Source organism: Equus asinus, chromosome 26 (genome assembly GCF_041296235.1).
Source record: "Equus asinus isolate D_3611 breed Donkey chromosome 26, EquAss-T2T_v2, whole genome shotgun sequence".
NCBI lineage: Eukaryota > Metazoa > Chordata > Mammalia > Perissodactyla > Equidae > Equus > Equus asinus.
In genome coordinates this window covers 21,794,560-21,938,738 of record NC_091815.1, presented here as the reverse complement: position 1 = coordinate 21,938,738, position 144,179 = coordinate 21,794,560, and the positions used below count along the sequence as shown (strand labels likewise).

The 144,179-nt window shown below is 37.7% G+C and overlaps 3 protein-coding genes across 18 annotated transcripts in view; 1 reads left to right on the top strand and 2 right to left on the bottom strand.

The window, feature by feature from the left end:
- ZNF260 (zinc finger protein 260) overlaps nucleotides 1-17,502 on the bottom strand; it is a 20,205-nt gene extending 2,703 nt beyond the window's left edge. Inside the window, exons 1-5 of one of the 5 annotated variants that reach the window (XM_044759446.2) lie at nucleotides 17,005-17,054; nucleotides 15,110-15,212; nucleotides 14,325-14,528; nucleotides 11,307-11,539; nucleotides 1-3,962 (exon numbers count right to left, since the gene is read on the bottom strand). The exon at nucleotides 1-3,962 is cut by the window's left edge and continues 2,697 nt beyond it. In XM_044759446.2, the coding sequence (XP_044615381.2) occupies nucleotides 2,260-3,498 (1,239 nt within the window). In that variant the 5' untranslated portion in view covers nucleotides 3,499-3,962; nucleotides 11,307-11,539; nucleotides 14,325-14,528; nucleotides 15,110-15,212; nucleotides 17,005-17,054 and the 3' untranslated portion in view covers nucleotides 1-2,259. Of the gene's footprint in view, nucleotides 3,963-11,306; nucleotides 11,540-14,324; nucleotides 14,529-15,109; nucleotides 15,213-15,705; nucleotides 15,724-17,004 lie in introns of those variants that run through there. The other 4 variants (XM_070499046.1, XM_070499047.1, XM_070499048.1 and 1 more) reach the window with 4 other exon arrangements.
- Nucleotides 17,503-49,567: 32,065 nt separating this feature from the next.
- On the bottom strand, nucleotides 49,568-108,238 carry ZNF529 (zinc finger protein 529). Of its 12 annotated transcripts, none has more exons than XM_070499016.1 (6): nucleotides 69,598-69,639; nucleotides 68,486-68,549; nucleotides 59,687-59,780; nucleotides 58,317-58,443; nucleotides 55,570-55,669; nucleotides 49,568-52,927 (listed from the first exon to the last, which is right to left on the bottom strand). In XM_070499016.1, exons 5-6 carry the CDS (start codon nucleotides 55,574-55,576, stop codon nucleotides 51,507-51,509), a joined length of 1,428 nt encoding a protein of 475 aa, XP_070355117.1. In that variant the 5' UTR covers nucleotides 55,577-55,669; nucleotides 58,317-58,443; nucleotides 59,687-59,780; nucleotides 68,486-68,549; nucleotides 69,598-69,639; the 3' UTR covers nucleotides 49,568-51,506. The 12 variants fall into 12 exon arrangements, with proteins under 12 accessions (XP_070355117.1, XP_070355121.1, XP_070355116.1 ...); XM_070499020.1 differs by lacking the exon at nucleotides 55,570-55,669 and adding an exon at nucleotides 57,115-57,269 and having other exon boundaries at nucleotides 69,406-69,618; XM_070499015.1 differs by having other exon boundaries at nucleotides 69,408-69,604.
- Nucleotides 108,239-108,307: 69 nt separating this feature from the next.
- ZNF382 (zinc finger protein 382) lies at nucleotides 108,308-130,164 on the top strand. The gene is given in 7 exon segments (XM_070499031.1): nucleotides 108,308-108,636; nucleotides 110,727-110,800; nucleotides 113,077-113,203; nucleotides 113,285-113,365; nucleotides 113,476-113,571; nucleotides 128,573-129,971; nucleotides 129,973-130,164. Coding segments are annotated over 6 exon segments (1,764 nt in total). The 5' UTR covers nucleotides 108,308-108,636; nucleotides 110,727-110,791; the 3' UTR covers nucleotides 130,025-130,164.
- Nucleotides 130,165-144,179: the final 14,015 nt, after the last annotated feature.

Sequence of the window (144,179 nt, the reverse complement as noted above, 5' to 3'; positions counted from 1 at the left end):
GATTAATGAGGAATGGAAGAAAATAGAGGATAATTTAGATTTACATAGATACAGATGTTATTTAGGTACATTACCTCAGAAAATTAACCCCTGGCATTTATAATCTTATCTCAAGACCTACCTTTAAAAAAGCTAGTAACAAGCAGTACAGTGCTAACAGTTCTATTAGCATTTCATTATTTTGTGCTTAAAAGAAATCAATATAGTTGAAATCAGCCTAAGGTTTAAATGTTGCATATTCGTTTTTATCACTATTCAAAAAAGTACTATTAACTTTCTATGTCAAATTATTGTGGAAAGGGATCAAGTAAACAAAAATCCTCAAAAAGATTTGTTTTAATTAAAAGAATATTGTTTAGGTCTGATATGTCCCTTTTCAGTACCATTTTCCCAAGGAAACAAACAAGAAGGGGACTAATTGTGTCTGGGAGAATAGAGAAAAAAATTAGTCTGCTGTTAAAATTGAAGCTGAAATGCAAGAGTTGATGTTTTACTTAGACACATATAAAAAAATTTAAGAGTAAGATGGTTTCCTCATTTTAAAAAACTGTCTAATTTCTAATGCCAATACTGGTTATGTGGAGTATCAAAATTTCTGATGTTTCAGTAAAAACTAATTTCTTTCTGCCAAGTCTGTGCATGTATTATTAAGTTGATTTGATCCTTAAATGTACATGGGATCCAACTAACCTGTTGCAAAATCATCCTATAACTTCTGAGTAGACCACACACAAATTAGTGATGTGATATGAGAGTAAATTTAAATAATTCAATTTGTTAAGCTACCATCTCAATTAAAAAATTATTTCAAAATTTATAGTAAAGCTATGATTTTAGAGATATTTTCCATAAAATATTAGCATCTGACTGGGAATGTCAGTCCAATATAACAAGTGCTTCATATATAGCTTCCCTACTCCTATCTCTTTTTTTAATTTTCAGAAGTTTAGAAGAAAACAGCAGAAACAATAGAATAAACATACATATTACCACAACCTGGAATTAACTAACATTTTCTTATATTTACTTGTAATCTTTATTTCTTTTTAATGAGAGATAGGTATTTAGATACAAAACTGAAGTACTCTTTAACTGCCACGCTTGGTCCCATTTCCCTTCTACTGCCTTTCTTTCTAGAGGCAACCACTTTTGAGAATAGAGTATATATCCTTAAAATCCATTCTTCATGCTTTTACATAAAAATGTTCATCCATAACCAATGCTTAATACTAGTGTTGGTTAGTGTTGATTTAATTCAAATTCACACAGGTACCATAATATATTCATCACTTCATTTTTCTTCAATCTACACGATTTTCCAGATCTTTCTGTTAATATATATCAATTTGTTATACTTAAGCGCTAGAGAATATTCTACTGTGTGATTCTATCACGTTTTACCCATCCATTTCACAAGGAACAGAGATTTGTTTCCAATTTTCTGATAATATAATTCATGCTGCAGTGAACATAAAGGTATATGACTCCCCGGGTACATGTATCAGTCTCTCAGGTATACGTATATATACTCAAGAGTGGGTATTCTGGAATATATTTTAGAAATTTTTTCCTACCCCAAGGTTTGAAAACATTCTATAAAATGTTTATATTGCTAAGTTTTGCTTTTTGCATTCCAGTCTTCAATACTTTCGGATTTCATAATAAATAAATATTTTAATATATGACAAAAGCAAAGATCCAATATTTGAAGTGTCAATTACCCTGAGACCATTTTCTTAATCATCCATGATTTCCCTACCAATTTGTGATACCAGCTCTCGCAATTACCAATTGCCCATAAAGACATGCATGTTTCTGGATACAACATTCTGTCACAATCTGTTTTCTATCACTGCATCAAGAGGAAATAATTTTGATGATTATATATGTAGCAAAACATATAACAAATAATGAACGATTTTGTCTCTTAATTTCAAATCTTTATACCTCTCATATCTTTGTCTTAATGCACCAGGTGGGCCTTCCAGAACTGTTGATTATTTTCTATGACTGGATGCTTACTTCAATGACAATGCTCCTAAAAGTACAGCATTAACAATGTTTGTTGTGGGAGTTCTGGGGGTATAGGTTTTCATGATACTATGATACTTATTAAAATTCTCAGTATTTGAAGTTTTGAGTTCTTGCTGAAGGATTTTTCCACATTCACATCAATTTACTGCAAAATGAATTTTCTGATATACTGTTAAGTATGAATTCTGTTCAAAGTTTTCCTAAATTCAAGGCATTCATAGAGCTTTAATGAGTATGAATTCTCTGGTGTCTGATGTGATGTGACTTCTGGCTAAAAGCCTTCCCACATTCACTACATTGATAAGGTTTTTCTCCGGTATGGATTCGCATATGTAGAGCAAGAGTTGAGAACTGAGAGAAAGCTTTCCCACATTCATTACAACCATAGGGCTTCTCCCCTGTATGGCTTCTCATATGCACAGTAAGAGATGAGCTTTGACAGAAGGCTTTCCCACATATTTTACATTCATAAGGCTTATCACCTGTATGAATTCTCACATGTACAATAAGTGATGTAATTCGAGAGAATGCTTTTCCACATTTATTACACTCATAGGGTTTTTCTCCTGTATGAATGTTGTGATGTTTAATGAGGTATTGCTTCTGCCTAAAGATTGTTCCACATTCATTACATTTATAGGGTTTCTCTCCAATATGAATTTTCTCATGCTCAGTGAGATTTGATTTGCCACTGAAGGCTTTTCCACATTCTTTACATATATAGGGTTTCTCTCCTGTATGACTTCTCTGGTGTCTAATGAGGCTTGACTTCTGAATGAAAGCTTTCCCACATCCTTTACATTCATAAGGTTTCTCTCCAGTATGTATTCTTTGATGGATAATGAGGTTTTCCTTCTGGCTAAAGGCTTTTCCACACTCATTACATTTAAAGGGTTTCTTTCCACTATGGATATTCTGATGTTTAATAAGGTATTGCTTCTGGCTGAAGGCTCTTCCACACTGATTACATTCAAATGGTTTCTCTCCTGTATGAATTTTTTCATGCTCACTGAGATATGATTTGCCATTGAAGGCTTTCCCACATTCCTTACATGCATATGGTTTGTTTCCAGTATGATTTCTCTGGTGTTTAATGAGGCTTGGAATCTGAATAGAAGCTTTCCCACATTCATAAGGTTTCTCTCCAATATGATGTTTCTGATGAGAAAGGAAGTTTCCCTTCTGGTTGAAGGCTTTTCCACATTTATTACATTTATATGGTTTCTTTTCTGTATGACTTCTCAAATGTAGAGTAAGGGAGGAGACTCGAGAAAATACTTTACCACATTCAGTACATTCATGTGATTTCTCTCCAGTATGCATTTTCTTATGCTCTATGAGGTTTTGCTTCAGGCTAAACATTTTTCCACATTCCTTACATTCAAAAGGTTTCTCTCTAGTATGAATTTGATCATGCTGAAGGAGATCTGATTCAGGCTGAAGGCTTTCCAACATTCTTATCATGCAGATATTTTCTCCAACACAAATTCCTTAGTATCTCTTGACATGTAACATGGATGAAAGCTTTTCCATATTACTAAATTCATATGGTTTCTCTCCAAAATTAATTCACTCCAAAATTAATGAAGCTGAATTTATGATGAAAGACTTTCACCTTGGTTATCCTGAGATTAGGTGATTACAAAATGGGGTGAAATATAGCATCCTCATTATATTCCTAATGGTTCTTTCTTAAACAGCTTCTACCATATTTAAGTATAAATTATGTTCCAAACTCTTTTAAACTCAGTCCCATACATAGAGGTGTAGTCTTAAAGAACTAATATCTGTGTTCAAAGGAAATACTTTTCTATTTCATAGGTTTTCTGAGTTTTTCCTTGGCTGTATTTTCACAGAGAAAGACAAGACTTAAATCACAAGTCTTTCATGTTGTGTCTTTATCTATTTATAAATTTCCCAGGTCTTTTCTGAAAGGGAATACAAAAAAAAATCATCATTAAAAAGAGTTAATAACTGTAAAATATTTAGTGCCTGGCATGTAGTAAACATCCAATAAAGTAGCTGTTGTCATCATCAACATCAACAACACTTGTGAATTTCTCCACTATTAATAAAATTTCACAAATATGCTATTGTAAAATAGACTCTTTATTTCAAACCCAGTCTACCAGTATAAAAGAAAGCTCAAATACAACTAACATTCATGGGTGCATCTAGCTTAAATGGCATTTAAATGTAACTTTGTAGACTTCATAAATAAGAGAAAACATAAAGAACAAGTGACAAACAGGATGCAAAGACAAATACATAAAATTGGAAGAACCTAGGATGAAGGGATAAAAAATAAAATGAATAGAAGGGTCATTAAAAAGGAGGTGTGACTAAAGAGATATTTATTTCTACATCTTCCTGAAACTCCATTAAAATGGCCGTAAGGGGGCATATATTCATAAAAACTAAAAAGTTGAGGAGACATCAGTAGATGAAAAGTATTAGGAAATTTTGAAAGGAAATGTCAATAAACAGCAGAACTGAGTGGCTTAAATAAAAAGCCAGCAGTTGAGGATTGCAACTAGAAGCAAAGTACTTTGTGACATAGCTGTCAACAGAAAGACTCTATAACTGGAGAAATTGTGTTAGAGTGGAAGGTGGGGCTTAAAAAATGATTATAAAAGGAGTAGCTGATGCCCCCAACTTTCCCAGATGGAAGGAAATAGGAATTTATTATCCAGATAAAGTGTAACCAAGGGGCTCCAAATTTACTGATGACATGCAAAGTAGATGAGAGTGCCATAGTGCAAAGGGGATGAGAAAAAGTTCCAGGTGTCAGATGATGGAAGGGTTCTTTTCTGAAAAAAATGAAAAGACCATGAGAACACTTGTAGTACTGACATTTGGAATCATATAAAAGAAGAACCTAGATATCTGACTGAATGCTGCACAGTGAAGCCCACCATTTTACAAGCCCTGTCGATGCACACACAGATTACAATAATCTCTCCCATACCTCAATATTAAGTATTAATGTGTAGCTCAAGGTCGCAGAAATCTGATGAAAACCCTACCATGAAAGATCAAAACAAAAGGAAAAAACAAGGCAAGGAACAGAAGAACACATATACACATTACTATAATTAGTATCACAGAAAGCTAAGAGATTATATAGCAATGAAATATTAACAGGTTTGTATAAAGAAGTGCTTTTGGAAATAAACAGTATGATGTTGACCTTAAAAATTCAATAGGTTTAGGGGCTGGCCTGGTTGCATAGTGGTTAACTTTGCATGCTCCACTTTGGCAGCCCAGGGTTTGCAGGTTCAGATCCTGGGCATGGACCTACACACCACACATTAAGCCAGGCTGAGATGGCATCTCACATATAAAATAGAGGAAGATTGGTGTAGATGTTAGCTCAGCAACAGTCTTCCTCAAGCAAAAAGAGGAAGACTGGCAACAGATGTTAGCTCAGGGCCAATCTTCCTCACCATAAAAAAACCCCAAAATTCAATAGGTTGGGGAAAAAAATTCCAGGAAATACCTCAATAAAAAAGGAAGAATGGAAGGAAAGGAGAAAGGGATAGAGAGTAATAATTGGAAAATGAATAGAGGAATCCAGGAATTTCAACATCTACTGAAGGTGGAGACAGGAGGCCCTCCTCTGGCACTCAAAGAACACTCAGGTCTTTAGTTGGTGCTGGGGTCCATCATGCATGAGAACATGGGAAGAGGCCTCCAGTTGTAAAGGAGCATAGGAGGGCATCCCCTGGGACATGCAGGGGACAGGATCTGTGAATGATATGGTGTGTGACTATCTGAGTCTCAGGCTCCTAGTGGGGTCCAGGGGCTGTGTCTGCTTCATTCACTGAGTTGTGTCAAGTGTCTCTAAAGCTCCTGCATGTCACAGGTGCTTAATATACAGTGTTCTTTTTTTTTTTTTTTTTTTAAAGATTTTATTTTTTCCTTTTTCTCCCCAAAGCCCCCCGGTACATAGTTGTGTATTCTTCGTTGTGGGTTCCTCTAGTTGTGTCATGTGGGACGCTGCCTCAGCGTGGTCTGACGAGCAGTGCCATGTCCACGCCCAGGATTCGAACCGACGAAACACTGGTCCGCCTGCAGCAGAGCGCACGAACTTAACCACTCGGCCACGGGGCCAGCCCCCTAATATACAGTGTTCTTGAATGAACTCCAACCAGAGGCATCCCTGCTAGCATATTTTCCAGAGAAAATATGAAGAAAAATGAATGCAGGAACTTTTCCTAAACTCCATCTTTCATATTAGCATGTTGATAATGGTTAAAATTGATTACATAAAAAATAGGCAAAATGGCTGTATAAAATGTGGAAATAAACACCAGTAGACACAGTTAAATGAGTTGAAAATAGTTGCCTATGTGAAGTAGGAACTGCAGGTAAGAAAAGATGGAGCAAGCATGGCTATAACCCTATTTGACTTTTAAAAGCTCCTATTCATTGCACCTACAGAGACGTCCCTGCAGATTTGGGTCCTTTAACTTGAACCAATCTATAATTGTAGAATAACCATGACCGTGCTCTTTTGTCTAGTTGCAATTGAGTTTCACATGGGCTAAACAGCAAAATATACACATATTTAACGAAACAAAATAGGCCAGAAAATAGCCATCTTTGCTTCCAAATCTGATTTACTGCAGTGTTTTGATTACTGATACTATTATTTCTGGATACAGAAACTGTCCTTGCCATCAATTTCAGTTTTCATTTATTTCTCTTCTTTCATCATGCCTGATATACTGGCACCCAAGCTCTTCTCTTGTGAAGAGCCCCTTTCCCAGCTGCTCTCTAAATCCTTTCTTTTTTAATTGTTTTCCATCCTCTACGTGGTAAACCTTCAACATTATTCTGATCTTTCACTCTCAAAATTTTATCATTTTCTTATAAATCATTGTTAAGAACTGGCTCTGGTAATATGCTACAACTCATATCAAAGCTATAATTTGCATAATTAGAAAAAAAATACCTCAACCCTTACCACATGCCATAAGCAAAAATTCACTCAAAATGAATCATAGACCTCAACATAGTGTTAAAACTATTATAAAAGAAAAAATGGTAAAGTAGACTTCATCAAAATTAAAAACTAAGCCCTTCAAAAAACAGTTAAGAAAACAAAAAGAAAAGCCACAACCTAGGAGAAACAGAGGGCTTGTATTCAAAATATATAGGACTCTTGAAACTCAGTAATAAAAAGATAAATGATCTAGTGTTGTTTTCTTCCCCTCCCCAAAGCCCCCCAGTTCACTGTTGTATATCACAGTTGTAGGTCCTTCTAGTTCTCCTATGTGGGATGCCACCTCAGCATGGCCTGATGAGTGGTGCTAGGTCCGTGCCCAGGATCCGAACCGGCAAACCCCGGGCCACCGAAGCAGAGTGTACAAACTTAACCTCTTGGCCACGGAGCTGGTCCAATGATCTAGTTTTCAAAAAGGGCAAAAGACTAGAATAGACACTCACAAAATAAGACATATGAATGGCCAATAAGCACATGAGAAGTTCATCTTAACTAGTAATCAGGGAAATGCATATTAAAACCCCAATGAGATATACTACCCACCCATTAAAATGGCTAAAGTTAAAAAGACTGCCAATCCAAGTATGAGAGTGGGAACTGACATCTCCCACATTGTTGGTGTGAATGAAAAATGGCACAGCCACTCTGGAAAACAATTTGAGATTATTTTATAAAGCTAAATATACACTTACTATTCTATTCAGCTATCCCACTCCTAGGCATTTATTCAAGAAAAAATGAACATATACGTTCACACAAGGACCAGTCTATGAAAGTTCATAATAGTATTATTCATAATAGCCAGAAAACGGAAATAATCCAAATGTCTATCAACTGGTGAACAAATTATGTCCATACTATGTAACAATAATCAGCAATAAAAAGGAATGAAATATTAATATATGCAACATGAATTAGTCTCAAAATGCAAAACTAAGTTAAAGAGATTAAGTGTAAAAGATTATGCACTGTATGACTACATTTATATGAAATTTTAGAAGAGGTAAAGCTATAGTGACATAAAGCATATTAGTGGTCACCAGAGATGGGAGAGGGATGTGGGCAAAAAGGCACAAGTAACTGTTCTGTATCTTGATTCTGGTGTTGGTTATATGTATAAACAATTACCAAAATTTATCAAATAATATCCTGAAAGGAGGTGACTTTTACTTTATATAAATTATACCTCAATAAAACTGAAAAGGGAAATCTTTCCACACTGAAGCTCTAAAACAACCATGAATTATTTAATAATCACCTTATTTGTGCTAAGACTGCAGACAAGAAGGATAAAATACTGGCCTTTTTCTCAATGAGTTTCAATGTATGTCTTACACATCAAAGTGAAAAAATACAAATATAGGAGAGTATATACTTAGGATTCAAGTTACTCTGGAAGCTACAATATGGGATGGGACTACAGAGATCGAAGAGACTGGGCTAGAAGTCATAGACACATTTTTAATGAAAATGAAGCTTAACATCTTTTCAAATACCATGTCTAGTCAGGCATGGGAAACAAAAGAAAAAATAAACATATGGGACTACATTACACTAAAGAGCTTCTGCAAGACAGAGGAAACCATGAACAAAATGAAAAGACAACCCACCAACTGGGAGAAAATATTTACAAGTCATATATCCGAGAAGAGGTTAATTTCCAAAATATATAAAGAACTCATACAACTTAACAACAAAAAACCAAACAACCTGATCAAAAAATGGGCAGAAGATATGAAGAGACATTTTTCCAAAGAAATATACAGATGGCCAACAGGCACATGAAAAGATGTTCAATATCACTAATTATTAGGGAAACGCGAATCAAAACTACAGTGAGATATCACCTTACACCTGTCAGAATGGCTATAATCACCAAGACAAAAAACAACAAATGTTGGAGAAAATGTGGCGAAAAGGGAACACTCATCCACTCCTGGTGAGAAGGCAAACTGGTGCTGCCACTATGGAAAACAGTATGGAGATTTTTCAAAAAATTAAAAATAGAAATGCCATATAATGCAGCTATCCCACTACTGGGTATTTATCCAAAGAACTTGAAATCAACAATTCAAAGAGATTTATGCACCCCTATGTTCACTTCAGTATTATTTACAATAGCCAAGATGTGGAAGCAATCCAAGTGCCCACTGACTGATGAATGGATAAAGAAGATGTAGTATATATATATATATACAATGTAATATTACGCAGCCATAAAAAAGACAAAATTGTCCTATTTGCAACAACACAGATGGACCCTAAAGGCATTATGTTAAGTGAAATAAGCCAGAATGAGAAAGACAAACACCACATGATTTCACTCATTTATGGAAGATAAACAAACACATGGATAAAGAGAACTGATTAGTGGTTACCAGAGGGGAAGAGGGATGGGGGGTAGGTAAAAGCTGTAAAGGGGCACATATATATGGTGGCGGATAAAAATTAGACTATTGGTAGTGAGCACAAAGCAGTCTATACAGAAAGTGATAAATAATAATGTATACCTGAAATTACACAATGTTATAAACCATTATGACCTCAATAAAATAACTGAAAAAAATGAAGCTCAAGGTTAAACGATGGATAGAACTTTGATAGATGGATCACTGCACAATCAAAGGCAAAGAAGAAAATTTCATATATATGAAGGGGGAGGTAAAAAGAGTGCAACCAATATTATTTCAAGCTGGAAGAATAATCACAATCACCAACTGTGTGGTGAAGAGAAGAGGGAGACTGAAAATACACTAATGTATAAGATATACATCATCCCCAGTGGGGAGGAAATAAATACTGTCTAAAGAAATCAAGGATGAAGACTAAGAAAGTTATGAGTATACAGGCAACCAAGAGAAAGAAAAATATATAAATTTTACAAGTTTTCAGAAGGAAAGACATATATACTCAAAACAAAGAAATAAAAAACCCTACAGTAAAAGATAAAAAAGATGAGGCAGAATTTAAAACAGAAAGCGTAATATTAAATAAGAGAACCAACACCAACAATGCTGTTCCTATCAATGAATGCAACTAGAACAAACACAACTATTAAAAGAAAAGGACTATGACAGGCTCATACAGAAAATTCTCAGGCTGCAACCCCGACCTCCTGAATCAGAAAACCTGGAGGTAGGGCCTACCAATCTTTTAACCAGCCCTCCAGGTGATTTTGAGGCATGCTAAAGTTTAACAACTGATAGAGCAAAACTCACATAAAATCTATATATACAAGAAATGCATCTAAAACAATATGCATCAGAAATGCTGAAAATAAGGAATAAAGATAAAATAAGGAAGATAATCATACATATATAAACCATAGAAATCCAAGGTATAAAAACATATTAGTAACTGAGAAGACTTTCTCTCAACCTAGGAGATCAAATCCATAAAATGACAATATATAAAAAATAAGAACATAAAATAAAAATATATACTAATTTATAATGTAGAGCTAATCAGTTTATTCTGTATCTTGAAAATAGATAGTAAAGCACTTTTTTAAATGCTCAAAGAACTTTCTCAAAATCACCCTGTGTAGCAGGCCTATAAAACCTCAAATATTCCACAAAGTAGAAAAGAACAGACAAAATACTCCGAATAAAAAAAAAATGACATAAATTAGAAAAACAAAAGGTTTTCGCTTATAAATTTTAAAATCTATCGGCTTGAACAAACTCTTTGGTCAAAGAGAAAATTAAATTGCAGAATATTCAGAAAACAATGTATATCAGAATGTATAAAACTCACTTGAAAAAATGCTTTTAGCACAAATGTTTACATTATTTAAAAAAGAAATAATAAGGGGCCAGCCCAGTGGCATAACAGTTAAGTTCATGGGCTCCACTTCGGCAGCTGGGGGTTCACTGGTTTGGATCCCGGGCACGGACCTACACACCACTTATCAAGCCATGCTGTGGCAGGCGTCCCACATATAAAGTAGAGGAAGATGGGTATGGATCTTAGCTCAGGACCAATTTTTCTCAAAAAAAAAAAAAAGAAATAATAATGATAAACTAAGCCTTCAAACTAAGGAATTATGAAAAGGAAAAGTGAATATAAGGAAAACAAAAATTTAGTAAACAGAAAAGAAATTAATGTATTAAAAACCATACAAATAGAAATAATAAATATATGAATTGATTCTTAGAGAAATAAAAAGGAATAAAAGCAAAATTATAAAAATAAAAAACGGTTATTTGGAACTAACTGTAGATAGAAAATAAGGACTGTAGAGAGTACAGCAGCTCTCCCTTACCTGCCGTTTGGCCGTCCGTGGCTTCAGTTACCTGTGGTCAATCGCAGTCCGAACTGAAACCACAGATAAGGGGGGACTACTGGAACAGTACCATTCTCGGTTTCAGGTATACGCTGGGGGTCTTGAAAACTATTACCCGTGGATTGGGGTAGGGCCCTGTATTTTGCTCAATCCTATGCAAACAAATTTGAAAACCTGGCAAATATAACCTATGAAAAATGAGACTAGAAAACCTAAAAAGAAAAAGAAAAAAATAGACAGTTATTAAGGTATTTCATCACCCCAACGCATAGGTGGCTTAGCATGTGCATTTTACTAAACTGTTAACAAATACAGTAATACTATTTACTTTAAATTTTCCAATTAATTCTTAAATTCATTAAATTTGCAAAAGTATGATGTACAATAAATGGGGATGTAAGCTACTATATTCCTAATAAGCCAAAAGAATACACAAAAATTACATCTCCTTGGTAATTAAAACCCTTCATATTTTGATAGAGATTACATCAACAGCCTTCACACAGACTTATCAGAACTGAATTTTTCACATTGTAAAATGACAGTCCTGAACTGAAATAGGCAACATCATCTGAATACCAGGCAAAATTGTCCTCTTAACAGCATTTATCTTGTGGTTTAAAAAACATTTTTCAGAATATAAATCAAAATGCTCTAATGTCAAGCAAACTCCTTTTGTGCTACAATGTCTGGCTTGAGTAGCTGCAACAGAGATCCTATGGCCTACAAAGCCTAAAATATGTACTGTCTGGCCCTTTACAGAAAAAGTTAACTGCCCTCCTGCACCAGAGTGGGGATTTCCCCCTCCTCCACCTGTCTAGAACCAGGATGCATTGTTGATCCAGCTCTGACCACAACTAAATGAGAAAGAGACAACCTCAAAGAAATCTCGATCCTTAAAGGACCACAAAGACCAAAGCTACCATGCGAATCTTGACTGCTCACCACACAACTGTTATATGACCAAGAAACCAATTCCTACATTCATTAAACCAGTACATTTTGGGGTTTATTGTAGTCACTTAGTTTTACCATGATTGACAAAATTTTTAGTCCTGTCTCATTGCTTGACATATCATGTCTCTGCAGATGCCTACTCAACTAAGGCACTGTAGCATGAAAGTGATCATGGACAATAAGAAAATGAATGGACACGGAGATAAGGAACGTGGCCATGTCTCAGTAAAATGCTATAAAAACACAAAGTAGGGTGTAGTTTGCCAACCCCCTTTACACCGTTTACACAGAATACGTTAGGAGTTTGCTTGACATTTGAGCATTTTGGTTTCTATTTTGAAAATATTAATCACTTGCCTGGACCTCTCTCCCCAACAAGTGATTCACATATCCAAGTGGCTATTTAAAATCTCCACTTGGGGGCCGGCCCCGTGGCCGAGTGGTTAAGTTCGCACACTCTGCTGCAGGCGGCCCAGTGTTTCGTTGGTTCGAATCCTGGGCGCGGACATGGCACTGCTCATCTAAACCACGCTGAGGCAGCGTCCCACGTGTCACAACTGGAAGGACCCACAATGAAGAATATACAACTATGTACTGGGGGGCTTTGGGGAGAAAAAGGAAAAAAATAAAATCTTTAAAATCTCCACTTGGGTGTCTAATGGGGATCCAATTTATCCTGCCCCAAAACAAACTCTTCTTCTCCCAAACCAGCTCCTCCCAAATTCTTCCTCTCTCTTTAAATAGCAACCTCCTTCTCCCAGTTGTTCAAGCTTGCCACTTTCTCTCAGGTCACTCACTGTATCTTCACATCTTGTTGGCTTTATCTTTAAAATATGCCCAGAATCTGGCCATTTCTCACAATCCTCATTGGGACCACCAAAGTCTAAGCCACATCACGCCTTGCCTGGGTTATTTAATAGCCTCTTCACTGGTCTTCCTACTCTTGCCTTTGCCTCTTGACAACTCTTCCCAACTCAGCAGCGACAGTAATCTTGTCATAGTCAAATCATGTCATTGCTTTGCCTGAAAGTCTCCTTGTGTACACTTAAAAACATTTAGAAGCGTACATTGTTAACAGTGGCTGCTTGTGGGAAGAGAAATGGAGAACTGAGGGCCAGGAATGAGGGGACATACCCATTATTTTAATTGTCTATCAAGTATATGTATTAAACTTTTAAAATACTAGTATTATTTCTTTTTAAAAGTAATAAGGAGGTGAGGGGCCGGCCTGGTGGCACAGCAGTTGAGTTTGCACATTCCACTTTGGTGGCCTGGGGTTCGCCGGTTCGGATCCTGGGTGCGTACCTGGCACCGCTTGGCAAGCCATGCTGTGGTAGGCATCCCACATATAAAGTAGAGGAAGATGGGCACGGATGTTAGCTCAGGGCCAGGCTTCCTCAGCAAAAAAGAGAAGGACTGGCAGTAGTTAGTTCAGGGCTAATCTTCCTCCAAAAAAATAAAAGCAAGAGGTGGAGAAATGTTGAACTATGATAGTTGGAGGTAAGAAGACAATAGGAAGTAAGAATAAGAGGATAAAATTCAACTCTGAGGTATATAACAATGGAAGGAAGGAGAGATGATAGAAAGTTAAATTTTAAAGAACAGAATCAACATGCTCATTTTTGAAAGATTACAGATCCATAACCCTTGACAAGACAGATTGAATGCTTAAGGAAATGAGTCTAGACATATAGGGAGAAGTGAAAAATGGAGAATGTTTGAAAGGGAGAACAAACACAAAATTTAGGCTGTAAGAATCAGAAAACTGAGACTGCAAATGAGGAAGAGAGGCTGGTATCCAGAATAGAAGTTAGAGGGGCAACCAGTCCTCCAGAATCTGAGAAAAGAAGAGCAGTGATCCAGGAAGAGTTATCTGGAAAGGTTATTTAGGTATCTAAAGAATTTCCAGCAGCCGTCACTCCAAAAGACATGAGCTGATAAGAAAATCTCCTTAAAAAAAATTTCAGAGGTTGCAAACTCACTGAATAACTGTAATGAGCCTTCATCCCATTCACACCTGCTGGGTTCTTATTTACTCACCTGGAGAACACCGCCTTTACAGTTCTTCCTCAACCATCCATTGCTCTTCTTGTTTGAACTGGTGACTTTAAACTTCTAAATAGCGACACAGACTTGGACTTTCCTGTCGACGGTCAAAGCAGCATTCCAGAACTCAGGCTAAAAGCTCAGAAGTTTTGAAGGATCAGGAAAGTGCAGCTCCTGGGCATGCACAAGGAAACCGGCCTGGGAAAAAGAACAAAGTAATGCTGACTCTTTGGCTTGGGAGCTGGAGCACACATGCATGAGAGCACATGGAAACAGTGTATTTTGCATCTCAAGCCAAACCCATTATGCCATTTAAAGGCTCCACTCATTTCAGAAGCTTATTTTGAGAATTTAGCTTATATAGAGAAACTATGAGACTCAGTTGCTAGAATTCTACAGAATCACAACCCGCACAGGTACCTTTGAGCAGGTGTTACTTGTGGCCTTGCTCCTGATTGAGCAGTCGTAGTTTTGAATATAATTTTCCTCCTAACACTTTTCTCATAAATGTGAAGTCACCAATCATGAGTGATATGGATAAAATGTAAGAAAGTTATTTTGGTATTATTCATGGATCAGAGTTCTTAAAAATTTTAGAAGCCTAATATTTTACCTAGGTTATGGTACTCTAGAAGAAATTAAATATTATAAGGGTCCTATAATTATATGGTCATTCATTGATTCAGCAAACATGTATATTTATCACTTATTATATATAATGAAGAGACCATAGTCTCCAATTTTTAATGGGGTTTGACAAATAAGAGGCTTAAACTTACTCAGAAGCTCTTCCCTTACTCAGATGTCAGTCTTAGAATCTGGCTGGACAATGCTCTGAATTGATGAAACAGGTAATACAGAGGGGGAATGGATAGAGACAAACTGCAGAAGAAAGGAAATATCAGTATGACATTTTAGATATAAAGAATTTGAAGTTCCTGTGCAACCTCCAGGTGAAGCTGTCCATTAGGCAGTTGGATATAAGATGAGAAGCTCAGGACAAGTGTCAATTAGGAACGGACATTTGTTAGTCATCTGTGTCAGCTGAAGCCACAGCAGTGGAATTCCGTTACTTATAGAGATCTTAGAGGTGAAAAAAGATGATCAAAGTCAGAAACTTAGGGACACTAATAGTTAATGGGCAAACAGAAACATAAGTCACTAATGGAGTTGGGGGGGCGGCGAAGGAGCTTGTTCCTTGGCTTTGACTGGAATTATAAAAATGAAAGTAGTATCATGGAAGTCAAGGAAACAGTCAAGAATGAGGCAGTGATAAACATGTGAAAATGAATGGCGCAAACACAGAAATCTAATTCCTCCATCCCAGTTAAAAATGGAAATATACAAAACATGCAAGCAAAAATGTGATTCTTACCCCAGCCCTAGCTGCTGCATCTCCCTCCTGACAACTGTTTTTCTGCATAAACTGTAAAAGTTTCTTCATGCAACTACAAATATACATTCTTATCGCCACTAACTCAAAAATGTAGTATATTACACCAAACAAGCACCTTGCTTTCCTCACGTAACAAAATACCTTGCAGACTTTAAAAATCTAAGATATGATACACATTTCCATTTACTCAAGTCTTCTTTTGGGCCCTTCATTAACATTTAAAAATAATCTTCATGTAGCTTTTATACATTTCTTGTTTACCCCTTGGCACTTTAATCTCATTTGTTGCTATTGTAAATAAAGTAGTGTCTTCTCTATAACTATTACTGATTATTTTATGTATATATCAAAGCTATGATTTCTGTATATGAAGTTTGGTACTCTGGTACTTTACTTTTTCATTTTATTGAAAAATATATTAAGTGTGATAAAATACTGAAAGAAAGTATCTTTCAGACACTGAAAGAAAATTTGTTTCACTACATTTACAAAGGCCTTTTGGTCTGCGGAAAACCTGGTTAAACTAGGAGTCAGACTACCATGCTCATTGCCAAACTGGAGAGTCTTAAAGCGGTTCTTTGACCTCTCCGCACCAAAGACAGGACAACTTGTTTCCTAATTCTGTGTTGTCTGCAGTAGTGGAAACTCTCTCTTAAAGCTATTCCTTAGTCCAGGGCTTCTCAAAGTTCGTCCTCACCAAAGTTTGTCCAAAGAATTAAGAAAAGTTAATACCTATGGGGAGTCTAGACACCCGATAAGAAGATTTTTGGAAACCTTTCCTCTTAAAAAAAATTAATGCTAATTTTCTGTACTCGATGAGTCTGCTTTTACATAAGAATCGCTTGAAAATTTACTTATCGCTCAATTGCTGAGCCTTTCTCCTCTCTAATCTTTCAGAAAACCGGATGCTCCTGAAAAATGCATCCTTATTATTTTAGAAAAGAGAAAAGTGAGGTTTAGAGGTTACTACCCCACAAAGCTCACAATGCCATCCATCCTCACAAAGTTGGAACCACACAGTTTCTCATACAGGTTGAAACTCTGCAACCCTCTCACACCCTCCGTCATGCATCCGCAGTTTCCTCCTGTACCCCTGCCCCCATCCACAGAAGCTGTGAACGCGGAACGTCACAGGAGGCGATTCCTCCCCTTCAGCCTCCCCAGCCCCATCACCAGCTCCGCGAATCCTTCCCTACAGCCTCCCTGACTGGATTCTGAGCCCAGAAACCCAGGTCCCACACCCAGATCTGCACTTTGCGGAGCCGATACCAAACTCACCAGAAGACAAAGACGATGATGCTGAGCCAGAAAGTGTGCGCCTGCGCACTCCTTGGGCTGGCTGGCCCTCCCAGAGGTCTCCTGGGCTCCGCCAATCCTGGGCTCGAGACCGGACGGCATCAGTCCACAGCAGGCGGTTCTCTACTGTTATGACTGTGGACTACATTTCCCAGCAGTTTCAGTGTTTCGAGTCAGCTTTTCGCGCTTTCTTTCCTCCGGTAGAGCTTGTGGGACTGTCTCCCTGATAGGGGAACGAGTGTAAGTAGGCCGAGTCTCGGGACTCAGTTACACTTTGTTAACTACCTCTGGGAGTGGACAGTGGTGTGCTTTGGGTTATAACAAGCTCGGTTCAAGCTCGCCAGGCTGACACCAACTAGGAGCCACGGTGCGAGGCTACGCCAGAATTGCCAGAAGACTCCAGCGTGCGCTTCGAGGCTCGCGGTGTGGGGTGGCGACGTCTCTTTCGCCCGGCTCAACATGGGCGCCATCTTGTCCGTCGCGAACGGGGCGCTGAACTACATTTCCCAGAGGGCGCCGCGCCCCCTCCTCTTCCCCACAGCGAGGCGGGCGGTTCTGAGTAGAGCGGGGCTGGACCCTGGTGCTGGTCTCTGTGAGCGGTTCCGCCCGGCCGCTGACGCGATCCCGGGGTGACCGAAGGTGAAAAGTCCAGAGCCCAGGGCGGGAACGGAGCCTGAGTATTAAGTCTGTTCTGGATGAACGGGCTGAGGAGGGGTGGTTGTGAGGTTGTGTGTCCCAGTGATGCGTGTGTGTGATACCGTCTGCGGATGAGGAGCTTTATGTGGGTGTGACTGTGAGTCCCCGTGGTATGATTGTTAACGTGTGACCGTCTGTAACACTGGGTGTGGGTGTGGGTTACCTGTGACTGTGTGTCCCTGTGGTGGGTGTGTGATTGTGACTGTGTGACCGTGTATTCCTATTTGTGCAGCTATAGGGAGCTTTGTGACGGTGCTTCTGTGACTGCGCCCCCGTGGGGATTGTCACTCTGCAGCGCTGTGTGGGGAGAGGAGGGAGAGAGTGTGTGACTGAGGGTGTTACTGTGCCTAGTGGTGGCGTGTGTTTGGATTTGGGGAGACTGACTGTCGGTGACTGTGTGTCACATATAGTCATATGCGGGAGCACAGGATGGCTTGCCCCTTGACAGTAAAGATCCTGACTCTTCTCTATGACGCTGAGATTGAGATGGACGCCGCCGTCTCCTCTGACAGCCCTTCTCTCGTGGGAGCAAGATGACCTCGTCATCTGGGCTCCAAGAAAGGTTTGTTGTTTCCTTCCTCATCTCTGTCCTTCTCCAAGAGACATCTCCAGAGGAGGAGGAAATAATCTCTGTGACATGTGAAAGTCCTTTTAAAGTGCTTTGGTGTTTTACTTTCTGAAATGCTGTATTTCTGGACGTGATTTTTTTTCTTTCTTGGCAGACGCCTAACAGACCCATCACGTAAGCTGGAATCTAGTATTTCTCTTTGGAAGTATCGTCCTTGCACTCCCTTATTTTTCTTATTAATATGGCAAATGGTTCAATTTATCTTGTCTGCTGAGTATTTTGGTTTTACATATATACACATCTAGAGATACGGGTTGATTCTTAGACTGTTGTTCAGAGATGTAGGGATGGGGGCAGGGCGGGCTCACTGGGCATGTATTCTTTGGCCCTCCTTTCCCCTCCCTGCCTGGAATGTGGGTATGGTGCTGCATGTTGAGTAGCCATCTTATAACCATGTGTTTACTAGGAAAGGAAGGATATGAGAATTTACAATATTATATTAAATGAAAATAGAGGATTTTTAAATTGTATATGTGGTAAAGAAAAACACTTTACGTATAGATGCATGAAATGTGTAGTAGCATTTTAATTATCTTCCTTGAAACTAGACTGTTCGTGAAAGGAGCTGCCTCTCCTTGACTTTTTGTTTAGCTAAGTGTAACTAAAGTCTGACTAACCATGGCTGGCACGTGGTTGGCTCTCAGTAAATACTTGATTGATGAAAGAATAGTAAGTCTTCATATGTGATAGCAGTGTTATTTACTTTCTTTCTGGTTGCCCAGAAGAAACATGCACAGAATGCCTTAGGTTTGTATTATTCTCTCTAAGATTACCTTACTTGTGTTAACTCTACCTCTAGGGGAGGGCAGTGGTGTACCCAGGGATGTAATAAGCCAGGATATGAGTTCTTTGGCATCCATCCACAGGACTTCTGATGTGGGGTGAGAGATACTCACTGTTACTCATTGTTGTTTGTGTTTTCTTCAAGGTTTACTTTATTAAATTTCTGTATATAATGAATAAAATATCAGTAACCACTTTTTCTTGAGCATTTAAACTTGATTACTAATTGTGATTAGTATAAATTGCTTAAATATTTGAAGTGCAATTACAACTATTGATGCAAATAATCTATAATCGATCCATAAATCAAAATTGGGATGAGTTTACTATGAGCCAATTTGAGGACTATAGCCCAGCAGAGCTTTTCCACCAAGGAAGGAAGCTCTCCAAAGAAGTGGGGAGTACAGAGTGATTGTGTACCATCTTGGAACAAAGAGCATACATCACATATGGCAGGAATATCCCTTTTACAACAGTCCTGAGCAGGTCAGTGGTCACAAGGTGAACACAGCAGGTCAGTAATTAATCCTTAGTTTCTGGGAAGAGATGCTTATCTTTAAAAGAAATGCTGAAATGGAGGGAAGCTACATCCCTATCTTTAAGGGCATCATTACTGTAAATGTTTAAAGCAGATATACAGTGCATGCTCAACAGGTCACAACAGGCCTTTCTGGAAAAACAAGGCCAGGTCGAATTAGTTTTAAATCAAATGGCTTCCTCATAGACTCCAGTATATCCTATTGCTTTTCACTTATTTGTTACAACTTTAGTAAGTGTGATATTGTGATTTATAATAAATATTCGTTTGGTCTTCGTCCCCTTTTCTGGCACAGAGCTCCTAAAATCCTTGGAATTTACTAAGTTTAGAGAGCTATTAGGGTATCTTTTGTTATGTTAAGGAGGTGACTTTTGGAAAGCCCTTTAGTAACCCAAGTGTGGAGCCCGTTACTAGGGGACCCAACCATGTGGTTAGAGGGTTGGAACTTTCAGTCCCCCTGCCCCCATGAGAAGTGGAGAAGGGCTGCAGGTTGAATCAATTGTCAGTGGCCAATGATTCAGTCAGTAATGACTGTCTAATGAAGCCTCCGTAGAAATCCAAAAGGGTAGGTGGGGTTCAGAGAGCTTCTGGGTTGGGCAACATGTGGAGACTTGGGGAGAGTGGCAAGCCCGGAGAGGGCATGGAAGGTTCATGCCCTTTCCCCATACTTTGCCCTTTGCATCATCTCTTCTCTTAACTTTGTTTCTCTGAGTTCAGTGAGCCGCTCCAGCAAATTAATCGAACCCAAGGAGGGGACTGTTGGAACCTCCAGTCTACTGGGCTTGCGACTGGTGTCTAAAGTGGGTGGGGTGGGTGTGTGGTAGTCTTGTGGGACTGAGCCCTTAACCTGTGGGATCTGACGCTATCTCCAGGTAGATATTGTTAGAATTGAGTTGAGTTGTAGGTCATCTAGGTGGAGCTGAAGAATTGCTTGGTGGTGTGGGGACCCCCGCCCCCCCCACCGGAAATGGGTGTGAGAATAGTTTAGTAAGGCTTATTTTTTTGGATAGTTTAAACATGAAAACAGCAGACAAGATTGGAAGTAAAGTGATTTAAAAAGTGAGGAGAGATTTTTAAAAAGAAGAAGGAAATTGTGATATTCAGGGAAGAGACAATGGTGGCCTAAACTGGTGTGATAGTAGTGGAGATGGAGAGAAATAGATGGATTTGAGATAACAGTTGGAGGGAAAAATGTTAGAATTTGCTGAAGGATTTGATGTAGGAAGAGGAGGGAGAATGAAAAGTGACGCTGAAGTTTCTGGTTAGATTTGACACGGATGCAAGCCAAAGAAACACGCAGATTGTACCTGCTGGGCCATTTTCCCCAGGAGAAGCCTGTTGGCATGGCAGACACCTATGGTTTCTGTCCTGAAATAACTTGTCAGCATTATCCAGTCTTGAGTTTGAGCCCTGCTAATGATTATCACAAGAGCTGTCCTTTCATATTATTTGTAAAAATGAAAGGGTACAGGGGTAGGTAACAGAGGAGTAAGAATATTTTCTGAAGATAAGGACTTGGTGCTCTGAGTGGGATTAAAATCATTTGGGGATTGCTGGCATTTCTCAGAAGCGAAAGGATGAGAATCAGTTTCCCTAGTGCCGCTGAGTCTATAGCCTTTCCACCTGAATTTCCTTAGACATGGAGTGTGTTTTTCCTGGTCCATTCTGTTCCAGAGTCTATACTGAGAAGTTCTCACTTCCTTCTCCCTAACTGTATTGCTTCCCTGTATTGATTACACCCTGAAATTCACTGTCTCTTCAATGGGATTATTACCTGTTCTGACTTAATGAAATAACTGTAGGAATGCAGTGACTGTAGTAGAAAGTGCACAAGAAAATAAATTACAAGTTTTTTATTCTTAAAAATCAGTTGAGTTCTTAATTGGGAAATACTAGAAGCATTCCCATTAAGTCAGGAAAGAGGCAAGAATATTTATTATCACTACTATTAGTTAAGATTTTTTCTAAAAAGATGCCAGCTAGAGCAGTTAAGAAAAAACTTAGAGGTAGAAAAAAGTTCTGAAAAGAGGAAGTAATATTATCACTAAATGCATGATTCCATAGGGAGTATGCAGGAAAGAAAAATGTTTATAATTTTTTTATCACCCTTTGAATCTGAAGGTGAGTTAAACACAGTCACTAATTATTAATTCATGCAAGAACTCTATTGATCTTTCATTCCCTACCGTTTCCATTCTCCTCCCACTGTAGACACTCATTCAGAATATCTTTACACTTAAAGGTATTCTTACAGAGTTGGATATTTAACATGCATGTACTTTTTTTTCTATATAAATAATATGTCTCCTATTCCTTCTTACATTTTCACTAAGCACCATGTTTTTACCATCCATCTGTCACTATGTAAACATTTATATTAGGGAATCAACCATATTTTACCTATCTACTCTTCCAGGGGATGGACACTCAAGTTAACTACCTCTAATACCTTACCAGCAAAGGGAATGAAACAAACATCCTTGTATATCCCTTATGGACCAGTTTGAGAATTTCTTGGGCATAGAATATCTAGGTCATAGGGTGTGACTTTACTTGTCTGAGTAGTGCTAAATTCTCTCCAGGTTGTTTGTACAAGTCCACACTTCCACTAGCATTGCATGAGTGTTTCCATATCACCATACCTGCATGAGCACAGCACTACGTAGCTTTCTCATAGTTACTAGTCTAAAAGGTCTAAAGTATTACTCTTTGTAATATTAATTTGCTCTTCTCTGATTGCCAATGATTTTGAGCTTCTCTGTAAATTGCCTGTTTATACCTTGTGCTCATATTTCTATTGGGATTGCTGTCTTTTTCTTGTTGATATGCAAGAGTTTCTTGTATATTCTAGATACTAATTCCCTGACAGCTTTAGACTCTGCAAACAATCCCCTTCTACACGTATTCTGTTTCTTATATTTGTTATTAAACAGAAATTCTTCATTTTAATATCAGTATTCTTTTCCCCTTGTGGCTTACTGTATTGTTATTTAAGAAGCTTTTTCTGCCCTATGTCATGAAGAAATTTTCCATTTTTCTCTATTAATTTGTAGTTTTACTTTATGCATTTAGGTCTTTAATCTATGGTAGAGTCCAATTTTGTATTTTCAAAAAACATATTCTTCCATAATTGCCTCTATCAGCTCTTCTCTGTGAGATAATATTTTTTTCCTACCCCTGGATGAAATGTTTGGCAGGTGTTATTACAGTCATTCTTAATGAAAAGTCCAGTGGACAAATTGGATAAGTCTCAATTTGCTAAATTAACTGCCTCATGCGTTGTTACTGATCAGTATTCCAAACTCTTCAAAATGAAAACTTCTCCCTTCCTAGAACTCAGTCTCATTTTTTAAAAATTGGGTTTCCTCTACATTTATTGCAGCTGCTAGCTAATCATTTAATTAATAACATTCGCAACTTAGCACCTCAGTCTTACCTAAAGATGGAAGCCTCTGGAAGAAGGAGAATGTGAGCAGCTTCTCTGTTTCCCCTCTGTGTTCTTCTCATCTTTTCCCAACTCTAGATTGTCCCAACCTCCCTAAAGTAGGAGCAAAGGAAGAGAAGAAAGGGAAGAGGCAGGAAAGAAGACAGTCTTACTTAACTCATACTGTTGTAATCAGTTTTTGGTTGTCTCCTATTTTGGTGCATATTCAAGGCAGACCTTTTTTCTTATTCTCAGATGCCTTTCTGGGTTTCTGAGTAAATTTTTGTTGGAGATATCTAACTGCAGGGGACACGGTGATGCTGGCACATCCCCTTCACAGAGGCCACTTAAAATCCTCGTTACCTCCAGGCATCTCTGGTGGATCAAATTGCCCCAGGCCAGATCCCTCCATGTTGTTCAAATCCAGTCACCAGGTGGGAATTGGGCTCCCTTCTCTCGTTTTCCCCCAGATGACCAGGGAAAAGGGGAAAGTTCTCCTAAGAACTCGTTCACAGCACTCCACTTTGGATCTTTGAGGCACTGGGATCTATAGGGTCAATTTGCTTGATTTGAGGAGAGGAGGAAAAACTCCCTGCTTTCCCCAGGGGGCTGGGAATGTATAGCACACCAACAACTTTTTCCAAAAGTAGTCCTGCCTCACAATGTATCTTCTTCATCCTCTGCAGTTTCTCAAATACCGTTGAGGTCTGTTGAACTGAGGGTGGCAAAACTGGTTTATATTCAGTTGTTAGTTTTCAAGTCTAGTATACATATCCAGAACCTCATTTTGGACTGTAGGGAACCTGGCGTGCATTGGGTTTTTTCCCTTTGGTTGCTCAGGACAAACTGATACAGAGAGAGTTCCATTTCAACATTCAGTTTATAAACTGAAAGCAATTTGATACAATAAGAGACTTCAAGGTGGTTGAGTATAAAAATAAATGCCAAAATCAATATACATGATATATATTATATGCACATTTATGATAACAACAAACAAGATTAAATTGAAAAAAATTAGAACCCTAGCAATGATAGACGGAAATATAAGTTACTGATGACTAAAATTAACAAGAAATGAGTATAATCTTATGAAGAGAACTTGAATACAGAGGCACCAATCAGAAAAGAAGCAAGTAAAAGAAGCATAGGATAGGGGCTGGCCTGGTGGTGCAGTGGTTAAGTTTGCACGTTCCGCTTGGGTGGCCCAGAATTTGCCTGTTCGAATCCCTGGTGTGGACATATGCACCACACAGCAAGCCGTGCTGTGGCAGATGTCCCACTTATAAAGTAGAGGAAGATGGGCACGGATGTTAGCTCAGGGCCAGTCTTCCTCAGCAAAAAAAGGAGGATTGGTGGCAGATGTTAGCTCAGGACTAATCTTCCTCAAAAACAGGAAAAAAAAAAAAAAAGCATAGGGTAGAAAGCCTCAAACTCCTAAAGATTTGAAAAAATTATAAAAATGTGATCCCAATCTGATAATTATTTTATGAAAGACAGGTTGTTTCTGAAGTTCATGTGGAAATGTAAATATGGCCAAATAGCCAGGAAAATTCTAAAAAAGACTAATTCAGTACACTCTACCATGTGTTTAAATATATTATAAAATAGCAGTATTAAAATAACATGGTACTGGAAAATGAGCAGATGGATCAGAGAAACTGATAGAAAGTCCAGAAATAGACCCAAATATAGAAGGAAATATAGTACTCTCTTAATGATAAAGGTCATATTTCTAATCAGTGGTGCAAATATGGGTTATTTAGTACATGAATTATAATAAACTGAGTAACCATTCAGTGAGAGAAAATTAGATCCTTAACGTTTCATATCTGTTATTCCATATTGGGTCAGAGATTTAAAGGTAAAAGAAGAGATCATAAAAATTCAAGAAATAATGTGGTAAAAAATTTCAATAGCCTCAGAACATAGAAATCTAGTCTAACATAAAGCCTAGAACCCATAAGAGAAAAGACTGATTAATGTTTTTACTTGGCAAATAATTGTAAATACTAAAAACTCAGAAGACAAATCATGAAGTGGGGAAATTTACTTGCAACATAAAAATAGCCATGTAAAAATAGCTAATTTTTAAATGAAACACGTACCCCAAATCCATAAGGGGGTGGGTAATAATCCAAAGGAAAACTGAGCAAGGAATATAGAGATAGTTCAAAGTACAAGAACTAAAAAGGGCTTTTCAGTATGGGTGTATTAGTCTTCTCAGGTTGCCATAATAGAATACCACAAACTGGGTGACTTCAATAACAAAAATTTATTTTCTCATTTTTCTGGAAGCTGGAAGCCCAGGATCAAGGTGCCGGCAGGGTTGGTTTCTGGTGAGAACTTTCTCTTTTCATTGAATTAAATTGGCATACAACATTGTGTTAGTTTTAGGCCTACAACATAATGATTTGATATATGTGTGTATTGCTAAGTGGTTACCAGAATAAGTTAACATCGATCACCAAACGTAGTTACAATTTTTTTCTCTTGTACTGAAGAACTTTTTAGATCTACTCTCTTACCTGCTTTCAAATATACACTATTGTTCACTATGGTTACCATGCTATACATTACATGCCCAGGACTTATTTATTTTATAACTGGAAGTTTGTACCTTCTGCCCACCTCCACCCATTTCCCCCCCCCCCCGCCCCTATAACCCCCTCCTTTGGCAACCACCAATTTGTTCTGTGTATCTTTGAGTTCAGCGTTTTTTTTGTTTTGTTTTTTGTTTTTTTAAGATTTCAGTTATAAGTGAGATCATGCAATATTTGTCTGATTTACTTTACTTAGCACAGTGCCCTCAGGGTCCATCCGTGTTGTTGAAATGGCAAGATTTCCTTCCTTATTATGGCTGAATAATATTCCTGTGTGTCTCTGTGTGTGTGTGTGTATCACAGTTTCTTTATTCATCAGTTAATGGACACTTAGGTTGTCTCCATGTTTTGGCTATTGTAAATAATGCTGCAGTGAATATGGATTACAGGTATCTTTCAAGATAGTGATTTTGTTTCCTTTAATAAATAACCAGAAGTGGAATTGCTGGATCATATGGTAGTTCTATTTTTAATTTTTTGAGGAACCTCTATACTGTGTTTTCCATAGTGGCTTATAGTAATTTACATTCCCACCAGCAGTGCACAAGGGTTCCCTTTTTTGCACATCCTCATCAACGTTTATTTCTTGTCTTTTTGTTCATAGCTATTCTAACAGGTGTAAGGTGATATCTCACTGTAGTTTTGATTTGCATTTCCCTGATGATTAGTGATGTTGAGCACATTTTCGTGTACCTGTTGCCCATCTGTATGTCTTCTTTGGGAAAATGTCTATTCAGATCTTCTGCCCATTTTTTAATCAGAGTATTTTTTTTCTATTGAGTTGTATGATGAGTTCTTTATATAGTTTGGATATTAATGCCTTATTGGATATATGGTTTGCAATTATTTTCTCCTATTCCATAGGTTGCCTTTTCTTTTTGTTGATGGTTTCTTTTGCTGTATAGAAACTTTTTAGTTTGATGTAGTTTCACTTGTTTATTTTTGCTTTTGGTGTCAAATCCAAAAAGTCATCACCAAGATTGAAATCTAAGAACTTATCCTCTATATTTTCTTCCAGGAGTTTATGGTTTCAGGTCTTATGTTCAATTCTTTAATCCATTTTGAGTTGATTTTTGTGTACAGTGTAAGATAATGGTCCAGTTTTATTCTTTTCCATGTGGTGTCTGGTTTTCCCAACATCGTTTATTGAAGAGGCTATCCTTTCCCCGTTCTACATTGTTGGCTCTTTTCTGTAAATAAATTGACCAGATATGTGTGGTTTATTTTTGGGCTCTTTCTTCTGTTCCATAGGTCTGTGTGTCTGTTTTTATGCCAATATCATACTGTTTTGATTACTATAGCTTTGTAATATAGTTTGAAATCAGGAAGCAGATACCACCAGCATTGTTGTTCTTTCTCAAGATTGCTTGAGCTATTTGTTTTTTTTTTGTGGTTTCTGTACAAATTTTAGGATTGTTTGTTCCATTTCTGTGAAAAATGCCATTGGAATTTTGATACGCATGCATTGACTCTGTAATTTTTCGGGTAGGGGGTAGTGTGGACATTTAACAAGATTAATTCTTCCAATCTGTGAGTGCAGAATATCTTTCCACTAATTTGTGTTGTCTTCAATTTTTTTCATCAGTGTCCTATAGTTTTCAGTGTAAGGTCTTTCACCTCCTTGCTTAAATTTATTCCTAGGTATTTTTTTGTTTTTTTCTTTTCCCAGGGAAAGATTTACCCTAAGCTAACATCTTTTGCCAGTCTTCCCCCTTTTTTTTCCTCCCCAAAGCCCCAGTGCATGATTGTATATCCTATTTGTAAGTCCTTCTAGTTCTTCTATGTGAGCCACCATCACAGCCTGGCAACTGATAGATGGGTGGTGTGGTTCCACAACTGGGAAATGACTGGGCCACCAAAGCAGTGAGAGTGCTGAACTTTAACCACTAGGCCATCAGGGCTGGCTCATATTCTTTTTTATGCAAATGTAAATGGGATTGTTTTCTTAATTTCTCTTTTTGATGCTTCATTATTAGTGTATAGAAATGCAGCTGATTTTTGTATTGATTTTGTATCCTACAACTTTGCTGAGTTTACTTATTCTAACAGTTTTTTGTGGGGAAAAAACCTTTTGTTCTTTACAGTGTTCTCTATATAATATGCTGTAATCTTCAAACAGTGACATTTTTAATTCTTCCTTTCTGATTTGAATGCCTATTTGTTTTTCTTGCCTAGTTGCTCTGATTAGGACATCCGGTACTATGTTGAATAAAAGTGGCGAGAGTAGGCATCTTTATCTTGTTCTTGATCGTAGAGGAAAAAGTTTCAGCTTTTCACCATTGAGCATGATGTTAGCTGTGGGCTTGTCATATATGGCCTTTAGTTTGTTGAGATACATTCCTTCTATACCCACTTTGTTGTTTCTGTTTATCATAAATGGATGTTGAATTTTGTCAAATCCTTTTTCTGCATCTATTGAGATGATCAAATGATTTATATCCTTCATTTTGTTAATGTGGTTATCACATTGATTGATTTTCAAATGTTGAACTCTCCTTGTATCCCTGGAATAAATACCACTTGATCAGGTTATGTGATCCTTTTAGTGTGTTTTTGAATTCTGCTTACTACTGTTTTGCTGGAAATTTTTTTGCATCTATGTTTATCAGGAATATTGGCCTGTAATTTTCTTTTCTCGTAGTATACTCGTCTGGTTCTGGTTTCAGGGTAATACTGGCCTCATAAAATGAGTTTGGAAGTGTTCCCTCCTCTTCTCTTTTTTGGAAGAGTTTGAGAAGGACTGGTATTAATTCTTCTGTATATGTTTTGTAGAATTCACCAGAGACACCACCATCGGTCCTGGTATTTTGTTTTTTGGGAGGTTTTGGAATACTCATTCAGTGTCCTTGCTAGTAGATCATCTGCTCAGATTTTCTATTTCTTCTTGATTAAGTCTTAGTACATTATATTTTTCTAGGAATTTATCCATGTCTAGGTTCTCCCATTTGTTGATGACTAATTTTTCATAGTAGTCTGCTTTGATCTTTTGTATTTCCGTGGTATCAGTTGTAACATCTCTTTCATCTGATTCTATTTATTTCAGTCCTCTCTTGTTTCTTGTTGAGTCTAGCTAAAGGTTTGTCTATTTTGTTTATATTTTTAAAAAACCAGCTCTTAGTTTCATTGATCTTTTGTGTTGTCTTTTGTTTCATTCATTTCCATTCTAATCTTTATTTCCTTCCTTCTAGTGACTTTGGACTTAGTTTGTTCTTTTCTTAGTTCCTTGAGGTGTAAGTTAGATGGTTTATTTGAGATTTTTTTTCTTAATGTAGGCATTTGTTGCTATGAATTTCCCTCTTGGAATGGCTTTTAGTGTATCCCATAAGTTTTGGTATGTTCTATTTCCATTTTCATTTGTCTCAAGTATTTTTTAATTTCTCTTTTGATTTCTTCTTTGATCCATTGGTTGTTTAGGAGTGTGTTGTTTAATTTCCACATACATGTGAATTTTCCAGTTTTATTCTTGTGATTGATTTCTAGTTTCATCTCATTGTGGTTGGAGAAGATGCTTGACATGATTTCAGTTTTCTTCAATTTATAAAGACTGTTTTGTTGTCTATGTGATCTATCCTGGCGAATTTTCTATGTATGCTTGAGAATAATGTGTTCTGCTTTTGGATGATGTTCTGTGAATGTACGGTTAGTTCATCTGGTCTAATGGGTAGTTTAAGTCCAAGGTTTCCATTTTTTTTTTGTCTGGATGATCTATCCATTGATAAAAGTGGGTTATTGAAGTCCCCTACTATTATTGTCTTGCTGTTTCTCTCTGTAGGTCTGTTAATGTTTGCTTTATATATTTAGGTTCTCCTATCTTGGGTGCATAAATAATTACAAATGTCATATCTTCTTGGTGGAGTTACCCCTTCATCATTATATAATGACCTTCATTGTCTCTTATTACGCTCTTTGTCTTAAAGTCTATTTTGTCTGATATAAATATAGCTGTCCTGGCTTTCTTTTGGTTTCCATTTGTATGGAATATTTTTTTTCCAATCCCTTCACTTCCAGTCTGTGTGTGTCCTTGAAGCTGAAGTGAATCTTTCATAGGCAGCTTATAGTTGGGTCTTACTTTTTTGTGCATTCACCACTCTATCTCTTTCACTTGGAGAATTTAGTCCATTTACATTTAAAGTATTTTTAATTCAGGTATAATTGAAATACAATATAGTAATTATTGATAGGTATGCATTTATTACTGTTTTCTTAATTGTTTTGTAATTTCTTTGTTTCTTTCTTCTGTTGCTCTCTTCCTTTGTGATTTGATGATTTTTCTGTAGTGGTAGGCTTAGATTCATTTCTCTTTATCTTTTCTGTATTTACTATAGGTTTTTGCCTCGTCATTATCGTGGGGCTTACATAAAGCATGTTTATAACAGTCTATTTTAAGTTGATGACATCTTAAGTTTAAACACATTCTAAAGCTGTACATTTTTACTCTTCCCCCTGCAATGTTTTATGTTTTTGATATCGTGATTTACATCTTTTTTTTTTAAAGACTTTGTTTTTCCTTTTTTTCCCCAAAACCCCCCAGTACCTAGTTGTGTATTTTTAGTTGTGGGTTGTTCCAGTTGTGGCATGTGGGATACCGCCCTAGCATGGCCTGATGAGCGGTGCCATGTCCGCACCCAGGATATGAACCGGCGAAACCCTGGACTCCCAAAGTGGAGCGTGCAAACTTAACCACTCGGCCACGGGGCCGGCCCAATGATTTACATCTTTTTATCTTGTGGATTTATCAACAAATTATTGCAGTTACAGTTACTTTTTTTTTTTTTTACTACTTTTGTCTTTAACCTTCATATTAGATTTATAAGTGATATACCCAACACCATTACAATATTAGATTATTCTGAATTTAACTGTATATTTACCTTTACCAGTGAGATTTACCCTTTCGTATGTTTTCTGTTACTAATTAGCACTCTTTGCTTTAAGCCTAAAAAAGCTTGTTTGACTTTTCTTATAAGGTCAAGCTAGTAGTGGTGAACTCTTTCAGCTTTTGCATGTCTGGAAAACTATCTCTTTTTCAATTCTGAAGGATAACTTTATCAAGTAAAATGTTATTGGTTGGCAGATTTTTTCTTTTAGCACTTTGAATATATTGTGATACTCCCTTCTGGCCTGCAAAATTTCTGCTGAAAAACAGGCTGATAGCCTTATGGAAATTCCCTTGTACTTGTCTTCTTTTGCTGCTATTAAGATTCTCTCCTGGTCTTTAACTTTTGGTAGTTTCATTTTGATGTGGCTTGGTGTGGATATCTTTGGAGTATCTTGTTTGAACCCTCTGGGTTTCCTGGATCTGGATGTCTGTTTCCTTCCCTTTGTTGGGAAGTTTTCAGCCATTATTTATTCAAATAAACTTTCTGCCCCTTTTACACTCTCTTCTTTTTCTGGGATCACTATAATGTGAATATTGGTCCATTTGATATTGTCCCATAAGTCTCTTAAGCTATATTTACTCTTTTCCATTCTTTTTTCTTTTTGCTCCTCTGATTGGATTAATTTCATTGGCCTGTCTTCACATTTGCTGATCTTTTCTCCTGCTTCATCTAGTGTGGTAGTTCTGAACCCCTTTATTGTATTTTCCAGTTCTTATTCTTCATCTCTGTGATTTTGTTGGGTACTTCTTTATATTTTCTACCTCTTTGTTGAAATTCTCCCTTTGTTCATGCGTTGTTTCCTCACCTTGGTGAGCATGTTGAACTTTTTATCAGGTAAATTACTTTGTGATTTATTAAGGTCGTTTTCTGAGATCTTGTTCTTTTGTTTGAAACATATTTCCATATGTCTTCGTTTTTCTTGACTCTTTGTTAATGTCTATTCATTAGATAAACTAGTCACCTTCCCAATCTTGAAGAAGTGGCCTCATTTTGGAGCTGAACCTTCTTATTCAGTGCTGCTGTAGCTCTTCATTGTGCCTCAAACCATTTTGATTTTCTAAGCAGCTTCTTCATTGTGGCTCCCAGTAGTTGAGGTTTGCTGAGCCCATTTCAGTTTGGGTTTTTTCTCTATGATCCATTGTGAAGGAGTCACTCAGCTAGTTTGTGCATTTCTTTCAGAGATGATCGTTTCATGTGTAGCTGCAGATTTACTGTGTCTGTGGGAGGACATGAGTTCAGGAGACTCCTATGTTGCTGTCCTGGAGCAGAACCTCCAGAACTCTTCCTGGCTTGCAGATGCCTAACTTCTTTGTGTGACTTCATCTGGCCTTTATTCTATGCATTCACAAAGAGAGAATCAAAGATATGTCTGGTGTCTCTTCCTCTTCTTGTAAGGACACTACCCTTAATTACCTCATTTAACCTTAATTACTTTCTTTAAGGCTTAATCTCCAAATATAGTTACTTTGGGGGTTAGGGCTTCAAAAAGTGAATTTTGGAGTACACAATTCAGTCTATAAAAATGTGAAAAGATATTTATCCTCACTGATAAGATTAGAATGTTAATTAAACCTAAAATTTTTACTTTGTGGAAGTTTGTGGGGTTTTTTTGGTTTTGTCTTTAAATTATTTTATTGAGGTCAAAATGGTTTACCAGTATAATTTCAGATGTACATTATCATTTAACAGCTTCTGTATGGACTGCATCATGCTCAACACAAATAGTCTAACTTTTATTTGTCACCATATATATGTACCCTTTTACTCTTTTCGCCCACTCCCCAACCCCCTCCCTCTCTAATAACCACTAATCTGTTCTCTTTGTCCGTGTGTTTATCTCCCACATATGAGTGAAATCATGTAGTGCTTGTCTTCCTCTGTCTGGCTTATTTTGCTTTACATAATACTCTTGAGGGGCCGGCCTGGTGGCACAGCAATTAAATGTGCACGTTCTGCTTCGGCGGCCTGGGGTTCACTGGTTCGAATCCCGGGTGCAGACAAGGCACTGCTTGGCACGCCATGCTGTGGTAGGCATCCCACATATAAAGTAGAGGAAGATGGGCACGGATGTTAGCTCAGGGCCAGTCTTCCTCAGCAAGAAGAGGAGGATTGGCAGCAGATGTTAGTTCAGGGCTAATCTTCCTCAAAAAAAAAAAACAAAAAACAAAAACCCCATAATTCTCTTGAAGTCCATCCATGTTGTTGCAAATGGGACAATTTTGTCTTCTTTTATGGCTGAGTAGTATTCCATTGTATATATATACCACATCTTTATCCATTCATCAGTTGATGGGCATTTGGGTTGCTTCTACTTCTTGGGTATTGTGAATAATGCTGCAGTGAACATAGGAGTGCATAAGTCTCTTTGAATTGTTGATTTCAAGTTCTTTGGATAAATACCCAGTAGTTGGATAGTGGGATTGTATGGTATTTCTATTTTTAATTTTTTGAGCAATCTCCATACTGTTTTCCATAGTTGCTGCACCAGTTTTCATTACCACTAGCAGTGTATGAGGGCTCCCTTCTCTCTACATCCTCACCAACATTGGGGTTTTTTTGTCTTGGTAATTATAACCATTCTGACCGGTGTAAGGTGATAGCTCATTGTAGATTTGATTTGCATTTCCCTAATGATTAATGATGTTGGCCATCTGATTATCTTCTTTTTATAAATGTCTGTTCATATCTCCTGCCCATTTTTTGATTGGGTTGGTTGTTTTGTTGTTGTTGAGTTGTATGAGTTCTTTATATATTTTGGAAATTAACTCCTTTTCAGATATATGCTTTGCAAATATTTTCTCCCAATTGGTGGGTTGTCGTTTCATTTTGTTCATGGTTTCCTTTGCTTTGCAGAAGCTGCTTAGTCTGATGTAGTTCCATTTCTTTATTTTTTCTTTTGTTTCCCATGCATGAGTCGACATGGTATTTGAAAAGATGCTGCTAAGACCGAGGTCTAAGTGTGTACTGCCTATATTTTCTTCTAGAAGTTGTATGTTTTCAGGTCTTACATTCAAGTCTTTAATCCATTTTGAGTTAATTTTTGTGTATGGTGTAAGATAATGGCCAACTTTCATTTTTTTGCATTTTGTTGATTATTTCTAATAGTTTCCTGGTGTTTTCTTGTGGGTTTTCTATATATAAAATCATGTCATCTGCAAACAGCAAGAGTTTCAATTCTTCCTTTCCAATTTCAATACCTTTTATTTCATTTTCTTGCCTAATTGCTCTGGCCCAAACCTCCAGTACTGTATTGAATAGGACTGGTGAGAGTGGGCACCCTTCTCTTGTTCCTGTTCTCAGAGGGATGGCTGTCAGTTTTTCCCCATTGAGTATGATGTTGCCTGTGGGTTTGATATACATGGCCTTTCTTATGTTGAGGTACTTTCTATGCCCATTTTATTGAGATTTTATATCATCATTGGATGTTGGATCTCATCAAATGCTTTCTCTGCATCTATTCAGACGATCATGTGGTTTTTATTCCTCATTTTGTTAATGGGTTGTATCACATTGGTTGATTTGCAGATGTTCAACCATCACCACATCCCTGGGATAAATCCCACTTGATCATGGTGTATGATCCTTTTAATATATTGCTCTATTCAGTTTGCCAATATTTTGTTGACAATTTTTGCACCTATGTTCATCAGTGATATTGGCCTATAAGTTTCCTTCTTTGTGTTGTCCTTGTCGGGCTTTGGGATCAAGGTGATGTTGGCCTCATAGAATGTGTTAGCAAGCATTTTTCCTTCCTCAATTTTCTGGAATACTTTGAGAAGGAGAGGAATTAAGTCTTCTTTGAATGTTTGGTAGAATTCTCCAGAGAAGCTGTCTTGTCCTGGGCTTTTATTTTTTGACAGCCTTTTGATTACTGTTTTCAGTCTCTTTACTTGTGATTGGTTCATTCAGATTCTTTGTTTCTTCTTAGTTTAGTTTTGGGAGGGTGTAAGAGTCTAAGAATGTATCCATTTCTTCTAGATTGTCCAATTTGTGTGTATGCAAGTTTTTCATAGTATTCTCTTATAATCTTTTGTATCTCTTGATATCCATTGTAATTTCTCCTCTTTCATTTCTAATTTTATTTATTTGAGACTGCTCTTTTTTTTTTCTTGGTGAGTCTGGCTAAGGGTTTGTCACTTTTGTTTATATTCTCAAAGAACCAGCTCTTAGGTTCATTGATCCTTTCTACTGTTTTTTTTTGGTTTCAATTTCATTTATTTCTGCTCTAATTTTTATTATTTCCCTCCTTCTGCTGCCTTTGGGCTTTGTTCTTGTTTTTCTGTTTCTGTTAGGTATAGTTTAAGATTGCTTATTTGAGATTTTTCTCGTTTATTAATGTGGGCCTGTGTTGCAGTGGATTTTCCTCTTAGGGCTGCTTTGCGGCATCCCGTATGAGTTGCCATGGTGTATTTTCATTCTCATTTGTCTCCAGATATTTTTTGATTTCTCCTTTAATTTATTCAATGATCTGTTGGTTGTTTAATAGCATGTTGTCTAGTATACACATGCTTGTCACTTTCCTAGCTTTTTTCTTGTAGTTGATGTCTGGTTTCATAGCATCATTGTCAGAAAATTTACTTGATATGATTTCGTTCTTCTTAAATTTATTGAGGCTTACCTTGTTTCCCAGTGTATGGTCTGTCCTTGGGAATGTTCCATGTGCACTTGAGAAGAATGTGTATTATGCTATTTTTGTATAGAGTGTTCTATATATATCTATTAAGTCCATCTGGTCTAGTTTTTCCTTTAAATCCACTATTTCCTTGTTGATTTTCTGTCTGGATGATCTATCCATTGATGTAAGTGGGGTGTTAAGGTCCCCTAGTATCATTGTGTTGTTGTTAATATCTCCTTTTATGCCTGTTAGTAGTTGCTTTATGTAATTTGGTGCTCCTGTGTTGGGTGCATATATATTTGTAAGTGTTATATCTTCTTGGTGGAGTGTCTCTTTTATCATTATACACCGCTCTTCTTTGTCACTCATTACCTGTTTTGTCTTGAAGGCTACTTCGTCTGATATAAGTATGGTAACTCCTGCTTTCTTTTGTTTGCTAGTAGCTTGGAGTATCGTCTTCCATCCTTTCACTTTGGGCCTGTGGTTGTCTTTACAGCTGAGATCTGTTTCCTGGAGGCAGGATATTGTTGGGTCTTGTTTTTTAATCATCCAGCTACTTTGTGTCTTTTTATTGGAGAATTCAATCCATTTACATTTAGAGTGATTATTGATATATGAGGGCTTAATATTGCCATTTTATGTCTGGTTTTTTGGTTGTTCTGTATTTCCCTTGTTTCTCATCCTGTGTATTTCTGATAGCCATTTCAGTTTGCTGGTTTTCTGTGACGGTTTTCTCAGTTTTCTCTTTATGTATGACTTGCATCTCTGTTCTGATTTTTTGTTTAGTGGTTACCATGAGGTTTGAAAAAAGATCTCATCGATGAGATAGTCCATTTTCTGATAGCCTCTTATCTCCATTAGCCTAAGCAGGTTACACCCCTTTCCTATTCCCCTTTTAAGTTATTGTTGTCACATATTATTCTGTTTTGTGTTGTGAGTTTGTGATTAAAATGAAGTGTGCATGGTTATTTTTGATACTTTCTTTCCCTCTATCCTTTATGTTATAATTGTTTGCTAATCTGGTCTGATGGATACAATTTTCTGATTTTGTCTCTCTATTTATCTCCGGTGCTCGAGGCTTAGTATACTTTTGCCTTTTTGTTTCAGGTATGAGGGCATACTTGATCTTTTCTTGTAGGAGAGGTCTATTGCCAATGATCTCCCTCAGCTTTTGTTTATCTGGGCAACCTTTTATTTCTCCATCATATCTGAAGGATAGTTTTGCTGGATAGATTATTCTTGGCTGAAAGATTTTGTCTTTCAGTATTTTGAATGTATTGTTCCGATCTCTCCTAGCCTGTAATGTTTCTGCTGAGAAATCCACTGAAAGCCTGATAGGGGTTCCTTTGTAGATTATTTTCTTCTGCCTTGCTGCCCTTAACATTTTTTCTTTGTCATTGGCTTGCCAGTTTTAGTGTTATATGCCTTAGAGAAGGTCTTTTTACATAGATGTAGTTGGGATTTCTATTGGCTTCATATGCTTTTTAAGTCAAGCTCCTTCTCCAGGCTTGGGAAGTTCTCAGCTATTCTTTGAACAAGATATCTGCTCCTTTCTCCCATTCTTCTCCCTCTAGAATACCTATAACCCTTATGTTGCATTTCCTATTTGAGTCAGATATTTTTCAAAGAGTTTCTTCATTTTTTTTAAGTCTTAGTTCTCTCTCCTCCTCTACTGAAGCATTTCTGTATTTCTTTCCTCTAAATTACTAATTTTGTCCTCCGTAATGTCAGCTCTGTTTTTTAAGTTTTTGAGATTGTTTTTTATCTCATTTCACTGTGTTCTTCATTTCCAGAATTTTGAAGTTTTTTTTGAAGAAGATTAGCCCTGAGCTAACTGCTGCCAATTCTCTTTTCGCTGAGGAAGACTGGCCCTGAGCTAACATCCATACCCATCTTCTTCTACTGTATACGTGGGGTGCCTACCATAGCATGGCATGCCAAGCAGTGCCATGTCTGCACCTGGGATCTGAACCAGCGAACGCCGGGCCACCAAGAAGCAGAACATGTGCACTTACTGCTGCACCACCGGGCCAGCCCCTGTTAAGTTTTTTTTAGAGTTCCAACCAATTTGGTGAAGAATTCCTTCTGCTCATTAATTTTTTTCATGAGTTCATTGAACTGTCTTTCTGAATTTTCTTGTAACTCATTGAGTTTCTTTATGAAAACTATTTCAAATTCTGTGTCATTTAGATTGTAAATTTCTGTGAGTTTAAGATTCATTTCTGGAGACTTGTCAGTTGCCTTCTGCTCTGGAGTGTTAGTGTAGTTCTTGATGGTGTTTGATGAAGTGATCCTTTGCTGGCACATAGTGCTGGTATCAGGTCTCAGATTCCACCTGCCATCTCTGAGGGGGGACAGGAGCTGTGTTTTCTGAACTTGCCTTGTCTCCTAGAAGTTGTGCCGATAGGGCTCATCTGCTTTTGCCTGCTGGCCACAGCCACTTGGCAGGTCACACACACATGCACTGGTGCTCTGGTATAGAACCACTTCCTTCGCTGGGGACCTGCCATGCTGGTGCGACAAGCAGGAGGGGAGAGGAGGGGCATTTTCTTTGGCACATGCAGTCCGAGTCTATGCTCACGGGTGCTTTGCTTGGGCTGCTCCACTTGGTGGGGGTGAATATGCCATGGCTGAACTACGTCACTTGGTGTAAAGTGTTCCAGTGGTCTTTGCTGCTACTCTGAAAGCAAAAGTGTTCATGTGCAGGCCTACCTCCTCCCTTGCCTTTTCTTACAGCCGTGCTCCCACTGCTGCCTGAGGATCCACGACCTAGATTGCTGCCGCTGGGGAAGGAGAGGGGATCCACTCACATCTTTCCACTGCTTCCCCATACCCCCACCTTCAGATCTATGGCTGCGTGGATCTCTCCGATGTCCTGTAGTGCTTTGTAGGGAATCCTCTGTTGGTTATTGAATGTCTGTTATAACTTAGGGGGAGGAGACTAAGGGAACACCTCACTCTGCCATGATGCTGATGTCACTTCACTTACCAGAAGTTTAATATCAACTAGATTCTTCAAGGTGTGGTAAAACATTTTCATACATTACTAATGTTCATGTTAATTGGCATAAACTTTATGAAAGGCAATTCAGCAGTATATGTTAACATTAAAATGAATGAACTCTTTTAATAATTTTCTGAGATATAGTTTAGATACAGTAAAGTTCATTTATTATAAGATAACTTTTATTATAAGTTGTGTAACCATCACCATAATTGGATTTGAAAGCCTTTTCATCATCCCAAGAAGATCTCTGTGCTATTTGCAGTCAGTGCTTGCTCTCACTTCAAGCTCAGGCAACCGCTGAACTGCTTTGTATCTGCACAATTTTGGCTTTTCTAGAAATCTGATATAAATGAAATCATATAAGATATAGTCTTTTTTAGTTTGACTTTTGTTACTCAGCATAGTGTTTTTGAGGTGGTTCCATGTTGTATCACTCACCAGTAGTTTCTTTTTATTCCTGAATCATATTCTATTATGGCTCTACTATATTTTGTTTATCTACTCCCCCGTTAGTAAATATTTTGACTGTTTCCAGTGTTCGGTTACTATGATTAATGCATCTATCATTAATCATATGCATGTCCTTGTGTGGATATATGTTTTCATTTCTTTTGGATAAGTACATGGGAGTTGAAATTATGTGTTGTTTATTTAACATTTTAAGAAACTTCCACCTGTTTTCCAAAGTAACTATAACATTTTACATTTTAACCAGCAATGTAGGAGCATTGCAGTTTCTCCACATCCTTACCAAAACTTGATATTGTTAGGTTTTTTTAATTACAGCTAATCTTGGGGGTGTATAGTGGTATTGTATTGTGGTTTTAGTTTATCTTTGACTAACGACGTAGAACATATTTCCATGTGCTTATCAGCTGTCACCATATCTTCCTTGGTAAGATATTCTACTCTTTTGCCCATTTTTATAAATGGATTGTTTGCCGCCTTATTATTAAGTTGTAAGAGTTCTTTGTATATATTCAGTAGGAGTCTTTTATCAGATACATTATTTGTAAATATTTTCTCCCAGTGTTTGGGTTTTATTTTCATTTCCTTAAAAATATCTTTTGAATAGCAAAGATTTTTAGTTATGATGAAATACAATTTATGATTTTTTTTATTTTAATAAATGTGCTTTTTATGTTAAGCTAAGAAAATTTTACCCAGTCTCAGGTCACACAGATTTTTTCCTGTGTTCTCTTCTAGGATTTCTATTGTTTTCACTCTTATACTTAGGTATATAATACGTTCAATTTTGAATTAATCTTTATGTATCGTGTGAGGTAAGGATGTTCTTTTGTTCTTTTTGCATGTGGATATCTAATTGTACCAGCACAATTTTTGAAAAGACTATCCTTGGGGCCAGCCTGGTGGTACAGTGGTTCAGTTTGCACATTCTGCTTTGGTGGCCTGGGATTTGCCAGTTCAGATCCTGAGTGCAGACTTAGGCACCACTTATCAAGCTGTGCTGTGGCAGGCGTCCCACATATAAAGTAGAAGAAGATGGGCATGGATGTTAGTTCAGGGCCAGGCTTCCTCAGCAAAAAGAGGAAGATTGGCGGCAGATGTTAGTTTAGGGCTAATCTTCCTCAAAAAAAAATAAATAAATAATTTAAAACTAAATAAAAATAGAGAAAAGGCTATCCTTTCCTCATTGAATTACATCGGCAGCTTTGTAAAAAAATCACTTGACTGTAAATCTAAGGGTTTCTTTTTGGACTTTCTATTTCATTGAGCTATGTCTGTCCTTATGCCAATAGCACACTGTGTTATTAGTGTTGTTTTGTAGTAAATTTTGAAATGACGTAATGTGAGTTCTCTATCTTTGTTCTCTTTCAAAAGTGAAATGTCCTTTATATTTCCATATAAATTTAGGAGTTCTTTAGTCATTTTCTACAAGAAAGCCTGCTGGGATTTTACTAGGAATTATGTTGAATCTATACATTAACTTGGGGAGAAAGTCCATCTTAACAGTATTGAGTCTTCTAATCCAGGAGCATTGAATGTCTTTCCATTTATTTAGAACTTTAATTTCTCTCAGCAATATTTAATGGTTTTTATTGTACAGGTTTTATACTTCTTTTGTTACATTTATTTCTAAGTATTTTGTTTTTCATTCTATTGTGATAGTTTTTTATTAATGTTTTCATTTTCATAGTCTGCATGTAGTGTCTGGAAATATTGTTGATTTTTGTGTGTCAATCTTGTATCTGTGACCTTGCTAAACCTGCTTAGGAGTTTTAGTAAGATTTTTAAATCTCTTTGTGTTTTCTGTACCAGATGTTGGCAGATTTTTTTTTAAAGGATCAGATAGTAAATATTTCAGACCTGCAGCCATATGATATCTTTTGCAGCTAATCAACTCTGCCATTGTAGCATGAAAGCAGCCATAGGCAGTACTACATAAATGAATGGTCAGGGCTGTGCATCAGTACTATTTTATCCACAAAATCAGATGCTCTTCTTTGTAATGTGTAGGAAATCTACATGCTGCACTTTGCCAATCCCTGTTCTATGTACATGATCATGTGATTTACAGATAAACTCCATTTTACTTTTTGTTTTTTCATCTGTAATCCTTTAATTTTTTGTTGCCTTTTCACATTGGCTGGAAACTGCTCTAAAATATTGAATGGATATGGTGAGATCAGACATCCTTGTCTTATTCTCTGTCTTAGGGATGAAGTATTCAATATTTCATTATTAGGAATAATATTAACTGTAAGCCTTTTGTAAATGCTCTTCCTCAGGTTGAGGAAGTTTTCTTATAATCCTGCTTTATTGAGAATTCTCTTTATCTTGAATGCTTTTGTCAAATGCTTTTTCATAATCAATTAACATCATGATTTTTTTCCTTTATTCTATTAATAATTCTATCAATTAATTTTTAATTATTAAGCCAATCTTGCATTCCTGGGATAAATCCCACTTGGTCATGTTTTATAATCTTTTTTGTTTGTTGCTGGATTTCATTTCCTATTTTTTAAAAAAGATTTATGTCTGTATGTTATGGGTATTTTGGTCTGTAGTTTTTATGATTTTTTTTTTTTTAGCTTTAATATCTGGGCAATACTGGCGTCATAGAATGAATTGAGAAGTATTCCCTCCTTTATTTTCTGAAGGAGTTTGTGAACGATATTATTTCTTCTTCAAAACTGTTATATGTCTCACCAAAGAATCCATGTGCGCCTAGGCTTTGTTTTTGGGAACTTTTCTTTCCTTATTACTCACTCAGTTTATTTACTTCTTAGAGGTCTATTCAGATTTTCTTTATAGGTTTGCCTTCATAGTTGGAATCACACAGTATGTAGCCTTTTGTGATTGGCTTATTATTTTAAGTTGTACCCAGGATTTGTTTTAACCAGTTATGGTAAGACATAGACATGGAAATTACTGTCATGAAGGAAGACATTTTTATACTCACAGGAGGCACAGCGCTCCACACAGGCCCACATAGGGAAGCACCAGGGTGTGTCAGGAGGTAGAAGAAAAAGAGAAAATGTAGGCAAGAGACTTTACTAATTGTTTCTGCAGGATGGAATGGGTAGGGTAGGGTAAGCAGGTTTAAGATTGGTTAGTTTGAAGAATTTCAGAGCTTCCCCAAGTTGCTTATTTATGGCACTGGAGGGATTAGAGCAGGGAATATTGGCCTTGGGTGTGAGAGCCTGATAAAGGCGGTGGTTAAAACATGTGCTCTGGCTAGTTCACACATGAAAGGCATTTTACAGATGAGTCTTTACTGTCTGTAGGATTGGCTACCCTGGGAGTCACAGTCTCTCCAGAGTCAGTAAGGCCCCAAGTATGAAAGAATCAGAAATGTAGAAAATAAAAAGGCACTTATTTCACTAAACAATATGCATTTAAGATTCCTTTATGTGTTTTTGTGGCCTAATAGCTCATTTCTTTTTATCACTGAATAATAATCCATTGTATAGATATTCAAAAGTTTACCTTTTCACCTTTTAAGGACCTCATGGTTGCTTCTAGTATGGGGCAATTAAGAATAAACATGCTGTAAATATTCAAGTATGGATTTTTGTGGACATAAGTTTTTTACTTATTTGGGTAAATAACTATGAGAAAGATTGCTAGATCATATGGTAAGACTATGTTCAGCTTTTTAAGAAATTGATAAATGTCTTCCAAAGTGGTTGTTCCATTTTGCAGTCTCACCAGTAATGAATAAAGAGTTCCTGTTGCTCCACAGTCATACCAGCATTTGGTGGTGTCAGCGTTTTGGATTTTAGCCATTCAAAAAGGTGTATAGTGGTATCTCATTATTTTAATTTGCACTTCCCTAATGCCATATGATGTCGACCATCTTTGTATAAGCTTATTTGCAATCTGTGTATCTTCTTTTGTGAGGTGTCTGTTCAATCTTTTGTACATTTTCATTGGATTGTTTGCTGTCCGGTGTTGAGTTTTAAGAGTTCTTTGCATATTTTGGATTCAAGTCTTTTATCACATATGTGTTTTGTAAATATTTTCTCCCAGTCTGTGGCTAGTCTTTTTATTCTCTTAAGAGTGTCTTTTGCACAGCACGAATTTTTAATTTTAATGACATGTAATTGACCAAGTTTTAGCTTTCATGGATCATGCTTTTGGTGTTGTTTCTAAGAAATCATTGCAAACCTAAAGCCCCCTAGATTTTCTCCTATGTTATCTTGTAATAGTTTTTTGTTGTTCATTGTACATTGAGTTCTGTGATCAATTTTGAATTTTTTGAAAGATGTAAAGCCTTTGTCTAGTTTCATTTCTTTAACATGGATGTCCAGTTGTCCCAGCAGCATTTGTTGCACCTTTTTTCACTGAAATGTCTTTGCTCCCTTGTCAAAGATCCATTGGCTCTATTTGTGTGGATCTATTTCTGAGCACTTTGTTCTATGCCAGTGATCTATTTGTCTGTTGATCTATTCTGTTGCCAGTATACTGCCTTGGTTACTGTAGCTTTATAGCAAATCTTGAAGTCAGATAATGTTAGTCCTCCAACTTCTTCATCTTCAGTATTGTGCTGACTATTCTGGGTCATTTGCCTTCCCATATAAACTTTAGAATCAGTTTGTCAATATCCACAAAGTAACTTGCTGGGATTTTAATATACCACTGACTCTATAGGTTAAGTTTGGGAGAACTGTTATCTTGACAATACTGAGTGTTCCTATATGTGAACGTGGAATATTTCTCTATTTAGTTCTTCTTTGCTTTCTTTCGTGAGAGTTTTCTAGTTCTCATATATCTCTTTTAGAGATTTTTTAGATTTATTCCTCTTTACTTTCTTCATGTACTAATGTAAATGGTTATGGGTTTTTTATTTTAAATTCTGAATTGTTCATTGCTGGTATGTAGGAAGGTACTTGACTTTTGTATACAGTGGTGCAGTTTATGATTTTTTGACTTTACAGTGATGTAAAAATGATACACATTCAGTAGAAACCGTACTTCAAATTTTGACCTTTTCCTGGGTGAGTGGTATGTGGTACAATACTCTCTCATGACTCTGGGCAGTAACAGTAAGCCGTATGTCCCCATTAGCTATGTGATAACAGGGGTAAAGAACTGATGCACTTAACAACCATCGTGTACCCATACAATCATTCTATTTTTCACTTTCAGTACAGTATTCGATAAATTACATGAGATATTCAACACTTTATTATAAAATAGATTTTGTGTTAGATGAGTTTGCCCTCTTGTAGGCTAATGTGTTTTGAGCACATTTAAGGTAGGCTAGGCTAAGGTATGTTCAGTAGGTGTATTAAATGCATTTTCAACTCAGGATATTTTAAACTTACAATGGGTTTATTGGGACATAACCCCATCGTAAGTTGAGGAAGATCTGTATTAACATTGTATCTTGCAACCTTGGCTATAATCGCTATTAAATATGATGTTAGCTGTCAGTTTCTGGTAGATGTTCTTATCAAGTTGAAGAAGTTCCCTTCTATTCCTAGTTTGCCAAGAGGCTTTTAATCATGAATGGGTATTGAATCTTTTCAAATGCTTTTTCTGTATCTATTGATATGACCATGTTATTTTTCTTTTTAGTCTCTTGCTGTGATGTATTACATTACTTGATTTTGGAGTGTTGAACCAGCCTTGCATGCATGGGATAAATCCTACTTGGTTGTGGTGTATAATTTCTTTTGTACATCATTGGATTTGATTTTCTTATGTTTTGTTGAGGATGTTTACTTCCATGTTCATGAGAGATGTTAGTTTGTGATTTTCCTTTCTTATAATATGTTTATGTGATTTTGGTATTAGGGTAATGCTGCCCTCACAGAATGACTTAGGAAGGGTTCATCTGATTCTTTTTCTGGAAGAGGTTGTAGAGAATTAGTATCATTTCTTCCTTAAATGTTTGGTAGAATTCACCTGTGAAACCATCTGTGTCTGATGCTTTCTGTTTTGGAATGTTATTGATTCCATTTCTCTAACAGATATGGGCATATTCAGATTATCTATCTTTTTCTGTGTATTTTGGTAGACTTTGTGTTTTTAGGAATTTGTTTCATCTACGTTATCTAATTTGCTGGTATACAGTTGTTCATAGCATTTTCCTTATAGTACTTTTAATTTCTGTGAGGTTGGGAGTCATGACCTCTTTTTCACTCTGGATTTTAGTGATTTGAACCTTCTCCCTTTTTATTTTCATGGTCATTTTAGCCAAATGTTTCTCATTTTGTTATCTTTTAAAGAAACAAAGTTTGGTTTCATTTATAGTCTCTATTTTTTTTCTATTCTCTCTTTCATTTATTTCTCATCTATTCCTTATTGTTTCCTTCCTTTTGTTTTAGGTTTCTAGTTTCTTAAGGTGCAAAGTTAGGTTATTGATTTGAGATCTTTCTTTTTTTAATATAGGCATTTACAGCTATAAATATCTCTCTATCCACTGCTTTATATGCATCTCATAAGGTTCATTTTCAATCATCTGAAAGTATTTTCTAATTTTCATTATGATTTTTTCCTTGACCCTTTGGTTAGTTAGGAGTGTGTTGTTTAATTTCCATGTATTTGTGAATTTCTGAAATTTGTTATTTCTAATTTAATATCATGTGATTCGAGGTTATACTTTGTATGATTTTAATCCTTTTAAACTTATTGATTTGTTTCATGGCTTAAGATGTATTCTATCCTGGAGAATGTTTTATCTGTCCTTGAGAAGAATGTGTATTTTGTTGTTATGAGATAGTGTTTCTAGTAATATCTATTATATAGGTAGTCCATAATGTTGTTCAAGTCTTCTGTTTTGTTGTTGACCATATTCCTAGTTGTTCTAGCCATTATTGAAAATGGGTTTGAAGGCTCTAACTATTGCTAAGTTTTCAGTTTCTGCTTTATGAATTTTGGAGCTTTTTTTTAGGTGCATTCCATGCTCACTGAAGCATTTTTATGATAGTAGCTTTAAAATCCTTGTAATATAGTTCCAACATCTTCATCATCTTGTCATTGGTGTTTTTTGATGATCTTTTCTCATTCAAGTTGAATATTCCTGTTTCTTGCTAGGATGAGTAAGTTTTGACTGTGCCTTGGCTATTTGGGATATAATCGTAAGATTATAATCATAAGACATGCTGATTCCTATGTAAATATTGTTACTTGTTGATGAGCTGGAATATAGTCATTTCTCTATTCATTCACATAGTATTTGGAGGCCCACTCTAGCTGGAAGGGGAAAGAGCCTTTGTCACTGCTGCTTTGGAGTGTTAGTCAGGGTCTGTTCACACATTGCCTCTGCAAGTGCCTGTCAGCCAGCCGGGGAGGAACACCACCCAGTTAGTGCCAGGTCACAATGGTAGTCAAGGCTCCTCTCATAGTCACACCCTCATAATGCATCTGCCAGTCAGGAGGAGATGTGCTTCATGATTCCTGGGCTAGGATGGCAGTCAGTGCTTCCCTCACGTATACAATCTTTGTAGGTGCCCATTACTGATGGCCAGGATGGCAGTCAGGGCTCTGCTCATGCACACAGCATCATGTGCCCACTGCTTGGGAGAAGGGATGTTGCCACTTTACTGCTGGGCTGGGATGAAAGGGCTGTGCACATACAAAGCCTCTGCAACTGCTTCTTGGCAAGAAGGGCCAGTAGTACTACTGGCTGTCATGCATAATAGTGTGGGAGATGGACATTTTTTGTTTGTAGTGTTTAGCCAGCATAGAGTTAGCATTTCCAAAAGGGTTTTGTCCTGCAGGGCCACAACCTCTCCTCAGCCCTTTGGATAAGGAAAACAGGCCTGTTATGTGTTTTTTGTTATTGTGTGGTGTGGTTTTTTGGTAGTTTTTTGCCCTGGTGGCATTTCCAATTTGCCAGCTTCTCTGGTGCCCTGGTTGGAGTATATAGGAAACCAAAACAAAACAAACAACCCACCCCTCCTCCAAGGAACTCACCACTGCCCTGGGTTGTTCAAGTCCCAAGGTCCGTAGACAGTTTGCCTTCATTTCTTCAACTTGGTGAGTCTTAAGTTTGCTTCATGTATTTTTTCCCATGGATTTTAAGTCTAATAAGTGGAGAGGAATAGAGCAAAATGTGTTTACTCCATTATATCCAGCACTATGGTTTCTTTCTTATCTTTGCTCTTTTGCATGTACAAATTTTTTTTTCCTGTTGCTTTTAAAATTCTCTCATCACTGATTTAAATCAGTTTGGCTGTGATTACCTTGGAATAGTTCCTCCCCTCCCCCCATATTTCTTGTGCTTGGGATGAATTGAATTTCTGAATCTGTGGATTTATAGTTTTGACCACATTTGGAAATTTGTTGGCTATTTCTTTAAATATTTTTTCTGTACCCTGCCCTTTCTTTTCCCTCTCTTCCAGGGATTCCAGTTACACATAATTCGGCTGATTGAACTTGTCCACCAGCGCTCTGATACTCTCTTATTTTTGTTTTTCTTTATTTCAATTTGTAATGTTTTTATTGCTATCTTCAAACTTACTAACGTTTTCTTTTGCAGTGTCTATTAATCCCATTGACTGCATTTTTAAATCTCACACGTTTTTCTCTCTAGACGTTTGTCTGAATTTTTCTAATATCTTCCACATCCCTACTTAACATATCAATCTCTCTTCCTTGTTGGACATGTGGAATGTAGTTATGACTGTTGGGCTGTTAGTATCCTTTACCAAATACAAAATCTATTATATCAAATATAAAATCTATTTTTTTTTTTTAAAGATTGGCATCTAGGCTAACAACTGTTGCCAATCTTTTTTTTTTTTCTCCCTGCTTTATTTCCTAAATCCCTCTTCCCCCCAGCCCAGGACATAGTTGTATATCTTAGTTGCAGGTCCTTCTAGTTGTGGGATGTGGGACGCCGCCTCAATGTGGCCTGACGAGTGGTGCCATGTCCGCACCCAGGATCCGAACCCTGGGCCACCGCAGCGGAGCGTGCAAACTTAACCACTTGGCCATGGAGCCGGCCCCCCTAAAATCTATTTTTGTCAAATCTGGATGTTTCTATTGATTTTTCTCCTTATTACAGTCATGTAGTCCTGCTGCTTTCCTTTTTTTTGGTGAGAAAGATTTGCCCTGATCTAACATCTGTTGCCAATCTTCCTCTTTTTTTGCCTGAGGAAGATTAGCCCTGAGCTAACATCTGTGCCAGTCTTCCTCTATTTTGTATGTGGGATGCCTCCACAGCATAGCCTGATGAGTGGAGTAGGTCTCTGCCAGGGATCTGAACCCACAAACCTGGAGCACTAAAGCGGAGCACTCAGAATTTTAAACACCTGGCCATGGGGCAAATCCCACCTGCTTCTTTACATGACTGGTAAACTTTATTTACTACCAAAGACTGTGAAAGTTACCTTCTATGTGCTTGGTATTTTTGCATTTCTATAAATACACTCAAGCTTTGTTCTGGAATATATTTGTGTTACCTGGAAACAATTTGTTCCTTTCAAGATTTGCTTTAAGCTTTTCTAAGTGGGACCAGGGAATCTTTAGCCTAATGCTAACTTGCTTGTCTACTGAGGCAATAACTTTTTGAGTAATCTAACTAGTGCCCTGTAAATTATGAGGTTTACCTCTGGTTGATGGGACACAAACTATTCCTGGTTCTGGGTGAGCTCCAAAGAATACCTGTGCTCTTAAGCATTTCTTTTGCTGGCCTTGGGTAAGTCTCCTCATGACCTCACCTATGCACCATCAGAACTTGGCTTGATGCTTTACCCTGCAAACTCTAGCCATCAGGGCCTTCCTGGACACTCAGTTCTATCTTGTCAATTTAGGGAGATCATGAGGTTCCCTCTGTATTCCCCCTCCCTGTGCCAAGATGTGGAGATGCCCTCTAGGCAGTAAGTTGGGCCAAGTGTAGGGATCACACTTGTTTATACTTTGTTAGGCATTACTGTTGTGCTGTCTGATGTCCAATTTCCAAAAACCAGTGTTTCTTCTATTTTATCTGGTGTTTTTGTTATTTTAGGCAGGAAGGTAAATCTAGTCTCTATTACTTCATTTTGGCTGGAAACAGTATTTTTTTAAAAAAATCTAGACTTACAGAAGAACTCCAAGACTACAGTTTCCATACACCCGTCTCCCAGTTTGCCTAATATTAACATTTTACATTACCATATCATAATGATCGAAACCAGGACATTAACACTGGTCTATCACTTAAACTACAGGCTTTATTTGGATTTCACCAAGTTTTCTCCACTAATGTTCCAAAGATCGAATCCAGAATCTTGCAATATATTTAGTTATCAATTTTCAGTAGTCTCCTCCAATCTTTGAGAGTTTCTCAATCTTCCCTTGCCTTGGGTAAGTTATTTTACAGAAGGTTCTTCATTTTGGGTTTGTCTGTAGTTTCTTCATTATTAGATCAGAGTTATGCAGTTTTGGTGAGAATACTACCCAAGTGATATGCCCTTAGTGCATCACCTTCAGTGGTATATGATGCCTCTGTCTTACAACTGGTGATCACTTCGTTAACTAAGGTGGTATATACAGTGTTTTCTCTTTGTAATTAAATATTTGGGAGAGATATTTTGAGACAATTCTAATAGACTGTTTTTCTCAAACTTTCACACCTTGAAATTTTAGCATCCATCAATGGATTTTGTATATAATTATTACTATTATGGTGATTTCCTATTTCCCTCATTGCTTTGACATTTGTTAATTAGAATTCTTCACCATTAAATGGAACCAGGATTCCTTCATTGGGGGTAGTTAATGTCATGGTTCAGGACAGTAATAAACAGGGTAGGTCTGGAACATATTCTTGTATTTGGGAAAAAACCCAAAAGTTTCCAAGTAAGCTAAGGAAAATGTGGAAAGGATAAAGGAGCAAATGAAAATGGAAAGGAATGAAGTTTTATCAAGTTGAGCACCAAAAAGAAGTAGGAAAAAGAACATATGTTAACAACAATAATTACATTATGGTTTATTGGAGTAGAGGTCTGTGAAATGACAACAATTCATAACAAAGTTCAAAGAAAAATGTTAATGTAATGTGACCAAATGTAGCTGCAATTACAAATAAGGGAGACATAATAAGAATTCATTAGTTTTTAATTTATTTATTAATGATTTCAAAAAGTAAGTGCTAAGACATGTGGTTATTTTCTGTTATTAATTTTAAGTCTGTATATAAGATTTAGGTGGCTCATTGTTTTCATTTGTTCAAGCAAGCAAAAAATTAAAACACACACAAAGAAGTGTAGGGCAAGTAGTTCTAGAGTACTACACCAAGAAGAGGGAAACTAATCAACAGTGATGGTAACTCAGAATAACCAGGCAGAGTGGGATCAAAGAACAAATCAACAGTATAAGCACATAATAGCTCAGTAGAGTGAACTATTAATAATTATAATAAATATAGTTGAAATGTTTCAAAGAAATGAAATAGCAAATATCTTAATAAGGGTAAAAACAGAGACTCATTTTCTGTGGAGGACATGAAATATCTACTAGTTACATATTATAAGAACTAAGGAATATTTAAAGAAAACATAACTCGGTGTATTCCAATGACAAAATGGCTTAATTGCTACTGCTGACCATACGAAAGTTTAAAGAATCCATAAATTCTGGGAAAGACACCTATTTCAAAAATTAAAATCTAATGGATGATGGTGACATAAATGAATCTCAACATAATAGGTAAATTTTCTTATAAAAATCTAATAACCTGTGGCTCATGATCACATTGACTGCATACCCAGGACAACTGTTCCAAGAAGGAGATGATGGACAGCTGAGATTTGCAACCTTAATCTCTGTGACTGTCCTCCTTTTCTTTTTTCTTTTTTTGGAGTCAGGAAAGATCCCTAAAATCAAAGGTCTGTTGATTGTTCAACTGCCAAAACCTAGTAAGGCAACACTGAGAGGGAATAAGAAGGAAAATTATAGATAGATACAAAACCCAATTGAAGCCATGGTAATGAAAGTTATACATCCTCTTAATGTAAGTTTAGTAACCAGTTTATAATCGTTGCAATAGTTGTAGATTTTTGCCTCCTTTTAAAGATGGTTAACAAATTTAAGAGACTGATAAGATTGAGTTAGTTAATTTTATGAAATATTTAAAAGTGCTCCTTTCATTTGGATCCCGACTGTCACTGCCTAGTGGTGAAGGCTCCTTAAAGGAATTTTGTTGCAGTAGGTATTTAGGGAGATCTGTCGTGTCAAAATAAATTCAAATAGAAGTCAGCCATTTGATGACAGAAGATTATACATCTACCATTAAAACAAAAACAATAGAAAACAAAACAAAAAAAATCTACACAACCACCACAAGACTTTAAAACCACATAATATCTGACTGGGAGTTCTAACTCTTGGGAAGAAGGAAAGTACGTCATATATAATAAGCAAAAAATTAGAATGCAGAAGATGTATTTGAGTAATATTACAAATCAGTAAGCCAAAAATAATAGACAAAAGAACAAAAAAACATAAACACCAAAAGTAACTGTAAGCAAAACATGCCTGCACAAGAAACTCAAATGAAAATAACTCAAATATTTAATAATTAGGGAAACACATTTTCCACACATTTCAGAAACAGGTTAATAAAGACCATCTTACATAAATAGATATTCAGAATGTTAACTGATATAAAAGGAGAAATATTTGGCAATATCTAACAAAGCTGAAAGTATGTATCACCTATGACTAAGCAGTTTTACTGCTGAGTAGAGTAGCCATATATGAGTCTGGAAACAGATTTAATAAGAAAGATAGATTGAATCCTCTTCATTACTTCTTATTAAATGCACAGGTCTTTCCAGTGAAACACAGAAACAAAAGGCATTTGTACACATCTTTCATTCAAAAGACTTCTCACCAGTATAACTTCTTTGATATCAAGTAAGGTGCCTGCCCATACTAAAGGCATTCCCACATTCCTTACATTCATAGGGTTTCTTACCAGTATGAATTCTCTGATGTTTTGTAAAGGATGAACTATGTCTAAAAGCCTTTCCACATGCCTTGCATTCATAAGGTTTCTCTCCAGTATGAATTCTCTGATGTTCAGTAAGGGCTGAACTGTGTCTAAAGGCCTTCCCACATACCTTACATTCATAAGGCTTCTCACCACTATGAATTCTCTGATGTTGAATAAGGGCTGAAGTAAGTCTAAAGAACTTTCCACACTCTTTACATTCATAAGGTTTCTGACCACTGTGAATTCTCTGATGTCGAGTAAGTTCACTACTTACTCCAAAAGCTTTCCCACATTCCTTACATTTATAGGGTTTCTCACCAGTATGAATTCTCTGGTGTCTAGTCAGAGATGAACTATTTCTAAAGACCTTTCCACATGCCTTGCATTCATAGGGTTTCTTACCAGTATGAATTCTCTGATGTCGAGCAAGTTCTCTACAGACTCCAAAAGTCTTCCCACATTCTTTACATGCATAAGGTTTCTCACCAGTATGAATTCTCTGATGTTCAATGAGCTGTGAACTAATTCTAAAGACCTTCTCACATTGTATACATTTGTACGGTTTTTCACCAGTGTGAATTCTCTGGTGTTCAGTTAACTGTGAATGAAATCTAAAGTCCTTGCCACATTCCATACATCTATAAGGTTTCTCATCTGTATGGATTTTCTGATGTCGAGTAAGTTGTGCATGCACTCTAAAGGATTTCCCACAGAAAGTGCATTCATAGGGTTTCTCACCATCATGCATTCTTTGAAGTGGAGTAATTGCTTCAACTCTTCTGAAGGTTCTTCCGTATTCCTTACATTTATAGCACTTCTGATCATCATGAATTTTCTGATGTACACTAAGGTCTTCATAAAAACTAAATGCATCCTCATATTCCATATATTTACAAGGTTTTATACCAGTATGAATATTCAGTGGTAGGGTACATGGGTCATCTACTCCAAAGGTTTTCCAATATCTATTACATTCATAGGTTTTCTCACCAGTATGTATTCTGTCATATTCATCAAAGTTTAAGTCACAACTGAAGACCTTCCCATATTCTTTATATTCATAGGGCTTCTTGCTTTCATGAATTCTCTGATGTAATGTAAGAGATTCATGATTTTTGTAATTGGGAAATTTTTCAGAGATGATTGTCATTTGACTGAAGGATCCCACTTCAGGTCTTTGTACTTCAGTCTTGCTTTTGCTTTGCCAGTCATTTCTAAAAAAGGAGCTCTCAAAACCAAGGAATTTACTACCTTCTGTTACTTTCCACTGAGAACTGTTGTTTTCAGTAATGTCCTTCTCTATAGATAAATTCTTTGTGTCATATTTGGACTCCAAATCTGAAAGAAATGAAAAAAAGTAATTTACTTTTTCATGTGTCCCAAAAATAAAACAGTTACAGAATGCAGAGGAGAAAAACTGAAAATAACTCACAATATAAGTGAATGAGTAAAATACTGTTACGAAGTTTGAAGGGTAGAGAAAGCTCAGAGAATGATAAAAGCATAATGTAAGATTGCGAGGTTTGTGATAATGGAAAAAGATTAACTCAGTGGGTCTGAAGTTTAGGTGATGATCATCACCTGGTAAGCTTGTTGTCAAGCACTGTTGTTCAGGAAACAGTCCAGATAAACTGAATCAACATCTATAGATGTAAAACTGCTCATCAGTATCTTATAGAGATACTGCTAATGCAGACCAAAATCTGATAATCTATAAATACTAATAATTTGGTTATTTTTTTCTTTTTTTACAATAGAATCCAAATGCTTTACCTTGGATAATAAGGTGCTTGTACAAAGACCTCATTTTAATCCATTATCTCTTTTCACCTAATCTTTTATTTCCTACATCAAACTGCATTTCTTATCACAGAGAGCTACCCATAGGATGTTTTATTTCTCAGAAATGGGTTCTTTATATACCACCTCCTTTTCATTGTCCACATCTAAACATTACTACCTTCAGAAAGGATGTACTATCTAACTCTAAGTAAGTTCATATCTATCTCTCTATTCTACTATCTAATTCCTTATCCTCATATCCACTTTTTAATTGTATATTCAATAATTTTCTGTTGTTGTACTGTTTATTTCCCTATTCCTTAAACTCCAAAAGGACAAATGCAATCATTTTTTAATGTGCTACTGAACAATGAGTCCCAAGGACATAGTAATTCATAATTACAGAAAAAGTAAATCACTGGATTTAAGGAATCTAAATAAGAATAAAGGAAATATTACAAAGATAGTCACTAGAGAACACAATTGATTATCAAAATGATTATATGACTATAAGAATAATGCAAAATTATAGGATGTCTCCAGGCCTTCCAACCATCACACTATACTACAGAGATTATATATATATTTATAGTGATAGGCCCTGATATCGGTTTCCCTATGTTAAACCCAGCATATATGGGGTTAAAACCAAAGCATTCATTCCCAGCTTACTCTCTGGCTTCCTGGTTCCTGGATCCACTATCCTCCCTGGAGACAAATGGCCAAGGACAACCACCTGGATTCATTATCTCCTCCTCCTCCTCCCTGCCAAGGAGCTACAGGCTGGTGGAAAAGCTCCAACCAGCAAGGGCATATACTCCCCCTCCCCTACCTAAAACCCCATATAAAAACCCTTACTTTTAGCTTTTCAGAGAGTTTGAGATTTCAGCATTATTGCTCAGTGCTGTGCAATAATAAAGTCCTACTTTCTTCCACTACACCTGGTGTCAGAGATTGGCTTGCTGCACAACGGGTGAGCGAACTCACTTCAGGTTCAATATCAATAGCGTATTAAGATACATTCATATATATGAATAGTGTTTATAAATTATTGTTTTCCAGTTCCCTTTCCAATTACACATATTGTCTCCATCGCTGCTGTTAATTCATTCCTATGCAGAACCATGATTTTTTTCATCCCACGTGTCAATAAAGATGAGGTGTTTTAAGTAGCATTTTCACTATTATTCATCTATCCTACTGAAATCTTAGTCTTTACGTAAATGTTTTCCTTCATGCTCTTTTGCAGATGGTCCTTTGCATTTCCCTATACACAAAACCAACATTGCTGGACTTTCCAAAAATATTTTAGATATTATAATAGGTATATACCATAAGACACATGCAATTCTGAGCAAAGCTTGTGGCTGAGAAGGAGAATACACTAAGACAACGAGATGGAAAGGGTGGTGTTGGCAGTCTAGAGTGTAAGACACTTTGTACCAAAGGGTCTGTTGGACACTGCCTGGAGACTGGCAATTAGATGAGGGAACAACATGAGTAAAATCCAAAGTAACTGATAAACATTGCATAATATAAGACAAAAATAACTTCCTGTGACAGAATTATGTTAACAAAGGCAAAATAATGTAAACATCATTATGTGACTAAAACAATAAAATCATAAATGAACGGCAGTATCAGTAAATCAAAAGCATTCCACTTAGAAATGTTGAAGCTCTCTACCAAATAATTGTTTAGTCAATGTGGAAATGTAATTGAAACTATAAAATTTTCAGACGGCATTCAAAATATTACTTATTATTGAAAATATTTATTATTAAAATCTATGGAACTCAATAATAGTCACATAAAAAGTAAGAATTAAATGCTTAACATTTATGAAAATGAAGGAATGAAAATAACCAGTGTATACATCCCACTCAAGAAGACAGAAAACAACAAAGTAACCCAAAGAAAAGGTGAGGGGAGAATTCAATAAATATGGAATCAGAATGTGATGAGTTATATAGAAAACATATAAAGAATATAATTAACATATAAAAAATAAAAATGACAAAAGAGACAGAATTACCAGAGAGGGTCTTTTAAAAAATGTTATGACTCCTATGTTAATCAATTTGAAAATGTTGACTTATGAACTATTTTCTAGTTAAATAAATGTTGAAAACCCCAGAAACCATAAAGGTTGAGAAAGGTCAATTTGCTAAAAAGAGAGAAAACTGTCGAAGACTCACCTCTCATGAAACAAAAATTTTATGCATGCTTATTGCCCACGTTGTGGCAATAAACCAGGTAGTGAACCAGCGCTCCTAAAACAAAGATCCGAGTCACGATCTGAGCAGGGAAGACAGAAGATTTGGCACTTGTTGTGACAGAAAGCAAGAAAGTTTTATGATATTAATGGGTCGTGTCAAAAGGACACAGAAATCACCTGTGGGAGCTATGGGAGACCACCATTTTGACGATACAAGAATCAAAAGAAGGGAACAAAACTTTGTGTACTAAAACATGCTAACTAAAATTAATATGGAGTATTGATTTTTAAAAGAGAACAAAAAACAAAACATATAAGACCAGAAGAACTCACTTTTAACCAGTTCTTCTGTCTGGTATGGGACAGGGAAGGTATAAGGTGTGCCTGGGAAAGCTTCAGAAAGCAAGAATAAATTCAAAGATTAAAGGATCAAGTCAAAGGTACACAGAAATAACTATAAGGAATTACTCAACAATCAAACAACTGGGCAGCAAAAGTCAGATTGGTGGGGCCAGCCCAGTGGTGTAGCAGTTAAGTTCGCACATTTTGCTTCGGCGGCCTGGGGTTTGCCAGTTTGGATCCTGGGGGCAGACATGGCACCACTTGTCAAGCCATGCTGTGGTAGTTGCCCCACATATAAAGTAGAGGAAGATGGGTGTGGATGTTGGCTCAGGGCCAGTCTTCCTCAGCAAAAAAAAAAAAAAAACAAAACAAAAAACCAAGGATTGGTGGCAGATGTTAGTTCAGGGCCAATCTTCCTCAAAAAAAAAAAAAATCAAAGATCGGTAGGCTAAAGTATACTGAATGAATGAAAATCAATAAATCCATAACAAGGCATAAATAAGAGAAGGTCAGAAAATTTCAAGTGCACCATTTAAGGTGCCTAATTAGTTACAGTCATGTAAAGAACATAATCAAAACTCCTCCTGCCTTTCCCATTAGAATTACTTCTCAAGTTTACAAAGAGAATGAGGGCAAGTAAAAAGAAGGAATGACTGTTTTAGAAAAACATTGATTAAAATGAAGATTTTCAGTTGTAAAAACCTTTAGGTGAACTGATGATAAAGAACTGTATATCCACAGAATGCCAGACTAAGACCCAGAGATCTCTTTCTGACCATGCTATCTGAATTAGCTCTTTCTCCATCATTTTTTATCCCTTTGCTTATTTTTCTTCATAGCATATATCACTATATATGATATGTCTTCTAATTATTTGTTTACCTGTTTATTATACATGTCACTAGTATGTCAATTCCATAAGCACAGGATCAGTATTGGTCTTACCATTGTACTGACAGGGCTAGCACAATATCTCAGATAATAGGTAGACACCTATTATCTGCTGAGTATATAAATGACCAAGGTTTTTTTTGTCAGTAGAGGCATTTGTATAAGTCTAAATACAAGAGGAACTGGAAAAAATGTTGGTTACACTGGGGATCTTAATTTGCTTCCCCAAGTGTCAGGCTTTTTTGCCACAGGGCTTTGAAGGGAGTCTCCCAAATACATCGCAGGGGCCTACCTCCTCCCGGATCAGCTGGGGCTTTTTAGTGATGACTTTCCTGCCTCCTCATTAGCCCTCACACACCTGTGTTCTTGTCACATCACTCGCAACTCTCCTGAGCAACTCCCCTTCCTCCAATAAGGGAATCACAACTGGCTTAGAAATGGAACACCCTGCGTACAACAAAGAAATGTAACATAATGTATAAAAAATAGAATTGTAACCAAATCTAAATAACACTTTTGAGAATTGGTTGTTTTAATAAATGAAGTTGAAGTGATAATGATAAAGACTTTGGAGAAGAGAAATGTGAGAAGATTGAAAGAACATTCACCTTAGAGTGACTGCAGAGTTACAAGGTATAAAGAGACCAGACAGGTAAAGAAATGTCTTATTTTACTGAAACCCATGCTAACTCTTTGTCTTCAGGGTCAGAATATTTTAACAGTTAAAAACAGTGGCTTTGGTGCCACATTGCTTGGGTAGAAAACCTGCTTCTGATACTGATTGGCTGTGTAACCTTGGAGAAGCTGCCTAAATACTCTTTGTCTTAGCAATCTCTTCTAAAAACAATACAAGTAGTACTTATGTCATAGGGTTACTGAAGAATTAAATGATTCAAAATATTAAAAGTGCTTAGAACATCACCTGGTACAAGGCAAGAACTATGTGAGTTGTGAGGAAAATAAGGTCCTTGCTGGAATACTGACAACGTTAAGTACAAAGTTCTTTAACCACAAAGCAGGTGTAAGACAATACTTGTGTCAGGTAATGAATATGAATTTTGTTTAACAATCTAGCAACATATAAATTATACAAATTCTTTTAATAATCATAACAAATCAGGGCACAGTATCTTAGCTGTTCACCCAGAAGGTGGCTAAGAAAATAACATAAAGCATTTATAGCAATTCTGAGCGCAAACACAATATAACAGAAATCTCAAAGGATATGCTGTATGTGTCCTACAAATCAAATCCAGCTTCCTGGGTATCAAGGAAGGTAGAAATTATATGAAGGGACTGAGCAGGCATGAACATTATTAAGAATGATGATGACGCTTAATGGAAGTGTCATCTCCAACACAATGTTCAACCCATGCCTTTGGAAACAGGGAAAAGAAATGTACTTAGTTTCTTATAAGACAGCCTTGGGTTCACTGAATATTTCCTGCTATTCTAGACAGCATATTCTACATTCTGTGAGGCAGATACATTTACCAAGTGAAACCAAGTTGCTGTAGTTCTCCATCATCACATCCCAGTACAAGTCCCTCTGAGCAGAATCCAGATAGTCCCACTCCTCCTGAGAGAAGTTGATGACCACATCCCTGAATGTCAACAATTCCTGAAACAACAAACCACATATTGTAGGTAAAATTGAAGGAAATATTCTTTGTTTTTTTTGAGGAAGATTAGCCCTGAGCTAACATCTACTGCCAATCCTCCTCCTTTTGCTGAGGAAGACTGGCCCTGAGCTAACATCCGTGCCCATCTTCCTCTACTTTATATGTGGGCCGCCTACCACAGCATGGCGTGCCAAGTGGTGCCATGTCCGCACCTGGGATCTGAACAGGTGAACCCCAGGCCGCCAAAGCGGAACATGCACACTTAAGCGCTGCACCACTGGGCCGGCCCCTGAAGGAAATATTGAGAAAAACACAAGAAATAATGAATTTCATTACAAGAAGGATACTACATAGCAAACAAGTAGGCCAGGGATAGAAGGCTATGGTATGGAAAGTAAGGAAATTAGTGCTTCCAAAACAGACAATCTACATTTCTTTAAAGAATCCATTTGATTCAGAGTGATCTTCCTCCATATTATGGGCGTTTTTAATTAGCTAAGCATGCCTGGAAATAAACAAATATAATCATTTTACAAATTAAAAGAAAGAGTATATACATGCACATTGCATGTTTTGTGATTGCCACATGAATTATCAATAAAGGTGAGTTTGTACATCCTTGTTTCTTTGGACAGCAAAAATATCTTACTTAGAAAATGGGATATGAACAATACTTTAAAATTTCTTGCAGCCCCAAGTTCATCACTACGTTAATCATCATCATTTCATATTGTATGATAAGAATTATTACTTCTAATGACAAATTACTTAGTAAATACTTTTTAGTGGCTACAGAGTAGTCTATTTGGTGAAAATATATCAGTCTTAATTATACTTAGACATTTAGGTTGGATAAGATCATCTCTAATTCTGGAAGTCTATAATCATCTACTATTTATGTATGACTGAGATCAGTCAACGTCACATCCAGTCTACCTGGAAACTCAGGTCTATTCAGGAGAAGTACAGAGTCTGCCCAGAGATCATCAGATGAATCCATCTGCTCTTTTTCTAGGAATATGAAAAAAGGATGGGAAAGGCCTCCATCTGGGGATTCTATTTCTACCCTATAGCTGCTCTTGACAAAAGACTGAACACACAGGAGTGTTGAACATTATTTGGAGAATAGATAGGCATATAGGAGGTACACGAGGATGTGGGGCAGGCTCTTTATTTGGGCTGTATGGTAGGAAGATTCAGAAAAAGGAAATGTTCACAAAGGAGACTGAAATATCAACTTACATGGTCCATGGTTAGAACTGTCAAGAATTGGTCAGGGAATTCCACTTCTGGCATCATGGCATGAGGAGCTCCACAGGCAGGGTCCCCATCAAAACTGGTGAAAATTATATATAAAAACATAGAAAATGAAACACTTGTTAACGACCCAGCTATCCCACTACTGGGTATCTATCCAAAGAGCCTGAAGTCAGCAATTCCAAAAGTCCCATGCACCCCAATGTTCACTGGAGCATTATTTACAATAGCCAAGATGTAGAGGCAACCTAAGTGCCCATCAACAGATGATTGGATAAAGAAGATGTGGTATATATATGCAATGGAATACCACTCAGCCATAAAACAGAACAAAATCATCCCATTTGCAACAACATGGATGGACCTTGAGGGAATTATGTTAAGTAAAATAAGCCAGATAGAGAAGGACAATCTCTGTATGACTCCACTCATATGAAGAATTTAATAATGTAGACAAAGAAAACAGACTAGTGGCTACCAAGGGAAAGAGGGGGTGGGGGTGGGCACAAAGGGTGAAGGGGTGCACCTACAACATGACAAACAATAATGTACAACTGAAATTTCACAAGATTGTAACCTATCATTAACTCAATAAAAATTATATATTAAAAAAAACCCAGTATGGTACTGGTACAAGAACGGAAACATAGATCAATGGAACAGAATAGAGATCCCAGAAATAAAACCACGCCTATATGGCCAATTAACCTATGACAAAGGAGGCAAGAATACACAATGGAGAAAAGACAGTCTTTTTAATAAATGGTGTTGGGAAAACTGGACAAACGAAAACGAATATAACTGGACCAGTCTCTTACACCCTATACAAAAGTAAACTCAAAATGGACTAAAGACTTAAATGTAAAACCTGAAACCATAAAACTCCTAGAAGGAAACATAGCTAGTAAACACTTTGACATTAGTTTTAGCAATATTTTTAGGGAGCTGTCCCCTCAGGCAAGGGCAACAAAACCAAAAATGAAGAGGATGACATGAAACTAAAAAGCTATTGCACAGTGAAGGACACCATCAACAAAATAAAAAGGCAACCTACTGAATGGGAGAGTATATTTGCAAATGGTATATCCAATAACTGGTTAATATCTAAAATATGTAAAGAACTCATGCAACTCAATATCAAAAAACAATTAGATGAAAAAATGGGCAGAGGACATAGACATTTTTCCAAAGAAGACATACAGATGGCCAACAGACATAAAAAGATGCTCAACATCATTAATCATCAGTGAAATGCAAATCAAAACCACAAAGATATCACCTCACACCTGTCAGAATGACTATTATCAAAAAAGACAACAAATAACAAGTGTTGCCAAGGATGTGGAGAAAAGGGAACCCTTGTGCACTGTGGGCACAAATGTAAACTGGTGCAAACACTATAGAAAACATTATGAAGTTTCCTCAAAAAATTAAAAATAGAACTACCATACGATCTAGCAATTCCACTTCTGGGTATTTCTCCTAAAAAATCAAAAACACTAATTTATAAAGATATATGCACCCCTATATTCATTGCAACATTATGTATAAACCCAACACATGCAAGCAACCTTTCTAAGTGTCCATCGGTAGATGAATGGATAAAGAAGATGTGGTGTATATATATATATACACACACACACACACACAATGGAATATTATTCAGCCATACAAAGAAGGAAATCCTGCCATTTGCGACAACATGGATGAACCCTGAGGGCATTATGCCAGGTGAACTATATCAGACAGACAAAGACAAATACTGAACAATATTAGTTATATGTGGAATCTAAAACAAAAACAAAAACAAAATACACAAACACTCATAAATACAGAGAACAGACGGGCGGTGGTCCAGAGACAGGGGTCAATGGTGGGTGAAGTGAGTAAAGGTGGTTAAGGAAGGTACAAACTTATACTTAAAAGATCAGTAAGTCCTGGAGATGTAATGTACATAGTGAGTATAGTTAGCAATACTGCATTGTATATTTGAAAGTTGCTAAGACAGTAAATCTTGAAAGTTCTCATCAGAAGACAAAAAAAATTTTGACTGTGGTAATGAATGTTAACTAAAGTTACTGTGGTAATCATTTTGCAATATATACATATACCACATCATTATGTTGTACATCTAAAACTAATATAACGTTATATGTCAAATATATCTCAATAAAAATAAAGGAAATAAAGAACAATAGTAAAGGCAGTTAAAAATGTAAATATATAACCCAATATTATTTTGAGTTTGTTGGGCCTCTTTTTTTTAAATGTCTTTAAAGACAAATCCATGAAACAATAATTATAAACATATGTTAAAGGGCACACAGTGTATAAAAATATAATCTGGGACAAAAACAACATAAAAACGGCAGGCCAGAGCTGTATAGGAGCAGAATTTTTGTATACTATTAGAGCTAACTTGATGTGCAGTAAAAGGTTACCTCAGGAGATCTGGAATGTTCAGGGGCCGGCCCCGTGGCCGAGTGGTTAAGTTCGCACGCTCTGCTTCAGCGGCCCAGGGTTTCACTGGTTTGGATCCTGGGCACGGTCATGGCACCGCTCATCAGGCCATGCTGAGGTGGCATCCTAAATGCCACAACTAGGAGGACCCACAATTAAAATATACAACTATGTACTGGGGGGATTTGGGTAGAAAAAGCCGAAAAAAAAAATATTGGCAACAGTTGCTAGCTCAGGTGCCAATCTTAAAAAAGAAAAAAAAAAGATGATCTGGAATGTTTAAACCCTGCCTATTCCAAAGAAAGATCTAGGCCCTTGACCAGCCCTTGGTAGATTACCTCCAGTCCCTAGCATATCCAGCATTTATGGATTTTAATCCGTATTCTGTCACTCTAAAAAAACCCATAACTGTGAGTACAATAGCCTTTCCCTTTTATGCGAGTCCTTCAAGGAAATCATTGAACCTGAGAGTGGTCTTGGGAACCCCTGAAAAAAGTTGACTTTATTTCCAACTAGTTTGTTATAAATGTAAAATTTTAATCTCCAGGATAAATGCTGAAAAAATAACTAAATAGTATAATGAATAGGAAAAGAAGGTATCAAAATGGTAAAGTACAAGAAAATAAGTTAAACAGAAAAGGAGTCAGTAATTAGGGAGAGAGAAATAAAACACAGTATATATAGAAACAAGTGTCAAAATGGCAGAATGGATAAAAAAATATGGCCCAGCTGCATGCTATCTATAAGAGACTCATGTTAGATCCAGAGACATACATAGGTTGAAAATAAATGGATGGAAAAATATATTACATACAAATAGTTATTAAAGAGAGCAGGATGGATATACTAATATCAGACCGAATAGGCTTTTAGTCAATAATTCTTAGAAGAGGCAAACATATATATTTAAAAAATTTTTTTTAAAGATTGACCCTGAACTAACTTCTGTTGCCAATCTTTTTTTCTTCTCCCTCAAGTCTCCCAGTACACAGTTGTATATTCTAGTTTTAGGTCCTGCTAGCTCTGCTATGTGAGGCACCACCCGAGCATGGCTTGATGAGCAGCGCTAGGTCTGTGCCCAGGATGTGAACTGGCGAAACCCTGGGCTGCCAAAGCAGAGTGTGCAAACTTAGCCACTCAGCCACAGGGCCCACCCCAAACACATTATATATTGATAAAAGGGTCAATCTATTAAGAAGATATAATGATTATCAACATATATGCCTTAAAGCCCCCAAATATATGAAGAAACAACTGACAGGACTGAAGGGAGAAACAGACAGTTCTACAGTACTGGAGACTTCAATAAACCAATTTCAATAATGGATAGAAAAAGCAGACAGAAGATAATTGGGAAACAGATGACTACAGCAACAGTATAAATCTTCTAGACCTCTCAGATATATACCAAACACTCCAGCAAATAACAGCGGAACACATATTTTTCTCAAGTGCACATGGAATATTGTCTAAGATAGACCATATGTTAGGCCACAAAACAAACTACAACACAATTGAGTATTATCCAGCCATACCAAGGAAAGAAGTACTGATACATCATGTCACATGTTACATCATGTCATGGTTGAAAACATCATGCTAAGTGGCCAGAAACAAAGGGCCACATATTATTTCATTTATATGAAATATCCAAAATAGGCAAAACCATAGAGATTGAAAAATTAATTGTTGCAAGGGCTTGTGGGAGGGGCAATGCGGAATGATTGCTTTAAGGTGTTTGGCAAGCCTGTTGGGTGATGAAAAAGTTCTGGAACTAGATAGTGGTGATGGTTACACAATACTGTGGATGTACTTAATGCTATTGAAGTGTATACTTTAAAATGGTTAAAATAGCAAATTCTATGTTATATATATTTTACCACAATTAAACTAACAGAAATGAGACAAAGAATTCATCAATAATGGTCAGAGACTTCAGTACTCCACATTCATAATGGATAGAACAATTAGGGAGAAGATCAACACAGAAATAGAAAAGTCTACAACCAACAACGCTATAAACCAAATAGAGCTAACATTCATCTATAAAACACTTCACCCCACAAGAGTAGAACACACTTTCTTCTCAAGTGCACATGGAACATTCTGCAAGATAAATCATATGCTAGTTTATAAGAGAAACCTCAATAAATTCAAAAGAATAGAAACAATATAAAGCATGTCATGAAACCATAATCGAATGAAATTAGAAATAAATAATAGAAAAACGAGAAACTCAAGAATATGTGGAAATTAAAAACTACTAAAAAACCAATATGTCAAACAAGAAAACACAAGAGAAACTAGAAAAGATTTTTGACTAATAAAATGAAGATGCAACACATCAAAACTTAAGAGATGCAGCTAAAGCAGTGCTTAGGAGAAAATTTACAGATTAAAATGCCTACAGTTACAAAGAAATACCTAGGTCAAATCTAACCTTCTACCTTAAGGCACTGGGAAAAGAAGAGCAAACTAAATCTAAAGCAAGCATAAGGAAGGAAATAATAAAGATTGCAGTGGAAATTAAAGATAGAGAAAGTAAAAAATAATAGAGAAAATGAATGAAACCAACAGCTGGGTTTTTGAAAAGATTTTTAAAAGTTCACAAACTTTTAGATAATCTAGCATGACTAAAGAGAATACTCAAATTACTACAATCTTAAGTGAAAGAGGGGACATTACTACCAGGCTTACAGAAATAAAAATTGATTGCAAAGGAATACAATGAACAATTGTACACCAACAAATTAGAAAAACTAGGTGAATTGGACAATTTCCTAGAAACATACAAACTACCAAACTCACACATGACAACAGAAAATCTGAATAAACCTATAACAATAGATTGAATTAGTAATCAAAAAACTGCCCACAACGAAAAGCCAAGGTCCACATAGCTTTACTGTTAAATTCAACCAAACATTTATAGCAGAAGTAATACTAATTCTTCAGAAACTGCTTAAGAAGTAAAAGAGGAGCAGAAACTTCCTAACTCACACTGATATGAGGAAGTATCAACCTGACATGAAAATCAGACAGACACTATCCCAAAAGGCAACTATGACCACTATCTTTTATTAATTTGAATGCAAAAACTCAACAAAACACCAGGAAACTGAAACCAGTAACATATAAAAAGAATTAGATACCATAACCAAGTGGGACATATCCCCATAATGCAACAATGGTTTAATATCTAAAAAGCAATTAATGTAATACACTATATTAATAAAAAATAAAAACCATATGATCCTCTTCACACTTGAAGAAAAAGCATTTGACAAAATCCACCACCATTTCAAGACAAAAGACAGTCAAGAACCTAGGAAGAGGAGGGAACTATCTAAACATGATAAAGTGACAGCTACCGTCTGACTTAATGGTGTTTTTCCTTTAAGATTAGGACAAGACAAGGACATACATTCCTTCCTTTTCTAATCAACATTGTTCTAGTGGTCTAGCCAGAACCAGTAAGAAAGATAAAGAAATAAAGGCAACCAGATTGGAAAGAAAGAGGGAAAACAATCTCCATTAACAGATGAAATGACCATGTTTAAAGAAAATCCTTAAAAAATCCACTGAAACACTCTTAGGAGCATAAACAAACTCAGCAAGATTGTAGAATACAAGTCAATATGCTAAAATCAATTATACTTGAGCCAGTCCTGATGGCCTAGTGGTCAAAGTTCGACGCTTTCACTGCTTCAGTCATCTGGGTCCAGTTCCCAGTCACAGAACTACACCACTCGTCTGTCAGTAGCCATGCTGTGGCGGCAGCTGACACATAAGAACTATAAAGACTTACAAGTAGAATATACAACTATGTACTGGGGCTTTGGGGAGGAAAAAACGAAGAGGAAGATTAGCAACAGATGTTAGCTCAGGGCAAATCCTCCCCAGAAAAAAAATAAAAAATCAATTATACCTCTATACATGTACAATGACTATCTAAATTAAGAAAATAATTCCATTTATAACAGTATCCAAAACAATAAAATATTTGGCAATAAATTTAACACAAGTGCAAACTGTACACTTAAAAACTATAGAACACTAATGAAAGAAATTAATTAAATGCAAAAGCATCCCATGTTCATGAATTGGACCACTTAATAGTAAGATGGCAATATTTCTCAAAGCGATTTACAGGCTCAATTCAACCCCTATCAGAATCCCAGCTGGCTTCTTTGTAGAAATTGACATGCTGATTTGAAAGTTCATATGAAATTGCAAGGGATTCAGAATAGCCAAAACAATCTGAAAAAAGAACAAAGTTGGAGGACTGATGCTTCACAATTCAAAAGTTACTGCAAAGCTACAGTAATCAATACAGTGGGACATTGGGATAAAGGTAGATATATTGGTCAATAGAATAGAATTGACTAAAGATTAAATCCATGTGTTTATGGTCAACCGATGTTTTACAAGGGTGCCAAGACCCTTGAAAATGACAGTCTTTTCAATAAACGGTGATGGGGAAAAAAGGATATCAACATGCAAAAGAATGACATTGGCCTTTTCCTCACAATATATACAAAAAATCACCTAAAAACAGATCAAAGGCCCAAAATTAAGAGCTAAAACTATAAAACTCTTAAAATAAAATAAAGGAGTAAATCATCATGACCTTAGATTTGGCAATGGATTCTTAGATATAACATCAACAGCATAAGTAACAAGAAAAAATTGAAGAATTAGGCTTCATCAAAATTAAAATCTTTTGTGCATTAAAGAACATTACAAGATGGGGCCCAGCCCCGTGGCCAAGTGGTTAAGTTTGTGTGCTCCACTTCAGCGGCCCAGGGTTTCGCCAGTTCAGATCCACAGACATGGCACCGTTCATCAAGCCATGCTGAAGTGGCATCCCACATGCCAAAACTAACAGGACCCACAACTAAAAATATACAACTGTGTACCAGGGGACTTTGGCGAGAAAAAGGAAAAATAAAATCTTAGAAAAAAAAAATTCCTTTTAAGTGCTTATCAACATTAACTGTATATTTTCACTGCTCTTAAATTACAGAAAATTTATGGGGAATACTTAGAATCTCCACATAACAACAACAGCGTTTTTTTTCCCTTGAGGACTTATTAAATGCAAGGCCCATATTAAGTGCTCTGGGCTTTGCCCAAATTCATGTTATCAAATGCTCATAAAAACCCTAAGGCATCGATGTGATCATTATCTACGTTTTACAACAAGAAATTGTAAAACGTAAAGATTAATAACTATTGACCTTGAAATGTGACTAGCATGAACAAGGAACTGAATATTTAATTGAACTTTAATTAAAACACAAAAGCGATATAAAACGTTTTTCAATTAAACATAACTTTATTGTTTTGGTATGACTCTATTTCACCTCAAGCACTGAAAATTTGGCATCCAAAGTGAGAAGTGCTGTAACAGTAAAATATGCACCAGATTTTGAAAACTTAGTATGAAGATATGAATGTAAAATACCTCAATTTATTTATATTACATGTTGAAATAATATTTTAGATATATTGGTTTAAATAGGATGCATTATCACAATTTTAAGTGTTTCTTTTTACTTTTTAAAATGTGAACCGAAATTTTTAAATTACATGAGTGGCTGGCATTATATTTCCATTAAACTGTGCTGCTTTAGACTCAATACCACTACACCACGCTGCCTCTCCCAGTCGACGCCAATAATGCGTCTTAAACAAAATCATACATATATGTATGTATGTATGAACATACATACAAATCTCAAACAAGACTTAGTTGTCACCACTCAAGTCTCCTCATAGATTCTCTGGAAAAACTCCCTGCCCTTTTCACATAGACCTCTCTTCACAAAACTCCAATCATGTTCCCACTCCTAAATGTCTCTAAAGCCACCTTTGTCACTTACTGATTGGAATCAAACCATCTCCTACCTTGCTTTGTTTGAAAATCAAGTCTGTGAATAAAATCAAAGGTATCTGTTATGTTATTCCACCCAACCACTGGTCTCTTCCTTAACGAGTCAAATTCTACAATAAGTCCTCAATTTATCCTCCACGAGTTCTATTTCTGTGTCACCTTTGGGGAAGAAAAGAGCAGAGAGGGGAAGTGAACGATTTACCCAGTGGGGATGTGAATATTAACTGGGCAGGAACAGGGTATTTGGAAAGGCACGGGAAGACAGAGGGACCCGTCTCTATGGTCTCATTATTAATCAGGAAAGGGAGGCCTAGGGACCAGGTGAATGGATAGGTCAATTAGGCAGGGCAATCTAGGAGAAGGAAAGCAAATATTTTATGTTCTGTAAAACAAAAATGTGTGACAACAAAAAGTAAACATGAACTGACCTTGAACGGGCCATTATGTAAGTGGCAATGCTCTCCTCCACTTCAGGAGCCTTCTCTGGCAGAACTATAGGACCAAGAAGAAGGGACTTGTGAAACCCTGGACTGGCTAAATACGAACACACTGTTCACCACCAGACATGGCCCATCGCCCACCACAAATACATCCAGAAGGAAGTAGGAGGGAAACTAGAATACTGCTGACTTTTGCCATTATCAGAGGAAAAGGTCAGCATCACCTCTGCCTAGAGCTGGAATGGAAGTGCACCGCAGTTTAAGAGGGCATAGCTCAGGGAATGCTGGGGTTCTGAAACGTGTAAATGGCCTCCAAAGTGCATCCAGAGAGGTTCACCCAGGAAGGAATCCTACACCTGTGCCCTCCCCCTCATGTTTTCCCAGAAGCCTATCCTGAAGTCAAGCGCAAGCCTAAATTCGCATCCCATGACTTGGGATGTACTCTCCCCTTGGCACTTTCATTCTAGGGGTGAAATTCATGACTTCCTCCCGATGACCATTTCTCTACAGCTACATCGAAGTGGCTGTAGGGTGTAAAGACAGGAGAGAATACAGGGAAACACGTTCCAAGAAACCAGGGAACCTACAACTGGACTCACTTCACCAACGCCCCCTGTGTTAAGCACTAGGCTGGGTGCTGGCGACAAGGTGAGACATCTATGTGTGTATATATAAAAAAGTGTTTACAGGCTCACTGGAAAAAAACAAGCTCCAAACTCCTACAAGCTCACTGAAAAAAAACAAAAACACTCCACTTCGTTAACACAGTCGGTCACAGCTATTACAGGATGACTGGGTCACAGTGTCAGCCCCCCTCGTCACCAAAGACCCTGGTCACCCAATAGGCCCCGCCCCCTCTGACAGTTCCCACGAGCTCAATCAGCCGCCCAGGGCCCCGTCACACTCACACTGTTTCTCCCTCTCACTGACACGCGCGGACTAACTCCACAGTGACGCCGTCACAGACGAGCCCCCGCAGCCCTGTGCTCCGCGGCTCACGCACACACAGGCTCGAGGCTCCAATGTCCCCTCCGCGCCCCGGGCGCTTGAGGCCTCACCGCGAGCCCCTCCCGCAGCCGAACTGGGTCACCTCAACTCACCCGGCTTAACCCAGTAACCACGAAGACACCGGAAGGGGAACCAAGGGTCGAAGTTCTCGCGGCCCTGGGGCCTGTGGGAAACGTAGTGCAGAAACGAAAACGTCCCGCTCATGGCTCGTGGGAGGCCTGGGGCCGCTCGCCGCGGCCGAGGGTCGCCGCTGTGGCTCTTCCAGACTCCCAAGAGCCAGGTGATGGTCTGGGAGCGAGGTGAGGGGGTGGGAGGAACCAGAACCCAGCACCCAAGCCCAGGAAGCAGTCGCAAACCAGGGCCCCGGGGCGCAGCAAAGGGAAGCGGAAGCCCGGCCGTGGCGGCCGAGGAGGGAAACGGAAGAAGCCGGGCCCGGGAGGACCGGGTGCGAGCCGGAAACCCGCCGGGAAGGGCCGAGGCGGGGGAGCCGGGCCGGGGAGGGCCGAGGCGGCGCCCGGAGCTCGGGCCGAGAGCGAGGGCTGGAGCCGCAGCCGGCGGAGGCTCGGTTCGCTCAGGCCTGTGCGTGCGGGACCCGGGGTTCGCGGTCGTGGACCAGGTGACGGATGGTGTTAGTGGTCTTGCTTTTGTCCGTTTGGCCCCTTGAGAAAGCCCCAGGGCGGCGTAGCGAACGCTGTGCGCGTGTGGCTCCCTGGCGCGTGTAACACCGTCGCCGCCAGGAAGTCCCGCGGTGCCCTTTTCCAGACAGTGTCACAACAGAGACAGCCAGGTTCTCGTATAGGTCACACCGTCTCTTAGTGCTGTCACTTCTACAAGTCCATATGTCTCCTTTAGCTCATCTGACTTCTGTAAGATTTTTAATGTTGGGTAGTTCGTTCTTTTTATTTCTGAACACCTTTCCACTGTGCGGATATGCCACACTGTGTTTATTGGTTTTTCTCATGATGAACATTTGGTGTATTTCCAGGTTTTATATATTATGAATAAAGCTGGCATGTTTCTGTTTCTCCTGGGGAAATACCTAGAAGAAAACATGCTGGGTAATAGGTAAGTTTATGTTTAACTTTCTAAGAAGCTGACAAACCTTGTAGAATGATTAGTTGTGAGTGATTTGTGTTTGAGACTATGTGTGACTCTGGGGTAAGTGGTTTCTGAGTTTGAGTTGGTCGTCTTCTTTGAAATGATGAGATGGGCTCGGTGGAGTTATCAATGTCATGTAGGGTCTGTGGCATTGTGGTTTTGTGAAGTAGATGAGATCTATAGGAGACTGAATGTGTCTGCACCAACTCTTTATCATTTTTGTGTGTTCATTTTATGGTGACTGAAAGTGGATCACTACGTAGGTAATATTAATGAATGAGTGAGAAACTATGCAACTGGTTAGGTATGTGTCATTTTGATTCTGCTTGAAGAATTATAACTGTTTCTAGTGAAGTAAAATAGCAATATAAGAGCCACAGGAAGTGAAAACAGGGTATCAGAGATATCTGCACTTCCATGTTCACTACAGCATTATGAGCAATAGCCAAGACATGGAAACAACCCGTGTCCACTGACCAATGAATGGATAAAGAAAACATGGTGTATATGTATACAGTGGAATATTATTCAGCCTTAAAAAAGAAGGAAGTCTTGGGGCTGGCCCCATGGCCGAGTGGTTAAGTTCACGCGCTCTGCTGCAGCGGCCCAGGGTTTCACCAGTTCGGATCCTGGGCGTGGACATGGCACCGCTCGTCAAGCCACGCTGAGGCGGCATCCCACATGCCACAACTAGAAGGACCCACAACTAAAAATATACAACTATGTACCAGGGGGCTTTGGGGAGAAAAAGGAAAAATAAAATCTTGAAAAAAAAAGAAGTCTTGCCATTTGTGACAACATGGATGGACCATGAGGGCATTATGCTAAGTGAAAGAAGTCAGAGAAAGACAAATACTATATGTTCTCACTTATATGTTGAATCTAAAAAAACTGAACTCATTGAAATAGACAGTAGAATGGTAGTTGGGGTCGGGGGAGAAATGGAGAGATGTTGGTCAAAGGGTACAAACTTCCAGCTAAAAGAGGAATAAGTTCTGGGATGTACAACATAGTGATAATAATTAACAATACCGTTTATTATATACTTGAAAGTTGTTAAGAGAGTAGATTTTAAATGTCATTATCACAAAAAAAGGTAAGTCTATGAGAGAATGGAGGTGTTGGTTAACCTTATTGTGGTAATCATTTCACAATATATAGATGTATCAAATCATCACATTGTATACCTTAAACTTACATATGTCATTTTGAAAAAAAGAATTGGAATGCAGGAGATAAAATTGTAATTTCTAGATGACAATATTGCATACTTGGAACACCACAGGAACTAATTCTACTATGTTGAAATGACTAGGACTCAATAGGTAGCACACAAGAAAATACTTTCTTTTTACCTCTATGTACTACTTTTAACAGATTTGAGTGAGGTGGGGTTTTTTTTCCCCCTGTTCCTGGATGAAATCATGGGTGATTTAATAACTCTTTCACATACTCTATGCCAAGAAAAAGAATCTGAAATACTTCTAATCACAAGGTCAGTTTCATGGTAATTAAAATAGTCATTTTCTAGTAAAAATATTTACTGTCGGGCTGGCTCCGAGGCCGAGTAGTTAAGTTCGTGCACTCCGCTGCAGGCGGCCCAGTGTTTCATTGGTTCGAATCCTGGGCGCGGACATGGCACTGCTCATCAAACCACGCTGAGGCAGCATCCCACATGCCACAACTAGAAGGACCCACAACTAAGAATATACAACTATGTACTGGGGGGCTTTGGGGAGAAAAGGGAAAAAAAAAAATTTACTGTCAAAGTAGTATTTCAAACTTCATTTAAAGGAAAAATTTCTTCCATCTGATTGTAGCCTGCAGTGTAGAAAAGTACATAATCAATTTCTTTATTTCCCTGACCATATTACTGAGTAGTTAATATTTAGCATAATGATTATTCATTAATATTTAATAGCAAATGTTCACTACTTAACTAGGCAGATGTAACCAAGTTATTATGGAAACTCTGAGGTAAGTGGGGTTTCACATGGCTTCTTTTGCCTCCCTTCTCTCCCCCTTCTTCACTTTTCCAAAAAAGAAGCCACAAGAGCAAAGGTTCTCTCTTGCAAATCCTAAAGGCACGGCTCAGATGAGATGATGTTTCTTCTCTCCTGTCTGAAATACTCTTTTTCCCCCTAGCATATATGAAACTTTCTGGAGATATGATTCCCTTTCATGGAACTGGTCCACATTTCCTTTTATTCTTTCTAGATAAACCTGTGCCTTTTCCAAGTTCTTCTAATTTTAACTTATTAATTGGATATTTCACTTAACATTTCCTTTCTCATGCCCACAAACAGAAATACATTCTCTAAATAAGAATATATTCTCTGGATGAACCTCTCTCCTCTAGGCAGTGGTTTGATGTCTAAGTAGTGAGTGCTTAGAAAAGCACATAGAACGAAAAGATTTCATTATGTCCATAGACCTTGGCTTTCTAGTGAGTAAAGACAGCAGTAAAATCAGTAGATTACAATATTAGTATATGGCAAGAAGGGAGGTCCCATGTCACACTGTGTCCTCTCTTCCCCTCCAACTCACCCTTCTGGATCATGTTTCTTCATCTCTCCCTTGTAATCATATCCCAGGATTGCCTTGTCCCATTTATATGCATCTACTCTGTGACAGGCAGCAAAGGCATGGAAGTAATCTATGGTTGAAAGAACAGATAGGAAAACCTACTCTCTATACATAAAAAAGCACTAGAGAAGAGAGAGGACAAGAGGAGCAGGTCCATGGTGACAGGAGCCTAGGAATGGAGCAGGCCTTGGACCTCAGTAAAAGAAGAAATGGTGTCCTAAGCCTTCCTTTAGACATAAGTTCGATACTACCCATTCTTGTTCTCTTCTCCACTCCTCCCTTATGTTTTTTACAAGAGGAGGAAATCATTCCAATTTTTTTTCCCTCCTCCAGGTACAGGGCAAGAAGAAATTGCAGAAGAAATTTTTTAAGAAGAGAGACATAAAAAATGGATGCCTGTCCCTGCTCCCCCTACAAACACATAAAATGCCATCTAAACTATAACAAAATGTCTTAAAAATGGTCAAGTTTGAGAGAAAAGAAAAAAGGAAAATTCTGCATCCAGAAAAAAAGAGCTGAATCAAAACAGTGCATGTAAAGCCGACACCTCAGAAACGCCAAAGAGATTTTAATCCCACATGTTATGCTTAAGAGTCCTGACTGAGGTCTGGGGTTCTACTTTCTACACAGGAACAGGGGGCAGAGAGCTGAAACTAAGATGCTGCTTAGTTCTATAAAATATTTCTAGAAAAATGCTACTCACTGGCCCAAAGAGATGAGGGAACTTGCAGTCTCTGGGTTTTTTTAGGGGTGTTGTGAGAGTGAGGAGCTCACCCATGAGACTTGGAAACTCTAGGACTTTACCTGGAAATGTGGGATATAAATATTCAATTTTATACAACATGGGTGATACAGAAATTCTAAGCTAAGAAATTAACTTAAAAACTGGCCCAGAAAAATATATACATAAGTATAAGAAAGTTGGCATTGCTATAGTAATATCAGACAGTAGACCTCAAGTCAATGTGTATTACAAAAGATAGAGATGTAACAATCAAAAAAGCGATTCATTAGGAATGTGTATGCATATATCTGTTCATCAGGAATATGTATGCTGCTATGAACTCATTATGAGAGCATTAAATTTCATGAAGCAAAAACTGTGAGAACAAAAGAGAAAAATAGACAATCCACAATTATAGTTGGAAATCCATAATCATATCTCAGTAATTGATAGAACTTATAGGCAGAGTATGCAGTAGTATACAGAAGATGTTAACAACACAGTCAGTCAACATGACCTAATTGATGTTTACAGACGACTACATGCCACAACTGAGAAATTACATTTGTTTCCTCTACATGGACATTCTCCAAGATAGACACTGTTTGAGACAATAAAATAAATCTCAATAAATTTCAAAAGACTGAAATATTATAGAACATGTTCTCAACAAGAGACATAAGTTAGAAATCAGTAGCAATAAGACATCTACAAAATCCGTCAATACATGCAAATTAAATAACACACCTTTAAATAACCCATGGGTCAAAGAACAGATCATAAGGGAAGCTAGAAAATATTTTGAACTAAATTAAAATGACAATGCAACATTAACAAAATTTGATAGATGCAGCTAAAACAGTCTCTAGAGGGATGTTAAAGACTTATATTAAAAGACAGGAAATTCATAGTGTTATTTACAATAGCCAAAATGTGGAAGCAGCCCAAATGTCCATGAATGAATGAATGGATAAGCAAAATGTGGTATACACATACAATGAAATATTATTCAGCTGTAAAAAAGAAGAAAATTCTGACACATGCTACAACATGGAGAACCTTGAGGACATGATGCTAAGTGAAATAAGCCAGTCACAAAAGGACAAACACTGTATTATTCCACTTATATGAAGTATCTAGAGTTGTCAGGCTCATAGAAAGTAGGATGTTGGTTGCCAGGAGCTGGAGAGGGGGAAATGGAGATTTATTGTTTACTGCATACAGTTTCAGTTTTGCAGGATGAAAACGTTCTGGGGATTGGTTGTACAGCAATGTAAATATACTTAACAGTACTGGACTATACACTTTAAAATGGTTAAGATAGTAAGTTTTATGTTATGTGGATTTTATCACAATTTTTTTAAATGAAGAAAGGCTTAAACTAGAAAAAGACAAACAAAATAAGTAGAAGAAAAGAACTAAAAATGGACAGAAATCAATGAAGTAGAAAGCAGACAATAGAGAAAATGAACAAAACCAAGAGTTTATTTGGGAAGACTTTTAAAATTTATAGATCACTATTAAGTATAGTTAATAAAAGAGAAAACACAAATTACCAATGTCAGGAATGAAAATGGAAATATCCTATAGATAGTAAAAAATAAGGGAATATTATGAACAACTTAATGCCAATAAGACAACTTAGATGAAATGAACTAATTGGCTTGAAAAGCACAGCTTCCCAAAACTGACTCAAGAAGAAACAGAAAAAAGGAATCTTTCTATTTATTAAAGAAATTTAATTTTTAATTTAAAAAAATTCCTACATAGGGGCCGGCCCCATGGCCGAGTGGGTAAGTTTGTGTGTTCTGCTTCGGCGGCCCAGGGTTTTGCCAGTTTGAATCCTGGGCGCAGACATGGCACCGCTCATCAAGCCATGCTGAGGCGGCATCCCACATGCCACAACTAGAAGGACCCACAACTAAAAATACACAACTATGTACCCAGGGGCTTTGGGAGAAAAAGGAAAAATTTAAAAAAAAAAATCTTTAAAAAAATTCCTACATAGAGAACCTGGTTGAGTTCTACTGAAACCCTCACAACAAATCAGCAGGAAGTAAATGCACCAATGCTGTTCTAGGCATTCTTCCAACTCAGGGCGCATAACATTTGGTTTAAAAAAAAAAAAAAAAAACTCTTCCCCACTGAAATGAGCTCAAAAACAAAAACTACAAGTCAACAAGGAAAAGAGTCATCAGGGGAGAGTCAGCAGGTAAAGAAAGAAAGTCACAGTGGGCGAGGGGTGGGGAATTGGGTGAAGGTGGTCAAAAGGCACAGACAAGTACTGGGAATAACTGAGGTGACAGATGTTAACTAAACAATGTGGTAATCATTTCACAATGTGTATGTGTCAGGTCATTATGCTGTGCACCTTAAGCTTATACAGAGTTGTATGTCAATTATATCAGTAAAACTGGGTGGGGGAAGGGGGAGTTTGCATCCACCATAACTGCATATAATATGACAACATGAAAGAATATAAAATAAATGTTTAAAATGGAAAAGTCATAACAAAAGCACAATATGTGAAAAAGAATCTGTAGATATTAAAAAGAACAAAGAGAATTTCCAGAAATAAAAAATCTAATGATAGTAAAGAATAGAGAACTTAAACAATTACTACAACTGAAGGGTAACTGATTGGACTTAATGAGAGATCACCTAGAACACAACACAGAGATAAAATGGAATGTAAAAGAGAAACGAAGAGATACGAAAAAAAAATGAAAAGATCCAATACACATCTAGGAAATGTTGTAAGAAATGTCATCAAAGGATAAAAATAAAGGAGGGCAGGCATCAGAAAAGGAAATGGTTTAGAACTTTTCATAATTGAAGAAAGTCGCGATTTCAAGATGAATCAAAATAAGTCTCAAGTAGGATAATGAAAGTAGATCTAACACCTAGACACATCATGATGATACTGCAAACTTACAAAGAAATCTTTTGAAAGAAAAAAAATACATGTTATTTTAAAGGAATGATGATTGGGCACACAACATCTTAGCAGACAATGGAATAACACCTTCAAAGTGATAAAGGAAAAATAGCAATCAAGAATGGGGCAAAATAAAGACATTTTAAGACAAAGACTGAGGATTCTTTCATAGAGTCACAGGAGAATTTCTAAAGGATGTACATTAGCAAGAAGTAAGTTAAACCTAGAAAGATATGAGAAATCAGTAAATATGTTAGGAAGTCTCAGTAAGCATATACTAAGTAACAATGATTAATTTTAATTGTATTCAAAACAAATTAGATTAAAAGCACCAGATAACGATACAAAGAATGTACTTAAAGCCTTCTAAGGACTTTTTTTTTGAGATACCAATTAATTACAAGTCAAAAATGCAAGTTAAAAAATTAAAGATAACCTCTAAAAGCAAGAAAATATTTTTTAATCCAGTAGAGGGGAAAGGAGAATAAAGAAAACTTGATTGATCCCGTAGAAATCAATAAAGTGTAACAGAAGAAGCAAGTACAAGTTTTATTTAAAAAGAAAGTGGGATAATGTTATAATCCAATGTTACTGCAATAAAAAAAAAAAAAAAGAAAAGAAAGTGGGGAGATGGGCTATGAGCTAAAGGGAGGCCTAGTGACAGCTCTTGGGAGATGCAGACTGAGCAGAAGAGCGTGTCAGTGAGGTTGGTGAGGCTGAAGTGCAGTCCTAGCCTCTCTGAGGACAGTGGGGAGAAATACAACATAGCCAAATGCTGACTGCAGACAAGAGGAAAGACAATTGGTTAAATATTCAGGCCTACCACTTTCTGCTCCCTGGCTTCCCATTACTCCCAGTCCAGAGATTTATAGGAGCTAAAGGATGGGTGTGATGTTTTTGTATGATCTGATGTAGAAATGGGCTGCCTCCTGACTGGGAGATATTCATAGATCCAAGCTCATAGAGGTGCAGGACTGATGAGTGTTCATGAGCTCCGGGGTCAAACAGATCTAGATTCAGTCGCCATCTGCACCATTTTTAGTTGTGCATATCCTGTAATATTACTGAGTCTCATACTCTTCAGATACAAAATGAAGACAGACATGCTTGCTCTACCTATCAGTAAATAAGGGAATAAGTTCTCTTCACTTGATCTGTTGTGAGAATGAAATGAGATGAAACATATAAAGTGTCTGCAGTGTAGTCAGTAAATTAGTGTTTTTCTCCCTGTTTATCTCAAAACTAAAAATAATAGCTGGAAAATTGCTTTGCATAGCATAAGGCACTATGCACACAAAAGAGATTACTATGAATTCTTGCTGACTGATTACTTTCAATCACATTGACATGTCCCCTTTCCTTTATTCTTCAGCAGTGGCAACATGGGTGGTAGGATTTTGGTGGGACAGGAGGTAATGAGAGCCTGGATCCTGACTGGATCCATCACCGGATGTGATGGTTAAAGATACCTAACACCACCACACAGCTCAGTTCCCAACTGGCTCAGTAACCATGGATCTCTGAGCAACATCTTAGACATTAAATATCAAATTTTCCTGTCCCTTACCTTCTAAGTCCTCTGTAAACCTAATTAGTAATTTACTTCACAATTTGCTGCCCTGGTAATAACTTTTAAACTGTCATCTGTGTTTTAATAAAAGCCATAAATATTTAGAGAGTTTTTATCTTAAGGGAATTCTGTTTATTCCCTTTGAGCATAAAGGTATACTAAAATCCCATGACCTTCCTTAACCATCAGGGAAATGCAAAGCAAAACAATGAGATACTACTTCACACCCACTAGGTTGGCTATAATCAAGAATAAAGATAAGTATTTGCAAAGATCTGGAGAAATTAAAACTCTCATACACTGCTGGTGGGAATGTAAAATGGTGCAGTTACTATGCAAAAACAATCTGGCAGTTCCTCAAATGGTTAAACATAGATCCAATTCCACCCCAGGTAAATACCAAAGAGAATTGAAAATATATATCCACATAAAACATGCACATAAATGTTCATAGCAGCATTATTCATAACAGCCAAAAAATGGAAACAACCCCAATGTCCGTCAACGGATGAACAGATAAACAAAAGGCACTCCACACAATGGAATATTCAGCAGTAAAAAGAAATGAATAGTGATACATGCTATAACACGAACCTTCAGAACATTATGGTAAATAAAGAAGCTAGTCACAAAGGACTACATATTGTATTTCATTTACATAAAATGTCTAGAATAGGCAAATCTGTAGAGATAAAGTGTATTAGTGTTTGCCTAGGGATGGAGCATATGGGGAATAAAAGGAGTAGAATTTGTCTTGGGGATAACAAATGTGTTCTAAAATTGTGGTGATGAATGTATAACTCTGAATATACTAAAAGGCATTGAATTGTACACTTTAAATGAGTGAATTGTTTGGTATATGAATTATATCTCAATAAAGTGGTGTAAAAATAATCCATGCCTTGAGGGGTTACTACTTATTCAAACAAAGAGTTTGAGAATCTTTGTCTCACTTTAACAAAAGTCATATGCATAGTCATATGCATAGTATGTGGCCTCCAGAAGTGGCATGAAGAAATATTCTGAGGGAGATCTTGGCAGGTTTCCTCATGGCATTGCTGGGCCATCCTAGCATTCACTCCATTCCTTGCCTTTAAATCGGAGAACCACAGTCCCCATATTCAAAGATAAAAGTAAGTAAGTACTTGATGATTTCAGGTGGGTGTGGTGGAAAGAGTTGTCTACCCTGTTCCTCAAGTCCATATTTATTCCCCAAGTCTCTGATGTCCTTGGTCTGAAATGAGCACCACTCCATTCCCGCCACATATTGATGACCCACAGCACTAAGAAAATAGGACAGAGTGAATAAGAAGATTCAAAAGGGCCATGACAACAATAGAAAAAAAGAGAAGGAGAATGCGATACATTCATTCTGGGTCAGACTCATAGCCCCTGACAGTGGCACTAAGAAGGGAGGCCAAAGGACTTTCTCTGGAGTCTTGCACATCTTCTACCTCCAACATTCAGGAAGTTCTCAGAACAGACTGGGAGTCAGATGAACACACTAGGTGGGCAGGGTTGTATTTAAACAGCGTTAAGGGGGCCGGCCCCATGGCCGAGTGGTTAAGTTTGTGCGCTTCACTTCACCGGCCCAGGGTTTCGCCAGTTTGGATCCTGGGTGCGGACATTGCACTGCTCATCAAGCCATGCTGAGGCAGTGTCCCAATGCCACAACTAGAAGGACCCACAACTAAAAAATATGCAACTATGTACCAGAGGGCTTTGGGGAGAAAAAGGAAAAGTAAAATCTTTAAAAAAAAAAAAAAAAAGAGCTGAAGCATGGTCTTTGTGCCTCAAAATGGAAATAAGGTAAAGACTTTACTTGGCATTGACGTCCACAAAACCCAACAACTAACTTTGTTTTGGAGTTTTCTCCTTTATGGTCAATGAGATTCACAAGTGCCTGAACCTCAATGTTTAACAGTTGAAAAGTTATCAGGGCCAATCCAACCAGCAGCATTCACTTGGAACTGACAGACTCTTCAATAATCAATTCCAAAAGGAGTCAATAGACAATACTGAGGATAGTCCAAGATGGGAGGTAATCTAAATCTTTTCCCTTGTCTTCTATTCATCCTGCCTACACTTTTTTGTTTGGGTTTAAAATACATTTCTCTTATATCTAGATATGGTGGTTTTAAGAACCTGGGAATTTAGTAATCCTCAAATCAAATAATGAAATTATACTGCAGAGTCTCTAATAAGGGGAAACTGGAAAGCTGCTCCTACCTTCTAGGTTCTCAATTCTGTGCTAAGATGTTAGCATTAAGGTTGAGATGAATCACTGCTTATTATGTTAGAGGTTTTCGTCTGTTTAGGCCAGCTTCACTTTTCTTGAATGAATGAATACTTATCTATGGGCAAATATAATGCCTATAATTGCACTTTTTACAAAGACAAAGCACAACAATTCTTGAAGTGGAAATAAAGACTCTAAATAGATTTTTAATGCTCTTTAGAAATAAAATGTTTTCCTATAGGAACAAACCTTGATCTTTGATGTTACTGAGAAAGTAAAGGGAAAATATGATTTAATATTCAGGCTTTGTTTTCATACTGTTCATATCAAATGGATAAAGAATATTCATATTCAAGGGTACTTAACTGATAAGGACAGTTGATATTTTTCATACCTATGTATACAGTGTCTCCAAATTTATATCAAAAAGCCCTAAAATACAGTAAAAGAACGAGGGGTTGCAAAGTAGACATAAGACCAAATATTTAAAAGCAGTAAACTATTTCCCACTTCTCTTGCTCTCTTTTCCCCACCACCTAGGAGTGATAGTCTGGAGCTGCAACAGGCCAGCCCTTCTAAATTCCTGACTTCCTTTTTTCTCCCTCTGAAATTTCCAAGGTGAGGTCAGAAAGAAAATAATGCAATATACAACAGATGCTCTATTATAAAGCCCAAATGAATACTGTACTTTTGAGCAAGTTTTAAACCATGGAAACCAGAATTGAGTTTCCCAGAGTCAAATTTTGTATCCTTTTTGTTTTTTGTTTTTTAAAAGATCTCTCTTTAACTCACTTTGTCCATTTCCACCCCTAACTGGTCTTTGTAGCCATGGAACAATTCTGGCCCTGCTTCCATCTCTTCTTGAGAACATCATTCTCCTCTGACACTTTCTTCAGCTGGTGAATGCAGAAATAACAAGACAGAGACTAATCTGGAACAGCGCTCCAGGGCATTGTTGAAAACAATGTAGTATTCAGCTGATAATCTGTGGAATTTAACACCTGGGTGTGATCAAAGAAAGAGGCAAAAAGAGCCGTGTCAAAACCACTGTCATCTCAGAATGGCTGTGGGATACCCAAGGTTGTCTCCCACTGAGGAGCAACAACAGAGGCTTAAAGTGGTACGGGAGGCAACAGACTTCACTAATATAACTCACCCAGCACAAATAAGAAAATAACAAGCCAGTACCTATAATTTCTATAATATATTACCTAAAATGTCCATTTGCCAAAAGAAAAATTATAAGAAATGCAAAGAACCTGGAAAGTATGATCCATATATTGGCAAAAACAATTGCCTCTGGGATAAACCAGATGTCAGATTTAACAGACAAAGATTTGAAAGAAGCCATTATAAATTTATTCAAAGAGCTAAAGGGAACCATAAAGGAAGGCATGATCACAATGCTCCATCAAGTAAGGTATATTGATAAAGATAGAAATTATTTTTTTTAAAAAACTGCATGGAAATCCTATAAATGAAAATTTCACTAGAGGGGCTCAATAGTAGATTTGAACTGGCAGAATAAAGAATTAGCAAACATAAAGATAGGTCATTAGGGATTATGCAAGCTGAAGAACAGAAAAATGAATGAAGAAAAATGAACAAATCAGAAAAATGTGGGGCACAATTAAAGTGCACCATCACACACACAATAAGAATATCAGAATGAGCAGAGATTGAGAAAGAACATAAAGAAAACCTCAAAGCTTCCCAAATTTATTGACAATAATGTCAAGACATTAGCTAATCTACTCCATGGTATTGCTACCTTGGCATTCGTTTTGTGTGGCCAAGTAGCCTCCCAGGACCTTAAACTGACACTAGCCCCCTAATGCAAGCACATGCCCTAGATAGCAGCCTGTAGAATCACAGAAAATGGAAGTTCCTGATATGACTTCCCCAGTAGCCCTTGTGATCAAGTCTTCCCTGCCTCCCAACACCTGTATGCCTTATGTACCCCTTAGATGAGACCCCCATGGGACATACCAAAACACCACTGTTTTGGTTGGAATTGACCAGTTCAGTCCCAGCTCAGGAACTCCAAAGCACTCCACCCATGGACTCTAATAAAGGCATGTACCCGAAGTCCTGCCTCTATCTGTCTGTACTCTACTTTGACCTCCCCAAGTGACCTCTCAAAGCATGCCATGTACTTCCTCGAGGATCTATGAGTAGTAAACCTCTATTTCAATTTCTCTCATGGTCTATTGTTGAACCATGGCTCACCATCCAGCACTCTGTGCTCCACTTAACAAATGTCAATTTAACAAAGTCATAACAAATACTTTATGCATTCAGGGAGTTCAACAAATTCTAAGTAGTAGAAACACAAAGACTTCCACAAACATGTCACAGTAAAAATGCTGAAAGCAAAGGCAAGGAGAATTTCTTGAAAGAACCGAGAAAAGCAACTCATCACTTACAAGGGAGCCTCAATAAGATTAACAGCTGACCTCTTATCAAAAACGATGGAGGCCAGAAGGCAGTGGGAAGACAAAGTCCTGAAAGAAAAAAAAAATCTGTTAACCAAGAATCCTATATCCAGCAAGACTAGCTTTAAAAAATAAAGGTTAAATAAAGACATTCCAAGATAAACAACAACTGGCAGAATTTGTTGCCAGCAAATGTGACTTACAAGACTAGTAAAATAATTTCTCCATGCTGAAAGCAAATGACCCCTAAGTTTAATTTTAATCCTCATGGAAAAAAGAGCCCTGGTAAAAGTAATTATGTAATATAAAAGACAGTATAAATGTACATTTTCTACTTTATTGTCTTAACTTATTTGCAAAGCAGGTGTATAAAACAATATGTATATAATGTGTTGGGAAAATAATATTAATATACTAATAACAGCACAAAAGAACAAAAGAGGTGGGAGGAAACAAAGCTGTACTGAGATAAGAAAACAACTCCAGATAGTTACTCAAACTCACAGGAAAAAATGAGGAGAACCCAAATAAGAAGAAATTTAATATAACAAAATATGTAAATACATACTTATTCTTCTCTTAGCTTCTTTAAAATACATGCAATTCTATAAGGTAATAATCATTGCAAAGTATTTTTGGGTCTGTAACATTTATAGATGTAGTATGTATAACAATATTACCTCAAAAATGGAGAAGAGGGAATAGACCCTTATAGGAGTACCATTTCTCTATCTTATTGGAATTAAGTTAGCATAAATCTGAACCTATTTCTGAAAAGCCCTAAAGCAAGATTTAAGGAAATAACTCAAAAATGAAATAACTAAAAAAATATAGCAAAGTCACTAAGTAAATTAAAATGAGACATTAGAATATATTCATGGAGGGTTGACAACAGCATCACAGAAGAGTGAGTTGTTCCCGTTGTCTCTCCCCTCTAAGTTACAAATAAATGGACATTCATTAACCAGTAGAGGATTCCCTGCACAGCACAATGGGATGTCTAAGAGATCCACACAGCTGTGCATCTGAAGGTAGGTGGACTGCATCCCCAGGAGGCAGTGGAACCAGGTGAGCATACCCTTTCCCCTCCCTGGCAGCAGTGAGCCAGGTCACAGATCCTCACACAGTGGCTGGTGTGACTGTCAGAGGAGGCAGGGGCAGCTCAGCCGACAGAAACACTTTCAGAGTTGTAGCCCAGCCCACAGGACTGCCCAATGTGCCACAGTAGCCCCATTGGTGGGAACACTCTACACTGAGTGGTGTTGACTCAGCCCACATGAAGGCACCTGCCTGCCAAGCACAGCACTGGCAAGAAGGCACCCCACCCATGGAGTACAGCAGCATGTGGGAGCCACAGAGTGATAGCTCAGCTCCCACCTGGGTGTCCTCCCACCTAGCACAGTGCAAGTGAGGTGTTGTTCCACCTGCTCAGAGGCACTCTGCCCATGGAGGACAACAGCTCATAGGACCCACGGAGTGGCAGCTCAGCCCCAGCAGAGGCACCCATCCTGCCTAGCACAGCAGCTTAGCTGTTCCCCTGCCAAGTGCAACACCCTGCCTGAAAGAGAGCGATTGATCCTCTGAGCACAGAGCCTCCGCCTAGGGTGCATGACCTGGCTGCTTGGTACAGAGGCCCTGACCATGTGAGCACAACCTGTAGAGGGGCTGTGGCCAGCCCACACAAATGCAGAGCAGCCCTACTGCACAACTTGCAGCAGATGGGGCATGATCAGAAAACACAGCTTCTGCCCCCCCAGTGGTGGCAGGTGGAATCTGTGACATTATACTGCCACAAAAGTGCTGGGGAAGGATCAATTCATCAAACACCATGAAGAACTACAGTAATACTTCAGTGCAGAAGGAAAATGACAAGTCTCTAGAAACCAATCGTGAACTCACAGAAATTTATATTCTAAATGACAGAGAATTCAAAATGGTTGTCATAAAGAAAATGAGTTACAAGAAAAGTCAGAAAAACGGTTCAGTGAACTCAGGAATAAAATGAGCAGAAGGAATACTTCAACAAAGAGAATGAAACTCTAAAAACAAAACCAAACAGAAATTCTGGATATGAAGAAAAAAATTAATGAGATAAAAAATAGTCTAGAAACCATGAAAAATAGAACTGATGTTATGGAGGACAGATAGTGAATTCAAGGACAGAAATATAGAAATACTTCAGGTAGAGGAAGAGAGAAGAGAACTAAGATTTTTTAATTTTTCCACAAATATTCAACTCAATTAGGAAAAGCAATATAAAGATTATAGGTGTTGCAGAGGGAGAAGGGAGGGAGAAAGGAGCACAGAGCTTGTTCAAAGAAATAATAGCTGAGAACTTCCCAAACCTGGGGAAAGAGCTGGACTTACAAGTATATGAAGTCAAAAGAACTCCTAATTACATCAATGCAAAAAGAACTTATCCAAGGCATATAATATTAAAACTGGCAAAAGTCAATGACAAAGGAAAAATATTAAGGGCAGCAAAGCATAAGAAAATAGCTTACAAAGGAACTCCTCTCAGGCTTTCAGTATTTCTCAGCACAAACCTTACAGGCTAGAAGAGAATGGAATGATATATTCAAAATACTGAAAGACAAAAACTTTCAGCCAAGAATACTCTATCCAGCAAAACTGTCCTTCAGATACAATGGAAAAATAAAAGCTTTCCCAGATAAACAAAACAAATGAAGGGAATTCATTGTACTAGACCTCCCTTACAAGAAATGATGAAAGAAGCCTTCCTACTTATAACAAAAAGGCACAGGTTTACAAAGCTTTGAGCAAAGAGATAAATAGACAGACAAAATCAGAAAATTGTAGCTCTGTATCAGAACAGGTTAGCAAACAATTATAACATAAAAGATAAAGGGAAAGAAAGCATTAAAAAGAATTATAAACACTTCAATCTAGTCACAAACTCACAACATAAAAAATAATAATTTGTGACAACAATAACTCAAAAGGGGAAAAGGAAAGGGATGGAACTGCTTAGGCTAATGTAGATAAGAAGCTATCAGAAAATGTACTATCTCATCGATGAGATCTTTTATACAAACCTCATGGTAACCACTTAAAAAAATGAGAGCAGAGCCACAATTCATAAATAAAGAGAAAACCATTGCAGGAAACCACCAAACTGAAATGGCAATCACAAATATAAGTAAAAAGAAACAATGGAAATACAGAACACCCAGAAAACAAGATATAAAATGGCAGTATTAAGCTGTCATATATCAATAATCACTCTAAATGTAAATGGATTGAATTCTCCAATCAAAAGACACAGAGTGGCAGGATGGATTAAAGAACAAGACCCAACAATATGCTGCCTCCAGGAAACACATCTCAACTCTAGAGACAAACATAGGCTTAGAGTCAAAGGATGGAAGACAAACTCCAAGCTAATGGCAAACAAAGAAAGCAGGTGTTGCCATACTTATATCAGACAAAGTGGACTTCAAGATAGAAAAGGCAATGAGACACAAAGAAGGGCAGTATATAATGATAAAGAGACATTCCACCAAGAGGACATAACACTTATAAATATATGTACACCCAACACAGAAATACAAAAGATTATAAGAAAATATTATGAAAAAGTATACACCAACAATGTGGACAATGTAGAAGAAATGGATAAACTCTTAGACTCTTACAACCTCCCAAAATTGAATCAAGAAGAAATAGAGAATCTAAATAGACCAATCACAAGTAAAGAGACTGAAACAGTAATCAAAAACCTCCCCCAAAATAAACGTCCAAGACCAGAAGGCTTCTCGGGAGAATTCTACCAAACATTCACAGACAATTTATTACTTATTCTTCTCAAACTATTCCAAAAAATTGAGGAAGACAAAAATATTCCTAACACATTCTATGAGGCCAACATCACCCTGATACCAAAACCAGACAAGGAAAATACAAAGAAGGAAAATTACAGGCCAATATCGCTGATAAACATAGATGCAAAAATCCTCAACAAAACATTGGCAAACCAAATACAGCAATACGTTAAAAAGATCATACATCATGATCAAGTGGGATTCATACCAGGGACACAGGGATGGTTCAACATCCACAAATTAGTCAATATGATATACCATATTAATAAAAGAAGGAACAAAAGCCACAAGATCATCTCCATAGATGCAGAGAAAGCATTTGACAAGATCAACATCCATTCATGATAAAAACTCTCAATAAAATGGGTATAGAAGGAAAATACCTCAACCTAATACAGGCCATATATGACAAACCCACTGCCAACATCATACCCAATGGGGAAAAACTGAAAGCCATCCTTCTGAGAACAGGAACAGGGATTAGACTACCTTCATCCTAATGCAATGGTAAATCTTTCCATCCTGCAGAGAAGGTCTATCAAATATTATATGTATTCTGATAAAGTACAAATCACCATATATGATATAGGCTGAAAAAAAATCATCACCTATAATCCACCGAACATTTTTTTTTTTGAGGAAGATTAGCCCTGAGCTAACATCTGCTGCCAATCCTCCTCTTTTTGTTTAGGAAGGCTGGCCGTGAACTAACATCCATGCCCATCTTACTCTGCTTTATATGTGGGACACTTACCACAGCATGGCTTGCCAAGCGGTGCCATGTCCACACCCAGGATCCAAACCCACGAACTCCAGCTGCCGAAGAGGAACGTGCAAACTTAACCGCTGTGCCGCCGGGCTGGCCCCTCCATCCAACTTTCACATATACCTAGCCAAAAGCCTAATTTCACATCTGAACTCTATCAAGTTATTCTTGAGTTAAAAAGGAAATACAAACTAAAATTTTAAAACTGTAAAAAAGATAATTAGGGGCCGGCCTGGTGGTGCAGCGGTTAAGTGTGCACGTTCCGCTTCAGTGGCCCAGGGTTCACCAGTTCAGATCCCAGGTGCGGACATGGCACAGCTTGGCACGCCATGCTGTGGTAGGCGTCCCACATATAAAGTGGAGGAAAATGGGCGTGGATGTTAGCTCAGGGCCAGTCCTCCTCAGTGAAAAGAGGAGGATTGGCAGCAGTTAGCTCAGGGCTAATCATCCTCAAAAAAAAAAAAGATAATTAGAACACTATACATCAGATCTTATGTGAGAAGGTAAAGCTATTTCCAAAAGAAAACAGTGTTTTACAGTGCTAAAAAATGTCAGAAAGTTTAAGAGAAATAGTGAAATAAAATTTAGTAATTACAAGTTTGGGGGTTCCCAGGATAATTCCAGTGAATTATTGCTAGAAGGACTCACAGAACTCACTGAAAGCTATTACAATCACAGTTACAGTTTATTACAGTGAAAGCATACAGATTAAGTTAAGGGGAGAGTCACACAGGGCAGAGTCCAGCAAAGGTCCAAGAGCAAAGCCTCCAAGTGTCCTCTCCCAAAGAAGCCAGAGATAATACTGACTTCTTCCAGCAAGAACGTGTGACTAAGCATGGAGTACTGCCAAACAGGGAAGCTCACCTGAGCCTTGATGTCCAGAGTTTCTACTGGGGCTCAGTCACATAAATATGGTTGACTGTCTGCAGGCTGACCTTAGTTTGCAAACTTTGAGCTCATACTGCACAACTCAAAACTCCAACCATAAATCACACTGTTAGACTATATGGTGTTTACTGTCAGGTAAACAAAGGTATTTATCAGGCAGAACATTCTAAGGGCTTAGTGATCACCTCTCAGGAGCAGAGGGCAAAGGCAAGACCTTTCTTTCTATAAGGTTAATTCTTTACTACACAGGAATAAACATTGAGAAAATATTACATAAATAAAATAATAGTATATATTAGAAAAACTCAGAAATGAGGTGATAGAATGCAAGAACTACAAATGAAAGTTCACCAGAAGTGAAGACAAACAAGCGGTGAAGAAAAACAATCAATAAAACTACAGATCATCCAGAACCACAGTTCTTGAGATTATATGTCAAGACAAACCAAATTTTTAAAAATACAAATTTTCAAAATAAAAAGGATACAAACAGCCAGGGGCGCATGTGTCTGCCATGAGAGTGTCGAGTCCTGGGATAAGGAGATCAATTCACTTGGTCCATATACCTGCCATGATGAGAGTGGTGGGTCTTAGGATCAGGGCTTACTCACCCACAGCCTCTATGACATTTCCACTCCCCCCCCCCAAATTTCAAAATAAAAGTAGAAAAAGAGAAGAGTTCACATCTCCTCTGTGAGAGTGGTGGAAGCTGGGGCTGGTGGAGGAGCTCAATCTTCTTGATGACAACTGGGGAGAGAATCAGGGTCCAGGCCCATGTGTTGACATGCACAGAGAAACTTAGAAGAAGTTACGGGCTGCATGGAAGGCAGACTGGCTATGTGTAGAGTAACTGAGTAATAAGTAAATACATTGAAACTATCTGGAAACAGGATTCTCACGGTCAGAAAAGAGAGGTATAAATATGTAAAGGAAGAGTCTAATAAACCCTGGTGAGTTGGATTGGAATTAGAGGTGTCAGTGTGCACTAAACAATTTAAAAAAGTGTTTAAATTTTAACAAAGCACAATTCTATATCCAGTGTTTATATATAGAAAATATATTCAAGAATGAATGCCAAATAAAGACATTTTTAGGTTAAAAAAACCCCAGAATTTGTCACCAACAGACCTGCATTACAAGAAATGCTAAAAGGAAGCTCTTCAGGCTGAAACAAAATGCTACCAGTGGGAAAATGGGATCTTCAGGAAGAAAGGAAGGAAGCATAAATGGTAACTCTGGATAAATGTAATAACTCTTTCTATCATCTCAGTTTCTTTAAACTACACACGAGTATTCAAAGCGAAAATATTATTAGTGTGTTGTGTGGTTTATATTTTATGTAAATATAGTATAAATAGCTAGGGTGACTATATTAATTTCAGATAAACTACACCAGTGATAGAGGGACATTTTATGATAGAAGAGTCAGTATGTGAGGAAGGCACAATTATCATATATGTGTCTGTACCTAAAAGCACAGCGTCAAAAACCACTGCACTTCCGTGACCCTAAGAATGAACGCCTCCTTAAATGTTGAACCCTGGGTGCTTTACTCACTTCAGCATTACAGTAGTTCCAGCCCTCATTTTAATATCTATCTCTCAGCAATCACAAAAAAAGGACAAAAAAATCATAAAGATATTAATGAACTATCAACCAACTTGGACTAATTAATATTTGTACAATAATTCACCCAACAACCATCAAATACATATTACTTTCAAGTACATATGGCATATTCATCAATGTAGACTATATACGGGGCCATACAAAAAGAATCAATGAATGTCAAAGGGTCAAAATCATACACAATGTATGCTCTGATCAAATGGGACTAAATTGGAAATGAGTAACAATGAAGCATCTAGAAAGCCCACATATGTTTGGAAAGTAAACACCACACTTCTATATAATCAATGGGTTAAAGAAAAAGTCAAAAGGGAAATAAAATATTTTAAACTGATGGATAAAAATGCAATATATAAAAATTTGTGGAATGGAGTTAAAATAGGGAATTTCTGGCTTTAAATGTTATATTAAAAGAAAAGAAAGGTCTAAAATCAGTAACCAGAGGTCCAATTTAAGAAGCTAGAAAAGGAAAAGCAAAGTAAACCCTCAGTACCTAGAAGGAAATAAGAAAAGAAATAAATGACATACAAAATAGACATAAAATTAACCAAACCAAAAGTGATTTTGTTAGAAAGAGCAACGGAATTGATTAAACTCTAGCTAGAATTACCAAAAATAAAAAACTGCAGAGACAAGTCACCAATATCAAGAATGAAAGAGCTGATCGCCAAGGAACATATAATTATTAGAAGTCTAAGAGGGAATTATTACAAACTACTTCATTCCAACAAATGTGACAACTCAAGAGAAACGGACAAAATTCTTGAAAAATACAACTTGCTTTAAAACAAACACAAGATGAAATGGAATATTTGCATAACCTAATACCTATTAAAGAAATCGAAATTATCAAAAACAAAGAAAATGCCAGGCCCAGCTGGTTTTACTAGAGGTTTCTACCAGACATTTAAGGAAGAAATCATACCAATCATACAGACTTTTCCAGAAAATAGAGAAGGAGAAGACAGTTCACATCTTGTTTTATGAGGCCGGTGCTACACCAATACCAAAACCTGACAAAGATATTACAAGAAAAGAAAATGACATACCAAAAACTTCATGCAAAATTTCTTTTTTTTTCTTTTTCTTTTTCTTTTTTTTTTTTTTTTGAGGAAGATTAGTCCTGAGCTAACTACTGCCAGTCCTCCTCTTTTTGCTGAGGAAGTCTGGCCCTGAGCTAACATCTGTGCCCATCTTCCTCTACTTTATATGTGGGACGCCTACCTCAGCATGGCGTGCCAAGCGGTGCCATGTCCGCGCCCGGGATCCAAACCGGTGAACCCCAGGCCGCTGAGAAGCGAAACGTGTGAACTTAACTGCTGTACCACCGGGCCGGCCCCTTCATGCAAAATTTCTTAAGAAAATGTTAGCAAATTGGAACATGCTCCTCCTGTGCTTCTCCTTTACTCTTACACTACTACCACACTTCACTTCACTTTTGGTCACCAAATGTATGGGTTCCCCCCCCCCCCACACACACACCCCAAGCAATTCTCTAACACCAGCTGGGGGGTCCCACAATTTAACTTAGTTCTGATGATATCTATCTGGAGATAACATCAGATCCCACAGATTAAGAACTCAGTCCTACAAGATTGAACCCCCACCCTCCGTTTGAGATACCAGTCTCAAGTCCCAGGTACTGTACTCTTTAAAGGTGGGTCAGAAATAACATTGAGCATCTTTACCAACACAGTGTAACACCTAGTTTCTTTGACAATGAATAGGCCTTACATGTCCCACAAGTCACATCTAGCTCCCTGGATATCAAGGAAGGTAGAAATTATATGAAGGGCCTGAGAAAGGTATGAATATCATGAAGAATGCTGAAGGTGTTTAATGGAGGTATCATCTGCAACATAACAAAGTTTAACCCATTCTTTTGAAAACAAGGTGAAAAAATTCACCTAGTTTCTTAAAAGATAGGCTTGATAGTCCAGAGGGCATATTGTGAATTATTTGAAGCAGATAGCTTACCCAGTGAGGCTAAGCAGCTGTTCTCCGTCATTACATCCCAGAACAGCTCCCTGAGCAGAACCAGATATTCCCACTCCTCCGGAGGGAAGCCTAGGGCCACATTCCTGAATGTTACCCGTGCCTAAAACCATAAACCCGAGTATTACTGGTGAAATTCAAAAACTGTTTTCGAAATGGGAAAAGAGTAGATAAAGGTTTGAAATCCAAGAAGGGGCCTATAAAGCAAGCAAACAGGCTATGGCTAGAAGTCCATAGATAGATAGAGGAGTCAAGAAATTAGTGTTTCAGAAACAGATTCTCTACATATTTTTAAGAAATCTAATTGAGTTAGACAAAAGTTTCTGCCTCTTATGTGATTCCTCAATTATCCAAACATGTCTAGAAACATGGCTAGAAATGAATAAAATAATCACAATTAGTGAAATAGTGAATATAAGCATACTGCATGCCATATGCCTGCCTCATAAATTATCAATAAATGTGAATTCTTCTATCCTCTTTTTCCATTACAGACTAAGAAAATATAATTTATAGAATTTCTTTTCCAATATAGTATTAAATCTAGCTTAGATAATAGAGTTTGCATAAAATTAAAGAATTTCTTCAAGCCTCACATTCATCAATATGTCACATACAATGTTTTTTCTACTTATTTTAATGGTTTAATACTTCACACCAAATTATCATTCTCTAACCTATTTGGGTTTGCGTGTAAGACCATTATTTTTAAATATATCCTAAGTACTACTTTTTCTTATGCCAATTAGTAAGGTTTTTTTTACTAGCTACAATATAGTCCATCATCCTTAACTATTCTTTGATACTATACTACTTTGTATACTATGCTTTGGTTGGAGAAAAAAAATCTCTAACATCTTTTCTACTGATAGGAGTCTATAGTTATCTACTCCTTTGAAATCTGGATAATCCGCCATCCCTCACTGAATACTTTCCTTGGTCCTGAGTTAGAGGAAACAAAATGCAGAATGGTCCAGAATCACAGAGTTAATCATGTTAAGCCAGCACAATCTTTTTAAGTACACAAAAGATCTTCCTCCTGGTATTCACCTTTCTGAGACTGATTCCCAAGATAGAGCCCCAATCTCTCTGTATGCAGGTCCCAATCTTACCCCTAGCCAATCCTAAAAGCCTCACAGAACATGGAATCATAACACATACCAACACCGAAGCCAGTCAACTGCCAATCTTATATTTTCCTAGAAAATGCAAAGAATTTCCAAGTTTTTCCATGAGTAATCAAATGGGACCAACTTCTCTGAATCATACCTCCACCATTCTTTGGATGGTCAAATACCTCTTTCTCAAGGGATTTAATTTTACTCCATAACTCTTCTTGAAAGAAGGCTGAACTTATAGGAGATGCTACACATTAATGGGAGACTAGAGGGACCCATCAGGATCCCTTGGGCTGTCTGGCATCATCCTTCACTGGTATGAGAGGAACAGCTTCTTAGATAGATCTCTGTTACAGAGGATATTTCAAAATAAGGAAATGTTCACATGATCTAATATGTAACCATGTCCAAGAACTAGAGACAAAAAGCCATGGTTAAAAATAGTTAGGAGATCGGTGGTTACCAGGGAAAAGGGGGGGTGGGGGGAGGGCACAGAGGGGGAAGTGGTGTACCCACAACATGACTAACAAAAATGTACAACTGAAATCTCACAAGGTTGTAATCTATCATAACATTAATAATAAAAAAAAAATAGTTAAGAACTTGTCAGTACTCCTCAGTGGTCCACTCTTGGAGAAGCCCAGAGCCCACAGAGGCAAGAACTGGGAAAAGAAAAGTTGGCTATGAGACCAGATGTACCTCTCAGCTCCCAAAATGATGTACATTAATATAAGCTTTTTCCTTCTGTCTTCCTGCCTGCAAACAATACGCAGAAAGTGAGGGAGGTAAGAGGGATTCTGGACAAACCCAAACCCTCCACTCACAAGGAATCCAGTAGACAGGCACAAACACCAAGCAGAGGTCCTCCTTCTGGAAGCAGGATCCAGACACTTCAGCAGGAGGTTTCTGGCCCGTGCTCCACTCTGCTAATGGCTGGGCCTCAGATTGGGCACATCCTGAGCAGATACTGCTCCCTCTATTCCATTTTCCAGGGCTGCAAAGGGGTGACACCATTCACACCAAAATCTCCTCTGTGGCCTCAGGGACTGTCACATATTATAAATTCCAATAAGGCCTACAACAATATTTCAGGTCCTGCATGTTTTTCCAGAACTTTGCCACTCACTCATCAAGAAGTGGAGTTTATTTCCCTTCCTCTTGGAACAGAGCAGGCCTTTGCGATTCTCTTAATGAACAGAACACAGTGGAAATGACACTGTATCTTACAAGGCTAGGTTAGGAAAGGCAACAGAGCTTCCTACTAACTCTCTCAAGACACTCAACATGAAACCCAGCCATTTTGCTGTGAGGAATCCAAGCAGCTACATAGAAAAGGCCACAGCTAGATATTCCAACCGCACTCCAGCTGAGGTTCCAGCTGACCGCCAGCATCAACCACTATACATGTAAGTGAGCAAGGCTTCAGATGATTCCAGCCCCCAACCTTCAAGCCATTCCAGCTGAAGCCAAGTAGACCAGAGACTAGCTGTCCCCACAAAGCTCTGCCCAATGAACAGATTCATAATCAAAATAAATGTTATCATTGTTCTACAGCTAAGCCACTGAGTTTTAGGGTGGTTAGTTATGCAGAAACTGGGAATACCTAGTCATCCCACATGCAAAGGCAGAAAACAATGCAGTTGCAAAAAAGCATTGCCCACATGGAGTCCTGCCCCCAGGGAGCACAAGTCCCAGGATTCTCTTGCTCAGCAGTTCCGATTTCTTAATCACAATCAGCTACACTGATTCCTTCAGTAGCATCATTCCCCACCTCTTTTATCAGTGTCCAGGCTGGAGAAAAGTGAATTCATGCTCCTTGTGTAACCGTGGGCCCATTCAGAGCCATTTCGAACAGACCTCATCTCTTATCAACAAAGTGATTAAGGATTCTCTTTCAGAAAAACTGCAAAGTGGGGCTGGCCCTGTGGCCGAGTGGTTAAGCTCCACTTCAGTGGCGCAGGGTTTCGCTGGTTTGAATCCTGAGCATGGACGTGGTGCTGCTCATTAGGCCATGCTGAGGCCACATCCCACATAGCACAACCAAAAGGACCTACAGCTAGAATATACAACTATGTACTGCGGGCTTTAGGGAGAAGAAAAAAAGAGAGATTGGCAACAGATGTTAGCTCAGGTGCCAATCTTTAAAAGAAAAAACACAATTCAACAAAAACAAAAGAAAAACTGTGAAGTCACATAGCCAGGGTATGTGCAAAAGAAGAAATCGTGACCTGAAATGACCTCTGAATCAAAGATCCTCCTTCCCATAGAACCCAAGGACCAAGACACAACAGGAACTTGAAAGTCAGACTCTTATCAGAAGCGAGGGGTCTCTCATTAAGAAAAATCTGGTGTTAAAATGTCTTTGCCACTTGATTAAAAATGTTTAGAACCCCATCATAAAAGTTTAGAACCCTGTCATAAGTGTTTAAAACTTACCATAAATGCTTGAAGCTGATGTGGGGTCCTGGAATTGGCCACCCCAAGATATGTCTCTTTGGCATGATGATTATTTGGGGCTGGTTACTTTGCAGACAGGAAAGCAACTGAAAAGTAGAATTTACCTACCCTTTGTAAGAGATATTTACATCGTAAAGGAAATCTCCATCTGTAAAGATGTCTCCCTCTCTGTACCAGGAAGAAGGGGGGATGATCTTATCTCTAGAAACTCCTATCAATACAAAATGCAAGAACTTACATCTGCATAATAATCTTATTCCTGTTTATTGTGCTTGTCTGGTAACCTCCTATAAGTGACTCCCCCCACCCTCAACATCCTCCTTTTTCTTTAGCTGGATATGTTGTTTAAGGTGGTGGCTTCAGCCATTTTGGCGAGTTGCTCAGCTTGCCTGAGCCTCTCCCATGTATACATGTTATAAAGCTTTGTTTAATTTTCTCCTGCTATTCTGTCTCATGTGAATTTAATTCGTTCTCCAGCTAGATGAACGCAGAGAGGGTAGAGGAAATGTCTTCCTCCCCTACACTGACCAATCAAAACCTGTCGCACCAGCATTTCTGCGTGCCAGCCTGTTCTCCCTAACCTCTTATTAAATTTTCCCCCAAATCCCGAATCGGGGAGACAGATGTGAGGCATACGCCCCTTGTTCTCCCTGCAGATCAGTCTCACAGAATAAAGCTGATCTCTTCTCCCAAAGGCTGATGCCATAATCAATAGGCTTTTTTATGCACATTGGGCAAAGAACCCCAATTTTGTGTGGTAAGACTTGCAGCTTGAACACAATAAATATTTATTGAGAACTCTATGTGACTGGTGCTTTATAAACTACCATCTAATCCTCATCAATGCTCTTTAATTTAGTCTCTCCATTCAACAGATCAGAACACAAAAGACCAAGAAGTCAAGCAATTTGCAAATTTCAGTAAGTGGGAAAATATATATTCTCCAGTTCTTGGATATAATATACTATATATGTCAATTAGGTCATTTGCTAACTTCTATTAAAGCCGGGTACCTGGGGTTTACTAGAGATATTCAATAAGAACATGATTACCTTTTGACCTTGTTCCCAACAGACAGATGAATCTGGTCAACTTGCTGTTTTCTTGTTTAACCTGAGGGGTGACTCAGGTCTCAAGAATTTGTGAATTTGTTTTGCAGAAGAAAATGCATTTGGGGAGGTTGTGATCACCAGATGGCAGGCCCCCGGTAGCCACTGTAGATTGCCCGGGGGTTTATCAGTAGTGATCCCTTTGTTTCTCCCAAGCTCGTCCTGCCAAGCCCCTTAGCTCTATAAAACCCCCTGCTTGCTGCTCTTCTGAAGGCAGATTTGAGTGAACCCATGCTCCCTTCTCATCTTGGCCAACACGAATGGGGTCTTTGTCCATCTCCAAGCACCAGTGTCTCAGTGTTTGGCTTGCTGCGCATCAGGCACACAGACTTGAGATTAAGAGGTTCAGTAACATTATCATTAATGGTTTTTACTCTCCTTCTTCTAACAATTATTGAAAAGTATGCTAAAGTCTTTGACAATGTGGATTTGTCCGTATATCTTTTTACTTTTGTTAATCTTTGGTTTGTATATCCTGAAGCTGTTATTAGGTATACACAAATTTCTGATTACTGTATCTTCTTTTTAGGTTTAAACTTATATTATGAAATGTCTCCCTGTTATCTCTAATAATATTTCTTGCCTTAAAGTCTTTTTTTTCTGATCTTAATATAGAGACACCAACTTTCCTTTAGTATTCACATTATATCTCTTTCATATTTCTACATTCAACTTTTCTGTGTCATTTTGTAACCACAGGACCAGGAATAGAATTTGTGACCCGAAAATATGCCTCTTTGGCATCAGAATTATTTTAAGCTGACTATTTTTAAGAAACAGCAAACACAGGGAAAACTCTGCAAACCTAAAGGAAGTTACCCATTTGTAGGGGAAATTCACATTTGTAAGAGAAATCTCCACTTGGAAGGGTACCTTCCTCTCTGTCCCAGGAAGGAGAGGATGACTAAATCTCTAGAAACTCTTATCAATAGAGAAGGCACTGGCTTAAATCTACATATCAACTTTACCCTTGTTTACTGTGCTGACCTCCTCTTAACAACAGAACATCAAAACTATTTTTCAGGGGCCAAGAGAGATTTTCTCTTTCTGCCAATCAAAACTCATCCTGCCAGCACTTCTGCATGCCAGCGTGCCCTCCCTGATCCCTTAAAGCTTACCCTATACCTTGGATTGGGGAGTCATAGTTGATAGGCTGTCCCTCTGTCTCACTACCAATCGATTGCATAATAAACTTTCTTCCTTGGAAGACGGGAGTACACAGTATTGGCTTCTGTGTGCATAGGTGGAGAGAGCCCTTGCTCAGTACAGTTCTACTTAAAGTGTGTCAGCTGCTAAAAGTATATGGTTGACTTTGTTCTTTTCATCCAGTCTGACAACAATTTTATTTTTACTGGAGTGTTTAGTCCACTTTCATGAAATTTAATTATTAATAATGTTGGGTACATCAACATTTGCTTTATGTGTCCCTCTCTGTTTCTTTGTTCTTTTATTCCACCATTCTTACCTTCTGTTGTGATGAAGATCAAGGAGAAGCTTCTCCCCAGGGAGAAGCCCAAGGCGTCCTGCCCTGCATACTGATCTATATCTTCCTCCGGGAAGCATAGGACTCCTGACTTAATCCGATCTGATTCTTATCTAAAGTTATAGGACCACCCAATAACCAGACCCCACCTACACTGCTACCATTTTAACAATTTTTTTCATGATCTTTCCTTCGTCTTGTAAAGAAATAACTCACATATCTATGCCTTATAAATTTAGCTCTAACCCTCAACACACTGCAGCTCTTCCTGCCCATGAGTCCTGTCCCCATGCCTGCAGCTCTTACTGCCCATGGGTCCTGTCCCCATGCTACTCCATGCTATTCTCTGAATAAAAGAGCACTACTGCCAGACCTTGAGAGTCCAAGAAATCTTTCTTTCGACTCCTCAACTCACCGAGCCTGCATCATGTTGTATTAGTCAAATAATTTTATTATTCTGGTTTTCCCCATTAATTTATACTATCATACATTATTCTTTTATTGTACCTTATGGTTAGCATAAAGATTGCGATATTACGCTTAACTTAATAGAACCAGAACTCCCATAGAGTACTTGTGAGAGCATGACACTGGAAATCTGTTCAGCAGTGTCTACAAAACTAAACACAGATATATTATATAACCCAGCAATCCTACCCCGATGTATCTCCACAGCAAAAATGAATGTGTATGTCCACAAAACACATATACAATAATGTTCACAGCAACAGTATGTCTAAAAGGAAAATTAGAAACAACCCAAATTCCCAACAACAGAACAGATAAATAATTTGTGCCACATCCTATAATGGAATACACAGCAAAAGAAAAGCTGCCTGCTACATGCAAGAACACACATGAATTTCACAAAGATGTTGAAAAAATAGATGACTTTATTTATGTGAAGGTTAAAACAGGTAGATTTTGAATGAAGAAGTACACAGTGAAGGTATTTTAATCAGTGAGCCCAGTTGACAGGGTAAACTATCCGGTTCCTATATTATTCCCCTGAAAAGACACAGCTGAGCAGGTTGCTGTTACTTGCATTCCACCCAGCAGAAGCTAATGACACATTCCTGAACATATCTACACTTGAAATGACATAGATATGTTCCCAGAGGGTCCTGGAATGGGAGGTAAAGTTGGTCAAGACATGGGAGCTGCGGGGCCAGGCTGGTGGCACAGGGGTTGAGTTCTCACATTGTGCTTCAGTGGCACCGGGGTTCGCCGGTTTGGACCCCGGGTGCGGACATGTCACCGCTTGGCAAGCCGTGCTGTGGTAGGCATCCCACATATAAAGTAGAGGAAGATGGGCACGGATGTTAGCTCAGGGCCAGCCTTCCTCAGCGAAAAGAGGAAGATTGGCAGCAGTTGGCTCAGGGCTAATCTTCCTCAAAAAAAAAAAAAAAAGTGGGAGCTGCACAGCCAGTAGAAGGAATTGCCCAGGTAATATTCAGCTTTAGCAATAGCTTATTGGTTTAAAATAAATTACAGAATATCCACTCACGACTACTAAGGTAGTCATTAAATGCAAAGTTGTAAAAAATATTTATAGTTAAGTATGTAATCAATTATATATCAATAAAACCAGGAAAAGGAGCCGGTCCCATGGCCGAGTGGTTAAGTTTGTGCACTCTGCTTCGGCGGCCCAGGGTTTCACCAGTTAGTTTGAATCCTGGGCACAGACGTGGCGCCGCTCATCAAGCCATGCTGAGGTGGCATCCCACATGCCAAAACTAGAAGGACCCACAACTAGAAATACCCAACTATGTACTGGGGGCTTTGGGAGCAAAAGGAAAAAATTAAAAATTAAAAAAATATATATAAAATAAAACTGGGAAAAAAGAATATGAAAAATATTCAAAACATACTCAATAGTAAAAAAATCAATCCATAAACACAATATCATTTTCCTTGTAAAATATGTGCATATATAAACAAAAGAAAAATGTCTGGAAAGCTATGCAACCTTATGTTAGCATTGCTTCTCTGTGTTCTTCTATATGATTTTCTTTTTCTTTAAGACTACTTAACAGTGGCCATGTATTAATATAAATATGCATTTTTAAATTCTGTAAAAAGGAAGCTTTTCTTCAAAAAGATATTAATATTAATACATGGCCACTGTTAAATTAAGAAGTAGCCTCACACAGTCTTCCCTTGAACTTCAAGAACATGGTCAGGACAAATAGGTGCCAAGTCTGAATGGCTTTTCTTTGTTTCCTTCATCTCCCAACAGCTGATTTACATTTTAGTTTTTACATATGGCCAAGAAAGTTGGGGTTTTACCTAGAGAAGAATGGTTAAAAGTCCCTGAGAGAAGTCTCATAGGTATTGATGATGTTCTAAATGCTTTTATGTCTTCCTAATATATTGGGTTGAATTTGCTTCTAATTTATTCCTTTCAGCCCTAATGCCCTCAAAACACCTATTTAATCCTGTTCTATTAGTCTCACTTTACATCTAATCTCACTAAAAAACTATAAGGCATAAAGCTCATTGAATAAAACATGTTCACCTCCAGAGAGCTCTTATGTCTTCAGTATAATTTGGTCATAACCTGAGAACGCTTGCTGTCATCAGAATGTCTCTTCCCTATGACTTCCCAGTATGTGTTATCTGACTTCTTTAAGAGGCTTCATCATAGTCTAGCTTACATTTCTTCCCACATATATTTGATCTTCTTTGCCTAATAATGAGCAACTTACCTCTTTTCAGTGCTGGTTTCTCCTCAAGTACTAGAATAAGTTGTGGCATACTGTGGGCCGGAAACATATATAAAAGTAGACAAATAAAGATACATCTCAAGGATATTCATCACAGAGTAGTTTCGGTAACCATAAATATCTCAGGATAGTGAAGAGGTTAAATAAATTATGGGTAGCTATTATTATGCTAGTATGTTAGTTTTTAAAAATGATTACCTAATTCATATTAAATGCTGAGGAAAGACATTTGTAATAAATTAACGAGTAAGAGAGGCAGGTTAAAAAATTGAGAGGTTATTGATAAACAGATGAAAAGTAACAGGATATGCTGGAGTATGTGAGGAAGCCATTTAGTTTAAAACTAATTCGGCCTGACCTTGTTTTTCCAAAAGGGCCTGAAGTGGCCTGTTGAGCATGCATTGTACCTCTGCTTTAAAACATTTACAGTGTCCCAAAGACAAGAATGATGCCCTTAAAGATAGGGATGTAACTTCCCCCCTGTACTGGCACTTCTTTAAGGGTAAGGGTCTCTTCCTGGAAACAGGGGATTAACTACAGCCCTGCTGTGCTCACCTTGTGACCACTGACCTGCTGACTGCCAACCTGCTGTGCCAGCTAAGCATCTCGTGACAGGAGTAAAAAGAGATATTCCTGTCACATGTGATGTATGCCCTTTGTTCCAAGACAGTGTGGGGACTGGAATTGGCCACCCCAAGATATACCTCTTTGGCATGATGATTATTTGAGGCTAGTTACTTTGAAGACAGGAGAGCAACTGAAAAGTAGAATTTATTTACCCTTTGTAAGAGACATTTACATGGTAAAGGAACTCTCCATCTGTAAAGATATCTCCCTCTGTACCAGGAAGAAGGGGGGATGACCTTGTCTCTAGAAACTCTTAATCAATGCCAAAGGCAAGGACTTAAATCTGCATTTTGTTTACCGTACTTGTGTGGTAATCTCCCATGATTGACTCCCACTCCATCCCCAACATCCTCCTTTGTTTTTAGATATTTAAGTGGTGGTTTCGGCCATTTTGGCGAGTTGCTCAGTTTGCCCGACCTCTTCCATGTATACATGTTATAAAGCTTTCTTTAATTTTCTCCTGCTATTTTGTCTCATATGAATTTAATTCGTTCTCCGGCCAGACGAACCCACATTTGGGAAGAGGAAAAGTCTTCCTCCCTACAACAGTATATAACTACTTGTACACCCCAGTTCTTTGGTACCCTTCAGGCTATAGTCCTAAAACCTGGCTCATGATAAACTCACCCCAATTTTGATTTATAGATTGATTATGGATTATTTGCATCAACATTATGTACAGTTGTAAATAAGAACAAGCTCTGTGGTTAAAGTTCCAGTATGTCAATTTTAGCTCTGAAAGTGTCTTAGTAAGTATTATATCTGCACTGCCTAGATTTCCTTAGCAATAAAAGGAGAAAAACAATAGTTTTTCAAAGAACTGTTGTCAGGATTAAGTGAAAAAACAACAAAATATTATCTATTTTTTATTGATGATGAAGAGACTATTTCATGTCCTGTAATCCATTACTATTAAAGGAAATTCTCTTCTGTTCTTACCATTTTTTCTGAGAGTGAAATTTGAGCTTCTTAGATCTGCTCTTCCTTGTAATGCTAATATATTACAGAGCACAGCTTGTGAATGTTAATTAGTCTTTACTAACAACATTACCCACAAAGAGTTTCAGAAAGAAAACGAGGACAGCAGCTGTGCAGAGCGAGGGACACCGTTCTGCTTCATAAAACTAGTTCAGAGAATCAGACCCATTTAGGTAAGAAAATGAAAATATTAACAAAATTCAATCTTGCTTCCTGTCTAACTCATTTATGCATATTTATAACTACTAACATCGAATTCTATTATCTCAAATTATAAACCCACATTGTCAGCATGACTTGTATAATGGAATCTCCTAAGATACCTGGTCTTGAGATATTAGTGCTGTCTTGTTAAAGTTATCTAAATCTGTAAAAAAAAAAAAAAAAAAAGAAAGAAAAACAAAAAATTAAATACTTAATTGTGAGTAGCCTTACTTGATAATTTGTTCTCCCGGAATTATGCATAAATTGATATCTACAATTCCAAAAGGTGTGAATACTCAGAAGGTTTGTCAAATCAGTTGGGCAGCATTGTCACTTCCTTCTTATCCCTACTGATAAAATTAATTCATGTCAGGACCCACAAAATGGAGGCCACCCCAGTGGACCAGCCCAGTCACAAATCTAAACCTAAACCAACCTACACTTAGGGGAGATGCCTCACTGTCAAGGAAAGCTCACATACACCAATCCCAATCCTCCAACTCAGCTTTAGCTAGCTTATCTTACCCCAGAAAATAGGACCTGCTATCTTATAAGGAAATCCCCAACCTCCTAGAGAACCATGCCCTGTTCTAGAGCTGCCTCTTCTAACATTCTATAAAACTGTCTCTTGCCCAAAATCCCTCTGGAAGAATGATCCACTGTTTGTGAGGCCTGCACTCCCCCCATGCACAGATTGCTTTCCCTTGAATAAAGGACATCAAAATTGTTTTAGTTTTGTCATTTGACACTACATACATGGAAGTACAACAAAACAACAAATGATTGGGTTGGACTCCTTTTTCTAACTAAGAGTTAGGTCTTTTCTCATTTAAATGACCAATTTGTGTCAATTTTTCTGAAAAAACAAAATCACATAAACATAATCACAGGGAAAAACTTATAAGAACCTACACCAAAATGTTCATAATGATTATTTCTGTATGCTAAAACTGAGAACTTTAACTTTCTATTTCATAAGTTCAACTTAGATTACTAATTTTTTTCCAACAAGACTGTGTTAATTCCATCATCAGGAATATACAACAATACCTGTTCCTATTTAAAGCTTTCTTCTAAAAAGAGCTGGAGGGAGGGCTATCTCCTACTTATTATGAAAACTGAGCAAACAGGCTGGCAAAATGACAGGTGACGGCACTGAAACCAGCATGAATGAAACAAATAAACCTACCAAGTCTTGTATCTTCTTTTACCTGTGTTTCATCAATATAACAAGACACTTTCCATGTTAAGATTCTCCTGTGAATAAGCACAACTCAATTAAGTGACACTTTCAGACTAAACAGTTTTTGGTCCATAGAAAAGGCTTAACAAATGTGGCTTTATCATTGCCTTTTTCCACTGAATGACCAGTTAATGTATCATATTGGATATAATCCTTGAAAAATTGCTAAGAAATGCCTATAATAAAGTGATTTATAATTTAGCAACTTCTTGAGTACTTTTGTTCAATAACATGAATATTGTGCAGCATTGCATTTTATATTTTTTATGTTAGAATATCTTCATTATCTATATAATGTTAATCACCTAGATGTAATGTGATTAACATTTACATAATACAGGAAATTACACTTGCAGGTGTAAGCTATTGATGATTCTAGGTCAGTGGTTCAGACCTGTTTGGGTCATGTATACCTTTCATAGTCTCATAAAATTATAGAGTTTTTCCCCAGGAAAAATATGCGTTCATAAAATAAACATACAATAATTTGGTTTACAATTTCAAGGCAAATATTTTAATGTGAAGTGCCGGAGTCCAGCTCCAGCAGAGGGAGAGACCGAGTCGGCGCTATATACAAGAAGGAGACCTGAGGCTTGAGTCGGTGCAATCAAGTCTGACTTTACTGTGCACAAGTGTCGTTTTTATATTTTTCAGGATTAGTACAGGAATAGCTCTACAAATATTCTCAGAGAGATAAGGAAGTACAAAGCAAGTCTGTCTTTACTGGTTTATACAGTGTTTTTATATCTTTTTTTAGCAGGGGATAAATATAGATGTTCTTGCAGAGTAAACCACAAAGCATTCATTGATTAAGTGTATACTTACAGGGAACAGAGTTAACTTTTAGGGAGGCAGAGGTTAACTATCTTTTCCTGCACAAAAGCGACTTCAGCAATTAAGAAAAGACTTCTATAATAGTTTGCCAAACACATGCAGGGGAATAATATATTTTTCAATAACTAACATATGGAGGAAAATTCTACTTAACTACAGAGGAAGAAGTATATCTATGCTTATCAGGGAAACTGGAGGAAGAGCAAAACATCAACCAGAAGGAGGCAGCTGCTTTGATCCAAATACTCTCTTCAGTACGAACCCCTCATTAGGGAGAAAAGTTCTTCCACAATCTATGTGCGTCAGGGGGAGCTTGCCCCTTGCGATATTCTGAAGGCTTATGCGGTGGTCACAGTCTCTTACTATATTTAATTCTCCCGGGAGGTAGTGCCTCCCAAGCAGCCACCCAAAGGAGTGAAAACTGGAGGTTAAGAAAGGACAAGGAATGAAGGGCAATTAGAAGCAGCACAGGTTTCAGAACTATGTGAGGTGCCGGCCGGTTATTCTTCACCAAGGGGCGACCCTGCACCCCTCGGCGTTAATCGGCTGGACCCTGTCAAGCAGCCCATCAAATGATGTAGCCACGGCTCCCGGCAGTGAAGGATTCCTGTTCTAGACCATCTGAGCATGCGGCTCATTTTCTTCTTTACCAATGCTCATTACAATTAACTTCATAGTTTCACTGCTCCTTATCTATGAATGTGGAATGACTTAGAATTATCTACATAATAACAGGTTTTTAGGCACATTATTGTCAGCCACTCTTCTAGTGCTCTGTTAATATTAACTCTCCCAATCCTCATAGCAACTCTTTGAAATTGGTACTATTATTTGTATTTTACAAACAATAAACTATGGAACAGAAACATTGAATATATTGCCCAAACTCACAAATACTAAGCAGCAAAACCAAAATTTTAATTCAGATACTCTAGATTGGGGGTCAGCAAACTTTTCTGTAAAGGACCAGATAGTAAATATGTTAGCTTTGTGGACCAAAAGGCAAAATCAAGGATATTATATAGGTGCTTATCTAACAACATCCATGCCAATCTTCCTCTATGTTTTACTATGTGGGCTGCCAGCACAGCACGGCTGCTAACAGAGCAGTGTAGGTCTGTGCCCAGAACTGAACCTGGGCTGCCAAAGCGAAGCATGCTGAACTTAACCACTAGGCCACAGGGGCTGGCCCCACAAATTTTTTTATTGACAAAATTCAAAACTTTATTTATGGGCACTGAAATGTGAATTTCATATAATTTTCAAGTTATGAATTATTGTTCTCCTTTTGATATGTTGTCAATTATTGAAAAAATGTTAAAAACCAGTCTTAGTTCATGGGCCATACGAAAAATAGGCTACAAACTGGATTTGGCCTGCAGGGTCACAGTTTGCTGATCTCTGCCAACACTCAGAGACCATTATACCCTACTGTCTCTCAGTCGACACAATTATATGACTTGAAAAAAAACTGATGCTGCCAAATCTTATACAAGAATTCGTTGGTACCACATAAATCTCCCAATGGATTCTCTGGGGAAAAAATCCTGCCTTTCTTGACAGAGATCTCTCTGCATATACCCTCAATAATATTCTTACTCCTAAAAGCCTTCAAACAGAACTGTTACTTACTGAAATCAATCAAATCATCTCCTCCCTTGCCATTTTTCTGCTTACCTCTCTGAAGAATATCTAATGTATCTAATGTGTAATTCTACCTAAGCATTGGTCTCTGAACTAATCACAGTAAAAAGGACGATTATTTCTGCATCAGGAGACAAAAAGAGCACAAGGGGGAGGTGTTGCAAGTGGTCACAGGAAAATGAACTGTAGGAAGGGCATCTGATGAGGAACTGGGAAAGAAGGGGATCCATCCTCAGAGTACCCTCATGAACTGGGAAGAGAAGGCCTAGAGACCAGGTAAATGGTTAAGTCACTATTTGGCAGGGCATTTCAGATGAAGTTGTTCTCTATCCTGAAAAACAACAATGCATTTCATAAAGACAAAGTTCAAAATGACCTCTAGCTTAGCTTTGAGATGTGCAACTGCAATGCTTTTCTCCTCTCATGGCCCTTTTTTTGGAATAAAGCAAAACTTGGAAGGAAAAGGGAATTATGACATAGCAGGCCTTTCTTGGAGCCCAGACAGGGTAAATAAGAAGACATTCTTCATCACTAGCAAGCCTCCAGCATCCATATTAAACAGACCCAGATGAAGGGTGAGGAAGACTGGAATACTGTTGACTCTTCCTTGTATCATACAGAAAAGTTAGGTTCACTGAAGCCTGGGACTGGAATCTGTTTCTATGTTCACAGCAGTTTCCTGTCGACAGAGCTATGGAAATGCTGTGCATCTGCAATATGCAGCTTGCCCCCAAAGAGCTTCCAAAAGGAATCTTTGGAGGAAGGAATCCTACTCTTTGTCCCTCAATATCACGTCTTCCAAGGACCCTGCCCTGGGGGCAATTCCAGCCCTAAAATCACCATTAACAAACACAAGCTTGTGCTTTTTAAATTGGGACCTTCATTCTAGGTCCCAAATACTCAACTTCCCTTTGACAGCCATTTTGGGCAGCTAACATTTCTGTGCAGCCTGGTTATAAGGTGAAATGACAGAGGCAGTGAAAAAAAACCCACTGCAACAAATTGCAAGAAACCATGGAATTTAGGATTAGCTCCACAACAGGGTCCACTTAATGTACTGCATGCCCACTGCGTATTAAACACTAGGCTGGACAATGGATGCAGGGCAACAGAGGCCACGCTCTAGAACAGGAGGCCTCTGTGGTTAACAAGAGACTCAGAGTCTTTGATAGGCAGAGATCGAGTCACACAGGGATCTTGTCCACAGATTCCTCAGCCCCAGAACTGCAAAGACGAAGCCCCACTCTCCTAAAAGTAAAAAAAGCTACATTACGCCAATTTTGATCAGTCCCCAGTCGTCACAACAGCGCTGTCACCGGATCACACGGTCACACTATGACGCGCTCTACAGTCACAGCAGACCACGGGCATCCAAAGGCCCCGCCCCCACTCATGGTCCCAGGACCCTAATCGGGACCAGTCAGGGCCTCCCCACCACATAAACACACACACATACTCTCTCATCAGCATATTCCACACTGACGCCGTCACCCAATCGCACCTACACCCGCGATCACCTTCCTCAGCAGAGGCTGAGACTCCTGCCTCCACTTGCCCATCGGCACCTGGGAAACTCCGCCCGACCTGCGGTGAGCTAGCTCTTCCCGCACCCAGACCTGGGTCCCTTCAACTCGCCACACGGAAAACGATGACCGCAGGGCTAGCGGAAAACGAAGCAGAGGTCGAAGGTCCTTAACTCTCCCAGGGCTTGCGAGAAGCCTAGTCGCAGCCGCAGAAGCGGGGACGCTGACACAAACATAAAGCGCCGGCAGCCGGGACGGCGCCGCTGCTGGCCGGCCGCCCCGCAGACTCCTGGGAGCTCGGGCCTCGCGGGAGTGCGCAGGCGCAGACGACCGACCGTGGCCGGGGTGAGGCAGGCGGCTCCTCCGGGCTCTGAGGAGGAGGAGGGACTTGGGAGCTACGGCCCGGGAAGGCGGGCTAGGGAAGGGGACCCGGTGAGGAGGCCAGGGAGGAACCCGGGAGTCCCAGCCGGGCCTGGTAATTCTGAGGAGGGGACCGGAATCGGGCCCGTGGTAACCAGACGCTCAGATGTGTGCGAGTGGGTCCTCGGGCGTGGTCCGTGGGCGTGACCCTGAGGGTGACAATCGAGTGTGACCTGGAGCGAGCTCCGCGAGGGGGGATTTTGTTTGTTTTGACCCCGGGGAGGCTGCATCGCACTGGAGCGGGGCCTCACACAGTGGGCGCTGAGTGTGTGTGTGTGTGTGTGTGGGCGCGCGTCCGGACGGAATGGAGGCGGCCCCCGTGCCCAACCTGCTGCCTTCGGGTGCGTGCTCCTGTGGGATGTGGCGGCCGATTGTGTGTGAAAAGTGGACGGAGTCGTGTTGCTGCCTGGCTCGTGTTTCCCCTGCATGGCTCTATTTTTAGATTATATGTGAGTAGTGTTCGAGACTAGACTAGGTGACTCTGGAGAAGCGAAAGTGATTTGTGATGTGATTTTTGACCTTGTCTAGAATTCTATAATGTGCTGTCTGAGGTTGTGAATGACCTGTGGGTGCTATGGGCTGGGGCTTTTCTGAAGTAAGTTTGATTGACTGTTACTATGCATGTGTTTGTAACCTGCTGTTATTATTTGTGATGGTTTTGTGATTGGGAAAATCTGTATGACCACTGTCTGGTTAGGTGTGTAAGATTTGATTATCCGAATGGTGGTCATTAAGCCTGCTTCCAAAATTGTAACTCACTAGCAATGTAGCATTACATTCATTCATCAGATTCACTCATTAGATCTAATTCATTCATTAGATTCATTACAGGGAAACCCTGTATGCACTAAAACCAGTGTGTTGAAACGAATAGTGTTATGAGTAGCGTGTGGGGGAAAAAACCATTTTTACCCATACCTAGCACTTTCAACACTGATATATGAGTGAGGTTTCCTGCTTTTGGTTGAAATCGATGGCAGGGTCAGTAGCTTCTTCAGGCATTCTAAGATAAGAAAAAGTATTTGGGGTACTTTTAATCACAAGGCCAGTCTCATTTTAGTAATTAAAATAGTTATTTCGCTAATTTAAATACTGTAGCAGTCAGTACTTCAGACTTCATTTATCAAAATATTATCCTCTCTGCCTGGAAGCCTATAGTGTGGAGAGAGCAATTTCTTTTCTATTTCCACACCTGCACTACTAAAAAGTGTTGTTCAATAGTTAATACTTAAATTAGCTGTTAGTTAAATTAATAATAAGTAATAGTTAATTTTCAATAACTATGCTATTAAGTAGTGTGATACAGGTGAATTAATAAAGAGATGAAGTAGAGAAACTAAATAGAAAGTCCAGATATTCTCAAGTATATATAGGGATATGTAATATATGATAGAGATGGCATTTCACATCAATTGAGAAAATATGGATTATATAATATGTAGTGTTGCTAAACAGCAAAACATACAGGGAAAAAATCTTCACAAGGCAAAAATGCTTTAATAGTCATATGAGTAACTAAGAAAAATTATTTGCAACTTAAAATAGACAAAGGGTTAATGTACTAAATTTAAAAAGGAGATAATGTCAACCAATTAGGAAATAAAAACTCATAAGAAAACTAGACATACTATAAGAAGATACCATCACAGAAAAGAAATAAAAGGTGCTTATTCTCACTCATAATAAACATGTAAATTAGAACTACAGAACATATCTGATAGGCAGAGATTAAAAATTGTCACCTGCATTCATCAGAATTTGGGGAGGTATTCTCACATACTGCTGGTGACAGTGTAAATGGGTAGAAAGTCCACGAAGCACAATTTAGAAATACATAATGAACCTATATTCCATGGGAGATGGAAGGTAGAGCTGCAGAGGGCAAAGCACAATATTCCCTATTTCCAAACTACAGCACATTCCCAGAATCCCGTCTATCTCACCAAGGGACTAGGTTTCTGGTGTTGGTGAGGGAGCAGGATTTGTCCATTTTCCCACTAATCTCCATCCTGAATGTGTGCGTACACAGAGTGGGCAAGTGCTGAAAGAGTGAAAATTGATGCGGGTAACTGAGCTATTCTGGGAGATCTAGGTCAAATGTGGTTTCACATGGCTCTTTGTATCCTCCCATCTCTGCCATCTCAGGATTCTTCCCTGTTCCAAAAGAAGAGCTCAAAAGAGAAGGTTCATCTCTTGTAAATCTCAAAGCCATGCCTCAGGTGAGATGATGTTTCTTCTCTTTCTGAAATAATTTGTTTTCAGGTTCTATGAACATTTGCTCCTCTATCCTTAAATTTCTCGGATATTGAGATTTGCTTCCATGAAACTGAGAGAGGCAAGCAAGTGGCATAAGTGCAAAATTTAAAGACTACTCTCAGCGCTGTATGTCCTTAAAATTTGCAGCCTAGGTGCCTCACCTCCCTCACGCTGGTTGCACCTCTTTCCCAATTTCTCTTATTCCAACTAGATAAATTTAAGCCTTCCCCAAGTGCACCTTTAGTTGTAGCCAATGTTCACACATTGATTGGGCATATCATTCAGCATCTCCTTTCTTAGTCTTAGCACAAAAGTACTGCTGGAACAGAAATGTATTATCTTGATTTAAATGGGAATATGTTACTTGAATGAATCTATCTTGTTGAGACACTGATTTGCAATCTAAGTTGTGAGGAGTCAAGGAGCAGGCTTGGAAAAACCTTGATCATTTCCATTGACTAGGTTTTGCAGTGGTATGATGAGGGGTAGAATTGGTAGATCATGTTATTAATTTGTGGTAAGATGTCCTGTTTTGTGAAGTTTTCAGGATAGAGATTTGTTTGCAAGGTCATACAGAAAATTAAGATTTTGCATTCCTCCTCTGTGATCCTCCTTTCTATTTTATCCATGTCTACCATCAATTCCTATAAACTGTGGCCTGCCAGTATTTCAATGCTCTTATAGATTTATTCTTATCTTTTTAGTTTCTTCTAGTTTTTTATATGTGGGTGCAGGAGAAGGAAAGCATATGCCAGTCCACTCTTGAAGTATTCTTTTGAATCAAAGGTGATACTTTGACCTGTTTTCATATCTTTTTTTCAGAAAATTCTTCTTCATCTAACAGTCTTTTTCATGTTGATTTTTCCCAGACGCTAATTGGTTCTTTTCTCTACACCATCTCTTTTTCTGTATGTACAATCCAGTTCACTCTAAAGGTTATATTGATCTTATTCCAGTGACTCTCAAATACCTCTCTCCATCCCAGCCTCTCTCCAGAGTGGCGGAACCACATATCCAACCTCCAGCACCTGTGTGTTCTGTAGACACTTCAAGTACATTTCCAAGGTTTACCTCATTACCTCCTTTGGTCCAGAGTATTCTTTCTTCAGTTTCCTATTTCCATTTTCTAGTCCCAGCTCCTACCCACTTGCCTATGCAGATAACCCAAGAGCTATGCTTCTTTTTTTTCTCACTCTACAATGAATTTATGACCAATTCTTTTGCAACTCATCATAGCAACCAGTTATCCCCTGTCTAGACCACTAATATTACCTTAATCTAGGAGACATCCCTAAGAGTGGTTACTTGTCTTTTCCACCTAACATACCTCAAGCCCTCTCTAGTCTTCAAGAGTATTGCCTCTAAAGTACAAATTTTATCACATAATATATGTGCTGACTTAACATTTCTTCATGTTCTTTATACTCCAAAAGAAACAGACCCAAAGTGGGGTATGCATTACAATGGAATGTACAAGACAGTGTATTGAAAGGGAGGAAAATACTAACAGTTTACATTCAAGAGCAGTAATCATTAACAATATGAATCGCCATTAACGCCTACTGATGATTTATAAATAAATACAAATACGTTGGGAGTGTGCTCAGTACATTTTTGAGACCACTGTCTATAGGAAAAAATCCAGTTATTATTTCATAAATGTGCCCATTGCCTACCTCCATATCCCTTTTTCTTCTTAGAGCTCAAAGACTCTTTCCTAACATACTGTGCCTTTTACTATTTTGCTGAATTTACTGGTTTTCCTTTCCCCATGAATTTTAAAAGCCGATGTTCTGTATTCCTACAAAACAAAATCATTCTGAGTACAAAATTTTTATGTCCTCTATGAAGCCTTGGAATACAAAATGAAATTTTTCTTCACTTTGTAGCACTTTCCCTTGGACATATTTCTGCCATTGCATCTGTAATATCTATTGAGTGTATGTATTTACATGTATGCCTTTCTCAGCCTGTAACTGCTCCTGAGCAAGGTCAAGGTTTTATTCATTTTGGTTCACCAGACAACCAATCGTGTTCAAGGCACATAGTATGATCTTGTATATTTTTAGCATGAGATAGTAAATACAGATGAATCTGTTTTCAAAGAGAATGTTCTACTATATAAAACACAAAATAAGAAAACTAGTCTGACCACTGAACATGGTCAGAACTAGGTCTCACGTGTCTAGTTCTCACTAGTTGCAATCACTGTAGGATGAACTAGAGTATACTCTTACAGGGATCAGTGTCGTTCAAGGATGTGACTGTGGACTTCTCCCAGGAGGAGTGGCAGCAACTGGACCCTGCTCAGAAGACCCTCTACAGGGATGTCATGTTGGAAAACTATTGCCACCTCATCTCTGTGGGTAATGAAAACTCCTTTAATCTTTCAATGTTGTGCATCTCCTTTCAAGAATTTCTGAAACATATGGAACTTTGAATTTCAGGGATCAGAGGTGGTGAATCCCTTTCTGGTAATGGAAAGTATGGTTCTGTCCTTACTTGCCTTAGTGCAGGTATTAACTTTGGTAAGACGTTAATGTGTACCTCGTCTGCTGCCTTGAAGCTGTATCGTTCTCTTCCTTAAGTAGTTTTGAAACCCAAGCAGCTTAGTCCAAGTCTCATTTTTTATTATCAGGGTTTCACATGAGTAAGCCCGATATGATCCGCAAGTTGGAACAAGGAGAAGAACTATGGACAACAGAGAGAATTTTTCCAAGTCAGAGCTACCTAGGTGAGTCTGTACAGATAAAGTGAGTCCAGTGGACTCAGGTAGTTGACACCTTTGAATGTTTTTAGGGATCTATTTTTTTTTTAATTGTGGTAAAATACACATAACATAAAATTTACCATCTTAACCATTTTTAAGCATATAGTTCAGTGGCATTAGGTACATTTACATTATTGTGCAACTATCACCACCATTCATCTCCGGAACTCTTTCATCTTGCAGAACTGAAACCCTGTACCTATAAACGATAAACTCCCAATTATCCCCTCCCAGTAGCCCCTGGCAACTACCATTCTACTTTCTGTCTCTATGAATTTGACTAATCATAGGTACCTCATATAGATGGAAGCATATGGTATTTGTCCTTTTTGTGACTGGCTTATTTCACTTAACATAATGTCCCCAGTGTTCACCCATGGTGTAGTAAGTATCAGAATTTCCTTCCTTTTTAAGGCTGAATAATATTTCTTTGTATGTATATACCACATGTTGCTTATCCATTCATCTGTCAGAGGACACTTGGGTTGCTTCCACCTTTTGGCTACTGTGAATAATGCTGTTATGAACATGGGTGTACAAATATCTATCTGAGTCATTGCTTTCAATTCCTTTGGGTATGTAGTAGGATTAGAAGTACATAGTAGAAGTAGAATTGCTGTATCATATGGTAATTTTATGTTTAATTTTTTGAGGAACTGCTGTACTGTTTTCTATAGTGGCTGCGCCATTTTACATTCCCACCAACAGTGCACAAGGATTCCAGTTTCTCCCTATCCTCAGCAACACCTGTTATTTTCTGTGTTGTGTTTTTTATAGTAGTCATCTTATTAGGGATCTATTTGTAAAGGCCTGAGGTCTTTGAGGTGCCTATACATGTCTGACTTCCATGCCTCTAAAATCTAAATTTTAATTTTGAATATCACTCCCATGTAAGTGCTTTCCTTGTTTGCCTTAGGTTTATAGAGATACTGACTGCTATTACCCTACCACAAATCCACTCCATGCTAGGTATAATGTACATAGAGATCGTAAGTGTAAAGTTCTTTGAGTTCTGATAGAAGTATAAACCCATGTATCTCACTGCCTAATCAAGATGAAGGACACTTCCATTAACCCATTAAGTTCCATCAGGCCTCTTCCAAGTTATTGCCTGCCACTAAGACGATCAAAGTTGTGATTTCTGTTGGCATAAGTTAGTTTTGGCTATTCTAGACCTTTTTTCATGTCTACTTTCTTTTACTCAGCTAAATGTCTGAGAGATTTATACTTGTTTTTACATATATAAGTGTTTTATTTTAATTACAGAGTAGTATTCACTGTATGAATATACCAGTTTGTCTATGCATCTCCTGTTAATAGAAAAAAGATTTGAAATGTTCCAGTTTGGAGCTATTATGAATAAAGCTACTGTGAAGATTCTTGTCAAACTCTTTTTGTGGACATATGTATTTATTTCTCCTCAGTAAACACCTAGCAGGTGGTATTGCTCATTCATAAGGCAGGTATATATTTCACTTTTTTAAGAAACTATCAGTTTTTAAAAGTTACTGTACCATTTTAAATTTTTACCAGCAATGTATGAGAATTTTGATTGCCCCACATTCTCTTCTCCATTTGATGTTATCAGTATTTTCATTTTGGTCATTCTAAAGAGTGTGGTAATGTATCTTTGCAGTTTTAATTTAGGTTTATCTTATGGCTGATAATGTTGAGCACTTTTTCAAGTGCTTTTTATATCTTCTTAAGAGGTGCCTTTTCAAATATTTTACCCATTTTTCATTGAGTAGTAAGAATTCTTTACATATTCTGGATAGAAGTCTTATGTTTGACATAGGTGTTGCAAATATTTCCTCTAGTGTATGGCTTGCCTAATTCGTTTTAATGGTGTCTTTCAAAGAGCACAAGTTTTTAACTTTGACGAAGTTCAGTTTATCATTTTTTTCTTTCATAATTATTTCTTTGACCTCTCAAATATTTGCCTTCTCCTTGGTTGTAAAGATAGTTCCTTGTATTTTCTTCTAAAAATGTTATGTATATTTTGCTTTTTTTATTAGTTTTTTGGCCCATCTCATATTAAATTTTGTTTATGATGTGAGGTAAGGCTTGAGGGTCTGTTTTCTTCCATATGGATGTCAATTTGTCACATCACTTGTTGAATTGGATTAAATTGGTCTGGCAATCTTACCAAATGTTGTTTGATCATGTTAGTGTCAGTCTATTTTTAGACTGTTCTTTCCTTTGATATGTTTTAAGTTCTATTTCCAGGACCACCTGGTCTTTGATTATTGTAGCTTTCTAATAAGTCCTGAAGTCAGAGTAAATCCTCTTTCTTCTTTTTAAAAATCATTTTGGCTATTCTAGGTTATTTTCTTTTTCAAATACATTTTAGAATCAACTTCTTGATTTCTTTAAATAAGTGTGCTGGGATTTTAATTGGTGAGAACTAACTTCTTAGCAATATTTAGTCTTCTGGTCCATGACTATGTTATATTTTTCCATTTTAGTTAGCTTCTCTACTTCCTGTAAGCAGTGTTTTGTTATTTTTAGCATAGGGGTCTTATACATCTTTCATTAAGTTTATCTCTAAGCTTTTAATATTTTTGATGCTATTGTAAATAGTAGAATTTTTAAAATTTCTTTTTCCAGTTTGTTGTTAATATACATAGCCACAATTGACTTTTATATATTGGCTTTGCATACTTATACTGATGGTATTAAAATTTATTGTTGTTGCTGCTGTTCTTTGTTTGTTTGCTTTGGTATATTCTTTTAGATTTTATACATATAAAACATGCCTTCCTGAAATAAAACATTTTGCTTCTATATTTGCATACTTTATTGCTTTCATTTGTTTTTCTTTCCCTGTTGTACTGACCAGGACCTACAGTACAATGTTGAATGGAAGCGGTGAGAATGAACATTCTTAGCAGTTCACTCAGTTTGGAGGGAAGACATTTAATATTTCATCCTTAAGCCTAATATTAACTGTAGGCTTTTTGTAAGGGCTCTTTCTTAGATTCTGGAAGTTCTCTTCCTTTCCAAGTTTTCTGATGGCTTTAATTTTGAATGAGTGTTGATTATAACAAATGCTTTTTCTGCATCTGTTGAGATGGTCATATGACATTTCTTCTTTAATGTGTTACTATATGTATTACATTGATTAATTCAAATTTTAAACCAACCTTGGACTCTTGAAATGAACCCCAGTTGGACAAGATGTGTTATCCTTCTTATAGATTGCTGAAATTGGTTTACTAATAGTTTAGTAAGGTTTTACACAGTTTTACCAAGAATAGTGGTCTGTGGTTTTTCTGTAATGTCTGTGAAAATTTTTGTATGAGAATTGTGTCAGCCGTATCAAACAAATTGGGGGTGTTTCTTCTTCATCTATTTTCTTATAGAATTTGTGTAAGATTGGTATTATTGCTTCCTTACACGTTTGATGAAAATCATTATTAAGTCATCTGGGCCTGCATGTTTATAATTCAAAACTTCTGATTCCAGCCCTGAGGAAGTAACAGAGTCTGGGATTATATTCCTATGGGAAACAACTAGAAAACTAGACAAAACTATTTTCAGATATCGAACAACAGCAGCACAGGCCTGGATTCCTGAGAGAAGAGAAACAAGTGAGATATGCCCTACCTCATTCCAGGCTTTCATCTGAAGGCAACTTCCATACTGCAGTGCAGAGAGAGGAATCCAAAAAGAACCTGGCAATTTTACTGACTTGAGGGGACTGACATTAACATTCAAGGAGATTGAAGTGGCTAGAATTTGTAGGACACACTTCTCAAAAAGAGGGAGCTATGCAGAGAAAGAGTTCCCCAAATCTGGAAAATCTTCTCCTTGAGTCTTTGGCTAAATATAAGTCTGCATGTGTGTAGGTAAAACCCCATGAGACTTACAACTAGAATATACAACTAAGTATTGCGGGGCTTTGGGGAGAAGAAGGAAAAAAAACCAAAACCATGAGACTAGACAAGGACATGTTCTAAGGAAAATACAATTACCATGGTATTGTAAGATGAAAAATTCTCATAGCCTACTCCACCAGGAATCTATTTCCCTCCAGCCAGAGTGAAAAGAACTTGTTAATACATAGGACATTAGATAGACACCCAGGAAAGGACACACCTAATAAACGGGGCTAGATTAGCCATAGATTAAAGACTTAGCAAGATTTGTCATAAAAGAGCTTAAGCAAAATCATCAAAAGGATTAAACTGATCAAAAATAACTCTTGTGTGTTTGTCAGATCCTCCAGGATGGAGATGTTGAGATTGAGTTAGGAGTATAATAGATTTCTTAGAGGTGATATCTATGAAATATAAAAGAAGAAGAAAGTAATATCAGACATAGAAAGCCATCAGACCATGATACAGGTGTGATACCTGTGGAAGAAAAGGGAGAAGGTAACAAGATTGGGCAGAGAGAGCCTCAGACCATTATGCAGATCTCACAGTCTCAACCAACCTAACAGGGCAGTGTGAAACAAAGACTGTCCATCAGAGGAGTACCCCATGGGCAGAAATGGCCAGCCTCTAGTGCCCTCTCAGTGTTCAGTCACTGGATGGGGACTCCCTTTGGAGACCCTGGTTTGGTTCAAAATCTGAAGAGCATCTTGATAATGCTAACAATTGGAGGCTGTCAGTAACTACACTTCTTGCACGTGGATGGCAAGTTTGGTTTTGAAGGGAGATCCTAGTGGTGCAACTCTGTAGCTGCCACATAATGCCAGAAAAAGACCAGTACTCTTTATGAAAATACAACCTTATCTTAAACTCAACAATGTTAACTTGATAATATCTGATGTCCAGTCAGAAGTTATTAAACATATGAAGAAGCAGGAAAATATGACTCATAAACAGGAAAAAATTCAGTCAGTAGGGAAAAAACTCAGTCAATAAAAACAGACCTAAAAAAGATAGATGTAGTAGACTCTGCAGACAACGATATTAAAACAACTATTGTAAGTGACCTCAATAGCTCCAAGGATGCAAAGCAAAAATGAACATAACATCTTAGCAAGATAGCAAAGATGGAAATAAGAACCAAATGAAACTTTTAAAGATGACTCTTCAATATCTGAAATGAAAAGAAGACCCAACTATGTGGTGTGTATTAAAATAACACATATTCAATGTAAAGACACAGGTGAAACATAAAAAGATGAAAAAATATATACCATACTGTCTTGTAGTTACCCCAGGTGAAGAAGAGATCAGCCCCCCTATTCAGTCAAAATTTGGTTCAGATAGCAAGACTGAAATCTGGCATGAGGCTTTCTAGGCAGAGCAGGGAAGACTCACAAGCAGGTCCTAAAATGTCTTGAGAGAGCAAGGATGGGTGTTTGGCTTTGGTGTTTATTGTGGCTAGGAGGTCAGTCAGGCGGGGGTTCTACATGTGGGCTAGGACATGAATGGTTTGAACTAACCACCAGCACCAACAGAGAGAGCATGCAAGCTTTCCAATTGGCTTTCCTAGGGGTGGGGTAAGAGGGGAAAAAAGAGGGGTGGTGGGTCTAGGAAGTTGTCAACAGTAAGACATCAAAAATGGAATTAGACTCTATTACACATACAAATGCTAAGCAGAAGAAAATGGGAGTGGTTATATATCAAAGTGTATTTCAGAACACAGAATATTACAGTGATAAAGAGGGATACTTCATCACAAGTCATCACAGTCCTAACAGAGCTTCAAACCATTGTAATATCTGTTTTGTTTTTCATTTTCCCCAGAACAAATTTTGCTTCCTTGGAAACAATATCACCTTCACTGAGAATGCATGGAATACATGAAGGAAAACTGATAGACCTGAAAGGAGCAGAATTATTATAGCTTGACATATAACACGCCTCCCTCAGCAATTGAGAGAACAAAAGAAAGAAAATCAGTAAGGCTATGGAAGGCTTAAAAACACTGTCAATCAATTGTACATAGTTAATTTGTATAGAATATTTTACATGGACCATTCACCAAGATAGACCCTGTATGTTGGGCCATAAAACAAGTATCACAAATTAAAAAGAACTGAAATCATGAGTATGGTCTCTGACCACAACAGAATTAATTTAGAAATCAAAAACAGAGATCTCTAAATTCCCCAACTATTTGGAAATTAATCACAACATTTCCAAATAACCCATGAATCAAAGAAGAAATCCTAAAGTAAATTGGAGGATATTTTGAACTGAATGATAATTAAAACAACAAATCACAATTTATGGGATGCAACTAACGCAGCATTTTAAAAAATTTTATCCCTTTAAATCAGGGTCTAAAATCAGGGATCTAAGCTGTCAACTTAAGTAATTAGAAAAAGAAAAGTAAATTAAACTCAAAAGTTGGTAAACAAAAAAATAAAGACTAAAGCTGAAATCAATCAAATACGTAACAGAAGAACAGTAGAGAAAATGAGAAAAACCAAAAGCTGATTCATTAAAGTAATCACTAAAATTAATAAACCATAGTTATATGTTCTAATCAAGAAATAGAGAAGACACAAATCCCCAATATCAAAAATTAAAGATATGACATCACTACAGATCCTACAGATATTAAAAGGATAATTAGGGAATATACAAACAATTTTATGCCAATAATAGAGTAGAACACTTCTCAACTCATTTTATAAGATCAGCATTATGTACAACCAAAGGCACTATAAGGATAGAAAACTACACATCACATACCTCATGAAACTAGATATGAACATCCTTAACAAAATATTATAAAACTGAATCTAGCAATATTTGAAAAGGATAATACCTCATAACCAAAAAGAGTTTACCCCAGGAAGGCAAAGTTGATTTGGTATTCAAAAATCAATCTATGTAGGGGCCGGCCCGGTGGCGCAGCGGTTAAGTTCGCACGTTCGGCTTCTCGGCGGCCCGGGGTTCGCTGGTTCGGATCCCGGGTGCGGACATGGCACTGCTTGGCAGCCATGCTGTGGTAGGCGTCCCACGTATAAACTAGAGGAAGATGGGCACGGATGTTAGCTCAGAGCCAGGCTTCCTCAGCAAAAAGAGGAGGACTGGCAGTAGTTAGCTGAGGGCTAATCTTCCTCCAAAAAAAAAAAAAAATCAATCTATGTAATTCACCATTTAAAGGTGAAAAGGGATCTAAAATCAAGGATCTAAGCTGCTACTTAACTAGGAAAAAAAAAGAAAAACCACATAATCATCTCAGTAGACAGAGGAAAATAAATTCAATTTTTATTTGTTACAAACCTTAGAACAGATTAGCAATCAAAGGGAATTCCTCAGCTTCGTAAAGGATATCTTTGAAAAACAGCTACTATTACATTCAATGATGCAAGGCTGAATACTTTTCCTCTAAGATCAAAAACAAAGAAAGGATGCTCACTCTCACCACTTCTATTAAACATTGTGCTGGACACAAGTCAATACAATAAGGTGAGAAAAAGGCGTTAAAAAGCTACCAATTAGGAAGAGAACTGTGTTTATTTGTATGTGGCATGATTGTGTACATAGTAAACCCTAAGGAATCTAAAAGAAAAGTGAATTTAGCAACGTCACAGGGTTCTTGTTTTAGATCAAATTTGGGAAAATTTTGGCCAGTATTTCTACAACTAATTTTTCTGTTCTATTCTCAATTATATTTTAAATCATTTCATCCTATCTTCTGGTTCACTGAGGATTTTATTTTTTTTCTTCTTTTAGTTTGGGTAATTTCTGTTAACCAGACTTCCAGACTTTAGCTTGCTGTTAAATCCATATAATGAATTTCATGTTTCAGATACTGGGGTTTTTTGATTTTGCATTTCCTGATCTCTCCTGAATACTCCGTCTCTTCCACCATATTTCTATCTTTTCTTGTAGCTTTGTAAACATATTCATCATAGTTATTTTAAATTCCTTATCGTCTAATTTCAACACAGGACCTGAATCAGTCTGTTTCTGTTGACTGCTTTTCATCTGTTTTATTGGTCACATTTTCCTGTTTCTTCTCATGAAAACCTTGTGGATAACTTGTGCAGATGCTGGATCCTTTTTCTTCCTCTGAAGATTGCTGAGCTTTAATCTAGTAGGCAGTTAACTTACTGGAGGCTCATGTTGATTCCTTTGTCAGATTGCTTTAAGCTTTTTAGGTTATTTCTATTTCAGTTTCAGTTTTACCTTTGTTTTTATGGTGTTGCTTTGAGTCCTGGGATGCAGCCTTTACTCGGAATACATGGCTGTTCTAGGGTTTCAATAGAAAGACCAAAGTTTTAACCAGGTTCCTCTAACTTGGTACAGGACTAGAATTAAAAACTATGTTTTTCCAGAGCTAAGTAACTGCTGAAATTTTTGCTCACTTCTCTCAGAGCTCCAGCTTTCTTTTCCCTTTGTTCTCACTGCAGCCTTGCCCTGTGGAAAGGCAGTTAACCAAGATTTTGAGGAGGGGTTTATGCTAACTTTGGGGCTGTCCTTCTATGACTTCATTCTCGGATATTGTCCTAAATTTATAGCCACTCTGGCAGTCCTGAACTCCAATCTCTGATTCTTCTGCACAGGATGACTCCTGCTTTCTCCTTGAGATCTAACCGCTGTGTGCTGTTTAAATTACCAGGACACACGTTAAAAAACCTGGAAAAATATAGATCTTATGCAGTGTGGTTTCTTTTTTTCAAAGGTTGTATCCACTCCAGTTTCTGCCTGCTTTAGTGCCTTCAAACAAGTTAGTTTTTTCCACTTAGTCCATAGTTTATCATTGTTATCAGCTGGAAGGTTGTTTTGATACAGACTTCTTTGCCGTTAGCAGAATCTGGATGTCTAGATTAGCATTTCTTAAACTTTTTAGTCTTAGGACTTGTTTATACTCTTAACACTATTAAGGATGAAAAGAACTGTGTGTGTGTGTTACCAGACCAAAGTGAGTCCACTCCTTGGTGAGTTAAAATCAAAACCTACACCAGTAGTAGTTGTCACACAAAACATAATTTTATTTGCAGCATGCAGCAAACAAAAGGAGACCATAGGGAATAAATTCACAAAGCTATGGCTCCCCAATGGGGAAGTGGGTATGTTTATTTGGGGTGGGGAATGAATATTGAAAAGGGAAAGTTTCATGATTGCGTGTAGAGGTGGGTATGGTTTGAAAACATGCCTTTACGTACATTGCGTGATCTAAAAATGGCTGCTTTGATCCTCCCAGAAGAGGAGAAGATAGGATGTTAATGAGGTCAGCTTACTTTAGTACAGCTCTCTGCCTGTTTGTGCAGGTGTCACTCTTGCAGTTGTGGTCTGGACTGGTCTCGTCCGGTTCAGAGCAGTTTGTGTCCAGGGCAGTTGGCTTTAGATCTTCTTGCTGGAACATAGCTGAAATTGACAACCTTGAGACCCTAAGCAGTTCGAGAAAGGAACTTCTGCACCCTTTCAACAAGGCAAGAAAAATAGGTCAGACAAGAGAAGAAAAAAGTAGGTTAGAGTCCATGGCTGGTGACATAAGTACCCTGTTAAAAATTAAAACAAGATTTTAAAATATTCACTTATTAATTCATTTTAAAACAATGTGAAAATAATAAACTCATTACCTATTGACATAAAAATGATATTTTTACAAAAAATAACTATTTTCCAAAAGAAAAAATAGTGAGAAAGTGGCATTGTTACATGATTGAAATTTATTTAATGTCTTGCTTAATAGAATTCAGCTGATTTTCACATCTGGTTCTACCTTCAGTTTGTTGCAATATGTTGTTTTAATTGAAATATATGAAGAAAATCTTCATGCATATGTGTATTTTGAAAGAGAAATATTTTAAAATCCATTTTAGATTGTCATGGACATTGTTCATTAATACTACACCCAAACTTAACAATTCGTAGTTCCTAAACAGTTAGTTGCAATATAGAATCTGAAACCATAACAATGAACTTTTGTACATTGTTACATAAAATCCAGTGGTCTATTTAAATAGATATTTTACCCATACATTTTTTTGGTAATATCATGTGTTGGTCATTTGGAAAGTAACAGTTTGCTAAGGTATATAGATCTTCCAAATTTTGACACATTTCCATATACAATATAAAAAAAATCCACATTTGTTAATATCACTGGCAGTCTCATCAGAGAATTCTTTAAGTTTTGGGAAACTGACAGGTTCACAGTAGCAAATATAAGCTTTCCAACATAATGACCTTAACTTGAAAGCTTAAATTTTATCATCAGTAACAAATATTGCCAGACATTTTCTTTGAATTGACAGGCTCACATTGTTCATGAAAATGTCTACCAGATAGCATGTCTGAATAATAGCTGTACTTTCAAGTAAAAATGCTGTTCCACAAAAGGTAGATATTTGGTCCTCACCTCAAATAATTACACCAGCACTTTTCTTCACAAAATACATTATACTCTAGTGTAACAGAAGTGCTTTATGTGTACTTCTTTAATCATCACACAGAGTATTGAAAACATGTGTGCTCAAGGGTGGAGCTCTAACAAAATTAACGGGTTTTTTTCCCTGCTCTATCAAGAACATTCTTAAGTGAAATTTATTTTCCTGAGAGTATTCGGCAGTTGGAAATGCAGTGATTACTATTATAGATTAGTGCCAGTGCTTTGACTTGTTGATAATATGCCAGCATTTTACCCACTGTGTTAATTATATTTTTTACTCTCTATATTTTATAATGTGTCGACATCTTTGGGGGCCCTTGCTGGCTAGGGAGAGACTGCCCCTTCCAGAGCTAGCTAATTCCTAGAGACAGTAAACAACTTGTTGGTGAGCACACCTTTCATATACAAACAAGCTAATCCCAAGACCATACCCTCAACCATCTCCTTTATCTAACTCGCACACGCCAAGCCAATATGTCCCCTTCCCTGAGTCACCCAGGGCCAGGTACCAGACAACTGGAAACCACCCCTGAAACCCATAGGCTGCCAACACTATTCAAACTAGCCAATCTTACCGTTTCCTCTGCCCTTTCCCTGAAAGCAAGCCCCAGTAAAGGCTCTGGCCTAGGCTTTCTCCTCACTCCGAAATTTCTGCCTCCTGTTTTTCATCTCTTTCTTTAAGATTTCAGTCCTCAATCTTTCTTCTTTTGTTATAGCCTCCAATTTATGGGCATTTTAAAAAATTTCAGATGTACATCATTCTATTTTGATTTCTGTATAGATTGCATCATGTTCACCACCCAAAGACTAATTACCATCCATCACCACACACATGTGCCTAATCACCCTTTTTGCCCTCCTCTCTCCTCCCTTCCCCTCTGGTAACCACTAATCCAATCTCTGTCTCTATGTGTTTGTTTGTTGTTTTTACCTTCTCTTTATGAGTGAGATCTGTAGGTATTCTTAAAGCCATCCAAAAAATAAAAGGGAAATCATTGTCTAATTGCTATGTTCCTGTTAGTTCTCATTTTCTTTCTTTCCCTGTGCAATGCCTTATACTTGCTCCTTGCACTCAGTCTCATATCCCATTCTCTGAGACTTGCCATCAGATTTCAAAATCCATACGCCTTGGACCAAAGTGATCATTTCAGTATTGCCATTTCTTTCCAATAAATCTCTATGTTTCATATCATAGTGCTCAGATTCCTGCTATCTACCTGCCTTGATTTAGGTCAAAAACACAAACAACTCCTCATCCTGTTTCCCTGAGTGCCTTTTCACATCTTGGTTGCTTTTCTTCCCTTTTGCCTGGGAAAATAAATATTTGTTGAATAAATGCATTTTATTTCAGTAGGCTGTCCTCAATGCCCTTAAAAAATCTTTCTTCATTCTCAGTCCTTGTCTTTATAAAAGTCCTGTAAGCTATAATAATCTGATCCATTCTCAAGTTGTGATTTTCTTGTTATATTTCAAATAGACACTTTCAGCCCATTTCTCACTTGAACTCTAGTGGTTTATTTTAATCTGCCTACAGCAATACAACAATCAGTTGTCTCAGCCTTTTGGTTATTGATATATCAGAAATAACAGTCATTATCTTTTCTTTATCCTTACTTGTTTCTATATCCTTTTGTTCCCATAATCAGCCCCTTGTAGTATCAGATTGATTCCATCATCTGTTATACTTTTGTAATGATTTCTCCACAATTTGTGTTATTTTGTTTCACTCTGCGAAAATCTTTACATGCTCTCGTATTCTCATTTGCCACTGACATCTTCCAAAATGAAAGCCATGTTATTTCAGGTGTGGACTGCTGTAATTACTATTTGGATTTGCTGTGATTTTTCACTAGTTCTTTTAGTTTATATTGTCAATATGCTAAAAAGATATCACTTATTATATGAAATTAAATCCCTTCTTTTTCAAGGGCTGACAGAATAATATCCCATCTGGTCATTCCAAATGTATCTCTCTCTGTGACTGAGAATTCTTGCTAATCTCTGTTTGTTCTAGTCTCCCAAATGTACTCCATACAATTGATTTTATTCCTTACAACTAGACCTTTCATTAAATACAGTGGCTATATGCCCATAAGGATACTTGGAAAGTTAGCCAACTACAAAGTTAGATGGTACAGTGGTACACACAAGACCACCCTCATTTCTGATGCCAACTGTAAGTTCAGGGGTCCCAAGACTACTGTTGGGATCAGTAATTTACCAGAAGGACTCACAGAACTTACTGAAAGCTGTATTACTCACAGCTTTAGAGAGGAAGAATACAGGTCAAAATCAAGCCAAGCATGAAGGGCAGAGTCCAGGAAACTACCAAACACAGAGCTTCTAGTAGTCCTCTCTCTGTGGAGTCATGGATAGCACTACTTTGCTGGCATGACAATACGTACAGAATATTGACAACCAGGGAGGTGTCACTTGAGCCTAGTGTCCAGAGTTTATAATGGGGCTCTATCACATAAACATGATTGGCTGCCCATGTGGCTGATCTCAGTTTCCAGCCCTGTAAGCGGGGGGGTGGGGGGTGGGGGGGAAGTATGGAGCTGATACTGTATAGCCCCCACACTAAATCACATTGTTACTTTCTGGCTGCCCAAAGGCTCCCAGGCAAACAAAGACACTGTCAGGCATGACATTCCAAAGACTTAGAGCTTATCTCCCAGAAGCCAAAAGCAAATGTCAGACTTTAGTGGGCAAGGTTGTATTCTTTACCACACAATACTACATATCCTTTAGTTACAAGATCAAGTTTCACTTCCTCCATGAAATGTTCCTTAACTACTCCAGACCACATAAATTCCTTTTTTTCTGCATTCACTTTCTACTTATTGTCTATAACATGCAAACAGACATATCCTCTGATGTGAGCTAATAATTTGATACCTAATTCAACATTGTTTTATCTGAGACTTCTTTCCCTATCTGATTAGCAATTCCTCCAAAATAAGTTCCTCTCTTTTACTTTTCCTAATTGTAGCTTGTAAGAGTCTAGATATTCAATAGTTACCTGACTGTGGTACCATGAAAGCTAAACATCTTTCACATCCAGTCAGAAATCATGTAATGGTAAATTCTTTTTAGATATACATGCCAAAATCACATCCCTTCACCTCAGATAACAGTGTGTTAATGTATACTCAGAAGGTTTCAAAAAAGATAATCAATACAGTATTGACTTCTAAGAGCATAAGTTTTAGTTGAGAAGGCAATATTTTCAAATTGAACATTTTGCATAGAATATTCATATTAAAATAGCAGGTTATTGAAAGATTTCTTGAAATGAATGGTCCAGACTTCTAATTTCAGACAAATTAGACATTGAAGTGTAGAAAGAATATGTAAAGGCTTTTGGATAAATTGGAGCATGTTCCTGAAGATGGTTGAGATTCTCAGGAAGGCAGTGTAACTCCAATTACCAATACAGATTAGTTTCACATGTTCTAGAACTGCACGTAAGTGTAATTGTATAATATGTACTCTTTTGCATAAAGCCTCCCTCTGAAAAATGTTTGCAATTCATCCCTTTTGTCATTGTGTATCAGTACGTTTTTTCCTTTTTATTGATGAGTAGTGTTCCATTGTATAAATACATGACCCAATATTACCTGCTTACCTTTTGACAGATAATTGGGCCATTTCCAGTTTAGGGCTACTGTAAATAAGATGCAAGTCAAGAGTAAGATGAATTCATCTTTAAAATTGCCCCACCAGATATGGGGTGGTAGTAAGGTAACAATAGTAAGATATAGCCAAGAATTTATAGGAAAAATAATAGTTAAATTCAATCATTACTATACACATACATTGAAGAATCCAGTCCTTCACAGCTTTGATAGGGAATCGCAGAGTTAAGTTACCTTACTACATTCAGAGGAAGACTTGAACCCATCCTTCCCTAAAACTGAAAAGAGAATTTAGTTATTGACCTTCTCTGGAAGAATAAATTGATGGTAGCAGCACTCAGAATACAATAGTGATTATATTCATGTTGTAAGTATGCTTTGTCCTCTGGTTTATTTTACAATTCTGAATGGAAATGTTTTCCTAATTCTTCCCTTTCAAGAGAAAATAAATCATAGTTATGTGGAGAGTGAGGGCCTACATTATAGACCAGTGTTTCTGTCAACACTAGGAAATGAGGGCTTGAGAAAGTTCATTTGCCATGGATGGGCTAAATGCAAATGAGGAAGAAACAAATGGAAGCATTTTATAACATTTATTTAGGCATGAGGGAATAAACATTTAGGCTTTCATCTCTACCTGAACAGTTTTCCTTGCTTACTATTTAGTACCCTTGATAGGCTTATTCCATTATTTCTGAATCTACCCATTCCAAAAACAATCCTACTTTCATCATCCTTTGCTTACTTCTCCTTGTGTTTATCACACCTCTCGATGTAGCTTATATTTACAACATGCCAAAGATATGAGTGTTGTTTGCTTATGCCAATTTTTCTTCATTTTAACAGTGTAGCAGGATTTGTGTTTATGTTCTGTGCATTTTCCCTACCGAGAGGTAATTTATTTTGGCTTTTATATAGATGACAATAGTGAGACAGATAGTCCCACCATGGGTGGTTTGTAAATCCATAACATATTTGTGAAGATTTACAGTGTTGTTAATTGTATTCTTTTCTAGAAGAAGATGGGAAAGCTGAAGATGTTTTAGTGAAGTTCAGAGAATACCAAGACAGGCATTCTAGATCAGTTTTCATCAACCACAAAAGACTAATAAAGGAAAGAAGTAATATTTTCGGGAAAACACTTACTGTAGGCAAGAACCATATTATTTCCAAAACAACACTACGTGAATACAAACCTGATGGAAAGGTTTTGAAAAATATTTCAGAATTAGTCTATAGAAATATAAGCCCTGTAAGAGAGAAGTTTGGTGACAGTAATGGATGGGAGAAGTCACTCCTCAATGCTAAGCATGAGAAAATTCATACTGCAGTGAATATCTATAAACAAACAGAAAGAAGTCTGAGTAGTAAACAAGAGCTTATTCAGCATCAGAAGCTTCAAACTCCAGAGCAGTCATTTGAACATAATGACTATGAAAAATCCTTCTTTATGAAAGGAATGTTATTTACACATACTAGAGCTCACAGAGGAGAAAAACCCTTTGAATACAATAAAGATGGAATAGCCTTCATTGAAAAGTCAAACCTCAGTGTCCATCCACAAAATCTTATGGAGAAGAAGCCCCATGCATATAGCAAATATGGGAAATTCCTCTGCAGGAAGTCAATTTTTATTATGCATCAGAAATCTCAAACAGAAGAGAAACCATTTCAGTGTCCTTACTGTGGGAATAGCTTTAGAAGGAAGTCATATCTCATTGAACATCAGCGAATTCACACAGGTGAAAAACCTTATGTTTGCAATCAATGTGGAAAAGCCTTCCGTCAAAAGACAGCCCTCACTCTTCATGAGAAAACACATATAGAAGGGAAACCCTACATTTGTATGGATTGTGGGAAGTCCTTCCGCCAGAAGGCAACCCTTACTAGACATCACAAAACACATACAGGGGAGAAAGCCTATGAATGTACTCAGTGTGGAAGTGCTTTTAGAAAGAAGTCATACCTCATTGATCATCAGAGAACTCACACAGGAGAGAAACCATATCAATGTAATGAATGTGGGAAGGCATTTATCCAGAAGACAACCCTCACCGTACATCAGAGAACTCACACAGGAGAGAAACCCTATATTTGTAATGAATGTGGGAAGTCCTTCTGCCAAAAGACAACCCTCACTCTCCATCAAAGAATTCATACAGGGGAAAAACCTTATATTTGTAATGAATGTGGGAAGTCCTTCCGCCAGAAGGCAATCCTCACTGTTCATCAGAGAATACATACAGGAGAAAAATCCAATGGATGTTCTCAGTGTGGGAAAGCCTTTAGTAGGAAATCAAACCTCATTCGCCATCAGAAAACTCACACAGGAGAGAAACCATATGAATGCAAAAACTGTGGGAAGTTCTTCAGTTGTAAGTCAAACCTCATTGTTCATCAGAAAATTCACAAGGTAGAAACCATGGGAATTCAGTAAAGGATGTGACTTTTTTTGTAAAAACTTTTAAAGTCATAGTAAACCCTGTACATGATGTTGCTTGCAAGTCTAATAGTATTCAACAGTTTAAGGTACTATACCACATATTTACCTACTGTTTGCTAGCCTATAAAACACACACGAAAATTTACTAGACAAATGAAATGACAAAAGTCATTGAAAATACAAGCTCCAATTTTTTATTAGATTCAGCAGACATAAACTTCCTCTGTCAAGTTGCTACAAACATTTAAAATTGCTTATTTTCATTTTCAATGCCTACCTTCTTGTGAACCAGTAATAAACAGTTGGCTGACTGGCATTAGTCCAGGGACCACACTGTGAGAAGTGCTTTAAAAGAAAGGAGGTGTGAACTGTATTTCTTATTGCAAATATGGAATAAAAATTAGTTGTTACCTCCTCAAAGTTAACCACAGGTCTGACTTCTAACATTATAAATTAGTTTTTGCATATTATAAACCTTTATATAAATTGGATTATACATCATATATTCTTTCATATATGGCTTGTTTCATTCATAATTATGTCTCCAAAACTCATCATTAGTGCATGTGGTGGAAGTTAATTTATTTTCATTCTGTATAGAATTCCGTTATATGATTATATCACAATTTATCCAATTTACTATTAATGGACTTTTTCATTGTTTACAGCTTAGGGTCATAATAAATAATGCTTCTGTGAACATATTTGTTTTTTGATGTACATATGTTCATTTCTCTTGTGTATATACTTTCTGGAATTGCTGGTTCTGGGGTATATGTGTGTTCAGTCAGTTTAGGTAGATACTGCCAAACAACTCAGAACTTTCACAGCATGAGATAATTCACTCTGAAGGGAAACAACTGAATATTATCAATATGGTGATGGTTCAAACCAGAGAATTCATGATAGAGGGAAATTCTATGCATGTGAAAACTGGGAATCCAAATACAATGCATGTACAAAGGCTTTTAGCCACAGCCCAAATCTTAATATAATACCAGACAAATGTAATAATTATGAGATTGCCTCTAGCTGCAGTAATGCCTTGTTTGAAATCAAAAAGTCATAGTAGAGAAAGGGAGGCATCCAGCATCTTCCTTCCTCAACATTAGAGAATTCTAACTAGAGAAAAACCCTATGAGTATAATAAAGGGGGCAGGAGATAACATTTACCCATGGCCTATATCTTACTGGTCATATAAAAATGATGAATATGGAAAAGCTTATAGCCATAGCTCAAATCTTACACAACACAAGGGAATTAACATTGGATGGGAACTCTTCAAATGAAATAACTGTAAGGATGACTTTAGCCATAACTCACTCCTTATGCAACATCAAAAAATTCATACTAAAGGAAGATTAAAAAGGGAACAGATGAGGCTTGGAACTCTAACTGTGGGGAAAGCTGCTTCCATGAAAGGAGTCCAGTCATACTGAGATCATAATGCTAGAAAGTCTGTGTGTAGGCATCCTGGTCAATAGCCCTAGCTAAGCTCCCAGCCATCATCTGTATCCCAGTATCATCTGCTAATATATGAATGAGCCATCTTGGACATCCAGTCAAGTCTTCAGATGACTGTAGCTGACTGACATCCAACTGGAACCACATCAGAGACCCCAAGCAGGAACTCAGCTGAGGCCTTCTCAAATTCCTGACCCCCAAAATGGTTACATTTTTAAAGTTAAATTTGATTGATTAAAAGAAAGGGAAAATAATGTTAGTATCTATTTATATTATAAAAATAAAGGTATGAACATTTGGATTCCAGAGTTGAGCAAAAGTGTGGTGACTACTAGGTGATTTTTGCATGAACAAAAACTGGCCCTGAAATACAGCTGAAGATTTGGCTGTATTTTTGGTTTACATTACAATTACATACCTAAATAACTGCTCAATGAGTGTTCCATATACATCTATTCTTTCTCATTTTCTGGCTCTAAATTATACTGATCAACTTGGTTAGCTTACCTATGCAAATGTATACTTCACAATTTTGCAAAAATGAAAGTAGCCCCAAAGACCTGCTGTAGATAATGCAGAGGGAAGCAAGTCTGTCCTTGAAAGATCCCATGCACAGTCATTTCCATGAGGTTCCATGAACTGAGGTGCAGACAGAAATCAAGATACAGAATCCGATGAAGAAAAGTACAACCATGTCCTTGTAGGAGGTACTTTTGAATCCTTTGAAGAAAGTCTAAGTGAATTTTTTCTTCCTAACAGCTGTCCATGTAGAAGCTGCTTCTCACGAAAATTAGGTCCAAAAGTTTGTATTTTGGTATGAAAGAGGATTGGGCTATATTCCAGACTCCTGTATGAAGATTTCTTTTGAAGAAGTTGGGAATGTTTCTTTTCATTAGTTTTTATGGATCTTTATTTTATGGATTGATAAATATATGAAATGAGGACTTTTATCTCATTGATCTATTGGTCAATGACATTTGAGCAGCTCTGAAGAGTGAACATGGTTTTGGAATCCAAGTCCATTTATTCCTAAATATATACAAGAGTATAGGAATTGTGTTCCTATGCAATTTTTATTTTGTATATGAATATGCAAATTCATATTTTTTTAGACCTAACTGCAAGGTCATAAACAAAAGGGAGTTAAAAAGTGCAAAGATTTCATCAGTTCAAAAGGACTCACAAGACTCCACAGAGCATATTCATGTAATGCTTTTATTTGAAAGCAAAGACTGTGGCTCACTGAGAAAAAGAAAGGGTAGGTAAGCATTGGGGGGTCTGAGAATCATCCAGATGCAAGCTCCTGTCCTTACTGACACACAGACTGCACTCTGTCTCCAAACTAAACCACTGAAATCTGTGTGAATCTTGGCTTTGGGAGAGCTCAAGGCAGAAGTTCCCTGCAAGGACCTTTATGCCACTCCATTCACTGGTGGCATAGTCCATCTCTGCTATCTTATCATTTATGTGAGTAAACAGATTGGCTCTTGGGGTCTCCAGGGAAGTTTTGGATTTTAAACAGCACCTGATAGATCCCCCTGCCCTTATCTCAATCATGAGTCAATGCCAGACATCCAAGCATCATGGAGATAATGTTAGAGCTTTTCCATTCCAATTGTAACCCAACTCCATCCTACAAACTTGGTTCCTACATCTCCTATGAACTTTCTGATAATGTGTGTATGTAAACAAGCATGATGCCTCACTTCCTAGCTCCCCAGTATCAGATTGTACACAGTAAATCTCAAAACTGAAACTTTCTTGCCAGGTAATGCTTGACTCTCTTCACTCAATTTGTGGTCCAGCAGTAGAGCCAGCTTGCCATGCTCTGCCCCATAAACAATATGCAACAGCAAAAAACACAGGCATCAACCTTGGTCTCTAGCATTCACCTGGGATATTCTACGATTTGAGATGTTCATCACTTTATAATCTAGGGCTTTTAAAAACCCTAAATGTAGTGTCATACCAAGCACTGATGAGGATGTGGAACAACTGGAACTCTCATACATTGCTAATGGGAATGCAAAATGGTAAAGCCACTCTGGAAAACAATTTGACAGTTTCTTAAAAAGTTAAACATACACTTCCCATATGACCCAGCAATCCCAATTCTAGACATTTCTCCTAGAGAAATGAAAACTTATGTTCACACAGAAAAACTATATATGGGTGTCTATAGTATCATTATTTATAACCACTAAAAACTGGAAACAACCCAAATGTTCTTCAGTGGATGAATGGATACACCATGGTACATCCACACAATGGAATAATCAACAGTAAAAATAATGAACTATTTATACATACAACAATATGGATGAACCTCAAATACATTATGCTAAGGGAAAGAAACCAGTGTCAAAAAGTCACATACTGTATGATACCACTTATATGACATTCTGGAAAAGGGAAAAATAAAGGACAGAGAACAAATCAGTTACCCCAGGGGTTAGGGGTAGAGGAAGTGTCTGAATAGAAAGGGGATGCATGAGGGAATTCTTTGAGGTGTTGAAATTGTTTTGTATACTGTTTGTGGTCATAAATACAAAAATCTATGCATGTGTAAAAAGATCATAGAACTGGACACACAAAAAAGTGAATTGGAGTAGTGACATCAGCAAGAATAGGAGGGATAGGAGTTTGCAGCACTCATCCTTTCATAAAAACATCAATTTAAATAACCATCTACACATGAAAATTTCTACACATGTAAATTACCTTTACAAGAGCTACTAAATCCAAGCGAGAGGTCACAGCACTTGGGTCGAGCTCAGAAATAAATGTCACATTGAAGAGGATAAAAAGGACAATTTCACACTGCCTGCATCACCCCTTCCCCAAGCCCATGCAGTGAACCATGGAGAGACATACACTGTGTGAAGGAAGGAGAGTGAAGTAAGTACCCAACTTTGCTATGGACCCCAGTACCAGGCTCCCCCAGTGAACCAAGGCTCCAGGCCTGCCCCAGTGCCAGGCCAGCCCCTGGGACCCAGGCTCAAGGTCCACCACTGTGACTCAGGATCCAGGCCTGCCCCTGTGGACCTAAACACCTGGCTTCAGGCTGGCCACCACCAACACAGGCTTCAGGCCCACCCCAGCACCATGCCGGCCTCTGAAAACCCAGGTACTAGGCTGGCACCCATGGACCCAGGCTCTAAGCCTGCTCCAGAGCCAGGCCAGCCTCCACAACCCCAGGCTCCAGGCCCACTCCTGAAGAACTAGGCTCCAGGCCTACCTTCACGGGTCTAGGCACCAGTCTTGCCCCAATGGACCTCAGCACCAGGCTGGCCTCCATGGACTCGTGACCAGGTCCATCCTCATGGACCCAGACAAGGCCAATCCAGCACCAAGGCTGGCTCCTGCAGACTCAGGTTTAAGCCCTGCCTCTTCAGCCCCAGGCACAAGGCCCCACCCACCTGCTGATCCAGGCACCAGGTCAGCCTGCCTGAGGGCTCCAGGAGCAAGCCCACTTCTGGACCCCACCAGCTGATCTGCCCAGAATCCCTGGACAGGCTAACTTGTGAAGGGCTTTCACTACTGAAGAAGAGGTTCCTCTTCCTCAAATGTTCAGATACCAACACAAGGCCAAAAGGATCATAAATAATCAGGAAAACATGACACCACCAGAGGAACAAAATAAACACCAGTAACGAACTCAAAAGAAATAGAGATCTGCAAACTGCCTAACTAAGAATTCAAAATAATCGTCTTAAAGAAAGTCAGTGAGCTACAAGAAAACACAGATAACTAAACAAAGTCATGAAACCATACATGAACAAAATGAAATAGAATGAAGAGCTAGAAAACCATAAAAAAGAACCAAACAGAAATTCTGGAGCTGAAAAACACTATGACTAAATTGAAAATTTCCATACAGTGCTTCAATAGGAGACTTGATCAAGCAGAAGAAAGAATCACTGAGCTGTAAAACTTGTCATTCATTTGAAATTAGTCAGAGGACGAAATGATAAAGAGTGAAGAAAGCCTACAGGAATTATGTGGCAGCATGAAGGGTATCAATATATGCATTGTGGGAGTCCCAAAAGAAGCAGAGAAAGAAAAAGGGGCAGAAAGATTATTTAAAGAAATAATGACAGAAAATTCCCTAATCTGAAGAGAGAAGTGAACATCAACATTCATGCAGCCCAAATAACCCAAAATAGATAAAACATAAGGAGATCTTCACTGAAGCACATTATAATCAGGTTTTCAAAGGCCAAAGACAGAGAATTTTGAAAGCAGCAATGGAAAAGCGACTTGTCAGGGGCTGGCCCCATGGCCTAGTGGTTAATTTTGGTGTGCTCTGCTTTGGCGGCCCAAGTTCAGTTCCCAAGAGTGAACTTACACCACTTATTGCCAGCCATGCTGTGGCAGCAGTCCACATACAAAATAGAGGAAGATTGGCACAGATGTTAGCTCAAGGTGAGTCTTCCTCAAGCAAAGAGAGGAAGATTGGCAACAGATGTTAGCTTAGGGCAAATCTTACTCAGCAACAACAAGAAAAAGTGACTCATCACATACAAGGAAACCACCATAAGACAGTCAGTGGATTTTTCAGCAGAAACCTTGCAGGCCAGGAGAAAGTGGCATGATATATTCAAAGTACTGAAAGAAAAAAATGCCAACTAAGAATACCACACACGGCAAAGCTGTCCTTCAGAAATGAAGGAGAGAAAGGACATTCCCATACAAACATAAGCTGAGGGAGTTCATCACGACTGGATCACCTTACAAGAAATACTAAAGGGAGTTCTTCAAGTTGAAATGAAAGGATGCTAAGTAACAACATGAAAATATATGAAAGTATAAAACTCAATGGTAAAAGTAAATATGTAGTCAAATTCAAAATACTCTAATACTGTAATATGGTGATGTGTTAATAACTCTAGTATAAAAGTCAAAGGACAAAAGTATTAAAAATAACTATAACTACAATAATGTGTTAATAGATACACCATATATAAAAGATGTAAATTGTGGCATCAATAGCAAAAATGTGAGTGAAGGAGAAGTTAAAGTGTAGAGATTTTGAATGTAGTCAAACGTTAGGTGTTGTCAGCTTAAAATAAACTTATATCTGTAAGGTGTTTTATGTAAGCCTCACAGAACCACAAAGCAAAAGCCTACAGTAGATACACAAAAGATAAAGAGAAAGGAATAAAAGCATACCGCTTAAAACTCACTGGTAAAGGCGTTGCCAAATTCAGAATACTCACATACTGTAATGGTGGTAAATCACTTTTAACTCCAGTATAAAAGATAAAGGACAAAAGTATTAAAAATAACTACAATAACTTGTAGTTATTGATACACAATATAAATAGATGTAAACTGTGATGTCAATAACATAAAAGTGGGAAGGAGAATTAAAGTGTAGAATTTTTGTATACAGTTGAAATTTAGTTCTTCTTAACTTAAAATACACAATTATAAGATGTTTTATATAAGCCTTATGGTAACTACAAAGAAAAAATCTGCAGTAGATACACAAAAGATAAAGAGAAACAGATCAATGCATATCAGTAAAAAAATCAAATCACAAAGGAAGACAGTCAGAGAGGAAGAAAGGAACAAAGGGACCACAAAGAGGTCAGAAAATTTAAAAAATGGCAATAGAAAGACCTTACCTATCACTAATTACTTTAAATGTAAGTGGAATAAATTTTCAATCAAAATTGTAGAGCAGCCAAAGGGGTTGAAAAATAAAGCCCAACTATATGGTACCTATAAGAGACTGACGTTAGGGACGTATATAGGCTGAAATTGAAAGAATGGAAAAAGATATTCCATGCAAATGGTAATTAAAAGAGAGCTGGAGTGGCTATACTTAGATAAGAAAAAATAGACTTTCAGTGGAAATCTGTCACAAGAGACCAAAAGGTCACTATATAATGATAAAGTGGCCAATTTATGAAGAGGATGTAACAATTGTAAATGTATACACAGCCAACATCAGAGCACCTACATGTATATAAGGCAAATATTAACAAAACTGAAGGGAGAAATAGAAGAAATGAAGAAGAAATGAAGAAATAGAGAAATGAAGAGAGCAATGCAATAATAGTAGGGAAATCAGTACCCCACCTTCAACAATAGATAGCTCATCCAGACAGAAAATCAATAAGAGAAGGGTGGACTTGAAGAACACTACAGACCAAATGGACCTAATAGACTTATACAGAACATTCCGTCAAACAGCAGCAGAATACACACTCTTCTCAAGCACACATGGGACAGTCTCCAAGATAGATCATATATTAGGCCACAAAACAAGTCTTAACACATTTAAATGATTGAAATAATATCAAGTATCTTTTTTGACCACAGTCATATGAAACTAGAAGTCAATAACAGGAGGAAAACTGGAAAATTCACAAATATGTGGAAATTAACACACCCCTGAACAACCAATAGATCAAAGAAGAAATCAAAAGGGAAATAAAAAAGTGTCTTAAGACAAATGAAAATGGAAATACAACATACCAACACTTATGGTATGCAGCAAAAGCAGTTCTTTGAGGGAAGTTTATAGTGATGAACACCTTCATTAAGAAAAAAGAAAGATCTCAAACAACCTAACTTTACACCCCAGAAAACTAGAAAAAGAAGAACAAAGTAGGCCCAAAGTTAGCAGAAGGAAGGAAATGATAAACATTAGAGCAGATATAAATGAAATCAAAACTAGAAAGACAATAGAAAAGATAAATAAAACTAAGGATTGGTCTTTTGAAAGGATAAAAAAATTGAAAAACCTGTAGCTAAACTAAAAAGAGGAAAGAAGACTGAAAAATTATAAATGAAAGATGAGACATTACAACTGATACCACAGATACTCAAAGGACCATAAGAGACTAGCATGCATAATTATATGCCAACAAATTGAATAACAGAGTAAATAGATACATTTCTAGAAACACAGAACCTACCAAACTTAATCATGAAGAAATAGAACATTTGTACAGACCAATAACAAGTAAGGAGATTGAATGAGTAATGAAAAATCTCTCAACAAAGAAAATCCCAGAACCAAATGGTTTCACTGGTGAATTATAACAAAGATTTAATACAAATCCTTCTCAAACTCTTCCAACATATTGAAGAGAAGGAAACACTTCCAAACTCATTTTACAAAGCCAGAATTACCCTCATACCAAAACCAGACAAAGACTACAAGAAATTTACAGGCCAATATTCCTGATGAACATATATGCAAAAATCTTCAACAAAATACTAGCAAAGCACATTCAACAGATCATTAAAAGAATCATACACCATGATCAAGTGGAATTTATCCCTGAGATGCAAGGATGGTTCAATATATGCAAATCAATAAACATGATACATCACATTAATAGAATGAGATAAAAATCAAATGATGATGTCAAAAGATGCAAAAAATCATCTGGGAATAAAACAAAAAAACATGCTTTGGTTAAAAAGACTCTCAATAAATTGGTTCTACAGTGAATGTGCCTCAACATAATAAAGTCTATATATGACTAGCCCACAGCTAATGTACTCAATGGTGAAAAGCTGGAACTTTTTCCTCTAAGATCAGGAACAAAAAACAAGGATGCCCACTCTCACCATGTCTATTCAGTATAGTACTAGAAGTCCTAGCCAGAGCAATTAGGTAAGAAAAAGAGAATAAAGGCATCCAAATTGGAAAGGAAGAAGGAAAATTGTCTCTGCTGATGACATAATCTTATATAGAGAGAAACCCTAAAGACTCCACCAAAAAACTTGTTAGAACTAGTAAACAGTAAAGTTACTGGATATATAACCCAACATACAAAAATCAATTCATGTCTATGCACTAACAACAAATTATTCAAAAAAGAAATGAAGAAAACATTCCCATTTACAATAGCATCAAAAAGAGCAAAATACTTAGGAATAAATTTAACCAAGGAAGTGCAAGATCTTTACACTGATAACTATAACAGATTAATGAAAGAAATTGAAGAGGATACAAATAAATGAAAGGATATCCTGTGTTCATGGATTGGAAGAAATAATATTGTTAAAATGACCATACTGCCCAAAGCAATCTACAAATTCGATGCAATCCCTATTAAAATTCCAATGGCATATTTCATAGAAACAGAAAAAATAACCCTAAAATTCTTATGGAACCATCAAAGACCCTGAACAGCCAAATGAATCTTGAGAAAGAACAAAGCTGGAGGCATCACACTACCTGAGTTCAAAATATGCTCCAAAGCTGTAGTAATCAAAACAGTATGGTACTGGCATAAAAACGGACACATAGACCAATGTAACAGAATTGGAAGACCAGAAATAAGCCCACACATGTGGTCATATAGTCTTTGAAAAGTACACGAAAAATACACAATGGGGAAAGGATAGTCTCCTCAATAAATGGTGTTGGGAAAATTGGATATCTCTATGCAAAGGAATGAAATTTGACCCTTATTTCACACCGTATTAAAAAATCAACTGAAAATGGATTAAAGGTTTAAACGTAAGACCAGAAACTATAAAACTACCAGAAGAAAACATAGGGAAAAAGCTTCTTGACATTGATATGGGTGATGATATTTTGGATATGACACTAAAACTGCAGGGAACAAAAGTAGATAAATGAGATTGCATCAAACTAAAAAGCTTCTGCACAGCACAGGAAACCATCAACAGAGTGAAGAGTAAATCCACAGAAAAGGATAAAATATTTGCAAGCCATGCATCTGATAAGGGATTAATATCCAAAATATATGAGTAACTCATTCAACTCAATAGCAAGAAAACAACCCAATGAAAAAATGGGCAAAGGACTAGAATAGACATTTCTCAAAGAAGATATACAAATGGCCAGCAGGTGTATGAAAAAAAATGCTCAACATCAGTAATCACCAAGGAAATGCAAATCAAAACCATATTGAGTATCACCTCACTCCTGTTAGAATGGCTATGATCAAAAAGACAAGAGACAACAGGTGTTGGTGAGGGTGTGGCGATAAAGGGACATTTATACAGTGTTGGTGGGAATGTAACTGATACAGCCATTATGGAAAATGGTATGGAGTTTCCTGAAAAAGTTAAAAATAGAACTACCATAGGATCCACCAATTCCAGTTCTGGGTGTATATCCAAAGGAAATGAAATCAGCATCTCAGATATCTGCACCCCCATATTCACTGTGGCATTATTCACAATAGCCAAGATGTGGAATCAACCTAAGTGTCTGTCAGCGGATGAATGGATAAAGAAAATGTGGTATATAAATACACTATGGAACATTATTCAGCCTTAAAAATAATGAAAGAAATCCTGTCATTTGCATTGGATGAACCTTGAGGACATTATGCTAAGTGAAACAAGCCCAGGCACAGAAAGAGAAATAATGCTTGATCTCCCTTATGTGTGGAATCTGAAAAAAATCGAACTCATAGACGCAGAGAGTAGAATAGTGGTTCTCAGGGGCTGGGGGAAATGGTGAGTTGTTGCTGTAAGCATACAAACTTTAAGTTTTGTAGAATGAGTAAATTCTGGAGATCTAATGTAAAGCATGGTGACTATAGTTAATAATACTGTTCTGTAAACCTGAAGTTTGCTGAGTAGATCTTAAGTGTTCTCACCACGAAAAAAAGGTAATTTTGAGGTTAGGATATGTTAATTGGCTTGATTGTAGTAATCATTTCACAATGTATATGTACACCAAAACATCACATTGTATACTTTAAACATATACAATTTTTGTCAATTATACCTCAATAAAGATAGAAAAATAGTGAATTGTACTCTTTGTAAATTTTAAAAAATAAATAAAAACTCTAGATCTGTTCTCCAACTCCGTCAGCAGCAGGACCTCCTGGTTAGTGAGGGGAAAAAAAAAGTCTTTAGACTAACTTGTGAATTTTATGTCCAATGGTCTGCAGACAAGCACACAGTGGCCTTGCCCACCTGGACTCATAAATACTTGCTCCCCGGGTCAACTCATCCACAACACAAGGGACACACTGTAGTTGGCCCATCCAGATGTGTAACCCCCATCCAGATGATCAGCTCTGACTGGAGTGGCAGGATTCATGTCTGGTGGGGCGGGAGGGGGTGTTGGAGAGCGCACCCATGGAATATGTAATACACGCTATGTGTTCTATGGGGCTTTGTTCAACAGGGCTAACAATGGATGACCAACCAGCCAATGCATATACATCAGTGCACACACAATGATTGGGAATGACGGTAAGTAGGGTCGATCCTGCTTCTACTCCTTGGTTCTCGGGGGTTATCTTCTTATTTGGAACACAGTATATATATATATATATATATATATATTTGGAACCATATAAAAGTCTCTATATGTGTATTCAGCATCCTGGAGGATGGTACTCCATCCTTGCAGAATATGTCCTTTGAGCCTTCAGGTTGGCTGTACCTTTGGAAGGCCATTCCAGTGCTTTATCGGGAAGCTTCTAGATGGTACAGTATGCTATATGACCAGCTCTTACCATTGTTATGTAAGATACTTGATGAAAGTAAGGGAGATCATCCTAGATAACCTGGGTGGGCCTGATTCAATCAGTTGAAAGTCCTTAAGAGCAGAGCTGAGGGTTCCATGAAGAAGGCATTCCACCTATGGATAGCAGCTTCAGCTCATGCTCAGGAATTCCACCCTGCCTTCCTGATGGTCTGCCTTACAAATTCCAGACATCTAGCAAGCCCCTACAATCATTTAAGTCAATTCGTTAAAATAACTTTCTTAGTATATATATCATACTTGTTATGTTTCGCTGGTTGAACACTGACTGATTCAGATTTTGATACCAGAAATGTTCTAGAGAAAGAAAATCTTAAGGATGACTTTTCTAAATTGGTTTTGGGTTTTCTGGAATTGATTTTCTAAATCTGATTAGATTGAAACATATTAATGATTCTATTTCTAGTGGTAAAGATTCTATTTCCATGGTAGCCCATGGAATTAAGTAGCTATAAATATAAGCAAAATATTGCCATTGGATATTCCAAACCAAATACCTATAGAAGATGAGGTCTGAGTGACCATGTGTTTGCTACCTTAGAACATTTTAGTGAAACTAAGGAGTATAATGGGATTGGCTGTTGTGATAGGCTGAAATAATGGCCCCCCAAAACATCTATTTCCTACATTTGGAAGCTGTGACTGTTACCCTGTATGACAAGGAGGACTTTGCTGATACGATTAAATTAAGGCTCTTGAGACAAGGAGATTATCCTGTATTATCTTTATGGGCAATAAATGCAATAAGTATCCTTATAGTAGTAAGGTGGAGGGAGATTCTACTCCAGAAGAAAGAAGGTGATGTTACAACCTCAAGCAGAGAGAGAGATTTGAAGATGCTCTGCTGTTGGCTTTTATGGTGGAGGAAGGGGCAATGAGTCAAGAAGTGCAACTAATGCAGCTCTCCAAAACTAGAAAAGACAAGAAAACAGATCTCCCCTCAAGCCTGTTTAGGGAGCAAGACCCTACTGACCTGCTTTGGTTTTAGCTCAATGAAACTGATTTTGGACTTCTGGCATCCAGAACTGTAAGAGAATGAATTTGTGTTGTTTTAAACCACCGAATCTGTGGCAATTTGTTAGAGCAGCCATAGGAAATGACTGCAGCTGGTTGCTTTTAACTGTGCTGGAGAATGTGGGGAAAGAAAAAGATGAGTTCCCAGTTCAATCTCCGCATAAATGACCTAAAAGCTTCTATATCTTCGCTGGAAGAAAACCTTATCTCTTGTAGCCTCAGGGCCAAGATTTCTGAAAACAAACCCAGATCCTTATCCAGCCAGTGGCTGAATTATTCTGCAAATTGAATTCCTAAACTTGCAGGATACCTTCTCTTAAAGCGAGAGCATTGATTGGAAAGGGTTGGGATCCTGAAAATCGGAGTGGGAATACATGGGCAAATTCCAACGAAGCTGGGGACATTTAACCCTTAAATTCTTTTGAGTCTTCTTTGCCAGTAGAAGCAACCTGACCACCCCTGCCTGAGGTTAGCTTTCTTTTGCCTAAAGAACATGTAATGACTTTCCCAGAGCTAGTTGCCTTGCAAGGCACTCCTGATTCTCCTCAAGACCTACTCCTTCCACCCCTCTTTGCTTTAGACCTAGAACCAGACTCAAGTCCCAGCAAGCCCAGAAGTTAGGTACAAAGTGCGACCCAAAAGGAGTTGTGCTATACACTAAGAGAACTGCATGATTTTTCTAATTTGTGCAAACATAAATCTGTGGTATATGTTTGGAAATGGATCTTAAGGTGTGGGATTATGATGGAAGGAATATAAAGTTGGATCAGGCAGACTTTATTGATATGGGGCCACTAAGCAGAGATTCTGGACTCAGTGTTTTGGCTTAAGGAGTTAGAAAAGGCTCTAATTGGTTGGTTCGTTTGTTGGTTGGCTAAAACATGAACCAAAAGGTGGCCTACACTAAATGAAGTTGAAAGACTAGAACTGCCTTGGTATATTGTAGAGTAAGGTATCCAAAGGCATAGGGAGATTGGAGGATTAGATAGATTTATCCTGTAAGACCTATTAACCTACCCCAGAGTCCAGAGGACAAACTTTTCACTACAATTGTGGGGAGGAGCCTCAGCATACCCAAGAACTCTGTCTTTTCTCTGTAGGTCCGAAATTACAGCGGGAACTGTTACCATTGAACTGGAATCTCAAAATACTATTGGGATAATGGGATCTTGGGGTAGCAGGGGCAAGCTGGTGGCA

Coding starts and splice junctions, on each gene's coding strand:
- ZNF529 (XM_070499014.1), bottom strand. CDS start 69,709: ATGAGCGGGACGTTTTCGTTTCTGCACTACGTTTCCCACAGGCCCCAG. Junction 58,444..59,686: donor CAGTTCTAACCATGGACCAT/GTAAGTTGATAT, acceptor TTGTTGTTTCAG/GAATTGTTGACATTCAGGGA. Junction 52,928..58,316: donor CAGCAACTTGGTTTCACTTG/GTAAATGTATCT, acceptor CATTTCTTTCAG/ATTTGGAGTCCAAATATGAC.